Here is a 129,835-nt window from a genome sequence, read left to right as displayed (position 1 = left end):
TCTTGACGAAATCTCTAGTCTTTCCCATTCTGTTGTTTTCCTCTATTTCTTTGCATTGATGGCCGAGGAAGGCTTTCTTCTCTCTCCTTGCTGTTCTTTGGATCTCTGCATTCAAATGGGTATATCTTTGTTTTTCTCCTTTGCCTTTCACTTCTTTTCTCAGCTATTTGTAAAGCCTCCTCAGACAGCCATTTTTCTTTTTTGCATTTCTTTTCCATGGGAATAGTCTTGTTCCCTGTTTCCTGTACAATGTCACGAACCTCTGTCCATAGTTCATCAGGCACTCTGTCTATCAGATCTAGTCCCTTAAATCTATTTCTCATTTCCACTGTATAGTCATAAGGGATTTGATTTAGGTCATACCTGAATGGTCTAGTGGTTTTCCTTACTTTCTTCAATTTATGTCTGAATTTGACAATAAGGAGTTCATGATCTGAGCCACAGTCAGCTCCTGGTCTTGTTTTTGCTGACTTTATAGAGCTTCTCCATCTTTGGCTGCAAAGAATATAATCAATCTGATTTCGGTGTTGACCATCTGGTGATGTCCATGTGTACGGTCCTCTCTTGTATTGTTGGAAGAGGGTGTTTGCTATGACCAGTGCATTCTCTGGGCAAAACTGTTAGCCTTTACCCTGCTTTATTCTATACTCCAAGGCCAAACTTGCCTTTACTCCAGATATCTCTTGACTTCCTACTTTTTCATTCCAGTCCCCTAGGATGAAAAGGACATCTTTTGGGGGGTGTTAGTTCTAGAGGGTCTTGAAGTTCTTCACAGAACCATTCAACTTCAGCTTCTTCAGCATTATTGGTCAGGGCATAGACTTGGATTACTGCGATATTGAATGCTTTGCCTTGGAAATGAACAGAGATCATTCTGTCGTTTTTGAGATGGCATCCAAGTACTGCATTTCAGATTCTTGTTGACTATGAGGGTTACTCCATTTCTTCTAAGGGATTCTTGCCCACGGTAGATATGATGGTCATCTGAATTAAATTCACCCATTCCAGTCCATTTTAGTTTGCTGATTCCTAAAATGTCAATGTTCACTCTCGCCATCTCCTGTTTGATCACTTCCAATTTACCTTGATTCATGGACCTAACATTCCAGAATCCTATGCAATATTGTTCTTTACAGTATCGGACCTTGCTTCTGTCACCAGTCCCATCCACGGCTAGGTGTTGTTTTCACTTTGACTCTGTCTCTTCATTCTGATAGCGTACAGTGAATGGCATCAGATTCATGATCTCCGAAGAAGATTTAGCTTCGCGACCAGGGACCAGGATTGATCACTCAGGAGCTTTTGTGTAGCAGAGTTTTATTAAAGTATGAAAGGGACAGAGAAAGTTTCTGACACAGACATCAGAAGGTGGACAGAGAGTTCCCCCCTCATTAGTCTAAGCTAAGGAGTTATGTACTTTTTAAATTGGTTATTACAATAAATCAAAAATCTCAATATTGTAAAAATTTTACCATACCCACTCCCACAATTTCTTCACTTCACTTCAAGACCAGTTTTTGAGCTTCCCTGGTGGCTCAGCTGGTAAAGAATCCACCTGCAATGTGGGAGACCTGGGTTCGACCCCTGGGTTGGGAAGATCCACTGGAGAAGGGAAAGGCTACCCACTCCAGTATTCTGGCCTAGAGAATTCCGTGGACTGTATAGTCCATGGGGTTGCAAAGAATGGGACATGACTGAGTGACTTTCACTTCACTTCATATCACTCCCACAATTTACATTTTAAGGTAACAAGATTAGAACTTAACAATAGAAAGATCTTACCAGACCACTCCCATAATATACATTCTAAAATATCAGGATTAGCCAGAAGGTTTTCAGGAAGGAGAAAGTGTCCTCAAGCTTAAAGAAAAAGACATTTTATGTGACTAAGACTAAGGAATGTAGAGGGAAAAAAAATGTTTGTCCTTTCCTCCTCCTTGAGAACTCCAGACCCCTATTTCCTCTTCAAGAGCCCCAGACTCCCCTCTCCTCCTTGGGGAGCCTCAGCTTCCTATCAATCTGCCTAGGAATTGACCCTCTCAATTCTTTCTGAGTTATTTCTCCATTCTTCTCCAGTAGCATATTGGGCACCTACCAATCTGGAGAGTTCACCTTTTAGTGTCATGTCTTTTTGCTTTTTTATACTGTTCATGGGGTTCTCAAGGTAAGAATACTGAAGTGGTTTGCCATTCCCTTCTCCAGGGGACCACATAGATTTTATTGATTATTATTCTTTTATTTATGGGCCATTTCGTAGTTTCCAAAGTGCTTTACATAATTATTTAATACTCAAAGCCACTCTCTATAGTTGGTGTTGCTTCTACTTTTAAACTAAGGAAACTGCATTTGCGAAGTGGTTCACTGCCGGGAGCAGGAGCTCCGCCGTGGCAAAGGTCATGAGGAAAGAGGCTTGGCATACGCAAGGCGGGATCGAGCCTCAGGAGTCCCCCTGGAAATTCTTGAGCATCTACCCCCAAAACCAGAAAGCCTACTTTCTGCTTTGTGCTCTCACCTACACCTCTGACTTTACGGGGGGGCTGTCCCCCATTACCTCTCTCTGAAAAAAGAGTTAACTTACAGCTCCAGTTAAGAAAGTTCCTGAGTGTGATAGCGTTTCAACCTACAAACTCCTTTGGAAGTCCTCTAGCCTGCCTGAATACGTTTTTCCGGCCACATGTGATTGCTCAGAGCCTCCCAACTGTGAGAGGGATGAGATGTTCTAAACTGTCTAAATACAGATTCCTTTGAGCAGTTAAAAGATTGATTAGAAATTGTATTGGTGAAGGGTTTTTCACTTGTTGGGCCAATGTTTGCTGCTAAGTCTCCATATCCCTTACCTGCTGTGTCCCTGGCAGTGTATTGATTAATATAATTGGTGTAAGTAGTAGCTTTAATGTTTGTAACCTTGGACCCTTGAGTTAATTCTTTTTCTTGTTATAGCCCACCATACCTTTGCCCTATAGGAATGCAACTTTATCTAATGCTTTTGGAGGGTGGCGCCTGACTTTAAAATAATCACCTTTAGAGAAAAATAAGTTTCTTAAAATGTCAACAGGCCTCCGGACCAGAAGATGATGCAAATCACCTAAACTTTTGCATATGGTAAGTTTGCAGGAAAAAAGCCTGGCTTACCGCATGACTCTACCCCTTCCCCCATTATCCTTTATGCATAACTTAAGGTATAAAAACTACTTTGGAAAATAAAGTGCGGGCCTTGTTCACCGAAACTTGGTCTCCCCGTGTCGTTCTTTCTCTCACCTTCTGACTGAATTATTCAGCCTCTTTTCTCCACTGAATTTCCTCACTGAGCTATCCTTATTTAACCACTCTATATCCTTAATTAACGTTTAATTAAGCAATTGTTTCCTGATCCTCACCGACGCCATCCCCGCTTCGAATTCCCTGGATCCACCGGGGCTGGACCCAGGCAGTTCACTCTAGGACTGAGAACAAATTGATTTCTGAACATTCTGATGCATTTGTAAGTAAACATTCTTCAGGATACCATGTTCTATTCCCACTGTGACAAATCTGATATGTATCTGTGTATGTAACGTCCACTCTTCTACATCTACTCTTCAACATATTCTCTGGTGATTTCATGGAGTATGATTGCTGTAGGCCAGGGGTTCTTAACTGGGGGCAATTTTGCCACCTCGCCACCCATGACATTTGACAATGTCTAGAAACATTTTTGATGGTTATGTCACATGAGTGTACATTCCTCGGTTCTTTGTCTCGTCACAACAAAGATTTGGAGCGACAGACATTAAAGCCCTCGGCGCATCACAGCTCTTACGTCTTGGACAAACCGTGCTACAGCTCTTAAGCAAATCAGTGTTACAGCTCTATTTTATTTAGAAGATAGCAGGAGAATCCAAGACTCGAAGAGAAGAGAGTGGAGGAGTGCGTGGGGAGGGAGAGGGAGGGGGAGGAGGGGGGGGCGGGGAGAGAGAGAGAGAGCGCGCATGCGTGCGCGCAGGCACGCGGGAGATAGAGTCTGTGAGAAAGCGCTTTGGCTCCTCCTTTTATATGTTTTTTCCTCCACCTGGGCCTGCCCTATGCAAATTGGGCTTAGCCAGGAGTGCTGTTTGTTCTGCCTGAAGTTTTCACTCTGGTCCTCAGACCTTCCTTTGGCCTTCCTTGTCTTTTAGCCACCGCCATTTTGGACTCCTTTTCCCTATTCTACCTACCTAACAGTTACAACCAGGAAGGTGCTGCTGGTATCTATGGTTAGAGGCCAGAAATGCTGCTCAGCATCCTAAAGTGCACAGGCAGCCCTCGCAGCAAAGAATCATCTGGTCCAAAATGTTAACAGTGTCATTTTGTTATTGTGATTCTGGCTCCCGAGTTTGAGTGATGGTCCACTGACCACGGCTGCATCCAGTCATGGTCTTTGGTTTGGGGGGTCCAGGCAGACATTTGAGGCAGGTCCTCATTGCTGGCTAAAATTTTAGTGTGTGAGGCTCTGAGGCTATATAGCATACCACATGGAAAGAAAGATGAAATCCAAATGGAGAGAAACAGGAAAAGACTGTTGGCTCTGGTGTCTAGTTTCATCCCACTGTTTCACATGAACCATTTGTTTTGTTTTTTCAGAATATATCCCAATTCCATTCAGTAGATTTTTCTATTTTATTAGGTTATTTCAAATTCAATTTCTCTAACTGTATCAACTGAAGGACATTCTTACTACAAAGTTATTTTAATTAAGGTTTTCTTTATTTGAAATAGCATGAACAAAAACTCAATCCATAGATGTTCTTCATATCATCATGTGGTCAAAGGAATAGTTTCATCTTAAGTAGCATTTCCCGTATCTTTTTTTTTTTTTTTTTTTGGCCCTCCTAGAACCACACAGCCTATGTACTTAGAAAGCTTGTTTTTATTTTTAATATGCAAGCCACAGGTGAACTCCTTCAGCTAGCTCAAGGGATTATTAGTCTGAATCCCAGAGATGTGTGTGGAAATTACCCTTGTTCTGTTTCCATGGCACAGAGTTCAGGAATGTACTTTAACCAGATATTCTAGCACGGATAGGCTGGGGTGATGGATGAGCATTTGATTCCTTACTAAAGCACTGTGTATTCCATTCAGCACTATAAAACTAAAAATACAGAAATGCTCCTGACCCTGGTAAGGTCATCTCCAGCAAGTGTCTATACAGCATTACGTCCAGGTATACCCCAGTAGATGACTAGGCCAGAAGAAAACAGATAGACTTCTAGTCCTTCCGTCATTTATATTTAACCTCTGCAATCATACGTCTGCTGGTGAGGCTTAGCACTAGGAAGTTTTCACTCTTTGGTCCTGGAGAATGTTGCTGCTCTCTGCCATATATCCTAAAATACTTTTGTGTCATTTACGTGAGTAAAAACTGATGTTCTCAAGTGTTTGCGCCTTGTTTATCTGTCAGTCCATTACATTGTTATTACAGCAGTTGTGCAGAGTGGCAGCCAGTGGAAATGACACAAAGACTTCATGTCCATATGGATTTTTTCTGTAGGGAAAGCTCTCAGATAATAAAGGTGACAGAGACGATATTGTGATACCAAGTTGGTTTTCTATTTGCCCTTGATTTGACTAAGGGCTTGAAACAGAGTGTGAAAAACTCAGTACACTTAGTCAATAAATATTGACAAAATGTTAGTGATCCAATGCTATCTTGAGTCCTCCACTTAAATGGCAGTAGGAGGATATGTGACCTTGAAGATAAGTGGTATCGGTGATTTTACTATTGGCTGTTGAAAACGTAATTCCATGCAGTAAACTTGCTCTCATAAAATTGAATTCAGTAGTTCATCTATATTAGTACTTACATTACCTAGACCTATTAAATATTTGGGTTTCCCTGATGTCTCAGGGGTAAAGAATCTGCCTGTAATGCAGGAGATATGGGTTCGATCCCTGGGTCGGGAAGCTCCCCTGGAGAAAAACTCCAATATTCTTGCCTGAGAAATCCCATGGAGCCTGGAAATCCCTGAGCCAGAGGTCCATAAGGTTGCAAAAGAGTCAGACACAACTTAGCAACTAAACAACAACAATTGAAATGTATGCCAAGTTCCTAAATACAATGGTGAGGATCTGAAAGTGGCTTACATTATGTAAATAACTACATTTATATAGTATAGTCTTGGCATAACAGGGTGCTATGATGATTGTTTTAGAAGCCATGACTCAGATTAAAAACAAAGCTGATTTTTTTTATGAAAGCAGAGATGTAATGAAGAAAAAACAGTAAAATGGGAGCCTATGAAGAGGTTCTGTTTCTGAATCTTGGTCAAGAGTGAGAGTTGCTGAAGCTTTGTGAACATGGACGATCTAAACTTACATTTTCAGAAAATGGCTGGGAATTCTGTTATTGCAATTCAAGGGAGAAAAAATCCTGACTCACTTTGGATCAACAGTGATATGGCAGACCATTAGTGGACCTTGTAAAATGCAGTATACTCCAAGAGAATGATTCTCAGGCCCATCCTGTTTTCCCACTGGAGAGACTAGTCTTACTGCCTGATCATGCCCTTCTTGGGAAAGGAGTCTCAGTGTACTGTGTGTTCTTATCTCGTATTAATAACACATATCTAAATACTTTTTAATGGCTGCAAAAATGTCCACTGTGTGAATGCTCTTTTTATTACCTGTCTCCTTTTATTGGATGTTTGTGTTCTTTCTGAGACATTACACGGATAACAGTGGCTATTGGTGTTCCTGCTCAAAAGAGTTTCCCTACTACTTGTTCAGTTCTAATTTGATGGGGACATGGGAGAAAGTTCTTCCTTTTTGTTCCATCTCCACATACGTCCCATTAAGACGGGCTAACAAAGTCTAGTACTGTTCAAGTGTAAGATTTCTCCAAGTGACCAGTTGATAGTAGAAGAGAGCAGGTCCTAAGTCCCTTCTGCTTTGCTCACTGGTCTCCTCTGGACATTTCTCCAACTCCATTTCATTTTGATTTGAAATTTATGCACTTGAAAATGCTGAATTTAAAAAGTTATACAGATTTCTTTACTGTATACTATAGGAATTCTCTGAGACTTTAATAGACTAAATGTGAATTAGGGATCTTTGAATCATGTGTAGAATATGAAGAGTTTTTCCACCCTTCTTACCATCAAGTACTTTCTCACATATTTTCTTCTCTGTTTTCAAGAAAATATAGTTTGGTAAAAAATGCTGCCATATATTAAATTCTTATAAACATTTGCAATTTTTTTGGACTCTATTTTATTTCTGATCTGTCTGGTTAGGTTATTGGTAAGAAATGGGTTATACTGAGATGATGGTTAACTTTATGTGTCAACTTGACTGGGCTAAGAGATGCCCACATAGCAGGTGAAACATTATTTCTGGGTGTTTCTGTGAGGGTTGGAGGAAGAAATGGCAACCCACTCCAGGATTCTCACCTGGAAAATTCCATGGACAGAGGAGCCTGGCTGACTATAGTCCACGGGGTTGCAAACAGCCGGACACAACTGAGCAACTTCACTTAAGATGATGTTAACCAAGAGGCCTAGGGGTACCACAGCCATCTCACCTCCTCCCTTCCTCAACGCACACTCCCTCGCTGCGTGAGAATTATGGAGGACAAAGAAACTCTTTAGCAAAGACTTTGTCCCCAAGTTCCCATTAAGGAAGCGGAGTGAGCATGATTAAGCCATATCCAGCTATGACCTGTGCACTTTCTCACCTCAATACGTATCCCTGGATCTCAGGATTTGCCACTAGATAAACTGAAATCCACATCAGCTAGTTACCAGAGGAAACAGAAGCAAACAAACAGCATATGTATATCCCAGGCCTATCCTATATGAGTAAAGATGGAAGTGCTACAAACTCCAGAAGGAAATGTCCCAAGCATGGAAGAAAAACAGAAAAGAAATCACACCCATGGGTATTAGGACTTTTTTTTTTTCCTTTGAATGCTCTGTTCCAAATAACAGTGCAATGACATATGATTAATGAAGTTTAATATTCCTGCTCAGGGTAGAATAAGAGGACTAGAATGAATATGAGGAGTTTGAGGTCAATTTATTCATTCTGAAACTGGTAAGATTCTTCTTATTCTTACTATAGTAATCTAGTACATTTTCTCAGCTCTGTCAGAGGACTCTTTCCTTGTCCTTTCTTTTTTCAAAATATTTTTTTGCTATTTCCAATCTTCTGAATTGGGATTATATTGTCAAGTTACAAACAAACCTCACTGGTATCTTTCATTGGGATTATCATTGTGATGATTGTTGTTCAGTCTATCAGTCATGTCCATGACTGTATTCAATTTATATTAAATTGAATTATATTAAATTAGGGAAAATTGACACCTCTCAATGCAGTTTTCCAACTATTTTTGCTCTCCCTCTCAACTTCTTTTCCACTATGTTTTCTGTTTCTTCCTTGAGGCCTTCTTCCCCACATTTTTTGCATTTTCCTCAATATGCCTGCTGTCTTGATATTATACATTCCTGTATTATAACTAGATAATATAAGCACATGTATACATTTGACCACAGCTTAATAGTCTTATAATTTATGCATAATTAGCACTTCAATAAAAGTTAATAGTCTCAATTAATAGTTTATTTAATGTCAAAGGGACTTTTGAGTAAAAGTTATTCTGTACCTATTTTAATGCTAAATTTATTATTTATACTCTAATAAACAAAATTATGAACATCAGTTTTATTAAACACATATTAAATATTTACCTCTCCTTAAAAAATACGTTATAATTGCAGCCTTAGGTGTTCTGTTGAACTATTTATATAACATAAAAGCAAGAAAAAACAGTATTTTTGTAAATATAATAACTTAAAAACTATGTCCTATTGTAAAAATGTCATTACTTTGAGTTTAATTATTTCTTTACTATTTGTACTTCTGATGGCTTTACAGGGGTATAATAATGTTTATGTTGCCACCCTACCAGCGTGATACCCAAGGAAACTTTCCTCTAAGCAGGTTCTATTTTATTATTGTCCTCTCAAGTTCCGGAACTCAAGAATTAACATCCCTCAAATCCAAGCTGGAGACTGCATTAGCTTCCCAGGGCTGCTGTCACAAAACACCACAAACTGGGTGGCTGAAAACGAGAGAACTCTATTCTCTCACGTTTTTGGAGACTAGAAGTTCCAAGTCGACGTATAGGTTGGGCTGTCCTCCCATTGAAGCCTCAAGGAGATTAAGCGTCCTTTCCTCTTCCAGCGTCTAGCAGCCCAGGTCATTCCCTGCCTGTGGCAGCATAACTCCCGTCTCTGCCTCCGTCTTCATGTGGCCTCGTCTCTCTTTGCCTCTGTGTCTTCACATGGCATCCCCCTTGCTGTATCTCTTCCCCATTTCTAATAAGGACACTAGTCATATTGAATTAGGGTTCATCCGAACAAGCTCATCCTAACTTGATGATCTGCAAGCGCCCCATTTCCAGATGTCATTCTGAGGCTTATGGGCTTAGGGCTCCCACATAGCTTCTGAAGGGGCTCAATGCAATCCGTAATAAGCCCCTTGACCGGGGCTGCTGAAATCTCTCTGAATAACTTCTGTTGAAGTTGCTTTTATCTTTCAGTCTCCTACACAAAGCAGAAACTAACTAGCTTCATCGTATCCCCAGTCTGATAAAGGCACCATTCCTTCCTGCCATCTTTTTCTTCATGCCTGGAATGTGAATGTGAACCTACTGTTGGAGCGGCTGTCTTGTGACCATGAGATAAGAAGCACGAGTAGAAAGGCCACATGCTAAAGATGATTGAGCAGCAAAATAGGAAGTGCTGGAATTGTGTTGCTACTGCACCAGCTTTGGACTCCCCACCTTTGAACTTATTATTATGTTAGAAAAAGTATAGCCCATTGTAGTTAAGTCACTGGAGATAAGCTTTTGTGCAACCCTCCCTCTTTTCAAAAACAACCTCAAAACAAAACAGCTGTGTTAGTGGACTGCTTCCCCTGGGCTAACTGCTTATGCAAGCTTAATGAAGTAAATCATGTTTATCAGTGATTTAGTATTGGGACACCTCTGCAACTCAACACAAGTAGCTGGCATCTTAATTTAAATAACAAATAGTATATGTTTTAGTTCTGGTTTTTGTTTTCTTTCTATTTTAAATCAAAGTGTGACCTCGTCTATTTCCACACCTATTCTTGAAGTTGACAGTGACAATCTTGCGGTGGCAGTATCCTCCTCACAGGAGAACTCTTCAGTAGCAACTCACTTATTCACTTGTCTGACTTCATCTTTGCTGGCTCTGATTCTAGATGTCAAATGGCCTCAGACACTGCGCACTGACAAGTTCCCTGTTTTGGTTTCTGATTTGACAGCTTAAATTTCTCAATCCTTTCTCTATGCCTGGTTCAGCTTTCCAAACCAGATGTTGGCTGAAGCTTTTAACCCAGTGGCATCCTGGCTGAGCTTACCTGCAATAAGAGAGGCTGATCAAAACAAAAGAGAGAGAAAATGAAAATCACCAATATCAGGAATAAACAAGGGACACTGCCAGAGATTTCGGGAAATTAAAAGAATGATAAATGGATGTGAGTAACTTTTTGTCACTAGATTCAACAATTTAGATGAAATAATCAAATTCTTGAATGAATCCACTTCCAAAACCAACAAAAGAATGAAGAAAAAAAATTGAAATGGACTCCTATCAAAAATTATGAGAGGTCTGGAACTGTATCCTGCCATCAAGTTAACAACTTAGTCAAGGATACTTAGAGAAAATATAATACTTGTGGGTCGGAGACAAAGGAAAATACTTTACTCACAACAATGATAATAAAGCATTTAAAAACAATTTTGTTTCTTAAATTTTATTTATATGAAAGATCTACATATGCATACTGTGGCCACTGCTGAGTTTTCCAAATTTGCTGGTATATTGAGTGCAGCACTTTCACAGCATCATCTTTCAGGATTTGAAATAGCTCCACTGGAATTCCATCACCTCCACTAGCTTTGTTCCTAGTGATGCTTCCTAAGGCCCACTTGACCTCACATTCCAGGATGTCTGGCTCTAGGTCAGTGATCACACCATCGTGATTATCTGGGTCATGAAGATCTTTTTTGTACAGTTCTTCTGTGTATTCTTGCCACCTCTTCTTAATATCTTCTGCTTCTGTTAGGTCCATCCACCTTCTGTCCCTTATAGAGCCCATCTCTGCATGAAATGTTCCCTTGGTACCTCTAATTTTCTTGAGGAGATCTCTAGTCTTTCCCATTCTGTTGTTTTCCTCTATTTCTTTGCATTGATCACTGAGGAAAGCTTTCTTATCTCTCCTTGCTATTCTTTGGAACTCTGCATTCAGATGCTTATATCTTTCCTTTTCTCCTTTGCTTTTTGCTTCTCTTCTTTTCACAGCTATTTGTAAGGCCTCCCCGTACAGCCATTTTGCTTTTTTGCATTTCTTTTCCATGGGGATGGTCTTGATCCCTGTCTCCTGTACAACGTTATGAACCTCCATCCATAGTTCATCAGGCACTCTGTCTATCAGATCTAGTCCCTTAAATCTATTTCTCACTTCCACTGTATAATCATAAGGGATTTGATTTAGGTCATACCTGAAAACATCTATTTCTGCTTTATTGACTATGCCAAAGCCTTTGACTGTGTGGGTCACAATAAACTGTGGAAAATTCTTCAAGAGATGGGAATACCAGACCACCTGACCTGCCTCTTGAGAAACCTATATGCAGGTCAGGAAGCAACAGTTAGAACAGGACATGGAACAACAGGCTGCTTCCAAATAGGAAAAGGAGTACGTCAAGGCTGTATATTTTCACCCTGCTTATTTAACTTATACGCAGAGTACATCATGAGAAACGCTGGGCTGGAAGAAGCACAAGCTGGAATCAAGATTGCTGGGAGAAATATCAATAACCTCAGATATTCAGATGACACCACCCTTATGGCAGAAAGTGAAGAGGAACTAAAAAGCTTCTTGATGAAAGTGAAAGAGGAGAGTGAAAAAGTTGGCTTATAGCTCAACACTCAGAAAACGAAGCATCTGGTCCCATCACTTCATGGGAAATAGATGGGGAAACAGTGGAAACAGTGTCAGACTTTATGTTTTTGGGCTCCAAAATCACTGCAGATGGTGACTGCAGCCATGAAATTAAAAGACACTTACTCCTTGGAAGGAAAGTTATGACCAACCTAGACAGCATATTCAAAAGCAGAGACATTACTTTGCCAACAAAGGTCCATCTAGTCAAGGCTATGGTTTTTCCAGTGATCATATATGGATGTGAGAGTTGGACTGTGAAGAAAGCTAAGCGCCAAAGAATTGATGTTTTTGAACTGTGGTGTTGGAGAAGACTCCTGAGAGTCCCTTGGACTGCAAGGATATCCAACCAGTCCATTCTAAAGGAGATCAGACCTGGGTGTTCTTTGGAGGGAATGATGCTAAAGCTGAAACTCCAGTACTTTGGCCACCTCATGCAAAGAGTTGACTCACTGGAAAAGTCTCTGATGCTGGGAGGGATTGGGTGCAGGAGGAGAAGGGGATGACAGAGGATGAGATGGCTGGATGGTATCACCGACTTGATGGACATGAGTCTGAATGAACGCCGGGAGTTGGTGATGGACAGGGAGGCCTGGCGTGCTGCAGTTCATGGGGTTGCAAAGAGTTGGACACTACTGAGCAACTGAACTGAACTGAATGGTCTAGTGGTTTTCCCTACTTTCTTTAATTTAAGTCTGAATTTGGCATAAGGAGTTCATGATCTGAGTCACAGTCAGCTCCTGGTCTTGTTTTTGCTGACTGTATAGAGCTTCTCCATCTTTGACTGCAAAGAATATTATCAATCTGATTTTGGTGTTGACCATCTGGTGATGCCCATGTGTAGAGTCTTCTCTTGTGTTGTTGGTAGAGGGTGCTTGCGATGACCAGTGCAGTCTCTTGGCAAAACTCTATTAGCCTTTGCCCTGCTTCATTCCGTACTCCAAGGCCAAATTTGCCTGTTACTCCAGGTGTTTCTTGACTTCCTAATTTTGCATTCCAGCCTAGAGGAGCTACTTCATGTTCAAGGTCAGGTGGGGAGGCCGTGAAGAGATACCCCTCGTCCAAGGTAAGGAGCAGTGGCTGTGGTTTGCTGGAGCAACCGTGAAGAGATACCCCACATCCAAGGTAAGAGAAACCCAAGTAAGATGGTAGGTGTTGCGAGAGGGCATCAGAGGACAGACAGACTGAAACCATAATCACAGAAAACTGGCCAATCTGATCACATGGACCACAGCCTTGTCTAACTCAATGAAACTAAGCCCTGCCACGTGGGGCCACCCAAGACGGGCAGGTCATGGTGGAGCGGTCTGACAGAATGGGGTCCACTGGAAAAGGCAATGGCAAACCACTTCAGTATTCTTGCCTTGAGAACTCCATGAACAGCATGAAAAGGCAAAATGATAGGATACTGCAAGGGGAACTCCCTGGGTCAGTGGTGCCCAATATGCTACTGGAGATCAGTGGAGTAATAACTCCAGAAAGAATGAAGGGATGGAGCCAAAGCAAAAACAATACCCAGTTGTGAATGTGACTGGTGATAGAAGCAAGGTCCGATGCGTAAAGGGCAATATTGCATAGGAACCTGGAATGTCAGGTCCATGAATCAAGGCAAATTGGCAGAGGTCAAACAGGAGATGGCAAGAGTGAACATCAACATTCTAGGAATCAGCAAACTCAGATGACCATTATATCTACTATTGTGGGCAGGAATCCCTTAGAAGAAATGGAGTAGCCATCATGGTCAACAAAAGAGTCCAAAATGCAGTACTTGGATGCAATCTCAAAAACGACAGAATGATCTCTGTTCATTTCCAAGGCAAACCATTCAATATCGCAGTAATCCAAGCCTATGCCCCAACCAGTAACACTGAAGAAGCTGAAGCTGAACGGTTCTATGATGACCTACAAGACCTTTTAGAACTAACACCCCCCAAAAAGATGCATACTTTAAGAAATCAAATAATCCTATAATGCCTGTAATAAAAACATAACATAGTTACCCAGAACCACAACTAACAAAACATGTTTTAGAAGATGCTTTAGCAGTGAAACTCCCCCCGCCCCCCACAAAAAAAAAAAAAAAAAAGCCAGGAAAAAAAATTCAAAGGAAGCAGCAAATTGCTTTTGAAACCACCATTTCCTTAGGGTACAGCAAGTTCAAGATAATTTCCTTCTCAGAAGTGAGAAATTAACTAGGCTGAAATGTGTAGCTATGTGAATAGTGCAAACTTTGGATAAGTCTCAATGCTATAAGATTACATTGGCTCCATTATCCCTTTGACCATTTATACCTTGTATTCCTACATGAAAACATCACGTCATATTTAGATGCCTAACAAATTTAACTCATGAATAACTAAATCTAGCAGCATTACTCAGCATAATGTAAGCACTACACAGGCACTCATCTATTAATATTTATTCATTTCTGGATGTTTATTGATTTAGAAAGTACATTTATATCCTGTTAGAATTTATAGTGATTTTTAAAACATAGCCATGTCAATTATTTTAGGATAACTGTACTGTATCAGAAAAGGACTGTTTAAGGAAAACATGTTAAATGAGGACCAAGAATTCAAAATAAAATGTGGGAGATTATTTAAGTGGAATTTTCTTTTGAAGAATGAAAGTGTAAGGATTAGGTGTTAGCGATAAGGAAATAGGAATGCTCAAATTGGAAGTAACATATATAAGTTTATTAACAAATTTGTGTCTGTTATGCCTGCTGTAGGCCTATGTCACCTGGTAACTGTAGTGACTTGAATATGAACACTTGAATAATAAGGATGCTATATTTTAACTGTTATGCAAGAATCTGTTAGGACAGAATCTATAGACCCTTCTGACTTGAAGTGAACTAGCATTGTCACCAAGTTCTAATTTTAATCTCATGTTGATAAAAAAATAGAATTTATTATATATTTGGAGAATTATAAAAAATAAAATATTCTTGTAATTACAGTTTTATACACAGAGTTCCTAGCTAATAATATTCCTTAACTCTATCAGTGCATACTTATGTGTTAGTATATTCATACTGAACATCATTACTTAATGATGTTACTTACTTAATGAGGTTATTTACTTAAAACATCACTGTCTAAAGAAGTAAAAAGCAACCACACATGTTATTTTGAGTTTTCTTGTAGCTACATTTAAAAAAAAAGTAAAAAGAAACAGGTGAGATTAATTTTAATAATAAACCTTATTTAATCAACATATTCAAAATATTGTCATCTCAACACATAATCAGTATTAAAAGTATAAAGGAAATGTTTTTCATCTTTCGTTTCATACCAAGTCTTTAAAACTGGATGTGTGTTTTACATTTCAAATACTTCTGTTTAGTTAGCCACATTTCAAGTGCTCATTAGCCCCATGCGGCTAGTGGTTCTAACTCTATAAAGCACAGATTGAAAGACTGAGCTCTTACAAGTGCTGTAACTCCAAAGCTCATCTTTTCCAATAGCCAAGTAGGCATCTGTTTACTTAGTATGATTTGAGGTGGAGATTCTGAATTAGAGGTGTATTGACTGAAGGTGAACCCTCCAAATTCACATGCTGAAGCCCTAACCCCCAATTTGATGGCTAGGAGGTAATTACTTTAGGGAAGTAACTCGGGTTAGATGAGGTCATGAAGATGGGGTCCCCAGGATGGGATCAGTGTCTTCTCTCTCTCTTTTTCTCCCACTCCAGCATGTGAGGACACTGAGAAGGTGACCCTCTGCAAGCCAGGAAGAGGGCCTCACCAGGAGCTGAATCAGCTGGCACCCAGATGGTGGGACATCTCAGTCTCCAAAACTGTGAGAAATAAAATTCTTTTGATTAAAACACTGGGAAGAGTTGATTAAAAGCAGTGATGAGTTGTTATGGTGTGGACATTCTAATGCACACCAAGGTGTGTGAGTCATCCGTGTAAAGAAGAGAGATAAACCTGAGTTTAATTCACTTCTTTCATTTACTAACTGTGTGAACTTGAGCAACTTACTTAATGCTGGCCCCCAAATGTGGCTAATAATACACAGTTTCCAGGACCATAATGAACTAAACATTAACTGAGAACATGCCAGGTCACACTATGCCGTACTGCAGAAAGTATAAGGTGAAGGGTCGTGGATCTCTGTCTTGTCAATGGACCATAGTGAACTGACAGAAGATAGATGCCTCTTGGACTAAGAGGAGCATAGTCCAGCATGCAGTTATTAGGCTTCCCCAGTCTTGGGTGGTACAGAAGCTAAAGGCAGAAAATAAAGACGCAGTGCCATAATAACTGCTCACCAGCTCTCTCAGCCTCTCCACATAGCATCTGATTTTCCCGCACACAATTTGCAGTGTGTACAGAGATCTTTGCTCAACTAGTAAGAAACTAGTAGCATAACCACTGAAGTGTATGAGTCATTCTCTGAGGTCACCCCAGCAGAGAGGCCCTGAAGGAACTTAATGGAATACACAGTAAGAACTTCTCTCTTGCCTTACAAAACCAGAACAGCATTACTCCACAGAGAAACAGAAAAGGAAGTACCTGGCAGCTTTTTATGCTGAAGTTGAGTTAACTCATATTTGGACTATTTATCAAATTAAGAAGCACAAAGAGGACGTGAACCTTCAGTAAATGTTTCTTCTCTGAAACACGTATGCTAAAGAAAGTGTTTAGAAATGTTTGTAGATAGACAATTGCAGCTTTGTTTGTGCTGTAAGTCACTTCAGTCAAGTCGACTCTTTGTGACCTTATGGGTTGTAGACTGCCAGGCTCCTCTGTCCATGGAATTCTCCAGGCAAAAATACTGGAGTGGGTTGTCATGCTCTATTCCAGGGGATCTTCCCAACCCAGGAATCAAACCCATGTCACTTACATCTCCTGCATTAGCAGGCGAGTTCTTTACCACTAGCACCACCACTCTCAGTTATGAGAGTTTAAAAATGTATGTTACTCAGTTCTTATCTTAACATCATCTTTGAATTCATACTTTTAAAAGTAGTCACTCTGTTTAAGTATGAAGAGAATTGATCCCAGTGCTAACTGTTTGTCTTCTGTCTCTCTTGTCATATAATACAATCAAAGGCAAAATTTAGAAATTCCACTGTGGACTTCTTTTTGAGCAAAATATGCATCAAAGTCAGCTAAAGTTGAGATGATAAGCTAAAATCTAGTGTAGAAAGGAAGACAAAACAGGAAGTAGTCAAATATGCATATTGATAAGACACTGTTCCTGACCAGACTCTTAGGCAAACTTCTCTAAACCCTGTTCCTGGTGGGGGGCCTTGACTTTGCACACTTCCCTCCATCCTTGTCAAATGTGCTTAGCTCAATTTCGGGAAAAATCCTACCAAATCAGTTTACAGAAAATTTCTGCCACTCTTTAGATCTGATTGCTCTTAATAACTCATCAAATATCTCCTCTCCCACCCTTGATACTTGATCACTCTGGCCTGCTACTAGTAATTTTCCAACCTCCAAATCCCTCCCCACCACACCAACTCTGTTCCTTGGCTATAAATTTTGGCTGCCTTGTTCTGAACTGAACCCAGTGCTAAACTGAAGTCTCTTCGTGAATGCAAAATAATGTCCATCAACAGAGGAATGGATAAAGAGATGTGGTACATATAAACAATGGAAAATTACCGAGCCATCAAAAAGAATGAAATAACACCATTTGCAGCAATATGGGTGGAACTAGAGATTGTCATACTGAGTGAAGTCAGAGAGAGAAAGATAAATATCATATTATATTGCTTATATGGGGAACCTGATACAAATGAACTTATTTATAAAACAGAAACAGATTCACAGACTTAGAAAATGGATTTATAGTTACCAGGGTAGACGGGTGGGAAGAAGGGATAGTTAGGGAGTTTGGGATTGACATGTACACACTGCTATATTTAAAATGAATAACCAACAAGGACCTACTGTCGAGCACAGGAAACTCTTCTCAATGTTAAGTAGCAATCTAAATGGGAAAAGAATTCAAAAAAATGATAGATATATGAATATGTAAAATATGATTCAATCTCCAATAAGAAAGGGTAAATTAAAACAACAGAAAAAAACTAGTTTCTTTTCCCCTATTGCAATAGTTTCTGAATTAAATCTATCTTTACTGCCTTAACTAGTGTCTGGCTCTGGTTGTCTTTGACAATATGCACAAACAGGTACATATAACACATAGCTCTGATGTTCAAGATACAATCTGGTCCTTACACAAATCAATCAATGTGATATGCCATATTAACAAATTGAAAGATAAAAACCATATGATAATCTCAATAGATGCAGAAAAAACCTTTGGCAAAATTCAGCACCTATTTATGATTAAAACTCTTTCAAAAAATGGACATAGAAGTAACCTACCTCAACAAGTAAAGGGCATATATGATCAGCCTACAGCAAATATTATTCTCAATGGTGAAAAACTGAAAGCATTCCCCCTAAGATCAGGAACAAGACAAGGGTGTCCACTTTCACCACTATCATTCTACATAGTTGTGGAAGTCCTAGCTACAGCAATCAGAGAAGAAAAAGAAATAAAAGGAATCCAGGTCGGAAAAGAAGACGTAAAGCTCTCAATGTTTGCAGAAGACATGATACTGTACATAAAAAACCCTAAAGATAGTATCAGAAAATTACTAGCGCTAATGAGTGAATTTAGCAAAGTAGCAGGATACAAAATCAATACACAGAAACCACTTGCATTTTTATATACTAACAATGAAAAATCAGAAAGAGAAATAAGGAATCAATCCCATTCACCATTACAACAAAAGAATTAAATGTCTAGAAATAAACTTACCTAAGGAGACAAAAGAACTGTACACAGAAAATTATAAATTACTGATGAAAGAAATCAAAGATGACATAAACAGATGGAGAGATATTCCTGTTTCTGGTTAGGAAGAATCAATATTGTGAAAATGACTATACCAAGAAATGCAATCTACAGGCTCAATGTTCAGTTCAGTTCAGTTCAGTTCAGTCACTCAGTTGTGTCTGACTCTTTGCAATCCCATGAATCACAGCACGCCAGGCCTCCCTGTCCATCATCAACTCCCGGAGTTCACCCAGACTCACGTCCATCGAGTCACTGATGCCATCCAGCCATCTCATCCTCTGTCATCCCCTTCTCCTCCTGCCCTCAATCCCTCCCAGCATCAGAGTCTTTTCCAATGAGTCAACTCTTCCCATGAGGTGACCAAAGTACTGGAGTTTCAGCTTTAGCATCATTCCTTCCAAAGAAATCCCAGGGCTGATCTCCTTCAGAATGGACTGGTTGGATCTCCTTGCAGTCCAAGGGACTCTCAAGAGTCTTCTCCAACACCACAGTTCAAAAGCATCAATTCTTCGGCACTCGGCCTTCTTCACAGTCCAACTCTCACATCCCTACATGACCACAGGAAAAACCATAGCCTTGACTAGACGGACCTTTGTTGGCAAAGTAATGTCTCTGCTTTTGAATATGCTATCTAGGTTGGTCATAACTTTTCTTCCAAGGAGTAAGCGTCTTTTAATTTCATGGCTGCAGTCACCATCTGCAGTGATTTTGGAGCCCCAAAAAATAAAGTCTGACACAGTTTCCACTGTTTCCCCATCTATTTCCCATGAAGTGATGGGACCGTATGCCATGATCTTTGTTTTCTGAATGTTGAGCTTTAAGCCAACTATTTCACTCTCCATTTTCACTTTCATCAAGAGGCTTTTTAGTTCCTCTTCACTTTCTGCCATAAGGGTGGTGTCATCTGCATATCTGAGGTTATTGATATTTCTCCTGGCAATCTTGATTCCAGCTTGTGCTTCTTCCAGTCCAGCGTTTCTCATGATGTACTCTGCATATAAGTTAAATAAACAGGGTGACAATATACAGCCTTGATGAACTCCTTTTCCTATTTGGAACCAGTCCGTTGTTCCATGTCCAGTTCTAACTGTTGCTTCCTGACCTGCATACAGATTTCTCAAGAGGCAGGTCAAGTGGTCTGGTATTCCCATCTCTTTCAGAATTTTCCACAGTTTATTGTGATCCACACAGTCAAAGGCTTTGGCATAGTCAAGAAAGCAGAAATAGATGTTTTTCTGGAACTCTCTTGCTTTTTCCATGATCCAGTGGATGTTGGCAATTTGATCTCTGGTTCCTCTGCCTTTTGGAAAACCAGCTTGAACATCAGGAAGTTCATGGTTCACATATTGCTGAAGCCTGGCTTGGAGAATTTTGAGCATTACTTTACTAGCGTGTGAGATGAGTGCAATTGTGTGGTAGTTTGAGCATTCTTTGGCATTGCCTTTCTTTGGGATTGGAATGAAAACTGACCTTTTCCAGTCCTGTGGCCACTGCTGAGTTTTCCAAATGTGCTGGCATATTGAGTGCAGCACTTTCACAGCATCATCTTTCAGGATTTGGAATAGCTCAACTGGAATTCCATCACCTCCACTAGCTTTGTTCGTAGTGATGCTTTCTAAGGCCCACTTGACTTCACATTCCAGGATGTCTCGCTCTAGGTCAGTGATCACACCATCGTGATTATCTGGGTCATGAAGATGTTCTTTGTACAGTTCTTCTGTGTATTCTTGCCATCTCTTCTTAATATCTTCTGCTTCTGTTAGGTCCATACCATTTCTGTCCTTTATCGAGCTCATCTTTGCATGAAATACTCCTTTGGTATCTCTGATTTTCTTGAAGAGATCCCTAGTCTTTCCCATTCTGTTGTTTTTCTCTATTTCCTTTATTGATCGCTGAAGAAGGCTTTCTTATCTCTTCTTGCTATTCTTTGGAACTCTGCATTCAGATGCTTATATCTTTCCTTTTCTCCTTTGCTTTTCGCTTCTCTTCTTTTCACAGCTATTTGTAAGGCCTCCCCGTACAGCCATTTTGCTTTTTTGCATTTCTTTTCTATGGGAATGGTCTTGATCCCTGTCTCCTGTACAATGTCATGAACCTCATTCCATAGCTTATCAGGCACTCTATCTATCAGATCTAGTCCCTCAAATCTATTTCTCACTTCCACTGTATAATCATAAGGGATTTGATTTAGGTCATCCCTGAATGGTCTAGTGGTTTTCCCTACTTTCTTCAATTTAAGTCTGAATTTGGCAATAAGGAGTTCATGATCTGAGCCACAGTCAGCTCCTGGTCTTGTTTTTGTTGACTGTATAGAACTTCTCCATCTTTGGCCACAAAGAATATAATCAATCTGATTTCGGTGTTGACCATCTGGTGATGTCCATGTATAGAGTCTTCTCTTGTGTTGTTGGAAGAGGGTGTTTGTTATGACCAGTGCATTTTCTTGGCAAAACTCTATTAGCCTTTGCCCTGCTTCATTCTGTATTCCAAGGCCAAATTTGCCTGTTACTCCAGGCGTTTCTTGACTTCCTACTTTTGCATTCCAGTCTCCTATAATGAAAAGGACATCTTTTTTGGGTGTTAGTTCTAAAAGGTCTTGTAGGTTTTCATAGAACCGTTCAACTTCAGCTTCTTCAGCATTACTGGTTGGGGCATAGACTTGGAGTACTGTGATATTGAATGGTTTGTCTTGGAAACGAAGAGAGATCATTCTGTCGTTTTTGAGATTGCATCCAAGTACTGCATTTCGGACTCTTTTGTTGACCATGATGGCCACTCCATTTCTTCTGAGGGATTCTTGCCCACAGTGGTAGATATAATGGTCATCTGAGTTAAATTCACCCATTCCAGTCCATTTCAGTTCGCTGATTCCTAGAATGTTGACATTCACTCTTGCCATCTCTTGTTCGACCACTTCCAATTTGCCTTGATTCATGGACCTGACATTCCAGGTTCCTATGCAATATTGCTCTTTACAGCATCAGACCTTGCTTCTGTCACCAGTCACAACCACAACTGGGTATTGTTTTTTCTTTGGCTCCATCCCTTCATTCTTTCTGGAGTTATTTCTCCACTGATCTCCAGTAGCATTTTGGGCACCTACTGACCTGGGGAGTTTCTCTTTCAGTATCCTATCATTTTGCCTTTTCATACTGTTCATGGGGTTCTCAAGGCAAGAATACTGAAGTGGTTTGCCTTTCCCTTCTCCAGTGGACCACATTCTGTCAAATCTCTCCACCATGACCCGCCCATCTTGGGTTCCCCACAGGCATGGCTTAGTTTCATTGAGTTAGACAAGGCTGTGGTCCTAGTGTGATTAGATGGACTAGTTTTCTGTGAGTATGGTTTCAGTGTGTTTGCCCTCTGATGCCCTCTTGCAACACCTACCATCTTACTTGGGTTTCTCTTACCTTGGGCGTGGGGTATCTCTTCACGGCTGCTCTAGCAAAGCGCAGCCATTGCTTCTTACCTTGGACAAGGGGTATCTCCTCACCACTGCCCTTCCTGACCTTCAATGTGGGATAGCTCCTCTAGGCCCTCCTGCGCCCGCGCAGCCATGGCTCTTCTGCCATATGGATGGTGTCATCTGCATATCTGAGGTTATTGATATTTCTCCCAGCAATCTTGATTCCAGCTTGTGCTTCTTCCAGTCCAGCGTTTCTCATGATGTACTCTGCATATAAGTTAAATAAGCAGGGTGGTAATATACAGCCTTGACGTACTCCTTTTCCTATTTGGAACCAGTCTGTTGTTCCATGTCCAGTTCTAACTGTTGCTTCCTGACCTGCATACAGATTTCTCAAGAGGCAGGTCAGGTGTGATCCCTATCAAATTACCAATGACATTTTTCACAGAACTAGACAAAAAAATTCACAATTCATACAGAAGCAAAGAAGACGCCAAATAGAAAAAAGCAGTCTTGAGAAAGAGGAATAGAGCTGGAGGAGTCAAGCTTCCTGACTTCAGACGATACTGCAAAGCTACAGTAATCAAAACAGTATGCTTCTGGCACAAAAACAGAAATATAGACCAATGGAACAAGATAGAAAGCCCAGAAATAAACCCATGCACCTACAGGTACCTTATTTTTGACTGAGGAGTCAAGAACATACAATGGGGCAAAGACAGCCTCTTCAATAAATGATGCTGGGATAACTGGTCAGCTACATGTAAAAGAATGAAATTGGAACACTTCCTAACACCATACACAATGATAAACTCAAAATGGATGAAAGATACAAATGTAAGACCAGAAGCTATAAAACTCTTAGAGGAAAACATAGGCAGGACACTCAATGACATAAATCAAAGATCCTCTATGACCCACCTCCTACAGTAACAGAAATAAAACCAAAAGTAAGTAAGTGGGACCTGACTAAATGTAAAAGATTTTGCACAGCAAAGAAAACTGTAAGCAAGGTGAAAAGACAACCCTCAGAATGGGAGAAAATCATTGCAAATGAAACAACTGACAAAGGATTAATTTCCAAAATATACCAGCAGCCTCATACAACTCAATGCCAGAAAAACAACCCAATCAAAAGTGGGAAAAAGATCTAAACAGACATTTCTCCAAAGAAGATAAACAGATGGCTAACAAACACATGAAAAGATGTTCAATGTCGCTCATTATTAGAGAAAGGCAAATCAAAACTACAATGAGATATCACCTCACATCTGTCAGAACAGCCATCATCAAAAAGTCTACAAACAATAAATTCTGGAGAGGGTGTGGAGAAAAGGGAACTCTCTTGCCCCGTTGGTGGGAATGTAAATTGATACAGCCACTATGGAAGATAGTATGGCGATTCCTTAAAAAACTAGGAACAAAACCACTATATGACCCAACAATCCTACTCATAGGCAAATACCCTGAGGACACCAAAATTGAAAAAGACACATGTATCCACTGTTCTCTGCAGTACTATTTACAATAGCTAGAACATGGAAGCAACCAGATGTCCATCAACAGATGAATGGATAAAGAAGTTGTGGTACATATACACAGATGGAATATTGCTGCTGCTAAGTCACTTCAGTCACGTCCAACTCTGTGTGACCCCACGGACAGCAGCCCACCAGGCTCCCCCGTCCCTGGGATTCTCCAGGCAAGAACACTGGAGTGGATTGCCATTTCCTTCTCCAATGCATGCAAGTGAAAAGTGAAAGTGAAGACGCTCAGTCGTATCTGATCCTCAGCGATCCCATGGACTGCAGCCTTCCAGGCTCCTCCATCCATGGGATTTTCCAGGCAAGAGTACTGGAGTGGGGTGCCATTGCCTTCTTCAAGATGGAATATTACTCAGCCATAAAAAGGAACACCTTTGAGTTGGTTCTAATGAGGTGGATGAACCTAGAACTATTATACAGAGTGAAGCAAGTCAGAAAGAGAAAGATGAATATCATATTCTAATGCATATATACAGAATCTAGAAAAATGGTACTGAAGAATTTATTTACACGGCAGCAATGGAGAAACAGACATAGAGAACAGACTTATGGACATGGGGAGAGGGGAGGAGAGGGTGAGATGTATGCAGAGAGTAATATGGAAACTTACATTACCATATGTAAAATAGATAGCCAATGGGAATTGGCTGTATGGCTCAGGAAACTCAAACAGGGGCTCTGTATCAACCTAGAGGGGTGGGATGGGGAGGGACATGAGAAGGAAGTTCAAAAGGGAGGGGATATATGTATACCTATGGTTGATTCATGTTGAGGTTGGACAGAAAACAGCAAAATTCTACAAAGCAATTATCCTTCGATAAAAAATAAATAAATTATAAAGATACTATATGGTCTTAATGTCCGTATGATAATGATGGAAGTGCAAATTAGTACAAGTTCTGAGGGTAATTGGACATTCTCTATGTGCAATCTTAAAAACACTCATATCTTGTTACTCAGTAATTCTATTTCTATGAATCAATCCTACTATGTATGGCTTATATATAAAGATATCCACAGCAACATTATTTATAATAAAGAAAAACAGAAAAGAATCTGAATGCCTAACAATAATTTGTTATGTAATGTTATGAGGCACTCAGAATGATTTGAGGAAACATTGTACAGCCCTCAAAATCTTTATGAAAAGTCATAATGACCAAAAATACACTTATGAAATAGTGGTAAGTAGAGAAAAAAAAAAACAATATACTAAATTGCATGAAATTATGCCCACATTTAACAAATTTCTGCATATGTTGTTGTTGTTCAGTCACTAAGTCATGTCCGACTCTTTGCGACCCGATGGACTGCAGCATGCCAGGCCTCCCTGTCCTTCTCTATCTCCCGGAGCTTGCTCAAACTCATGTCCATTGAGTCAGTGATGCCATCCAACCATCTAATCTTCTGTTGTACCCTTTCCTTCTGACCCTCAGTTTTTCCCAGAATCAAAATTATGCCCACATTTAACAAATATCTGAATGTGTGTTTTACATATACATTAAAAAAACATATATATGTATGTGAATGTATCTATATGAACACAAAACACTGAAAGAAGTACACCAAAAGGGTAACAGCTGGAGGGCCTCTTCTGAGGTGGACTGATAGGTGTTGGTTTTCCTTTTCAAAAAGCCAAGATTCCTGGGAATTCTTTGTGGTTCAGTAGTTAGGGCTTTCACTGCCCATGGCCTGGATTCAAGCCCTGTTTGGGAAGCTAAGATCCCACAAGCCACTAGGCACTGCCGAAAAAGAGTCAGGATTCTTTGATGGATACAGAATAAGCCACTCTGACAAGATTAAGCAGAGAAAGTATTTATTACAGCAAATAATGTAGCTGACAGAATGGACGAGGGTGCTGTAAAAACAGTCCTAAAGCAATGTCCAGATCTGGCTGATTCTGTGTAAGAAATGCTAGCAACAGGATTTTTCTACAGCTGCTGGCTGTCAGGAAGTCTAGAAAGCTACTGCTAAACTGCACCCCCAGAAGCTGTACATGTCTGGTGCCACACTGCCAGTAAAAATGGGAACAATGCGGAAGCAGCTCCCACGTGTTACTCATCTCCAAGTGATCAGAGGGTTGATATATAACTGACCTAAACCATAAAAGGACAATTCTGACTGCTGGAAGAACATAATGCAGGGGCAGGGGAGGAAGCAAGCAGACTGCTGGGGAGATCATCACCATATTCCAGGTGAGAGGTAAAGATTGACGGGTGAGAAGTGGTTGAACTCTGGGTGTATTTCAAGGGTGACTCCTATATCTTGACCTGAGAATGTGGGGGCCTCGGCTGTAGCATAACTGAGACAGGAAAGATCATAGGTAGAAATCATAATCGAGCAATGTGCTGGGGTGTCCGCAGTGCAGAAAGTCAAACTCTGGTGACAGGTGTTTGCGGCAAACTTCCCTGGTGGCTCAGACAGCAAAGCGTCTGCCTACAATGCTGGAGACCTGGGTTCAATCCCTGGGTCGGGAAGATTTCCTGGAGAAGGAAATGGCAACCCACTCCAGTATTCTTGCCTGGAAAATCCCATGGACGGAGGAACCTGGTGGGCTACAGTCCATGGGGTTGCAAAGAGTAGGACACGACTGAGTAACTTCACTTTCACTTTCAAGGGTTTATTGCAAGTTGACTTTGCAGAGCTGTGTGGTCTTATGTAAGGCAGTTGTGGGCAATTGACAGTGAAGTGTGAGTTACTAATCTAATTTGATATGGTTTGCTCTGCTTGAGGAAGAAAACACTGGTATCTTGGGAGGAAGCAGTCTACATTGTTGTCAGCTGCCTCTCTCCCTAATCAATTTGATCTGTTGGTCTCCAACATTTGTACCAGCTGCTGCTGCTAAGTCACTTCAGTCGTGTCCGACTCTGTGCGACCCCATAGAGGGCAGCCCACCAGGCTCCCCCGTCCCTGGGATTCTCCAGGCAAGAACAATGGAGTGGGTTGCCATTTCCTTCTCCAATGCATGAAAGTGAAAAGTGAAAGTGAAGTCGCTCAGTCGTGTCCGACTCTTCGCGACCCCATGGACTGCAGCCTACCAGGCTCCTCCGTCCATGGGATTTTCGAGGCAACAGTACTGGAGTGGGGTACCATTGCCTTCTCCGATTTGTATGAGAGCAGATGTCAAATGAAGTCTTTCTCTTGAAATGTGTACCCAAGGCTCAAGCCCCTGAAGTCTGGTCACCGTCTAGGTAGTGGGGGAGGGCTTGGTATGGTCCCTTTCAAGGAGATCAAGAGCAGTCTTTGTTCTTACAGGTTCCAAATCAGAAGTGTGGGGGAAAAGTCAGAACCATTAGTTTGGAGAATCCAGACATCTGAGGAAATTAGAATTCAGGATTCAGTCCAGTTTACAGGTACATACAAAGTCTCAAAGACAAAATTAACAGGATTAGAATCTAATAGAAAGATACAAACATAAATTTTCTCTATACTATCATCCCCATTTTTTATCAAAAATAATCCTAGTAAAACTAATTTGTTTTCACTAAAGTTAGCCTGATAATTTATAATGACTATATAAGATCTTTTTAAGACTGCTTTGCTGAAGCAAGGTGCTGGGTTGACTTTTCCAAGAAGCTTTATTGGCTCCATTAAGTGAAAGTGAAAGTGAAGTCACTCAGTTGTGTCCTACTCTTTGCGACACCGTGGACTGCAGCCTACCAGGCTCCTCTCTCCATGGGATTTCCCAGGCAAGAATACTGGAGTGGGTTGCCATTTCCTTCTCCAGGGGATCTTCCCAACCCAGGGATCAAACCCAGGTCTCCCTCATTGCAGGCAGACACTTTAACCTCTGAGCCACTTTATTGGCTCCATAAAGCTAACCTCAATTCCTTAAAGCTGTCTGGTCATATCTGAGTTTATGCTTCTCTCTCTCGAGTATGACAATCCAGTCAAACCCTTGGTAATTAAACCACTTGGGTCATTTCAGGGGCTCTGAAAAGTTCTGGTACTGTGGTCCTTTATGTCTCAGTGCAGAAAAGAAATCAGAGGGAGGCAAAGTGATAGATAAGAAGTGATTTATTAGAGCAGAATGCTTGTGAGGTTTACAACTGCCACGCCCTGAGAACTTACCAGGCTATAGTTTTATAATCAAAGGAAAAGTGGGGAGGGGAGGAGGCCTTCTTTGTCTTTCTTTTTTTTTTTCTTTGTCTTTCTTGAGCAGAAGTCATGCTTTCATTAACAGCTCCTCCTCCTGATTGAGCAGAGGCGTTTTCTTTTCCGCACATGTTGAAGTTAGGTCCACAAAGTATCATTTATCATGTGTGCAGAGAGCATGTCCCAGGGATCATTAACTTACTGAGCTCACTGGGCAGGATGTGGGTCATGCCACCATTGCGTTATTGTTTGGGGTCACGTCTCATGCTTCCTTTGCGTGGTTTCGTTGCTAAGCAAGCCCGCTTGGTTGTGTGGTAAAGCAAGCCTGCTCTCTCGAGCCATCGTTTAACTTACAGGTAAACTTTTCTACTTATAGGCCCCTGATGGGATTAACTAATCACCTACTTTGTCCCTTTACTTTGTCCTTGTCAGTAATACAGCAAATATTTCCAACTGTGTCCTGTTAGAAAAGACCAGATGCTTAATGAACTTATGCAAATAACTTAACTCTATTGCCATGAAAAGAATACTTAAGGGTTTCCAAATTCAAGAGGGATCAAGTAGAGAGAAAAAGTAAATATTTCATCTTTGTTTACTAGGGTATACTTTACCAAAATGCTGCAAGACATAGATAGCTTGAGAGAAGTTTCCTTAACTTTGGAAAAGCATAATATAAAAGAACTGGCAAAGTTTAAAACAAAATGTCATAAAAATTATAATCGTCCTCCCAGTTTGCTCAGTCTGATGTAATTAATACTTGTTCTGCTTGAATCTAGTTTTTTCATTAGTTCTGGCAAGTTTAACCCAATTTAATTTTATGATCTTAAGCTTCACAGAAGCCAGTACCTGTCAAAATCCTTTCCATGAATTTCTCTGAAGATGAAATATTTTTGCAGAAACACTTTTACAAAAGCACCTGAGTAAAACAGTAACTTTCTGTAAATGACAAAAGACTTTGAGTGCATTATAATGGAATTTGGAGGGTATTTTGTTTTTTCGGTGACACATGTTTATGATAATATCTGATCAATTCTCCCTAGATGGTTGTTCACTTGCTCTCTGTACATCCCCTGCTCTATCAGTCTCTGCTTTACCTTCACCCTACTCACAGGACTGATCTTTCCTCTTGCTGCTAGATCCTAATCAGTGCATGCCTACATATTTGCCCCAGGCCCAGACTATGATAGCTCTAAAGGTTAGGAATACCTTATCCAAAGGACAAAAAGAGGTGCTCCTCTGCTGGTTTCCCTGGTAACCAAAGAGCCAACCTGAGGTCAGTTCCCTTTATAACTGGTAACTTCTCCTCCTCCCACCAATCCCTCACCATCCCATAGCAAAGACTACTGCCATGTCTTGCCTTCTGTCTGTCACACAGGGTGGAGTATTGCTCCAGGATTTTGCTTCAGACATGTAAGATCCCCCTTTAAAGAATGTCTCTGTCACTGACTCTGAAATAAGGAAGAAATCTTGTTTGCTATTTCAAGATAATCATGAAAGTAATGTTGCTTATCAGCTTGAATTATACAAAATAGCCCGCCTCTGGGAACTTTGCCTCTCAGAAAACATCATGGCCAGGCCCAGCTGTGAATGACTGCAGGTGCAAAGAAATGAACACACTCCCTCCGGAGGCTGGTGGGAACTAGGAAATGCTCGACTTCACTCCCCCGCCTTTCAGCAGAAAGAGGTCTGAATTCTAACTCAGGCAAGACGGTCCTGTGAGACAGGAGCTCACCATTTTCTCTCTGCTGGTTCTCCAAATAAAGTCACCATTCCTTGCACTAACAGTTCCTCTTTTGATTTTTTTGCCCTGTTCTGTGACAAGCAGTACGACCTTGGACTAGGTAACAAATGTTGGTATAGCCAGCCAGAATCCTTGCTACTCCTTGGCTAGCCAGCCTGGCTTGGGAATTTTCTGGTAAGGTCCTAGCAGATGCCAGGACCTCCTATCCTGAGGATCTCATCTTCAAAATTCCCCAAAGCAGCACTGGCTGCCCCCACATTTGGCAGCGGGAACAGGGCAGTGGTATCTCTTTAAACTTTAGTTCCCTCATTTATTAGTTTTTTGGTCATGCCATGAGGCATGCGGGATCTTAGTTCCCCAACCAGGGAACGAGCCCATGCCCTCAGCACTGGAAGCACGGAGTCTTAACCACTGCACTGCCAGGGAAGTCCCTGGCAGGTGGAATAAGGAATCAGCATACGGGAGCGGCCACAGGCTTCATACAGAAGGGCAGGTCACTCCGGTGTTTACAGATAGAGATTTTATTTCCTCTCCATTTGGGCCTTTTTCTTCAGACTGCCTTTACTTGAGTTGGGTATCCTGTTGGAGAGTGGAAAGAGTTGCTGGACTTTTACAGCTCGGTTTGTGACCTGGTTTATCTGTTTCTTTGGATGCTAGGATTTGTGTGTGCAGTTTGTGTTTTGTCTGTCTTGAATTTCTGTCTTTGAAAACAGATAATGTTTCTATGATCTCTAAAGAAAGCCTTCTAAGGCACATTTTGGATAAGTGACCTGATTACAGCTGTGAACATGGGTGAGATGAAGATGCTATATTGTATAATAACAACGTGTGACCACAGTACTTGTTAGGATCTCTACAAGTGGTTTGGGCAGGATTATGTGAGGACCCTGTGGGATACGTACTGATCTTCTTGCTCAGTTATTTATGTTGCTTATGGTTTCCTGTGTCATTGGTATCTGTAAAACCCAAGACCAAAGTTGAGGGTTTATTTAGGATTTTCTGTTTGACTGTGGTCCTTTAGGTCCTTTTGAGGTTTTCATTTTATTTTGTTTAGTATGCTTTCTCCATGCGTTCATGTCAGTCGCTCAGTTGTGTCCGATTCTTTGTGACCCTAGGTACTGTAGCCTGCTAGCCTCCTCTGTCCATGGGGTTTTCCCAGCAAGAATACTGGAGCGGGTTGCCATTTCCTCCTCCAGGGTATCTTCCAACCCAGGAATTGAACCCACATCTCCTGCATTGCTTGAGGATTCTTTTCACTGAGCCACCCAGAAAGCATGTTTCTTCATATACACTCAATTTAGTTCTGTGATATTTAAAATATTTATTGATGTCACATGGAGGAAAAGAACAGGAAAAAAACAAAACCAAACCTGTTCTTATCCCAGAGTGAGACATTTCCAGGAAGAAAGTCTCCAGTTGGTTCCTAAAAATCAGCTAAAACTACAAATAGAAATGGACATGCCTTTCCCGTGTTGCTGCTGCTGCTGCTGCTAAGTCACTTCAGTCATGTCTGACTCTGTGCGACCCCATAGACAGCAGCCCACCAGGCTCCTCCGTCCCTGGGATTCTCCAGGCAAGAACACTGGAGTGGCTTGCCATTTCCTTCTCCAATGCGTAAAAGTGAAAAGTGAAAAGGAAGTCGTTCAGTCATGTCCGACTCTTTGCGAACCCATGGACTGCAGTCTACCAGGCTCCTCTGTCCATGGGATTTTCCAGGCAAGAGTACTGGAGTGGGGTGCCATTGCCTTCTCCGAGATTGCCTCTAGGCTAACATAGAAACAATAAAAGCCTCTCCTGTGGCAGAAACAGGAACCTGAAGGGAAGAAGCCTGGGAGCTTCCTTAGACTTGAGACACCAATTCCCCATAGGAGCCCCACTTAAAACTTACAGAGAAAGAGCCCGTTGTCCTTCCTGATGTCTTCCATCAGGACAGCTTGACATCAGAGTCTAAAAATAACCCCAGAATTGCTTTAGAACCTCCCAAGGTGGGAACTCAACACAGAGGAAACTGCCCCACCAAGGACTGGAAAATAGACTTTACTCAAATGCTTTGAGCTGCAGGAAATTTTGGATAACCTTCTAGTGTTTGTGGATTCTTGTTCAGAATGTGTGTGTGTGCTTTATGGTTGAGTTGTGTCCGACTCTTTGTGACCCCATGGACTGTAACCTGCCAGGCTCCTCTATCCATGGGAATTCTCCAGGCAAGAATACCAGAGTGGGTTGCCATGCCCAGGGGATCTTCCTAACCCAGGGATCGAACCCAGAACTCCTGTATTGTCGATTCTTTATGATCTGAAGCACCCTCCTCCAGGGAAGACCAAGAATACTAGAGTGGGTAGTCTGTGCCTTCCCTAGGGGATCTTCCTGACCCAGGAATCCAACCGGGGTCTTCTTCATTGCTGGTGGATTCTTTAACAGCTGAGCTACCAGGGAAACCCTTTTTTTGGATAGTGAGAAGCATATCCCACTGGACAGAAAGTCTGAAGTCATTAAAGTCCTCTGAAGAGAAATTTGGGCTTCCCTGGTGGCTCAGAGGTTAAAACGTCTGCCTGCAATGCGGGAGACCTGGGTACCGTCCAAGGGGTCACAAAGAGTCAGACATGACTGAGCAACTTCACTTTCACTTTTCAAGAGAAATTATCCCCTGATTGGGGTTAAGGCATTGAAACTACTTTCATCCCAGAGACCACAATCAACAGGAAGAGCTATGAAACTGAATTATACATTTAAAAAGGAACATCTCTAAAACATGTCCAGACTAAAGTAACTTGGGATGAGGCCTTCCCAGTTGCCTGACTACAGATCGGTGGGTCCAGGAAGCAGGCTTCAATTAAGCCACTTTGAAATACTATATGGTAGGCCATTTCCAGGTGTCTGCCCAAGCAAGAGAATCCATAGACACTCTAAGACAGTGGTCCCAACCTTTTTGGTACCAGGGACCAGTTTTGTGAAAGATGATTTTTCCACAGATCGGGGTGGAGGGGTAGGTTTAGGTGATGATGCAATTGATGGGGAGCTGCAGACACTTGCTGGCCCAGCCCTCACCCACGCTGTGCCACCTGGTTCCTAAAAGGTGGTGGACCAGTCTATAGCCCGGGGGTTGGGGACCGCTGTTGTAGGATACCCAGCAGTTGCCTATTATATTAAACTTTGGGCACAATACTAACCTCTTCATGAGTTTGCCTCCAACAGGTCTGCCTATCTACATGAAGTAGATGGTAATTTCTCTGTAGCTGGAGTACGAGTCAATCAATTTTTTTTGTTTATGTCTAACTAAATAGCATAGGAATTTACTACATGTATTGGGAACTGGAACTCAAGCCCCAAGTTCAACTATGAATTAGACAACTAAGTGCCAAGAGGATTCATCTGCTTCAGGTAATTGTAGCTAAAAAGGAACAGACTAAGGAGACTAAAGAATATTCATTCCTTCCATTCAGCAGCAAGTAGACAGAAAGTTGATCGCCCCTTTCCCCACAAGATGACGGAATGGGCATTGATAGTAGGAAATTGTAATAGGGACAAATGTTTTGTATTTCAAGTTAATCACCAAAGGGCTTTTGCCTATCAGCTTAAGTTATACATAAGGGTCCATCTATGAGAACTTTGCCTCCAAGTAATGAGCATTAGGGGCTTCCCAGGTGGCGCTAGTGGTAAAGAACCCAGCTGCCAATGCAGGAGACATAAGAGACTTGAATTCAATCCCAGGGTCTGGAAGATCCCTGAAGCAGGACATGGCAACCCAGTCCAGTATTCTTGCCTGGAGAATCCCATGGACACAGTCCTTTATGGAGGGCTACAGTCCATAGGATCACAAAGAGTCAGACACAACTGAAATGACTAGCACAAATGCACGCAATGAGCATTAAGCAAAAATACCTTTGTTTACCTCACAAAACTCCCTGACCAGGCCCATCTGTCAGACAGGAAGACATGAACATATCACCTCTGGAGGCTGATAGGAACCAAGAAATGCTTGACTTTACTCCCTCCCCTTTTTGTATAAAAGAAACCGGAATTTTAACTCAGGCAAGATGTTTCTTTGAGACACAAACACACCATCTTGGTTTTCTGGCGTTCCAGATGAAGTCACTATTCCTTGCCCCAACAACTTGTCTCCCAAGTTGGCCTGCCATATGGTATACAACAAAAAAGAAACAGTGAGCAGTATAACTTAGACTGGGTACAACTCTGGGCTCTTTCTTTGGTCTTGAGGCTGCACAAGTACAGGGCTTGCAGGCCTGTGGATTGCAGCCTAATAGACAGTAACTGAAATTAGGTCTAACAGTATTCAGTTGAGCCACTCAGTCCTGTCTGGCTCTTTGTGACCCCATGGACTGCAGCACACCAGGCTTTCTTGTCCATCACCAACTCGCAGGGCTTGCTCAAACTCATGTCCATCCAGTCGGTGATGCCATCAAACCATTTCATCCTCTGTCATCTCCTTCTCCTCCCACCTTTGATCTCTCCCAGCATCAGGGACTTTTCCAATGAGTCAACCCTTTGCATCAGGTGGCCAAAGTATTGGAGCTTCAGCATCAGTCCTTCCAATGAATATTCAGGGTTGATTGCCTTTAGGATTGACTGGTTTGGTCTTCTTGCAGTCCAAGGAACTCTCAAGAGTCTTCTCCAACACCACAGTTCAAAAACATCAATTGTTTGGCATTCAGCTTTCTTTATGGTCCAATTCTTACATCCATACATGACTACTGGAAAAACAAAAGCTTTGACTAGATGGACCTTTTTTGGCAAAGTAATATCTCTGTTTTTTAATATGCTGTCTAGGTTTGCAATAGCTTTTCTTCCAAGGAGCAAGTGTCTTAATTTCATGGGTGCAGTCACCATCTGCAGTGATTTTGGAGTCCAAGAAAATAAAGTCTGTCACTGTTTCCACTGTTTCCCCATCTGTTTGCTATGAAGTGACAGGACCAGATGTCATGATCTTCATTTTTTGAATGTTGAGTTTTAAGTCAACTTTTTCACTCTCCTCTTTCATTTTCATCAAGAGACTCTTTAGTTCTTCTTCACTTTCTGCCATAAGGGTGGGGTATCTGCATATCTGAGGTTATTGATATTTTTCCCAGAAATCTTGATTACAGCTTGAGCTTCATCCAGCCCAGAATTTCACATGATGCACTCTCAGTTCAGTTGAGTTCAGTTCAGTTGCTCAGTCTTGTCCGACTCTTTGCGACCCCATGAATCGCAGCACGCCAGCCCTCCCTGTCCATCACCACATCCATCGAGTCAGTGATGCCATCCAGCCATCTCATCCTCTGTCATCCCCTTCTCCTCCTGCCCCCAATCCCTCCCAGCATCAGAGTCTTTTCCAATGAGTCAACTCTTCGCATGAGGTGGCCAAAGTACTGGAGTTTCAGCTTTAGCATCATTCCTTCCAAAGAAATCCCAGGGCTGATCTCCTTCAGAATGGACTGGTTGGATCTCCTTGCAGTCCAAGGGACTCTCAGGAGTCTTCTCCAACACCACAGTTCAAAAGCATCAATTCTTCGGCGCTCAGCCTTCTTCACAGTCCAACTCTCACATCCATACATGACCACTGGAAAAACCATAGCCTTGATTAGACGAACCTTTGTTGGCAAAGTAATGTCTCTGCTTTTGAATATGCTATCTAGGTTGGTCATAACTTTCCTTCCAAGGAGTAAGGGTCTTTTAATTTCATGGCTGCAGTCACCATCTGCAGTGATTTTGGAGCCCAAAAAATAAAGTCTGACACTGTTTCCACTGTTTCCCCATCTATTTCCCATGAAGTGATGGGGCCAGATGCCATGATCTTCGTTTTCTGAATGTTGAGCTTTAAGCCAACTTTTTCACTCTCCTCTTTCACTTTCATCAAGACACTTCTTAGTTCCTCCTCACTTTCTGCCATAAGGGTGGTGTCATCTGCATATCTGAAGTTATTGATATTTCTCCCGGCAATCTTGATTCCAGCTTGTGCTTCTTTCAGTTCAGTGTTTCTCATGATGTACTCTGCATCCAAGTTAAATAAGCAGGGTGATAATATACAGCCTTGATGTACTCCTTTTCCTATTTGGAAAAAGTCTGTTGTTCCATATCCAGTTCTAACTGTTGCTTCCTGACCTGCATACAAATTTCTCAAGAGGCAGATCAGATGGTCTGGTATTCCCATCTCTTTCAGAATTTTCCACAGTTTATTGTGATCCACACAGTCAAAGGCTTTGGCATAGTCAAGAAAGCAGAAATAGATGTTTTTCTGGAACTCTCTTGCTTTTTCCATGATCCAGTGGATGTTGGCAATTTGATCTCTGGTTCCTCTGCCTTTTCTAAAACCTGCTTGAACATCAGGAAGTTCATGGTTCACATATTGCTGAAGCCTGGCTTGGAGAATTTTGAGCATTACTTACTAGCGTGTGAGATGAGTGCAATTATGTGGTAGTTTGAGCATTCTTTGGCATTGCCTTTCTTTGGGATTGGAATGAAAACTGACTTTTTCCAGTCCTGTGGCCACTGCTGAGTTTTCCAAATTTGCTGGCATATTGAGTGCAGCACTTTCACAGCATCATCTTTCAGGATTTGGAATAGCTCAACTGGAATTCCATCACCTCCACTAGCTTTGTTTGTAGTGATGCTTTCTAAGGCCCACTTGACTTCACATTTCAGGATGTCTGGCTCTAGGTCAGTGATCACACCATCGTGATTATCTAGGTCGTGAGGATCTTTTTTGTACAGTTCTTCTGTGTATTCTTGCCATCTCTTCTTAATATCTTCTGCTTCTGTTAGGTCCATACCATTTCTGTCCTTTATTGAGCCCATCTTTGTGTAAAATGTTCCTTTGGTATCTCTAATTTTCTTGAAGAGATCCCTAGTCTTTCACATTCTGTTGTTTTCCTCTACTTCTTTGCATTGTTCGCTGAAGAAGGCTTTCTTATCTCTTCTTGCTATTCTTTGGAACTCTGCATTCAGATGCTTATATCTTTCCTTTTCTCCTTTGCTTTTCGCTTCTCTTCTTTTCACAGCTATTTGTAAGGCCTCCCCATACAGCCATTTTGCTTTTTTGCATTTCTTTTCCATGGGGATGGTCTTGATCCCTGTCTCCTGTACAACATTATGAACCTCCATCCATAGTTCATCAGGCACTCTGTCTATCAGATCTAGTTCCTCAAATCTATTTCTCACTTCCACTGTATAGTCATAAGGGATTTGATTTAGGTCATCCCTGAATGGTCTAGTGGTTTTCCCTACTTTCTTCAATTTAAGTCTGAATTTGGCAATAAGGAGTTCATGATCTGAGCCACAGTCAGCTCCTGGTCTTGTTTTTGCTGACTGCATAGAGCTTCTCCATCTTTGGCAGCAAAGAATATAATCAATCTGATTTCGGTGTTGACCATCTGGTGATGTCCATGTATAGAGTCTTCTCTTGTGTTTTTGGAAGAGGGTTTTTGTTATGACTAGTGTATTTTCTTGGCAAAACTCTATTAGTCTTTGCCCTGCTTCATTCCGTATTCCAAGGCTAAATTTGCCTGTTACTCCAGGTGTTTCTTGACTTCCTACTTTTGCATTGCAGTCCCCTATAATGAAAAGGACATCTTTTTTGGGTGTTAGTTCTAAAAGGTATTGTAGGTCTTCATAGAACCATTCAACCTCAGCTTCTTCAGCATTACTGGTTGGGGCATAGACTTGGAGTACTGTGATATTGTATGGTTTGCCTTGGAAACGAACAGAGATCATTCTGTCGTTTTTGAGATTGCATCCAAGTACTGCATTTCGGACTCTTTTGTTGACCATGATGGCTACTCCATTTCTTCTGAGGGATTCCTGCCTGCAGTAGTAGATATAATGGTCATCTGAGTTAAATTCACCCATTCCAGTCCATTTCAGTTCGCTGATTCCTAGAATGTTGACATTCACTCTTGCCATCTCTTGTTTGACCACTTCCAATTTGCCTTGATTCATGGACCTGACATTCCAGGTTCAAGCAGATTAAGAGGACAAAATCAAGTTTAATATGTACATATGGGGAATGCACATAGCATAAGAAACTACAAAGATAGAAGGCAAGGTGAGGTATATAAGTCATCTTGGACCTAGGAGAAGGAGGTAGAGGTCTAAGACTTCTAGGAGAAGTAAGATAATCCACATGAAGACAAAAAGAGTTAATGCATGATCAACAAGTGTTTGCTGGGCCATCTAGAGACAGTGGGACTCAAGAGAGGACAGTGATCAAACAGACCTTGTTATGTTCTTTCCTGTCTACCATACCTAGCTTACAATATACTGTAGTTATTTATCAAGCTCCCGGAGATGGTGAAGGACAGGGAAGCCTGGCATGCTATAGCCCTTGGGGTGGCAAAGAGTCCACAATGATTGAGTGACTGAACAGCACCAAGAGTTATCTATGGTGATAACTCCTTCCTAGAATGGGACTTCTATCTGAAAGTCTCTAGGCAATTAGAAGGACAGTCAAATGTTCTTTCTGAGTCTTTTGGGCCTTGCTTGTTTTCAGTATGAATTAATCTGCATGCCAGATATGCATCTTGGGGCAGCCTTCCTGGAACCCCATCAGTTCCCTCTAATGAAACTTCCTTAATAATTTCATATGTAAAAAACTGACCTGGTGACTGTACAGAAAAAAGTAAGTAATAAATTGGTAAAATTGCAAAGAAAGAAAAGAACATAGATTAGAATGATATTGTTGTTCAGTCACTCAGTCACGTCTGACTCTTTGCAAACCCATGGACTGCAGCACGCCAGGCTTCCCTGTCCATCGCCAACTCCCAGAGTATACTCAAACTCATGTCCATCGAGTCAGTGATGCTATCTCACCATCTCATCCTCCATCATCCCCTTCTCCTCCTGCCTTCAATCTTTCCCAGCGTCAAAGTCTTTTCTAATGAGTCAACTCTTTGCATCAGGTGGCCACAGTATTGGAGCTTCAGTATCTGTCCTTCCAATGAATATTCAGGGTTGGTTGCCTTTAGGATTGACTGGTTTGATCTCCTTCCAGTTCAAGGCATACTCAAGAGTCTTCTCCAACACCACAGTTCAAAAGTATCAATTCTTCAGTGCTCAGTTGGACCATAAAGAAGGCTGAGTGCTGAAGATTTGATGCTTTTGAACTGTGGTGCTAGAGAAAATTCTTGAGTCTCTTGGACAGCAAGGAGATCAAACCAGTCGATCCTAAAGGAAATGAACCCTGAATATTCACATCCATACATGACTACTGGAAAAACCATAGCTTTGACTAGACGGACCTTTGTTGGCAAAATAGCGTCTCTGCTTTTAAATATGCTGTCTAGGTTGGTCATAGCTTTTCTTCCAAGGAGCAAGCATCTTTTAATTTCATGGCTACAGTCACCATCTGCAGTGATTTTGGAGCCCAAGAAAATAAAGTCTGTCACTGTTTCCATTGTCTCCCCATCTATTTTCCATGAAGTGATGGGACCGGATACCATGATCTTAGTTTTTTGAATGTTGAGTTTTAAACCAACTTTTTCACTCTCCTTTTCCACTTTCATCAAGAGGCTCTTTAGTTCTTCACTTTCTGCCATAAGGGTGGTGTCATCCACGCTGGGGTGGTGCATATCTGTGGTTATTGATATTTCTCCCAGCAATCTTGATTCCAACTTGGGCTTCATTCAGCCCAGCATTTCTCATGATATACTCTGCATATAAGTCAAATAATCAAGGTGACAGTACATAGCCTTGACATACTCTTTTCCCAGTTTGGAACCAGTCCTATGTTCCATGTCTGTGTCTGTTGCTTCTTGACCTGCATAAACATTTCTCAGCAGGCAGATAAGGTGTTCTGGTATTCCATCTCTTTAAGAATTGTCCACAGTTTCCTGCAATCCACATAGTCAAAGGGGCTTCCAGGTAGAGCTAGTGCTAAAGAACCCACTTGCCAATGCAGGAGACATAGAGATGTGGGTTCCATTCCTGGGAAGGGAAGATCCCCTGGAGGAAGGCATGGCAACTCACTCCAATATTCTTGTCTGGAGAATTTCCATGGACAGAGGAGCCTAGCAGGCTGCAATCCATAGGGTTGCACAGAGTTGGACATGACAGTAGTGACTTAGCATGCATGCATGCACACAGTCAAAGGTGTTAGCATAGTCAGTGAAGCAGAAGTAGACGTTTTTCTGAAATTCTCTTGCTTTTTCTATGATCCAGTGGATGTTGGCAATTTGATCTCTAGTTCCTCTGCTGCTGCTGCTGCTGCTGCTGCTGCTGCTAAGTCGCTTCAGTCGTGTCTGACTCTGTGCGACCCCATAGATGGCAGCCCGCCAGGCTCCCCCGTCCCTGGGATTCTCCAGGCAAGAACACTGGAGTGGGTTGCCATTTCCTTCTCCAATGCATGAAAGTGAAAAGTGAAAGTGAAGTCGCTCAGTCGTGTCCGACTCTTCGAGACCCCATGGACTGCAGCCCCACCAGGCTCCTCCATCCATGGGATTTTCCAGGCAAGAGTACTGGAGTGGGGTGCCATTGCCTTCTCCTCTGCCTTTTCTAAATCCAGCTTATACATCTGGAAGTTCTCGGTTCATATATTGTTGAAGCTTGAAGGATTTTGAGCATGATTCTGCTAGCATGTGAAATGAGTGCAATTGTATGGTAGTTTGAACATTCTTTGTCATTGCCCTTCTTTGGGATTTGAATGAAAACTGACTTTTTCCAGTCCTGTGGCCACTGTGGAGTTTTCCAAATGTGCTGGCATATTGAGTGCAGCACTTTCACAGCATCATCTTTTAGGATTTGAAATAGCTCAGCTGGAATTCCGTCACCTCCATTAGCATTGTTCATAGTAATGCCTCCTAAGGCCCACTGGACTTCATACTTTAGGATATCTGGCTCTAGGTGAGTGATCACACCATCGTGGTTATCTGGGGCGTGAAGATCTTTTTTGTATAGTTCATCTGTGTATTTTTGCCACTCCTTCTTAATATCTTCTGCTTCTGTTAGGTCCATAGCATTTCTATCCTTTATTGAGCCCATCTTTGCATGAAATGTTCCCTTGGTATCTCTGATTTTCTTGAAGAGATCTCTAGTCTTTCCCATTCTACTATTTTCCTCTATTTCTTTGCATTGTTCACTTCAGAAGACTTTTTTATCTCTTCTTGCTATTCTTTGGAACTCTGCATTAAGATGGATATATCTTTCCTTTTCTCCTTTGCCATTTCCTTCTCTTTTCTCAGCTATTTGTAAGGCTTCCTCAGACAACCATTTTGCCTATTTGTGTTTCTTTTTCTTGGGTATGGTTTTGGTCCCCGCCTCCTGTACAGTGTTATGAATCTCTATCCATAGTTCTTCAGGCACTCTGTCTATCAGATCTAATCCCTTGAATCTATTTTGTCGCTTCCACTGTATAATAGTAAGGGATTTGATTTAGGTCATACCTGAATGACATAGCGGTTTTCCCTACTTTCTTCTATTTAAGTCTGAATTTTGCAGTAAGGAGTTCATGATCTTAGCCACAGTCAGCTCCTAGTCTTGTTTTTGTGACTGTAGCTCAGATCATGAACTCCTTATTGCAAAATTGAAGATAAACAAACAGAAAATGAAGTTGAACAAGCAGAAAAGAACCAACTGGGCAACGTTTCTCCACATCCTGTTACATAAGTTCCCCAACGCTGGGACTGAAAGGTTTTTGCTATAAGTCACGTGCAATGCCAGGATTCATGGCCTCTGGAGGACAGGAATTCGATCCAGTGCCAGAGACAAGGATTGCTTGATTGCTCTTGATTGCTCAGAGCTTACTGTGTAATAAAGTCTTTTTAAAGTGTATAGGAGACAGAGAAACCTTCTGACATAGACATCAGAAGGGGACAAAAAGAGTGCCCCCTTGCTAGTTTTTAGCAAGGAGTTACATACCTACTAGCAAGCTGCTAATTAGAGGAAGGAAACACCTCAAAATTGAGATTTACACCAGGCCCCTCCCCCACAACATGCATTTTGAGATAGCACGGGCACAGGATGAGTCATCCCTGGCCACAAAACGACTGGCACGAATCTTGAAGAAACCAGATTCCCAAGCAAATACATAGTTCATTAATATAGCTTAAGAAAACATTTCCAAGAAAAGCACAGTGGTTAACTCAAGGTTTGAGACAAAGTTCAGTTCAGGTGGAACCAGATGTCGCCATGACAATGCAGGATTAGAAGAGAAAAGAAAAAGCTGTCTGCCACTTGTAGTGAATTTGCTCCTGCCACCTGGAGACCTCTGACTTCCCTACTGAAGCTATTAACACTCTCAGGACTTTGTCCAGAAAAACTGTTAAACTTCTTTTAGCACATGTAAATTAGATATTATTTGCCCTGCTGGATTCACAAAAAGCGCTATTTTTCAACAGTGATTGCACAAGGTCCTCCTTGCTGAATATCAGTGCATTTAGGGCATGATGATTTTAGAGTACCACAAAGGCTAAGCTAGTAACTTCTGAGTGTAGTATTTTCAAGGTTTGCATAGCAGTATTGAAGTCTTTTTCTATTACTGTGAAAAGATTTTTAAGACTGCTTTTTCCAATGTACAGTCTTTAAAGCTTGGGAATAAGATCCTCGGTGCTGAAAAGACCTTGAAATTGTGATACATGGCAGATTCTCTGTGATTTCTCAGCTAGTGTGCTTATCTGGCACAAGTTTATGAGCAAAGTAACTTTTGTTTAGAATTTGGCTGGCATTTGCGGTGCGGTATTTGGTCACAGAAGGACCCTGGCATCCAAACCCACATCACCCTGAACATTTGGGGGGGAACCTTTACACATGTGGTTGTCACAGTAAAAAGACACGAGTGGTTTACAAACAAGGTTAGCATGCTGTGGTTGTTATTGCTGTCGTTCAGTCAATAAGTCATGTCTGACTTCTTGCAACCCCATGGACTGCAGCACGCTAGGCTTCCCTGTCCTTCACTATCTCTGAGCGTTGGCGCAAGTTGCTCAGTCATGTCTGACTCTTTGCGACCCCATGGACTCTTCACTCCATGGAATTCTCCAGGCCAGAATACTGGAGTGGGTAGCTGTTGCCTTCTCCAGGGGATCTTCCCAACCCAGGAATGAAACCCAGGTCTCCTGCATTATAGACAGATTCTTTACCAGCTGAGCCACCAGGAAACTCTGAGTTAACTTAAACTCGTATTCATTGAGTTGGTGATGCCATCCAACCATCTCATCCTCTGTTGCCCCCTTCTCCTGCTGCCCTCAATCTTTACCTGCATTAGGGTCTTTTCCAATGAGTCAGCTCTTTACATCAGGTGGCCAAAGAATTGGAGCTTCAGCATCAACATTCTAATGAATATTTAGGACTGATTTCCTTCAGGATTGACTGGTTTGATCTTGCAGTCCAAGGGACTCTCAAGAGTTTTCTCCAGCACCACAGTTCAAAAGCATCAGTTCTTCAGTGCTCAGCCTTTCTTATGGTCCAACTCTCACATCCATACATGATGACTGGAAAAACCAAAGTTTTGACTATATGGACCTTTGTCAGCAAAGTGATGAATGGGTTTTAATACACCATCTAGGTTTATTATAGCTTTTCTTCCAAGGAGCAAACATCTTTTAATTTCATGGCTGCAATCACCATCCACAGTGATTTTGGAGTTCAAGAAAATAAAGTCGGTCACTCTTTCCATTGTTTCCCCATCTATTTGCCCTGACGTGATGGGGCCAGATGCCATGATCTTAGTTTTTTTAATGTGTCTGTGAGATCTAATTCCTTGAATCTATGCATCACCTCCACTGTATCATCATAAGGAATTGATTTAGGTCATACCTGAGTGGCCTAGCTGTTTTCCCTACTTTCTTCAGGTTAAGCCTGAATTTTACATTAAGGAGCTTATGATCTGAGCCACAGTAAGCTCCAAGTCTTGTTTCACTGACTTATATAGAGTTTCTCCTATAGAGAACCTTATATAGAGGTTCTCCATCTTTGGCTGCCAAGAATATAATCAATCTGATTCTGGTACTGACCATCTGGTGATGTCTATGTATAGAGTCCTCTCTTGTGTTGTTGGAAGTGGGCGACCATTTTAAGTGGTGCTAAGGACTGACGCTAAAGCTGAAACTCCAATGCGAAGAGTTGACTCATTGGAAGAGACTCTGATTCTGGGAGGGATTGGGGGCAGGAGGAGAAGGGGATGACAGAGGATGAGATGGCTGGATGGCATCACCGACTCGATGCACATGAGTTTGGGTGAACTCCGGGAGTTGGTGATAGACAGGGAGGCCTGGCATGCTGCGATTCATGGGGTCTCAAAGAGTCAGACACGACTGAGCGGCTGAACTGAACTGAGCTGATAGTGTCCAAACACCTCCATTCTCCATGTGCTCCTGTCAGTCTGTGAGAGAGAAAGCAAGAAAAAAATAACTGATATAAGAGGTCGATAGTTTGGTTTTGGCAGCTATAAAGCTTATTTGTCACCTAACCAAGTAAGTTTAGATTTTTGATCCACCCAAATATAGTTTATGGTTTGGGGCAGCCTTATCATGGGGACAGCTGCAGTAGCCCAAAGTATACAAGGGTCTTTATTTTATTTATTTATTTTTTTTTTTGGTTGTGCTGGGTCTTAGTTGTGACATAAGAGATCTTGTATCTTCCTTGCAGAATGCAGGATCTTCTGCGGCAGGTAGGATCTAGCTCCCATCCCAGGCCACCTGCACTGACGGTGCGGTTTTAGCCCTGGGCCAGGGAAGTCCGGCAGGTGACTTTTGAGACAGCCAGGACATGTGGTGATTTGACAGACATTTGTGCCCAAAAGGGAGATGCTAGAGTCCCTTACAACTTCCTTAGGAGACTCAAAGATTACACCTGTGGAATCAAACCACACAATTTGCTTTGCGATTTTGTCCTGGTAGGTTACCCAGGAAAGAGACAGTGTCATGTTCGTTTTCAAAGCAAAAGGAAAGCTTTTCACCTGTTATCTTTATCTGGATAAGGGACAGTCCTTGGGCTTCTGGAGTTTTTCTGGGGCCCAAATGACTCACTAAAGAGAGGCAGAGTGGTGGTTTTCTTGTGGATATCGTACCCGGCCACTCATCCCCCTTCTGTACTTGGCCCACTTTGTGTTCACAGTAGTAGGAACAAAGACTAGTGGAGGCTATTTTGCACTCCCTGGGCGTTGACATAATCAATAGACTGATTAGTTTACATGGCCAGGGTTCGGTAAATTAGCATAAGGTTTACCCCCTTATGAGAGGGTTAGTAAGAGCAAGACACAAGTTGAAAATGAGCCCACAGTGGAGACTTAGTGGACAAATAGGATAGAAAGAGAAAAGCGTTCTCCAGCTAGGCTTCCAATAAATGCTTAGTACGCATGGAGAAAGGATTCATTGATAAGAAAATGGGGTTTTCTGTTGTTTTTTCTCTTTAGTGGGTGTATACAGGGAGTCTTAAAAGCAGGGATGGGAAAATAAATGAAAGTGAGGTTTCTTGATGTGTGATCTTGGGAAACTGTCCACTTCATGATGCTGGCTACTTCTGGGACCTGGGAATTGGCCCTGGAGATCCTTAAACTGATCTAGAATATCTGTCTCCTCCAGCTGTCTTGAGAGGGATGATCTGGGCCTGTTTTGGCATGGTTTACGTGGATCCAAGAGGGTTCTCCTTTGGGGAGCAGTGTAGGTGGTTCTTAGTACCTCATAAGGTCCTTCCCATGGAGGTAACACCACGTGTTCTCTTCTAAAGAGCTTGATGTACACTTGGGCTCCTGGTTGAAAGAATGGCGAGGCTTGTCAGTTGGCAGAGGTCAAGCCCTGTGACCTGTTGGCAATATGTCTCAAGTACACTCATTTTTGAACATAGCTAATCATAACTAATCAGATTGTTCACTTAAGTTCCCATCATCTTCACTTAACCCAGAAGTGGAAGGTTTAGAGATGCCAATTGACATTGGGTATCCAGAGACCATTTCAAAAGGGTTCAATCCATGTGCCCTATTCAGAGTATTCTGGCTCTTTAAAAGGGCCATCAGCACAGATTCTGGCCATTAAAGTCCAGTTTCTGGATCTTTCCTAAAGTTTTTTCTTGTCTAGATTTTCACATTCCACTCTCCTTGACAACTGAGGATGATATGGAGCATGAAATTTTAAAGAGTACCCCAGAGTTTTTGCAAGCAAGTGGTTTATGTTTGTAAAATTAGCTCCTCAATCTGATTTAATCCATAAAGGAATGCCACAGTGAGGAATAACCTCAGTTATGAACGTCTTTACCACATGTAAGTCAAATAGGATTCAGTCCATCCCTGAAACATGCAGACGGCAGCAAAATAGTGAAAATAGCCTAAAGCTGGGGGAAACCCATAAAATTCATTTGGAGTGTCCCAAAGGAGAAGTGGCATTGGAGGATTTCCTGGGATATCCCAGGAATTTCTCAGAAGTGTGGGGAGGTTTACAAGGAGTGCACAGGGAAATAATTTGGTCAGAAATTTTATGGATGCCGAGGCAAAACCAACTTTTTTGTTCCTTATCTCTCCCCCATCTGCACATTTATCTCACTTGATGGGATATCAGTCAAAAGATTAAAGGAAAAGAGGCTACAGAAAGTCCATTTGACCTGATGTATCCATCTGGTAATTTTTTGGCACCCTTTTGTGTTCATTTGTCTTCAGACTGTGGGACATTTGCTTAATGGTTGATAATATCAGTCAAGAATAAAGCAAATGGGGACACTTTACACCCTCCCAGTGTCATGCTGAGAGCTTTGTACTTTTTTCTCTAAAATAAATCCTATTCACTTGCTACTGTGAAAAAAATAAAAGAATAAAAGCAATGAACCTATGGTTGTTGTCGGGGAAGGGTCGGGGGAAGGGATAATTAGGGAGTTTGGGATGGACATGTACACGCTACTGTATTTAAAATGGATAATCAGCAAGGTCCTACTCTATAGCACAGGGAGCTCTGCTCAATATTATGTGGCAGCCTGGATGGGAGGGGGGTTTGGGGGAGAATGGATACACGGCCAGGGCTTCCCCCATGGCTCGGTGGTAAAGCATCTGCCTGCCAACATAGGAAACTTGCAGGAGACAAGGGTTCTATCACTGGGTAATAGAAGGAAGATCCCCTGGAGGAGGAAATGGCAACCCACTCCAGTATTCTTGCCTGGAAAATTCCATGGACAGAGGAACTTGGAGGTAACAATCCATGGGGTCGTGAAGAGTCGGACACAACTGAGCGCACATACCCTATATCTGAAGTAAGGACTTCAATTGTTCCGTGTGATTTAAATGGTCAAGTCCCTTTGCTGTCCACCTGAAATTATCACAACATTAATAGTTAATCAGCTATTACTCCAATATAAAATTAAATTTTTTTTTAATAAAATTTTTTTAAATTGGGTAGAGAAGGAATAAGGGTGTCCATTTGGAGCTTGATGTTTGCTGCTACTGCTGCTAAGTCACTTCAGTCATGTCCGACTCTGTGCGACCCCATAGACGGCAGCCCACCAGGCTCCCCTGTCCCTGGGATTCTCCAGGCAAGAACACTGGAGTGGGTTGCCATTGCCTTCTCCAATGCATGAAAGTGAAAAGTGAAAGTGAAGTCATTCAGTCGTGCCCGACTCTTAGCGACCCCATGGACTGCAGCCTACCAGGCTCCTCTGTCCAAGGGATTTTCCAGGCAAAAGTACTGGAGTGGGGTGCCATCGCCTTCTCCAAGCTTGATGTTTAGCAACCCCTTTAGCCTGATCATTTTCTTAAAGATATAGCACTTCCTTGGTATGAGCTGAACCATGAACAGTAGCAGTTTTAGAAGGGAGATGATATCTTGTAATAAGGAAGCCAGCATATGGCCATTACCAGTAAGAGTATAGCTACAGAGGTTAAGAATTCATATTTCCAAATGTGCCAAGAGGACGACTTGTCCAAAAGCACATCTGAAGTCTGTGAATAGTGGCCATTTTCCCTTCTGCTGGGGTACAAGCTCCAGGAAGAGCTACGAGTTCAGCAGCCTGGGCCGATTGTTACTGTGGCTAAAGAAGAAGCCTCAGGAGTCTCAGAGGAGAAACTGTGGCATCACCAATTAGTATGTTTCCCCAGAAATCTCATTGACAGTCACCACCACAAAATAGAAGTCAGTCTGGGTTATCTAAAGGGGTGTCTGGGAGAGCAACTTATGGCTTTGAGACCATTTCTGCAGCTGCAAAGCAATCACGTGGGGTAGAGCAGGACTCCCTATCATCAGGGAGGGGTAGGGAAGTTGCTGAATTCAAAAGTATTAGCAACCATGTGAGAGGATGAAAGATCCAGCACGTGAGTAGTCTGTCATCACGCGGAGAGGTGTTACATCCTGTGAACTTAGAGACTAGCTGACCCCGCCTGGGGAGCGTGGAGATGAAGTGGGGAGCCTAGCATATGCGTTCTGGCTTTGTCAATCAAGGCAGCGGCTGCAGCCACCCATGTAAGCAAGAGGGCACACTTGACTCCACAGGATCTGATTGCATGAGAAACAAGCTTTAGGATGTGTCTGAGAGACAAACATTGCCCTAGCCTGCCTGCAGCAGTCCCACTATTTTCATGACAATACATTGCATTAGCTAAGAAGTTTGTTTGGGTTTTTCCATAATATCTTGCAGCAAAACCCGAATGAACTTTTGGGCCAACAGTAGATGAACAAGATTGTCAAAAGCCAGGAATTCAGAGTGTGGACAAAGCTAAGGTTGAAGTTTCAAAGGAGATTATTGCCTTCAAAGGGCCAGGAAATAGGCTCTGGACTGTTATCTGGGGGGAAGAGCATACAGAGGTTTAGCAAGGGCTGCAAAAGTAGGAATCCATTGGCAGTTGTAGTAGCCAGATGCCTCTAAAAATTTACATAACTTTTTTTTTTCATTTGGTGGTGGGGGATCAACAAAATCAACTCATTCCCATCACATTCACCACTGTGAGTGAATTCTAGGTCCAGTGATGATGTTTACCAGATATTCTAACCACAGTGTGCTGATTTGACTCCAGAAAAAATGTTTTTAAGTATTTTGCAAGACATTTAATGAAATAAGAGATATGTTTTTATTTCACCACCAGAACCTCTTTAAAAATTGAGACTATTATTTCTGGAGATTCCAGAATTTCCTTTGGAAACATCCTCCAACTCAAATGAAAGTCTGGTGTAGTCTCTTAAAAATCCATGTTGCAATAGGTGCTCTGTCACTGAGAATCACCGAAAAGACGGGGTTAAGGCCACAAAATGAGCCACAAACCATATATGGAGAAATGGTTTTCTGCAAACTTGTGGTGAACTCATGTTTTGCTTTCCGTTTTCTCAAAGCTGAAGTCTGCTGTGCTTTGCAAAGCTGACTCACACACCCTTGGAACCTACAGTGTTTCTGGATTCCAGCCCCTGGGGCACCATGTCAGACAGTCTGAGCAGGCGAGTCACATTTGCTGTGACAGCCTGGATGCTCTCCGTGGTCTCCAGTTCTTCTGCTCCAGCAAATACTTTGCCAGATATCGAAAACGAAGATTTTATCAAAGACTGTGTTCGAATGCACAACAAGTTCCGATCATCAGTAACTCCAGCAGCCAGTGATATGCTCTACATGGTAAGAAAACTTCAGTGCTTGTGGCCGAAGTCAGTCAAAAACAAGGGATGTGGATTGCTTTGGGTGGTGAATGCTTGGTAACCCTGAGATCATTTTCTTCTGTGATGAAATTGTGCAGTAGTTTCACCACCTCTGATCAAAGCAAACCCAGTTTTGCTCTGCCTTCTCAATTCTTGTTATAAGGAAGTTCAGCTAGTATGTTATGTTTTACTTCTCTTTTAGGGCACTTCCTTTCCTCGGGTCTCAGGTGGAATTTAGTTCTCTCTCTCTCTCTCTTTTTTTTTTTTTTGGTCTGTTAATTTTTGTGAAGTTTTGTTGTTTCATTGTTCAACTTCTTTTGTTATTGCTGGCAGAGTGCTGGCTTTCTCAGGAGGGCAGCAGGGGATCCAAGGGAAAGGCTAGGATTTTCATCAGGCTTGAGTTTAAATCCTGGGTCTATGGTTTTGGCCTGGTTTTTAACCTCTTGGAGCCTGTTAGTAGAGGGGCTATTTGGGGTATGAAAATTGCAGAAAATATGTGAAACCAGCATATATTATTTTGCAACATAATTGGCCTTGAGTGAGATGTTGGTCTGTGTCACTCTCTTTGATTCTAAATTCCTTGATACCAGATTATCATGTCTCCCACGAACCCTAGTGAAAACTTAAAGACTATAATATGATCCTCCACAAATGGAGGAACTCCGTCTCTATGGTCCTTCTCCTTTCCGGACGTGGCATCTCACCTCCCATGCAAATTCCCGCTCTGGTTGCAGTGTTGTGTGAATTGCAGGCTTGACCCTCCTACTCTTTCCTATTTATTTCTGCAGACATGGGACCCACTACTGGCTCAGATTGCAAAAGCATGGGCAAGCCATTGTGAGTTTGCACACAACAAACGGTTGAAACCACCCTACAAGCTGCACCCAAATTTCACTTCACTGGGAGAAAACCTCTGGACTGGGTCTCTATCCATTTTTTCTGTGTCTTCAGCCATCACAGCCTGGTATGATGAAGTTAAATACTATGATTTCAAGACTCGGAAATGCAACAAAGTCTGTGGCCATTACACTCAGGTACGTATCTGACCTAAATTCTCTAGAAATGGTCATCTCATGGGTGAGGGGAAAACTGGAATCTGATGTGAAGAAAATAGAGTATACTAATGTCCCCATCAGAGGAGGCGATGGCACCTCACTCCAGTACTCTTGCCTGGAAAATCCCATGGACGGAGGAGCGTGGTAGGCTGCAATCCATGGGTTCTCGAAGAGTCAGACACGACTGAGCGACTTCACTTTCACTTTTCACTTTCATGCATTGGAGAAGGAAATGGCAACCCACTCCAGTGTTCTTGCCTGGAGAATCCCAGGGACAGGGGAGCCTGGTGGGCTGCCGTCTATGGGGTCGCACAGAGTCAGACACAACTGAAGCGACTTAGCAGCAGCAAGCAGTGTCCCTACAAATATGAGAGAATAGGGATGACAGGCTGTCTTCAAAAATAAATAAATGGAACAGAGTTCAATACCAGAGGAAATGGTGCTTGAAGAGTGTATGACGTGGACAGACATTAAAGGTGAGGCCCACCAATCTGGACAGCCTTTGATTAATTCTGATAACACCCTTCTGCCCATGGTACTTTGTTCCCTTGTGAACAATCAAAGGGCCTTACGAGTGAGTAGATTTATTTCCAGGCCCAGGTGTTGCAGTGGTAAAAGAATCTGCTTGCCAATGCCGGAAACACAAGAGACATGGATTCGATCCTTGGGTCGGGAAGATCCCCTGGAGGAGGAAATGGCAACCGGCTCTAGTTTTCTTGCCTCAAAAATGTCCATGGATACGGGAGCCTGATGGACTGCATACAGTCCATGGGGTTTCAGAGTCAGACACGACTGAACAACTGAGCACACACGAACAAGTCTTCTAGGAAATTTGAGGCAGCTGTTCGGGGACTATAAAATTAGGAGAAGTAAGCCTCTCAGACAGAAACATCAACAAGAACTGGCTCTTCTTTATCCTCGTAGTCTTTCAAACAGGGACTAAATATCTATGATGTAAAGAGGAAGAAAAAACCCCACAGTCCCAGCCTCAATGGAAAGACCAACATGAAAACTTGTACAGACAATCCTGCAGCTATCCTGCCCACAAATCTACAGTATAAGTCTTGATAGCTACATTCAGAGTCTCTCAATGAGATTGTTTTTTAAAAAGTCAAGCTGTTTTTGGCTTCCTAATCCTAACTCATATTTGCAGCATGATGGAAACAAATCCCTAGGAGGCATCTTCTACAGTCTTTTTAATATACTGCCTCCGTATACTGGCCACATCTTGTTCATTTACTTTTATTTTCTGTCAGTCCTTGACAAATAACTAAAGGCAGTGAACCTATGTATGACTGATTTTAATGTAGAAAAAAACTGTTGAAATGATGAAAGTGAAAGTGGCTCAGTTGTGTCCAACTCTTTGTGACTTCATGGACTATACAGTCCATGGAATTCTCCAGGCCAGAACACTGGAGTGGGTAGCCTTTCCCTTTCCCAGGGGATCTTCCCAAACCAGGGATCGAACCCAGGTCTCCCACATTGCAGGTGGATTCTTTACCAGTTGAGCCACAAAGGGAAGCCCAAGAATACTGGAGTGGGTAGCCTATCCCTTCTCTAAAGGATCTCCCTCAGACAAGAATCAAACCATGGTCTCTTGCATTGTAGGCAGATTCTTTACCAACTGAGCTATCAGGGAAATAATGTCTGAGAGCAAAAACATTTCTAACAAGCCAGTGAAGGTGGAACAGTAGATGTTTTTGTTTTTTTATTTCCATATTTATTTGGCTGTGCTGGTCTTAGTTGCAGCATGCAGGATCTTCTGTCTTCACTGCAGCATGCAAGCTCTTGGTTGTGGCATGTAGGATCTAGTCCTCTGACCAGAGATCAGGACCCCAACCTCCTGCGTTGGGAGCAAGGAAACTTAGCCACTAGGCCACCAGGAAAGTCTGAAGGTGTTTTTAAAGAGCCAAATATTCATAGAAAAAGTCTCAATATATTTCAGTTGTAAAAAAGATTCTGACTGCATTGGTCTCGTTATAGGTGAAACACATTTGGCACAGTTACAGGCGATTGTTATGATGAAAGGGAAAGGGCTGATTTCAGTGAAATCTTCATCTGAAGTTTACTGTAATCAAGGAGGAGCTATCAAATCATCAGTAGCCTTGGTCTCTCTCTTGGAAATATAAATAAGATCTCCTCTAGACTGAACCATTAATTTTGGCTTATGTTAACCAATGAATTTAACCAGAAAACAAGTTTCACTGGATTCCCGCAAATCCCTAAAGGACAAGAAAACTAGATCCAGATTGCCTACAGTGTCATGTGGTGCTATTATGCATCAGGGTGTTGATCTCCAGAAATCACTGTCAGTTTGAAGGTGCTGACTCTCAATATTTAAGCTTCTCACCTATACCAAGTACTTTGTAAAGTATGGGTCACATATTTTAGTTCAGACTCCTAAGAAACAGAGCCTGACATAACAGTTTATTTGCAAGATTTTATTAGACTACAATCGCAGAGAAGTGGGAGGGAGGAGAAATGGGGAACGTGGTGGGAAATGAGGGCCACATCTGGGAATGGCCCCCAGCCCTTGTTGTTCTCATTCAGTCACTCAGTCGTGTCTGACTCTTTGTGACCCCATGAACTGCAGCATGCCAGGCTTCCCTGTCCTTCAGTATCTCCCAGAGCTTGCTCAGACTCATGTCCATTGAGTCAGTGATGCCATCCAACCATCTCATCCTCTGTCGCCTCCTTCTCCTCCTGCCCTCAGTCTTTCCCAGCATCAGAGTCTTTTCCACTGAGTCATCTCCTAGCCCTTAGGAGTTGACTTTCTTTGGGAAAAGACCTGTGTAAGTGGATGTGTTACAGCATATGGCTAGTGCAGTTCGAAGAAGCTGACAATATGCCATGTGAGCGATGCGGACAGAGCAGCTTACTTGGCCAAAGGGAAGCATGGAGACATAGGACTTGTTCACACAGCAGGAGATATATGAGTGGTTCTGAAACTGAACAAGACTGTCAAATGAAAAAGAATGCAAAGAGAATGACAGGCAAAATTAACAAGATAAAGAAGATGTACAATGTGCACAAATGAGCTTGGTATTTCAGAAAAATGGCAAGCAACCTAGCCTGTCAAATACATAATAATCCAAAGACTGTTAAATTGACAAGACTCCTAAAGTTTGCAGGTTAAGAGACAACTTCATGTCCATCATTCTAGGAAGACAATACAGGAGGAAACTTCATTATACATCACAGAGAACTGAGATTTCAGAGATGGCCCTCCCCAGATTAACTGAACTTAATTGTAAATTTTTCTCTTGTAGCTAGGAGGGGAAAGGAGGGCTAGTATTTGGGACATAAAACAGTTCCTAAATCCACTTCTGTGTAGAAAGGTAGCAGAGCCCAAACTGAGTGATCCTAACCTGCTCTTTTAAAGAGACAACTACAGTCTTTGCCCACCTCAGATGATGGAGAGGCAGTCCAGGGCCTCCCTGGGTCTGGGAAGATGCAGCACCAGCAACTACTGTTTTAAGTGAATACATAAAATATATAACCTTTTAAGGTATGTAGCTCTCTGCATTTAAGATCTCATTCAACTCTCACTATACACTTCTAAGAGATGCTGTTATCCATAGATGGATAAACAGGCTCAGACAGATCAAGAAGTCGTTATCCCAGTGCCATTTAGCTAGTAAGAGGAAGAGTCGGGAGTCAGATATGATATGCTGCAAAGATTAAAAAATATAATGTGTGTAAATCACCTAGTAAAGTACTATTGTTTAGTAGTCATTGAACAAAGTTTAGATTTGTTCCATGAGTTATTTTTCCACCAATTATATTGGAAGAAGGCTCTGACAGCTTGGTCAAAGAATTCCTGTTTTTATCCTTGCAAGAAACCTTGCTAGGGTGTTCAGGATTACTCAGCTGCCATTTTAAAATCATGCTGGAAATGACCTTGAGTGGGGTATTTTTAACTTCCCACTTAGCCTCATCTGTTAGATTTTGGTTGGTGAGCAGTGGTTTACAGAGTAAAGGCAATAGATAAAGATTCATTATTACTTCATGAAAGTGTGTTATTTCTGGACATGTTAACACTTTAGTTCTGTCTTCACTAGAGATAAATTTGAACTGTGGAAGAATTTGGCTATATTCATATGGAAGATTATTCAAATTAGATATTTTGTTGCCAACAGATTTGCTCTAAGTTTCTGAATGCTGCTAAGTCACGTCAGTCAGTCGTGTCAAACTCTGTGCGACCCCATAGATGGCAGCCCACCAGGCTCCCCCGTCCCTGGGATTCTCCAGGCAACAATACTGGAGTGGGTTGCCATTTCCTTCTCCAGTGCATGAAAGTGAAAAGTGCAAGTGAAGTCACTCAGTCGAGTCCGACTCTTCACGACCCCATGGACTGTAGCCTACCAGGCTCCTCCATCCGTGGGATTTCCCAGGCAAGAGTACTGGAGTGGGTTGCCACTGCCTTCTCCTAAGTTTCTGAATAGTTAGATTTAAATAGCTGGGAAGGCAGCAGCTCAGGTTTGATAGTTCTAACAGTGTCCACTAGAAGGCACTATTGATCTCATTTCTGGTTTTATTCCCCCCACCCCACCCCCGACACACACACCTTTAAATTTTAATTTTTACACCCTTGAAAAACTGATGGAAAGTATGATGTCTCAGTTTGTGTGGCTGATTTTATATATGTTGTATATTATTGATAATAAGTCAGATGAACTGAGACTTGAAAGGAGAAGGTAAAAGGGAATTGTCAAGATGAGACATGCCTGCTCTCACTTGGCTGAGTTCCCCAGAGGCAATGTTTTTGTTAAGTGTAAATTCCTAATTCTGCTAAAAAGGAACACACTCCGGAAGCATCTTGCTTAGGGCATGGACAGTCTTTGTACTTCGTGGTCAAGTAGAATTAGGTTCCACCCCTCATCTATAAAAATCGGGGCAATGCCTATTTATTGATCTGTTTTGTGATTAAATGTGCTGAACACTATCGTGGCGCTAGGGAAATTCTCAATGTGTAGCTCTTATTTTTTAATTTTTGTTTAACATATTAAAAGAAATGAAAACATGCAACCAGAATCTGCCTGATAAAAAAATTTTCAAAAGTTTTAAAGCAAAAGAAAATTAGTCAAAAGAGAATAAAACATGAACATTTGCTGAGAGCTTGCTATGTTTCAGAAGCTGTTTCAAGTGCTTTCTTCTAAGCCCATTTAAATTGTCACAATAAGCCTATTGAGCACCTTTGTTATCCTATTTAATAGACAAGGAAGCTGAGATCTAGGTCACACACTGAGTGGCTGAGCTGGAATATGAACTTGGTCTTTGTAGTCCTAGAGCCTATGAAGTTGCACCCCAAACCTGGATGCCCATGAAGCTATTAAAAAGAGACCAACATGAATGGATAAATAAACCTGATATATCCTGCAGTAAGTATTATTCAGCAATGAAAAGGACAGTGACTCTTCATGAATTGAATGACATAATGGATTTCAAATGCTTGTACTTAGTGAAAAAAGTCAGACTGAAAAGTCTACATTTAAACTGATTCCATTTATATAATATTCTGCAAAAAAGCAAAACTACAGAAAACAGATTAGTGATTGCCTGGGAGTAGGGATAAGAACTGACCACAAAGGCACACAAGGGAGCTTTGGGGGAAATGTTCTAGATCTTGAATATGGTAGCAGATGCACAACTGCACGCTTTTGTCAAAATTCATAGAACTATGCACCTAAAAAGATGTCTTTTATGTTAACTACAACCTGACCTAGAGACCAACAGGCTTCCCAGGTGGCATTAGTGGTAAAGAACCCACCTGCCAATAATAACAAGACAAGAAAAATAGCATATAGCATTAAAGGTGTGTGGGGGAGGAATACAAAGATTAAGACTACTCAAGATACAGCACTATCAAGAGGTGTTCGAAGACAAAAGGATAAAAATATAAAACGTGAGACTCAGGTGATAGTTCATACAACATTGCCAGTTACCGTGAAATAAGAATTCCCCTGAGGAACTTGTTAAAATAAGCTTTTTTAAAAAACTTTATTTTTATCGGAGTACTGTTGCTGTTCAGTTGCTCAGTCCTGTCTGACTCTTTGCAACCCCATTGACTGCAGCGTGCCGGGCTTCCCTGTCCTTCACTGTCTGTCTCCTGGAGTTTGCTCAGACTCATGCCCATTAAATCAGTGATGCCGTCCAACCATCTTATCCTCTGTCGTTCCCTTCTCCTCCTTCCTTCACTCTTTCCCAGCATCAGGGTCTTTTCTAATGAGTCAGCTCTTCACATCAGGTGGCCAAAGTATTGGAGATTCAGCTTCAGCATCAGTCCTTCCAATGAATATTCAGGACTGATTCCTTTAGGATTGACTGATTTGATCTCCTTGAAGTCCAAGGGACTCTCAAGAGTCTTCTCCAACACCACAGTTCAAAAGCATCAATTGTTTGGTTCTCAGCCTTCTTTGTGGTCTAGCTCTCACATCCTACATCCATACATGACCACTGGAAAAACCATATCTTTGACTATATGGATCTTTATCAGCAAAGTGATGTCTCTGGTTTGCAATAGCTTTTCTTCCAAGAAGCAAGCATCTTTTAATTTCATGGCTGCAGTCACCACCTGCAGTGATTTTGGAGCCCAAGAAAATCAAGTCACTGTTTTCATTATTTCCCCATCTATTTGCCATGAAGTGATGAGACTGGATGTCATGATCTCAGTTTTCAGAATGTTGAGTTCTAAGCCAGCTTTTTCAGTCTCCTCTTTCACCTTCATCAAGAGGCTCTTTAGTTCCATTGCCATTAGGGTGGTGTCATCTGCATATCTGAGGTTGTTACTATATTTCTCCCTGCAATCTTGATTCCAGTTTGTGCTCCATCCAGCCCAACATTTCCCATGAACTGCTCTATGTAAAAGTTAAATAAGTAGGGTGACAATATTCAGCCTTGACATACTCCTTTCCCAATTTGGAACCAGTCCATTGTTCCATGTTCAGTTCTAACTGTTGCTTCTTGACCTGCATACAGGTTTCTCAGGAGGCAGGTAAGGTGATCCAGTATTCCTGTCTCTTTAAGAATTTCCCACAGTTTGTTGTGATCCACACAGTCAAAGGCTTTAGTGTAGTCAATGAAGCAGAAGTAGATGTTTTTCTGGAATTCCTTTGCTTTTTCTATGATCCAGCAGCTGTTGGCAATTTAATCTCTAGTTCCTCTGCTTTGTCTAAATCCATCTTGAACATGTGGAAGTTTTTGGTTCACATATTGTTGAAGCCTAGCTTGAAGGGTTTTAAGCATGATCTTGCTAGCATGTGAAATGAGTGCAATTGTGCTGTAGTTTGAGCATTCTTTGGCATTGCCCTTCTTTGGGATTGGAGTGAAAACTGACCTTTTCCAGTCCTGTGGCCACTGCTGAGTTTTCAAAATTTGCTGGCATGTTGAGTGCAGCACTTTCACAGCATCATTAGAGTATAGCTGATTAAAAATGTTATGATAGTTTCAGGTGACAGCAAAGGGACTCAGCCAGACATAAACATGTATCCATTCTTCCCCAAACCCCCCTTCCAATAACAAGTTTTTTAGGCTGAATAATATTCCAGATTGTGTGTATATATACACCACGTTTTCCTTAAGGAAATGCTGTCATTTGCAACAACATGGATAGATCTAGAGGGTATTGTGCTAAGTAAAATAAGTCAGAGAGAGAGAAACACCATAGAGAAACACCATATGATGTCACTCATGTGTGAGATCTAAAAAAAATAAACACTTAGAAAACATATTGGTGGTTGCCAATGGGGGCAGGTAGGTGAAATGGGTGAACAGGGTCAAAACTTGCAGTTATAAATAAGTCCTGGGGATGTAATGGGTAGCATGGTGGCTACACTTAACAATCCTGTATTGTGTATTTGAAAGTTGCTAAAAGAATGTGAGAAACACAGTCACCAGCCCAAAACCAAGGGAGGGACTCGGAGACACGAAGCACAGCAAAAGCAAAACTTCTACTGAATGTCTTGCAAGAGCCGGTGTCTGGCGGCAGGCACACCAGGGACGGTTGCAGCGAGCACTTCTACTCCCTGGAGCACGAATGCCTCCCTGGTTCCCCATTGGCTGAGTACCATGGGGTTACAATCTTCCCAGACTGCACTGCTTCTCATAGGGTATTCTTTCTTCTCCCTTCCCATCCTAAGTTCACAGTTCTCAACTAGGACTTTAGTTTATCCCTTCCCAAGCATCCTGTTAGCTTAGAGACTCTCCAGTTGTAAGCTGTTAGGTAAGACTAGCTTGCTAGTAATTTTTCAAGACAAAATTAGCTAGCTCTGAGTGGAAAACCATTTGTTAATAATTTTCCACCCAAGGCCAGCTACTTTGTTCCGAAAATGAACCACTTCAAGTTCCATTTCTTATAGAGACTATATCTTAAAAGTTCTCATCACAAGAAAAGAAGTTGTAACCATGTGTAGTAATAGGTATTAACCAGACACTGTGGTGACCATTTTGCAATATATACAAATACTGAATCATTATGTTGTACATGGGAAATTAATATAATTTTATGTCAGTTACAGCTCAATTTTTTAAAAAATCAGATTTCAAGGACAATTCCAGAGATTCTCATGTAGTAGAACTGAGATGGGCCCAGAAATCTGCATTTTAAACAAAGCACTCAAAGAGAAGTCAATTTGAGATGCAGTGATAGAAATGAAGAAATTTTAAAAGTAAACACAAAAATAATTGAGAAATTAAAGTACAAGAATCAAACCTGAAAATGAATGGCTAGGTGCTCTCAGGAAGAGAGAGAGGCTTAATTCACTTGGTTACCTGGAGTTCCCTGCAAGGGATTCTAGGGTGAGAGGTGGGAAGGGGAACACCCTACTTGGATCTGGGAGCAGTGAAGGGGTCATCTTTCACCAAAGGAGAGCACTGCTCCTCTGGGAGACCAGTACCTGCCTCCCTAGCTCCTCCCTAGTTGTCACACAAAAAGAAGGTGGAATGCAAAGTGCCCCCCACAGGCCTTCCACCACCTCCTACTCCATCAATAGGGGCTTCCCTTGTGACTCAGCTGGTAAAGAATCTGCCCGCAATGTGGGAGACCTGGGTTCGATCCCTGGGTTGGGAAGATCCCCTGGAAAAGGGAAAGGCTACCCACTCCAGTATTCTGGCCTGGAGAATTCCATGAACTGTATAGTCCATTGGGTCGCAAAGAGTTGGACACGACTGAGCGACTTTCACTTCACTTCACTCCATCAATAAGCGTTGGAAACACTCAGTCTCCATTCCAATTCTCTACCCTCATGCTATACTCTCTTCCCAGAGAGCTGTTCTTAACTGATTGTTTTCCTTTTCTTTTTTTTTTTTAAGTAAATTTGGCTTTTTCCTGGGTCAAACCGGCACACAGGCCTTGGTTCTGTGAGTCTTTCCCACCTCAGGGTTGGTTCCCCAGGGATGCCCTCTGCTGGGAGACTTGTCCTTGCTCCCAGGCCAGCTCACTTCCGCATCAGCCTCACTCACGCAGAACAGGGTCCCTGCTACAAACTCCGGAAGCACCCTCTGCTTCCTCTTCACAGACCTCAAAACCTGTGTGCAATGGTTTCTGGACAGCTGCTCTCCACATTTAGTGAAGGCACACACTGGTTCCAGGGCTTCGCCTTTCTAAACCCCCTATTTGGCAAAACTAGTCCCAGAATTTGGAGAAGGAAATGCCAACCCACTCTGGTACTCTTGACTGGAAAATCCCAAGGACCGAGAAGCCTGGTAGCCACAGTCTATGGGCTCGAAAAGAGTTGGACACGACTGAGCGACTTCACTTTCACTCTCAGTCCCAGAATTTATATATATACATATATATATATATATATTATAGAGAGAGAGTTGGTGTTTTATATATATGTATGTAACCAAGAAGGGTTAATTTGAAATGTACACTGGATCTGCTTCTGCGACTCTGACCCTTTTTTGCTATTATAAACATACATCATGGCCCAACTCAGGGAGATAACCTGAGCTGCCCACCTGTGAAGGACTGTAAGGAAGGGAAACAACACATTCCCCTGCCGGAGGCCTGGCATTCTAGGGGACATTTGCAAGGACTGAAGTCTTTTTACTTTGTTTCCGCACCTCCCCTCTATCTCTGATTTATAAAAGAACCTGGCAAACAGGCTCTGACAAGATAGTTATTTCGAGATGCTCCCCTGCCATCTTCTGGGTCAGCCAGCTCCCAGTTAAAGTCTCTTCATTGCCTCGACCCCTCAGATTCATTGGCCTGTCATGTGGCAGCAGAGCAAGCTTGGATGAGGTAAAATTTAGCTGAGCCAGCCAGGAGCCTCGCTGCTCGTAGCTAGCCGGCCCTGATCAGGGAATATTGGGGCAAGACCCAGCAGCTGCTGAGACCATTTGTCCTGAGGTTCTTTCCTTCAAGAGTCCCTGAAGTGGCACCGGCTACCTCCAACACTTGGCCATTGAGACAAGGAACCCCCAGATTTCTATAGAGTCCATGGACTCAATTTGTCTACCCAAATCCATAGCTGGTTCAGCTGGTTCACTTGCTTTGTGTGCCCTTTTGTGTTATGAATGGACAAGCTCAGTTTTGGAGGGTAAGTTGCTGCAGTGTGCACACCAGGAACATTTTTTCCCCCTCAATGTGGGCTCTTCCTTTACAGGACAAGCCGCTATGGTTGGGGTACCCTGTTGGAGAGGGTGAGTATTGTTGGACTCTACCCTGATCTGGTTCATTTAGAGAACTAGTTATTGTGGGGCAAGACCACCCTGGTTGGAATTAGCCCATTTGTTTTGTAGGGTACATTTATGTATCTGATTTGGGAATCAGTTCAGTTGGAACCTCTCATTGGGGAGCTAGTTCTTGTGAAGGTGGGCAGCCTAGCTGGAATTAGTTCGTTTGTTTTGTAAGGTAAACCTATTTACCTAATTGGGGAAATCGGGTCATCTGTGCAATGATACTGAAATTTGTGCTATTTTTCTTGGAATTCATCTGCGTCTTTTGTGTTTTGGTGTTATAAAGTTTATAAAAATGGGAAATATTTCATCTGTCCCAAAGGAAAGATTTTTAAATATTAAATATGTTAAGATCAGAACAATGGCCCCTGAATGGCTCACAATTAAGCAATCTGGTGGTCAGAAGCACTTTACAAAGGAGAGGAACACCCATATTGAATAGGCCCAGGGGCTCTCTTGGACTTGAGGCATCCAATACTAACTTCTTCTACAGGAGTCCCAGGTAACTTTGATAGTGGGGGACAAGTTGATTGACTCTCTAAAAGAAATTACTCTCTTTTGTAAGTTAAACACGCAAATTACCTTTTCCCCAGAACCGCGTGATATCAAGGTTCTACCACGGCCTTTTTGACCAATCTGGGGTACGTTGCCTCCAATTTGGGGTGTTCTCCCTGTGAAGGGAAACTGCATTTATAAGGCGCTTTGGGGAAGGTCACTGGTCTAATGGGACTGTGAGGTCATGTTAATATGACTTTCCAGCTTATTCTGGTTACTTTGGTAATGTGCAAACATCTGGTAATACGAGTTTCCTCCAAGGCTTCCTTTATGGTTTTCTCATTTCTTTCTCCTCAAGCCCACTATGAACAGCTGAGCGGCTGTGGGAACAACTGAGGAACTGTGGCCAGGCTTATTCTCTAGCTGTTGTTCAGTCGCTCGGTTGTGTCCGACTCTTTGTGACCCCATGGACTGTAGCACTCCAGGCTTCCCTGTCCTTCACCATCTGCTGTAACTTGGTGAAACCCATGTCCATTGAATTGGTGATGCCATCTTGTCCTCTGTTGTCTCCTTATCCTCCTGCCTTCAATCTTTGCCCGCATAAGGATTTTTCCAGAGTCTGCTTTTCACATCAAGTGGCCAAGTACTGGAGCTATAGCTTCAGCATCATTTATGTTTTGGTGTTATAAAGTTTATAAAAATGGGAAATATTTCATTTCAATTGCCCTGCTTCATTGGAAGATCTTTGGGGTCCATATTAGATATGTTAAGATCAGAAGAACAATGGCCCCTGAAAGGCTCACAATTAAGCAATCTTCCCCAAAGATCCTTCCAATGAATATTCAGGGCTGATTTCCTTTAGGATTGACTGGTTTAATCTCCTTGTAGTCCAGGGGACTCTCAAGAGTCTTCTCCAGTGCCACAGTTGATCACACCATCATGGTTATATGGGTCATTGAGATCTTTATGGTATAGTTCTTCTGTGTATTCTTGCCAGCTCTTCTTAATATCTTCTGCTTCTGTTAGGTCCATACCATTTCTGTCCTTTATTGTGCCCATCTTTGCATGACATGTTCCCTTGGTATCTCTAATTTTCTTGAATAAATCTCTAGCCTTTCCCATTCTATCATTTTCTTCTCTCTCTTTGTGTTGTTCACTTACAAAGGTTTATTTATCTCTCCTTGTATTCTTTGGAACTCTGCATTCAGATGGATATTTCCTTCCCTTTCTCCTTTGCATTTCATGTCTCTTCTTTACTCAGGTATTTGTAAGGCCTCCTCAGACAATCATTTTGCCTTTCTTTTTTCTTGGGGATGGTTTTAATCACTGCTTCCTGTACAGTGTTACAAACCTCTGTCCATAGTTCTTCAGGCACTCTGTCTATCAGATCTAACCCCTTGATTTTATCTGTCACTTCTGCTGTATAATTATAAAGGATGATTTGGGTCATACTTGAATGTCCTAGTTATTTTCCCTTTCTTCAGCTGAAGTCTGAATTTTCAAAAAGGAGATATCATCTGAGCTACAGTCAGCTTCCAGTCTTGTTTTTACTGACTTTATAGAGCTTCTCCATCTTTGGCTGCAAAGAATATAATCAATCTGATTTCAGTGTTGACCAGCTGGTGATGTCTATGTGTATAGTCATGTCTTACATTGTTGGAAGAACATGTTTGCTATGACCAGTGTGTTCTCTTGGCAAAACTCTGTTAGCCTTTGCCCTGCTTCATCTTGTACTCCAAGGCCTAACTTGCCTGTTACTCCAGGTATCTCTTGACTTCCTACTTTTGCATTCCAGTCCCCTAGGATGAAAAGGACATTCTTTTTTGGTGCTAGTTCTAGAAGTTCTTGTAGGTTTTCTTAGAACCATTCAACTTTAGCTTCTTTGGCATTAGTGGTTGGGGCATAGACTTGGATTATTCTGATGGTGAATGCTTTGCCTTGGAAATGAACTGAGATCATCCTGTTGTTTTTGAGATTGCACCCAAATACTGCATTTCAGACTCTTTTTTTGATTTTGAGAGCTAACCCATTTCTTCTAAGGGATTCTTGCCCACAGTAGTAGATATAATGGTCATCTGAATTAAATTTGCCCGTTTGCATCCATTTTAGTTCACTGATTGCTAAAATGTTGATATTCACTCTCACCATCTCCTGTTTGACCACTTCCAATTTACCCTGATTCATGGACCTGACATTCCAGGTTTCTATGCAATATTGTTCTTTGCAGCATCTGACTTTACTTGCATCGCCAGTCACAACCACAACTGGGCATTGTTTTCACTTTGGCTCCATCTCTTCATTCTTTCTTGAGTTATTTCTGTACTCTTCTCCAGGAGCATATTTAGCACCTCCCAGCCTGGGGAGTTCATCTTTCAGTGTTACATCTTTTTGCCTTTTCATACTGTTCATGGGGTTCTCCAGGCAAGAATTCTGAAATGGTTTGCCATTGCATTATCTAGTTGACTGCATTTTGTCAGAACTCTCCACCGTGACCTGTCCGTCTTGGATGGCCCTACATGGCATGGCTCATAGTTTCATTGAGTTAGACAAGGCTGTGGTCCGTGTGATCAGTTTGGTTAGTTTTCTGTGATTGTGGTTTTCATTCTATCTGCCCTCTGATGGATAAGGATAAGAGGCTTGTACTTAGCCTCTTGAGGATACTGGCTGTGGGGAAAACTGGGTCTTGCTCTGGTGGGTAAGGTCATGCTCAGTAAATCTTTAATCCAACTTTTGTGCTGATGGGTGTGGCTGTGTTCCCTCCCTGAATTTGGCCTGAGGCGAAAGTATGGTAGGGGTAATGGTGACCTCCTCCAAAAGGGCTTATGCCAGCATGCCATGCCTTCCAGGACTGCTGCGGTTAATGTCCCTGACCCTGAGACTAGGTCAACCCCTGACCCCACTGGAGACTCCTGGGCACTCACAGGCAGGTCTGACGCAGTCTCTTGTGGGGTCCCTGCTCCTTTCTCCTGGGTCCTGCTGCACAAGGTCTTGTTTGTGCCCTCCAAGAGTCTCTGTTTCCCCAGTCCTGTGGAAGTTCTGGAATCAAATCCCACTGGCCTTCAAAGTCAGATTTCCTGGAGATTCTCAGTCCCTTTGCCGGATCCCCTGGTTGGGAAGTCTGCTGTGGGCCCTAGAACTTTGCAATGCTATGAGAACTTCTTTGGTGCAATTGTTCTCCAGTTTGTGGGTTGGTTGCCTGCTCAGCGGCTCTATAGTGGGGCCAATGGCAACCTCTTCCCAGAGAACGTAAGCTGCGCGCTGTGCCTCTGAAGATTGCTGCTGCCAGAGCCCCCGTCCCTGAAGGCAGGCCACCACGGAGACGCAGGGCAGCAGCGCTTGCTCTCTGGCGTGTTCCAAAGTCCCACAGCCCCCTGTGCTATCTCTGCAGGAGAGAGCCCTCCTTGCCTCTCCTCCCTGGCTGCTTGGATCACAGGGTGGACCCCTCAGTCTGTCTTCCCTCTGTCTTCTGTTCCCTTTGCCTCTTTCCCCCTCGGTCCAGATTGATTTGCTGGAGCCCGGGTGTTGCCTCTGAGCCTTCCAGAGGGGCCTTCTCCCTCAGGCTAGAGGGAAGGGTGAAGCTTTCCAACATGGTAGATAGATGTGTCAGTCCTGCTTGGGGAGGCCACCCAATTCTTTGGGGAAAGGATGGAAAAACAAAACTGTCTTTGGTTTACAAATGTAATCTTAACAGACCAGAAAGGTGATTCCAAAAATCCTTTCACCACCCCCAAACCTTCCCTGTTCATCTCACGAAGGAAGTGTTATTCACTCAGTCGTGTCTGACTCTTTGCAACCCCATGGTCTGTGGCCTGCCAGGCTCCCCTGCCTATGGGGTTTTCCAGGCAAAAACACTGGAGTGGGTTGCCATGCCCTTCTCCAGGGGATCTTCCTGACCCAGGGATGAAACTCTGCAGGCAGATTCTTTACCAACTGAGCTACCATAGAAGCTTCATCTTATGAAGTTTGTAAATGTTAAACAAAGGGGAAACAAAATAACCCTAGAAAGAATTTGCCTGTATCTTTGAGAGGCAAATGTCCTCACAGGTCTTCTCAGAAACCTTTATTTCTGCTGTCTTTTTAATGGAAATTTTAGAAAGGGTAAAATAATTTAGAAGCTGGCTTGTCCAAGGTAATTAAAAGTTGCTTTTCCTACAGATATTAATATTTAGCCATCTATCCAAGTGAGCCTGACTTGGTTCCTCTGTGAGAACCCCAAATTTAATCCAACCTTGTTATAAACTAATGGGCTTTATATTACTGTACCTGACTCAGGATTGAAATAAGAACTGAGGCCTCACTGTATGTACATGTCTGTATGTGTCTTTTTTTTTTTTTTTAATCACATTGCCGCAGTTAATATGAGTTGCAGGTTCACGTGAACTGGGACATATTTAATATTAAATTTGTACCTAGTATTAATGTTTAAGTTTGCTTATCTAATAATAATAGTATAGAGATGTCTTGAGTCATCAACATGTTAAATACAATGTTAAGTATACTTTCATTGTGCCTAGGTTTAACAGAAATAAAATATTATATTTGTTAGAGATTTGTCAGCCAAAATATGCCTCAGTGTGGAAAAAACTTTAAGAAAACTAAGATACGTGTTTTCAGTAGGAGTGAAGAATTAAAAAAAAAACATATTGAAGACCTATGCATGATCAGGATTTCATAAGAGTAGATTGAATTTGGTTGGGTGAATGAGTCTTGGTGAATGAATCTTGTTTGGGAGTAAGCTAAGACTTGGATTTGACTTTTGTTTCTGTTCAGGGAAAACCTTTCTTGGAATGCCATTTTGATGACAGATTATATGACCTTTTTGCCTTCAAGTAATGTGTATTCACTTTTGAGGTCTCTGGTTATTTTGGTTGTTTTTGTTGTTCGGTTGTTATGTCCTGTCCGACTTTTGTGATCCCATGAACGGCAGCATGCCAGGCTTCCCTGTCCTTCACTATCTCCCAGAGCTTGCTAAAACTCATGTCCATTAAATCAGTGATGCCATCCAACTATCTCATCCTCTGTCATCCCCTTCATCTGCCCTCAATCTTCCCCAGCATCAGGGTCTTTTCCAATGAGTCGGCTCTTTACATCAGGTGGCCAAAGTATTGGAGCTTCAGCTTCAACATCAGTCCTTCCAATGAACACCCAGGACTGATCTCCTTTAGGATGTACTGGTTGGATCTCCTTGCAGTCCAAGTGACTCTCAAGAGTCTTATCCAGCATGACATTTTGAAAGCATCATTTCTTCAGTGCTCAGCCTTCTTTATGGTCCAACTCCCACATCCATACATGACTGTTGGAAAAATCATAGCTTTCACTATATGGGTTTTTGTTGGCAAAGTGATGTCTCTTCTTTTTAATATGCAGTTTAGGTTTGTCACAGCTTTTCCTCCAAGAAGAAAGCGTCTTTTAATTGTGCGGCTACAGTCTCCATCTGCAGTGATTTTGGAGCCCAAGAAAATGAAATTCATCAAGTTTCCACTTTTTCCCCTTCTGTTTGCCATGAAGTGATGGGACTGGATGCCTTGATTTTAGTTTTTTGAATGTTGAGTTTAAAGCCAACTTTTTCACTCTCCTCTTTCACTTTCATCAAGAGGCTCTTTAGTTCTTCTTCACTTTCTGTCATAAGGGTGGTGTCATCTGCATATCTGAGGTTGTTGATGTTTCTCTTGCAATCTTGATTCCAGCTTGTGCTTCTTCCAGCCCAGCGTTCCTCATGATGTACTCTGCGTATAAGTTAAATGAGCAGGGTGACAGTACACAGCCTCAACATACTCCTTTCCCAGGTTGAACCAGTCCATTGTTCCATGTGTGGTTCTAACTGCTGCTTCTTGACTGCATGCAGGTTTCTCAGGAGGCAAATAAGGTGGTCTGATATTCCCATTTCTTTAATAATTTTCCACAGTTTGTTGTGATGCACACAGTCAAAGGCTTTAACATAGTCAATGAAGCAGAAGTAGATGTGTTTTCTGGAATTGCCTTGCTTTTTCTATGATTCAGCGAATGTTGGCGATTTGATCTCTGGTTCCTCTGCCTTTTCTAAATTCAGCTTGTACATCTGGATCTTCTTGGTTCATGTGTTATTGAAGCCTGGTTAAGAAATAAGTATTATCCAAGCCCCATTGTCAACTGATCAAATATTTAACCATGACTTTTAAGTCTTATGTCATTAAGATACTTCTGTACTCTGATGATGTACAGAAAGGGCTTCCTTATCAAGGAGATCCACAGGAAGGCTATAGAAATAATTCTAGCAGTTCCACATCAAAACAATGACTATTTATTTGAGGATTCCAGCCCATACCGATTGAAACAAGGAGCTGTCCTGCCCCTGGCGCCCCTAGACCAGGTATCCTGAGGTTTTTGCTCCATGACAGGCAGGGTTGACACTGTACTCAAGCTTGAAGCAATTACAGAAGATAGATCTTCACCTGTATGTTTCCCATAAAAATATGGGGATAAAATCTGAGGGGGGAAATGACACAGAAGGAAAGGGCACAGGGAACAGTCTTTGAAAGAATCACATAACCCAAGGACATTATATAGTCTACATATAAGCAAATAGGTCCAGGATGGTGGACTTAGTCTGTTCCCACTAGACCTTGAACCTCAATATACACTCTTACTCTTTGGAACACAACAAGCCAAGTGATACAAGTGGGTGGAGGCCCAATTGAATGTAAAGAAACATAGAAATATATGTTTCAGGATCTCTTTAGATATCTACAACTTAAAAATAAGTGATGAAAGGGTTTTGTACATGGTCAGTCAGGATTGACTAAGGTTTAAAACAAGTTTGAGTAAATGAAACTATAAGCTAATATAAAATATAAGTTGGCCTCTCTTAAAAGAGACAAATTTTCTGACAATGCTAAACTGCCTTTTGATAACCGAGTTTAAGCTTATTTAATCTGTATTTGCCTTCAAAATATTTTATTGTTGCTTTGGTTCAGTTTCACAGTGACCCATGGTCCAGTTGTATTTTAACATGTTACTTGGTGCTCCTTTGACAAGGCTTCCCAAATCAAATTATAATAAAGTTCCTTTGAACTCCAGCTAACTTTGGGGTGCTTCAAAGGGGTCTCTGAGGGATCCAAAGGGAGATATTAAACTAATCAGGTTCATATGGTATCTTAAACTAGAAGGGAAGTGTTGTCAAATGAATAATAAACTCTAAATTATATTATATGGTAATTGGTACAGATATTCTGGAGATTATATGGAATTCCTCAGAAGTTTATATGTCCTGATAGAATATTATGAGTCATAGTTGTAGTTATGAAGGTGTTCTATGTCACAGCAGTAACTGGGTTTAAACTTAACCTTCTTTAAGTCTTGCTACTATACACAGTTACGGTTTTACTGATGCCTTCGTAAAAATACCTCCTCTTCAAAAAATTTAGGAAAAGGACTTTCAGATACATACAAGTGTCTGACTTTCAGACAACAATACTGAACTGAATAAAAAATAAATAAATTGAAGAATTCTAATGAGAAACCTAATGACTTCATAAAGCTGTTAACAAAAGGGATTAGTTACATAGAACTGAGTAAACTGGTAATCAGGCTGTAATTTTTGTGGTCTCTATCTCAAAGGATTACTGGTTTAAATCTGTTGTAAAAAAAAAAAAAAAAAAAAAACTTCTCCTTCAATTAATCAAGACTTGCAATAAATAGTTTGGTAGATTATGCCTTTGGGAACATTTACTTTTTCTCTCTACCTGGGTGATCCTGCCAGTAACATATGCTTGTCTCAAAGATTAAACTGTGCCTAGGTGTGCATGGCCAGTACAATGAAACTGTAGACAGCTCACTAAATCAGTTATGGTGGTTATTATAACTAGTTATACTAATCATTGGAGAAGGCAATGGCACCCCCCACTCCAGTACTTTGGCCTGGAGAATCCCATGGACGGAGGAGCCTGGTGGGCTGCAGTCCATGGGTCACTAAGTGTTGGACACAACTGAGCGACTTCACTTTCACTTTTCACTTTCATGCATTGGAGAAGGAAATGGCAACCCACTCCAGTGTTCTTGCCTGGAGAATCCCAGGGACGGGGGAGCCTGGTGGGCCGCCGTCTATGGGGTCATGCAGAGTCGGACACGACTGAAGTGACTTAGCAGCAGCGTACTAATCATTGGTTAAATCTGCTCTTTGTTTTCCAATCCTGCTTTGTGTCTCTGTGGTGCCCTATGTTGTCTGCGTTATATCCTGTCTAATCTGTAAGATTGTTGTCTTTTACAGTAACCAGTGTGTAAAGCAGGCCTCCAACAAAACTTCTATGACTAAGCACTTTTGAGGAAATAATAGTAATAGCATGATACTAGATATGGAAAGAAGCAACAAGAGAAAATCTCTTGGATTATAGTTAGACACAATCCAGAGAATTTTAATTATTGATGAGCCCTGGTTCAAAACTTAACACCTGGAGCAACATATCAAGAATATTTTGACTGAACTGGGATGAGCCGCCCAATGCCATGGGACAAAAGTTGATCATGAAATGTTTCCCAGATAATGGTCATTCATGACCAAGAGGAGAAGACCTGAGAGACGGAGTCAGCAATTGCAGCCCTTTCATGGGAGCCAGGGAGCCCTGGGAAAAGGGAATGCCTGCCTCCTGGCAGTCCTTAGACGGCTGCCACTCCAACTACTCCCTGTGGTGAACCCCGAGGAAACACTAAGAAAGCAGAATGACAGGCCCCAGGTAGCTAAGATGTACAAAATAGGATTTAATGAGCCCTGACTCTTGCACCTTCCCATGCATAGCAAAGCACTAAATTTCCTAACTTGAGATGCCCTCTTACGTTTGAAGTTCAGTATTTCTAAGTATACAGGCATAAAGTAGGCACTTTTCCGAGAGGAACAGAGGAAGACGGGTCTTAATCATTTAAAAACCCCAGCACCAGAGGGGGCCGTTTTGCTTGTCGGACGGGGGGACTCCCAGGAAGATCCATCTGACAAGCAGAATGGCCCCCTTGCTCGCACGGGACTGTGGGCTGAACACTGAAAGGAGGCAGTTGTAACCCAGAAGGTGAATTTTATGTTTACTCTGGGTCTGCTTCTGTGGCTTTCACCCTGTTTTACTTGTTATAAACACACATCCTGGCCTGCCTCAGGGAGATCGCCTAAGCCACCAACCAGCGAAGGACTGTTGTTGCTCAGTCCTGTCTGACTCTTCGTGACCCCTTGACTGCTAGACTATAAGGAAGGGAAACTAGCACACTGCCCTGCCCGAGGCTCGCCATCCAAGGGGACGTTTGCAAGAATTGAATAGTCTTTTCACTTAGTTTCCTCACCTTCTCTATATCTCTGATCCATAAAAGAACCTGGCAACCAGGCCCTGACAACAGAGCTCTTTTGAGGCGCTAGCCTGCCATCTGCTCTCAGCTGGCTCCCCCATTAAAGTTTCTTCCTTGCTGCAACCCCTCATCTCTCGGATGCATTGGCCTGTTTTGTGGCAAGCAGAGTGAGCTAGGACTGGTAACCTATATATGTAAAAACAATTCCAAATGCAATTTGGTATCACTGGAAAAAGGAGTGCATTAAATTGCTAGCACTAGCAATCTAGTAATCCACTTGCTAGATATTTTAAATACTTCAGATACTTTCTTCTTTAGGTTTCTATTACAGCAAACAGTGTCAGGATAAGCTGTATACTTTTGTGGCTGAATGCAAAATGAAAATGTGGATGCCCTTTCTCAAAAATCGGGAGGAAAGTGCCACTAAAAATGCATTGATGTGTGACAGCACCGAATTAAGCCAAGCACAGGGCCCTTCTGATGATGGGGTCCAGTGGGACAGCACGGTCCTGCTCCCGGCGGCTGGCCCTGTTCTTGGTCTCCCTCCTAGGCCACTGCTTTTCTTTCTTTCTTTCTTTCTTTTTTTCTCGCATGCTCTCACTTACATGTATACCCCTGGTCATCTGATGGGCATCTCAGGAGCAACAGGAGCTGAACACAACCCCTTGTCCCTGTTCCTACCTACCTCCTTCTTCACTAATTTTCCTCCTCTTGGTAAATGTTGTTTAGACCCAAACATTAACCTGATTTTTGTCCTCCCCTCTTACCCCACTCTCAACACAAAAGCAAATTATCCAGCTTTACATAGAAGATGAAGCATGTGTGGTATGTTGTGCTAAGCAAACATCAGTTGTGTCCAACTCTTTGCAGCCCTGTGGACTGCCAGGCTTCTCTGTCTATGGGGATTTTCCAGGCGAGAATACTGGAATGGGTTGCCTGCCCTGCCCTCATCCAGATCTTTCCGACCCAGGGATCTCCTTGCATTGGCAGTAGGTCCTTTACCACTAGCGCCACCTGGCGAACCTGGTTAATTCCAGGAACCCTCACTACCGGCAGCCAAGTGGGAGTCACCATCTGCTCTCTCCAGGGCCAATGAAGCAGCCTCCCAAACCCCCCTGCTCTTTTCGCCCTTGTTCTTCTCAGTCCCTTTGGTATGTGACAGCCAGCGGGCCTTCCTGAGACTTGGTAAAGGGCTGTCCCTCCCTCCACTGCAAGACTTCCCAGGCGCTGCCCCTGTCTCTGACCTCGCAGCTTGCCGCTCGCCCCAGCCTTAGTCCTGCCGCCCTTGCATGCCAGCAGACTCGGTCCCAGGGCCTCTGCCCCAGGGCTCCCGCTGCACCGCCTGCTCCTCCTCCAGCCTTTAGTTCTCCTGTGCTGCCTCTTCCCCACTCAGGCCTCAGCTCAAAGGCCTCCTCCACACTCCAGAGACAGCGTCCCTGCAGGGGAAGCCCCTTCCTCCGCAGCAGTCACACTCTATCCTGTTATCCTGCTTTATTTCCTCATTGCACTAGCTATCAGAATGCCTTACTGTTTATATGTTTATTTCACACACGCATACATGCACACACACACGCACGATTTGTTTCCAACCAAATTCTGACTGCACAACACTTCCCTGGTAGGAAGTGCTTTATCTCACTAGAGTTACTGTACCTCACCATGTTTAGGAAGGCCTAATCATACTTCCGTGTCCATTTTATTGTCTCTCTTCTTCATATCAGTCCGTGTTTTCTTTCAGGTTGTCTGGGCAGATAGTTACAAAGTTGGCTGTGCAGTACACTTTTGTCCTCGAGTTTCTGGCTTCGGAGCTCTTCTCAATGGAGCACATTTTATATGCAACTATGGACCACCGTAAGTGCTGAAATTTATTACTTTGTGGAAAAAAGAACTATTTTAGAGGTATTTATCCTCATTAAATAAATGCAGAAGATAGATTTGGGTAATATAATAAAGCGTAAAAGAGAAAAGGAATGTTACCCTTAATTCCTCTGTCCAATTTTCTCTGTATGTTTGCTTGTGGTGTGTGTATACACACCTTTATAAACACTACGTCAGTGCACACACACAGAGACACGTATGTATAAGGGTAGCGAGACTAACGTGTTTTCAGGGACATAGATTAATTGGATATGGTAATAATATACAAGAGGGGAAGATATTCTCTAATATTCTACTATATTAATTTATTATAAATTTCTCAAAACAAACAAAAAACCCACTCTGAATGGAACTCCCCAATCTGTATAACTTATTCACTTACTTTTGACAGTTTCATTTTTGAAAGACATAATTTTTCTCCTTTTGAAAAATGGGAAGACATATGACATCTCCCCCAACTTCCTTTAAATGTATATATGCGTTCTTTTGCATCATATACAAACTTAGAAAACAGAGACCATAAAGGAAATACATGCTTTTCTAGTTTTTACTTACAATTATGTATGCACATTTTCCATGGCATTAAAGTTTTTTAATGGATTACAGTAATTAAAAACAATGAGGTAATAATTGTATAAAGCTTACCGTGTGCCAAGCGCTGTTTTAAGCGCTTCACCTATATTAAAGGTATTTAATCTTCGTACAGAGTCTGTGATATAGGTCCTACTCAGCCCTGTTTTGTAGACAAGACAGCTGAGGCCCTGACAGTGACTGGCCTACAGTTAGTGAATGTCAGAGCTGGACTGTGACTTGGGAGCTCTGGCTCCAGAGTCTTTTCTTGTTAGGAACAGCTCACTTTATTGAAGAGCTGAGATTGTTCCCTGTGTTTTCTTTTACTTGTTTATTTATTTTTATTGAAGTCTAGTTGATTTACATTATTGTGTTAGTTTTAGGTGTACAGCACATTCAGTTCTATGTATATGCATATTTTCTTTTTCAAATTCTTTTCTCTTATAGAGATATATAAATAATACTGAGTATAGTCCATGTGCTGTACAATAGGTCTTAGTTGATTATCTATTTTATATGTATTATTATATGCATTATATCCATGTAATATCTATTTTATATTTTATATGTAGTAGTCTCTATGTGTCAGTCCCAAACTCTTAATTTATCCCTCCTCCATCCCTTTCCCTTTGGTGGCTATAAGTTTATTTTCTATATCTTTGGGTCTATTTCTGTTTTGTGTAAATAAGTACCATTCTTTGTATTCCACATGTAAGTGATATCACATGACATTTGTCTTTGTCTGGCTTACTTTGCTTAGTGTGATAATCTCCAGGTCCATCCCTGTTGCTGCAAATAGCCTTATTTCATTCTTTTTTTATGACTGAGTAATAATCTAGAGGTTGTTTCCATGTCTTGGTTATTGTAGATAGTAATGCTATGAACATTAGGGTGCATGCATCTTTTTGAATTAGAATTTTCTTGGGTTATATGCCCTGGAGTGGGATTGCAGGATCAAATGGCAACTCTACTTCTAGTTTTCCAAACGAATCTCCATACTGTTCTCCATAGTGGCTGTACCAACTCACATTCTCCTCAACAGTGTAAGAGGGTTACTTTTTCCCTACAACCTCTCCAGTCCTTATTATTGGTAGACATTTTATGATGGCCATTCTGATTGGTGTGAAGCGACAATTTCTCAGATACAAATGTGTTGAGCATTTGCATGTGATATTGAGTATCTTTTCATGTGCCATTTGGCCATCTGTATGTCTTCTTTGGAGAAATGTTTATTTAGATCTTCTGCCCATTTTTTAATTGGGTTGTTTGTTTTGGTTTGTTTGTTTGTTTTTATACTGAGTTGTATGAACTGTTTCTTTATTTTTGAAATTAATCCCTTGTCAGATCCATCATTTGCAATTATTTTCTCCTATTCCATAGGTGTATTTCTGTTTATGATTTGCTATGCAGACGTTTTTGGGTGTCTCCTGAGGAGGTATGGGTCAGCAGTGGACTGCTGCAGGGCAGGGGCTCTGGGTGCAGCAGACCTGGGTATGGCATAAGCCCTCTTGGAGGAGGTCACCATTAACCCACCATAGAGCCGCCAGAACTTACACAGGACTGGGAAACAGACTCTGGGAGGGCAGAAGCAGAACCTTGTGCACACCAGGACCCATGAGAAAGGAGCAGTGACCCCACAAGAGACTGACCCAGACTTGCCCGTGAGTGTCCACGAGTCTCTGGCAGAGGAGTGGGTTGGCAGTGGCCTGCTGCAGGGTTGGGGCACTGAGTGTAGCAGTGCCTGCATGGGACCTTCTGAAGGAGGTCACCATTATCTTCATTATCTCCATCATAGTTTGGCCTCAGGTCAAATAACAAGGAGGGAACACAGCCCCACTCTTCAATAGAAAGTTGGATTAAAGATTTACTGAGTGTGCCCTACCCATCAGAACAAGACCCAGTTTCCCCCTCAGTCAGTCTCTCCCATCAGGGAGCTTCCATGAGCCTCTTATCCTCTCCATCAGAGGGCAGATAGACTGAAAACCACAATCACAGAAAACTAACCAATCTGATCACATGGACCACAGCCTTGTCTAACTCAATGAAACTATGAGCCATGCCATGTAAGGCCACCCAAGATGGACAGGTCATGATGGAGGGTTCTGACAAAACATGGTCCATTGGAGAAGGGAATGGCAAACCACTTCAGTATTCTTGCATTGAGAACCCCCTGAACAGTATGAAAAGGCAAAAAGATAGGACACTGAAAGATGAACTCCTGAGGTCAGTAGGTATCCAATATGCAACTGGAGATCTCTGGAGCACTAACTCCAGAAAGAATGAAGAGACAGAGACAAAGCAAAAACACCCAGTTGTGGATGTGATTGGTGATGAAAATAAGTCCGATGCTGTAAAGAGCAATATTAAATACGAACATGGAATGTTAGGTCCATGTGTCACGCGAGTATATGTTCCTCGGTTCTTTGTCTTGTCACAACAAAGATTTGGAGCGACGGACATTAAAGCCCTCGGCGTGTCACAGCTCTCAGGTCTTGGACAAACCGTGCTATAGCTCTTAGGCAAATCAGTGTTACAGCTCCATTTTATTTAGAAGATAGCAGGAGAATCCATCCTCAAAGCGTGAGGGCATGCCAACCCAAAGACTCAAAGAGAAGAGAGTGGAGGAGCGCAGGGGGCAGGAGGGGGGAGAGAGAGAGAGTGAGAGAGGGAGAGAGAGAGAAAGAGCACACGCACGCGGGAGAGAAAGAGAGAGAGAGCACTTTGGCTCCTCCTTTTATATGTTTTTTCCTCCACCTGGACCTGCCCTATGCAAATTGGGCTTAGCCAGGAGTGCTGTTTGTTCTGCCTGAAGTCTTCACTCTGGTCCTCTGACCTTCCTTTGACCTTCCTTGTCTTTTAGCCACAGCCATTTTGGACTCCTTTTCCCTATTCTACCTACCTAACACATGAATCATGGCATATTAGAAGTGGTCAAACAAGAGATGGCAGGAGTGAACATCGACATTTTAGGAATCAGAGAAATAAAATGGACTAGAATGGCTGAATTTAACTCAGATGACCATAATATCTACTACTGTGGGACAGAATCCCTTAGAATAAATGGAGTAGCCATCATAGTCAACAAGAGTCCAAAATGCAGCAGTTGGATGCAATCTCAAAAACGACAGAATGATCTCTTTTCATTTCCAAGGCAAATCATTCAACATCATGGTAATCCAAGTCTATGCCCTGACCAATAAAGATGAAGAAGCTGAAGTTGAATGGTTCTATGAAGACCTACAAGATCTTCTAGAGATAACACCCAAATAAGATGTCCTTTTCATTATAGGGGACTAGAATGCAAAAGTAGGAAGTTAAGAAACACCTGGAGCAATGGGAAAGTTTGGCCTTGGAGTACAGAATGAAGCAGGGCAAAGGCTATCAGAGTTTTGCCAAGAGAATACACTGGTCACAGCAAACACCCTCTTCCGACAACACAAGAGAAGACTCTACACATGGACATCACCAGATGGTCAACACCAAAATCAGATTGATTATATTCTTTGCAGCCAAAGATGGAGAAGCTCTATGCAGTCAGCAAAAACAAGACCAGGAGCTGACTGTGGCTCAGATCATGAACTCCTTATTGCAAATTCAGACTTAAATTGAAGACAGTAGAGAAAACCACTAGACCATTCAGGTATGACCTAAATCAAATCCCTTACGACTAAACACTGGAAGTGACAAATAGATTCAAGGGATTAGATATCTGATAGACAGAGTTCCTGAAGAGCTATGGATGAAAGTTCATAACGTTGTACAGGTGGCAGTGATCAAAACCATCCCCAAGAAAAAGAAATGCAAAAAGGCAAAATGGTTATTATACTGCATTTGCCATTTTGTCTGAGGAAGCCTTATAACCAGCTATGAAAACAAGAAAGCAAAAGGAAAAGGAGAAAAAGAAAGAATGCCCATTTGAATGCAGCATTCCAAAGGATAACAAGGAGAGATAAGAAAGCCTTCCTCAGTAATCAATGCAAAGAAATAGAGGAAAACAATAGAATGGGAAAGACTAGAGATCTCTTCAAGAAAATTAGGGATACCAAGGGAATATTTCATGCAAAGATGGGCACAATAAAGATAGAAATGGCATGGACCTAACAGAAGAAGAAGATATTAAGAAGAGGTGGCAAGAATACACAGAAGAACTATACAAAAAAGATCTTCACGACCCAGATAATCATGATGGTGTGATCACTCACCTAGAGCCAGACATCCTGGAATGCGAAGTCAAGTGGGCCTTAGAAAGCATCACTATGAACAAAGCTAGGGAATTCTAGTTGAGCTATTTCAAATCCCAAAAGATGATGCTGTGAAAGTGCTCCACTCAATATGCTAGCAAATTTGGAAAACTCAGCAGTGGCCACAGGACTAGAAAAGGTCAGTTTTCATTCCTATCCCAAAGAAAGGTAATGCCAAAGAATGCTCAAACTACCACACAATTACACTCCTCTCACACACTAGTAAAGTAATGCTCAAAATTCTCCAAGCTAGGCTTCAACAGTACATGAACCGTGAACTTCCAAATGTTCAAGCTGGTTTTAGAAAAGGCAGAGGAACCAGAGATCAAATTACCAACATCCATTGAATCATCAAAAAAGCAAGAGAGTTCCAGAAAAATATCTACTTCTGCTTATAGACTATGCCAAAGCCTTTGACTGTGTGGATCACTAAAAACTGTGGAAAATTCTTAAAGAGATAGGAATACCAGACCACCTGACCTGCCGCCTGAGAAATCTGTATGCAGGTCAAGAAGCAACAGTTAGAACTGGACATGGAACAACAGACTGGTTCCAAATCAGGAAAGGAGTATGTCAAGGCTGTACATTGTCACCGTGCTTATTTAACTCATATGCAGAGTACATCATGAGAAATGCCAAGGACAATAAAGCACAAGCTGGAATCAAGATTGCCAGGAGAAATGTCAATAACCTCAAATATGCAGATGACACCACCCTTATGGCAGAAAGCAAAGAAGAACTAAAGAGCCTCTTGATGAAAGTGAAAGAGAAATAAAAGCAAAAATAAACAAATGGGACCTAATTAAAATTAAAAGCTTCTGCACAACAAAGGAAACTATAAGCAAGGTGAAAAGGCAGCCTAAAGAATGGGAGAAAATAATAGCAAAGGAAGCAACTGACAACTAATCTCAAAAATATACAAGGAACTCCTGCAGCTCAATTCCAGAAAAATAAATGACCCAATCAAAAAATGGGCCAAAGAACTAAACAGATATTTCTCCAAAGAAGACATACAGATGGCTAACAAACATATGAAAAGATGCTCAACATCACTCATTATCAGAGAAATGCAAATCAAAACCACTATGAGGTACCATTTCACGCCAGTCAGAATGGCTGCCATCCAGAAGTCTACAAGCAATAAATGCTGGAGAGGGTGTGGAGAAAAGGGAACCCTCTTACACTGTTGGTGGGAATGCAAACTAGTACAGCCACTATGGAGAATAGTGTGGAGATTCCTTACAAAACTGGAAATAGAACCGTCATATGACCCAGCAATCCCACTGCTGGGCATACACACCGAAGAAACCAGAATTGAAAGAGACACGTGTACCCCAATGTTCATCACAGCACTGTTTATAATAGCCAGGACATGGAAGCAACCTAGATGTCCATCAGCAGATGAATGGATAAGAAAGCTATGGTACATATACACAATGGAGTATTACTCAGCCATTAAAAAGAATACATTTGAATCAGTTCTAATGAAGTAGATGAAACTGGAGCCTATTATACAGAGTGAAGTAAGCCAGAAGGAAAAACACCAATACAGTATACTAACGCATATATATGGAATTTAGAAAGATAGTAACGATAAGCCTGTATGTGAGACAGCAAAAGAGACACAGATGTACAGAACAGTCTTTGGGCTCTGTGTGAGAGGGCGAGGGTGGGATGATTTGGGAGAATGGCATTGAAACATGTATAATATCATATGTGAAACGAATCACCAGACCAGATTCGATGCATGATACAGGATGCTCGGGGCTGGTGCACTGGGATGACCCAGAGGGATGGTACTGGGAGGTAGGTGGGAGGGGGGTTCAGGATGGGGAACACATGTACACCCGTGGCGGATTCATGTTGATGTATGGCAAAACCAATACAATACTGTAAAGTAATTAGCCTTCAATTTAAATAAATAAGTTTATATTTTAAAAAAAGAAAAAGTGAAAGAGGAGAGTGAAAATGTGGCTTAAAGCTCAACATTCAGAAAACTAAGATCATGGCATCTGGTCCCATCACTTCATGGCACATAGATGGGGAAACAGTTGAAACAGTGTCAGACTTTATTTTGGGGGGCTCCAAAATCACTGTAGATGGTGATTGCAGCCATGAAATTAAAAGACGCTTGCTCCTTGGAAGAAAAGGACCAACCTAGATAGCTTATTAAAAAGCAAAGACATTACTTTGCCCACAAAGGTCTGTCTAGTCAAAGCTATGGTTTTTCCAGTAGTCATGTACAGATGTGGGAGTTGGACTACAAAGAAAGCTGAGTGCCGAAGAATTGATGCTATGGTGTTGGAGAAGACTTTTGAGGCAGCAAGGAGATCCAACCAGTCCATCCTAAAGGAAATTAGTCCTGAATATTTATTGGATGGACTGATACTGAAGCTGAAACTTCAATACTTTGGCCACCTGATGCGAAGAACTGACTTTACTGGAAAAGACCCTGATGCTGAGAGAGATCGAAGGACGGAGGAGAAGGGGATGACAGAGGATAAGATGGTTGGATGGCATCACCAACTCAATGGAGATGAGTTTGAGTAAACTCCAGGACTTGGTGATGGACAGGGAGGCCTGGTGTGCTGTGGTTCATGGGGTCGCAAAGAGTCAGACACGACTGAGCAACTGAACTGAACTGAACTGATGCAGAAATTTTTAAGTAGTTCCCACTTGTTTATTTCATTTCCTTTACTCTAGGAGACCGATCCAAAAACATCTTGCTGCAATTTATGTCAGATTGTTCTGCTATGTTTTCCTCTAGGAGTTTTATAGTATCCCATCGTATATTTAGGGCATCTCTGTATTTTCTTTTCATGGATGATGCACAGTCTTATAAAAATCTTTGGTCATATCTGTTTCCTTCAGTTCCTAGAATGATACTACTAGGTAAAAGTGTGATCACTTTATGTTCTGTAAAATTACATATTGCCAAATATCCTCTACCGTTATTACATCAATTTATACTTCCTCATCAGTACTGGATATAATTTTTCAGGATTTTCTAATTGCTAGAAAATTATATTGCATGTTTTCTTTTGTATCTTTGCTCCTAGTGATTTTCATTTCTCACCTGATTGCCTACTTAGATTTCTTCTTTTGTGAGTCATATGCTCTGCCCATATTTCTACTAGAATAATTTTGATTTAAAGTTTTTAACTTTGTCATAATATGACAATTTGTGATTTTTTGTCCTTGAATTTTGTTTGGATTTTACCAATCTTCAGGCCCCAGAAGACTTGTTATAGAAACCTCTCTCTCTGTCCCTGAAGTCAGAAAATGTGTTGACTACTCTGAGCATGAGTGGAAGTGAGGTGACCAAAATGGGTCTTGTTCAGAAAATAACAGATTTCACTTAAAGTCTTAGAGACAGAAAATGAGGGAAACCCAGGAAAAACTAGCCAAGCCATGAGTCAGACAGCAGTAACCTTTCATGACATTTGTATATCTTAGTGTTTGGGATGTAGGCTCCTAAGACCACCCAACTTACTTCATTTACTGTGTGACTTTGAATAAGTCACAGATATCTCTCTGAATCTATTTCCTAAGTAAAAGATCAATATAAGCACCTACTGCTTAAGAGTAGCTCTGAAAATTATACAAGAAAATTATGTAAATGCAATGACAGGCCATGGTGATTGTTTGAGAAGTATTCATAATTATTACCATTATAATTGTTGTTGTTCAGTTGTTCAGTTGTGTCCAACTCTTTGAGTGCCATGGACTGCAGCATGCCAGGCTTCCCTGTCCTTCACTATCTCCCAGAGTTTGCTCATGTCCATTGAGTCAATGACGTCATCCAACCATCTCATCCTCCGTTGCCCGCTTCTCCTCTTGCCTGCAATCTTTCCCAGCATCAGGGTCTTTTCTGATGAGTTGGCTCTTTGCATCAGGTGGCCAAAGTATTGAAGCTTCAGCTTTAGCATTGGTGCTTCTGATGAATAATCAGGGTTGATTTCCTTCAGCATTGACTGGTTTGATCTCCTTGCAGTCCAAGGGACTCTCAAGAGTTCTCCAACACCACAGTTTGAAAACATCAATTCTTCAACGCTCAGTTTTCTTTATGGTCCTACTCACACATCCATACGTGATAACTGGAAAAACTATAGCTATGACTATATGGACCTTTGTCGGCAATGTGATGTCTCTGCTTTTTAATATAATGTCTAGGTTTGTCATAGCTTTTCTCCAGGGAGCAAGCATCTTTTAATTTTGTGGCTGCGGTTACTGTCTGCAGTGATTTTGAAGCCCAGAAAATAAAGTCTGTCACTGTTTTCATTTTTTCCCAATCCATTTGTCATGAAGTGATGGGATCCGATGCCATGATCTTAGTTTTTTGAATGTTGAGCTTTAAGCCAGCTGTTCACTCTCCTCTTTTACCTTCATCAAGATGTTCTTTAGTTCCTCTTTGCTTTCTGCCATTAGAGTGATGTCATCTGCATATCTGAGTTTATTGATATTTCTCCCAGCAATCTTCATTCCAGCATGAGCTTCATCCAGCCCATGTACAGCATTTCACATGATGTACACAGTCTTTAAGTTAAATAAGCAGGGTGACAATATTCAGCCTTGACATACTCCTTTCCCAATTTTGAACCAGTCCATTGTTCTATGTCCGGTTCTAACTGTTGCTTCTTGACCTGCATATAGGTTTCTCAGGAGGCAGGTAAGGTGGTCTGGTATTACCATCTCTTGAAGAATTTTCCACAGTTTTTAGTGATCCACACAGTCAAAGGCTAATTTAGCACAGTCAATGAAGCATAAGTAGATGTTTTTCTGGGATTGCTTTGTTTTTCTATGATCCAAAAGATGTTGGCAACTTGTTCTCTGATTCCTCTGCCTTTTCTAAATCCAGCTTGAACATCTGGAAGTTCTCAGTTCATGTACTGCTGAAGCCTAGATTGAAGGATTTTGAGCATTACCTTCTAGCATGTGAAAGTGCAACTGTGCTATAGTTTGAGCATTCTTTGGCATTGCCCTTCTTTGGGATTGAAATGAAAACTGACCTTTTCCAGTCCTGTGGCCACTGCTGAGTTTTCCAAATTTGCTGGCAAGTTGAGTGCAGCACTTTCACAGCATCACCTTTTAGGATTTGAAATAACTCAGCTAGAATTCCATCACCCCCACTAACCTTGTTCATAGTGATGCTTTCTAAGGCCCACTTGACTTCACACTCTTGGATGTCTGGCTCTAGGTGACACCATCATGGTAATTTGATCATTAAGACCATTTTTGCACAGTTCTTCTGTGTATTCTTACCATCACCTCTTCTTAATATCTTCTGCTTCGGGTAGGTTCATATCATTTCTGCCCTTTATTGTGCCCATCCTTGCATGAAATGTTCCCTTGGTATCTCTAATTTTCTTAAAGAGATCTCTAGTCTTTCCCATTCTGTTGTTTTCCTCTATTTCTTTATATTGATCACTTAGAATGGCTCTTATCTCTCTCTGTTATTCTTTGCAACTCTGCATTCAGATGGGTATATCTTTCCTTTCCTTAGTTGCCTTTCACTTCTCTTCTTTTTGCAGCTATTTTTAAGGTCTCCTTAGACAACTATTTTGCCTTTTTGCATTTATCCCATGGATGAGGAACCTAGTAGGCTGCAGTCCTACCAGAGTCGGACACGACTGAGCGACTTCACTTTCACTTTTCACTTTCATGCATTGGAGAAGGAAATGGCAACCCACTCCAGTATTCTTGCCTGGAGAATCCCAGGGATGGGGGAGCCTGGTGGGCTGCCATCTATGCGGTCACACAGAGTCGGACACGACTGAAGCGACTTAGCAGCAGCAGCAGCAGCAGGGATGGTTTTGATCAGTGCCTCCTATACAATGTTATGAACCTCCATCCATAGCTCTTCAGGTGCTCTGTTTATCAGATCAAATCCCTTGAATCTATTTGTCACTTCTACTGTATAATCATAAGGAATTTGACTTAGGTCATACCTGAATGGTCTAGTGGTTTTCCCTACTTTCTTCGAGTCTGAATTTGGCAATAAGAAGTTCATGATCTGAGCCACAGTCAGCTCCCAGTTTTGTTTTTGCTGACTGTATAGAGCTTCTCCATCTTCAGGTACAAAGAATATAATCAATCTGATTTCGGTTTTGACCATCTGGTGATGTCCATGTACACAGTCTTCTCTTGTGTTGTTGAAAGAGGGTGTTTGCTACGACCAGTGCGTTCTCTTAGCAAAACTCTGTTGGTCTTGTTACTCCAGGTATTTCTTGACTGAGAAGGACATATTTTTTTGATGTTAGTTCTAGAAGGTCTTGTAGGTCTTCATAGCATCGTTCAACTTCAGCTTCTTTGACACTAGTGGTTGGGGCATAGAGTTGTATTACTGGGATTTTGAATGACTTGTCTAGGAAACAGAGATCATTCTGTCATTTTGAGATTGCACCCAAGTACTGCATTTCAGATTCTTTTGTTGAATATGAGGGCTAATCCATTTCTTCTAAGGAATTCTTGCCCACAATAATAGATATAATGGTCATCTGAATCAAATTCATCCATTTCTGTCCTTTTTAGCTCACTGATTCCTAAAATGTCAATGTTCACTCTTGCCATCTCCTGTTTGACTACTTCCAATTCACCTCGATTCATGGACCTGACATTCCAGGTTCCTATGAAGTATTGCTCTTTACAGCATCAGACTTTACTTCCATCACCAGTCACATCCACAACTGGGCATTGTTTCTGCTTTCGCTCAGCCTTTCATTCCTTCTGGAGCTATTTCTCCCACTCTTCTCCAGTAGCCTATGGGCACACAACCCGGGGAGTTCATTTTTCAGCGTCATATCTCTTTTGCCTTTTCATACTGTTCATGGGGTTCTCAGGGCAAGAATACTGAAGATGTTTGCCATTCCCTTCCCCAGTGAACCACATTTTGTTGGAACTCTCCACTATGACCCATCCATCTTGGGTTGCTCTACACAGCATGACTTGCAGTTTCATTAAGTTACACAAAGTTGTGATCCATGTGATCATTTTGGCTAGTTTTCTGTGATTGTGGTTTTCATTCTGTCTGCCCTCTGATGGATGAAGAGGCTTCTGGAAGCTTCCTGATGGGAGGAACTGGCTGTGGGGAAAACTGGGTCTTGCTCTGGTGAGCAAGGCCAGGCTCAGTAAGTCTTTAACCCAATTTTCATGCTGATAGTTGGGGCGTGTTCCCTCCCTGTATTTGAGCTGAGTCAAAAGTATGGTAGGGGTAAGGGTGACCTCCTCCAAAAGGTCATGCCCTCTTGCTGCGCCTCCCAGAACTGTTGCTGTCAGTGCCCCTGACCCCGAGGCAGGCCACGGTCAACCCATGCCTCCCCCGGAGACTCTCAAACACTCACAGGCAAGAATGGCTCAGTCATTTGTGGGGTCCCTCCTCCTTTTTCCTGAGTCCTGGTGTGCACAGGTTTTGGTTTTGCCCTCCAGGAGTCTTGCTTTCCCTAGTCTTGTGGAAGCTCCATAATCAAATCCTGCTGACCTTCAAAGTCAGATCCCTGGAAGATTCTCGGTCCCTTTGTAGGATCCCCAGATTGAGAAGTCTGTTTGGGGGCCTAGAATTTTCACAACACAGTGAGAACTTCTTTGGCATAATTGTTCTCCATTTTGTGGGTCATCTGCCTGACAGCTTAAGGGGGACTAACGGCGACCTCCTTCGAGAGGATTCATGCCACACACCGCACCTCCCAGGATTGCTGCTGCCAGAGCCCCTGTCCCTATGGCAGGCCACTGCTGACCTGTGCCTCCTCAGGAAACACTCCAAGGCAGGCCTGCTCTCGTTTCCCTGGGTCCTGGTATGCACAAGGTTTTGTTGGCGCCCCACGACCCCCCACCAAGCACCTCTGGTGGGAATGAGATTTGATTTTAAATGTAATTGTGCTCCCCCCCGCCCACCGTCTGGTTGCGGCTTTTTCTTTGCCCTTTAATGTGGTGTATATTTTGGGGTGGGTTCCAACGTTCTCCTGTTGGTGATTCTTTGGCAACTAGTTGTGATTCTGGTGTTCTCGCAAGAGAAGAGAAGGCACACGTCCTTCTACTCTGCCATTAGTATCATCCTGCTGAAGCAGCTTCTTTGTCTTTGGGTGTGGGATAATTTTTTTCATGGGTTCCAGGTCCTCTTGTCAATGGTTGTTCAGCTAGTTGCAATTTTGTTGTTTTCGCAGGAGGTGAGATGAGTGCACGTCCTTAATAATAAGGTACAAAAGTGAGTTCTCTTGGTTTCAACTCCCTTTTCTTGATTTCAGAGATATAAACAATACTAAGTTGTAAAGCTTGTAAGCAAATTCATATTTGGGCTTCCCTGGTGGCTCAGATGGTGAAGGATTTGCCTGCAGTGTGGAAGACCTGGGTTCACTCCCTGCGTTGGGAAGATACCCTGGAGGAGAGCATGACACCCCATGCCAGTATCTCCATGGGTAGAGGAGCCTGGTGGGATACAGTCCACGTGGTTGCTAAGAGTTGGACACGACTAAGCACAGCACATTACATAATGTTTCTATGAACACTGAGTAACATTCATTTATTCATACAAATAAAAGCATATGTTCATTCAATTATTCAAAAAATATGTGTTCACTCAACTTCATAGGACAACAAGCCAGACACAGTCCCTGCCCCTTTGGAGTTTATTGTCTGTGGCATTCAGACAATAAAAGTACAGAGAAAATAACTGCATGATGACAGGAGCCATGCTGGAAATAGAAATAATGCTGTAATTCACTATGAGTAGGCAGGGCCCTTGTTTGAGATAAAATGCTCAGGGAAGGGCTTTCTGCGACATATATAAGCTTAGGCGTGAAGAGTGAGAAGGAACCAGACATGTGAAGAATCTCAGAAACAGATATTCAGTTGTGAAAACAAAAGACCAGCTCCTGTGGAAAGGATGACAGAACAGACAGAAGACCAGGGTGCTTGGACCGTGAATGAGACGAAGCTGGGGGATGAGGGAGCGCAGATCACCCAGGGCCTTGTAGACCACTGCAGCTTCACTTTACCCACCTCACAAGCTGAAGCCATCCAGGTATTTTAAGCAGAAGGTGACAAGACTTGCCTTAAATTTGGAGTTCACTGGGCATGCCTGTGGGGAAAGGATTGGAAGAGGAGTGGAGGGGAGCCCAGGGACCAGTGAAGAGGGTCCTCGTGTCCATCTGAGCCTGTTTTTCCTTCTCTACACAAGAACTTCCATGTAATTCTGAAAAGCGAGTCCCTCCCCAGTGTTTCTGAAATTCCCTCAGAATGGGCTCTGGGCAGTTAGTTCTCCAGTCCTGCGGCGCTCAGCTCTGGACTCCTGCCCTTGGCCCATGTTGACTCCTCCCCTCCCGGTCACCTCGAGTCTCCCTGATCTGCAGCATCCTGACACAGACTCTTCTTCATCAAGTGGGCCCCACCTCCATGCAGACGGCTGAAGAGACGATTATACCACAGAAGTGGAAACAACCGCTTCCATAAGCAGATGGTACAGGAGCCAGTGTACTTTGGCCATCACTGCCTTGGGGACTGTTACTCATCTCTAAGCTTTTCTTTATAAAGATCTTTCTTTCCTCTTCACCAGAGTCCCAGGGCCCCAACCCTCAGGCAACCAGGGGAACACTGAAACCTCCTACTTCTCCATTGGGCAGAATACTTAGGCTCCCTTGTCTCTTTGTATAAAATTTTACTTTACTGAAGTATAGTTGATTTACAGTGTTGTATTAGTTTCCGGTATACAGCAGTGATTCTGTTGTTCAGCCACTAAATCATGTCTGACTCTTGCAGCCCCATGGTCTTTAGCCTGCTATGTTCTTCTGTCTATGGGGTTTTCCAGGCAAAAAATACTGGAGTGGGTTGCCATTTCCTTCTCCCAGGAATCTTCCTGACCCAGGGATTGAACCTAAATCTCCCACACTGGCAGGCAGATTCTTTACCACTGAGCCACCAGGGAAGCCCAATGCACTTATACATATAGAACAGTTTGATTTGCTAATCCCAAACTCCTAATCCACCCCTCCCCGACCTTATCCTTTGGCAGCCACAAGTTTGTTCTCTATATTTGTTTCTGTTTAATAGATAAATTCGTGTCATATTTTAGATTTCACATTTACATGATAGCATATGGTATTTGTCTTTCTTACTTCACCTAGTGTAATTATTAGGTCTATCCGTCTTGCTGCCAATAGCATTATTTCATTCTTTTCTATGGTCAGTTATACCCTATATATATATATATATATATATATACACACACATTGGGCTTATATTGGGCTTCCCTCATAGCTTAGTTGGTAAAGAATCTTCCTGCAGTGCAGGAGACCTGGGTTCAATTCCTGTGTTGGGAAGATCCCCTGGAGAAGGAAATGGCAACCCACTCATTTTCTTGCCTGGAGAATCCCATGGACAGAGGAGCCTGGCGGGCTACAGTCCATGGGGTCACAGAGTCGGACATGACTTAAGGACTAAACCACCACCATATTCCATATATATTCCCTTTACTTCACACCCTCTCCAGCATTTATTTGTAGACACTTTAACGATGGCCATTCTGACCACTGTGAGGTGGTACTTCACTACAGTTTTTATTTACATCTGTCTAGTAATTAGTGTTGGAGAAGGCAATGGCACCCCACTCTAGCATTCTTGCCTGGAAAATCCCATGGATGGAGGAGCCTGGTGGGCTGCAGTCCATGGGGTCGCTGAGGGTCGGACACGACTGAGCAACTTCACTTTCACTTTTCACTTTCATGCATTGGAGAAGGAAACGGCAACCCACTCCAGTGTTCTTGCCTGGAGAATCCCAGGGACGGGGGAGCCTGGTGGGCTGCCATCTATAGGGTCGCACAGAGTTGGGCACGACTGTAGCGACTTAGCATCAGCAGCAGTAATTAGTGATGTTGAGCATCTTTTCATGTGCCTGTCGGCCATTTGCATGTCTTCTTTGGGTTAATGTCTATTTAGATCTTCTATCCATTTTTTGATTGGTTTATTTGTTATTGAGCTATATGTGCTATTTGTATATTTTAGAAATTAAGCCTTGTGGGTCACACCATTTGCACATATTTTCTCCCAGTTCATAGGTTGTCTTTTCATTTTATCTGTGGTTTCCCTTTGCTGTGCAAAAGCTTGTAAGTTTGATTAGGTTCTGTTTATTTTTGCTTTTATTTCTATTGCATAGAGTCTGTAGGTCTCTTAGTCTTAATCATTGCCTTCTAGACAAAATCCAGGTCTTTGCAGAGCATGTTTTTCCCAAGGTGAATTTTGCCATTTCACTGCAAGTCACAACTGCCTTACTTTTAGCTTGTTTTTGAAGTAGCAATTTTTTCCTCTTAATAGTACAGAATGCACACTTAAACAAAGTATGACGTAGTATAAGTGATTGCATTAAAAACATTCTAGAACGTAACTCAAAGAGTGCTGTGCTTTTTAACAATGAAAGATAGCCCAAGGACTAATGTCTATTTTGGGTATCTTCCATAGTTGTTATCAGAACCTCCACTATATTCCTTAGACTATTTTCCACAGTGTAGAGTAAGCATGGGGCTAAATTTAATTTCTGAAACAACCTAAATTAACTTGGAGTCAAAGAATTTGAACATGTATTTTTAGTTGGAATTGAGGTGTTAGTAAAAAGTAATGTCACTAAAGGGGGGAGTTCTTATTTTCTTTGAAAATAAATGTATAGCATTAGAGGATAGGAGTCCATGAATTTGAATTAGAAAAAAGTCACATCTTTTTCACTAACTTCTATAGAAAATAATATTTTTTGTGAATTAACATTCCAGTCATATCAGCAATACTTATGATTGGACAGTACTACCTGTGTCTTTATAAATGTCAGATATGCTCATATCACATTCTAGTTGTAGTTCTCTCAAAATATAGTTTGTATTCATCTCTAAAATTACTGTTAATTATTAGACTCCCTGCTGTGCTGTGCAGGGAGTTGCGTCAGTAGTGTCCGACTCCTTGAGACCCCATAGATTATAGCCCACCAGGCTACTCTGTCCATGGGATTCTCCAGGAAAGAATACTGGAGTGGGTTGCCATTTCCTTCTCCAGGGGATCTTCCTGGCCCAGGGATCAAACCCCCATCTCTTATGTCTCCTGCCCTGGCAGCAGGTTCTTTTCCACTAGAGCAACCTGGGATGCCAGACTCCTGCTAGCTCTCATCTAATACACAGAGAAGTATGTTTGTATATCACAAGTATTTTTAACATGTTAATAATCATTTCAATTTAATTGGCTTACTTTGTAATCCTATGAATTTTATTTTAGCTATTTTAAAACTGTTTTGAGAAAGAACCTATAGGCTCCACCGGGCTGCCAAAGGGTCCATGACATGAAAAAGTCAAGAACTCCTTTCCAAAAGCAGAGTTCCAAAAAAAGCTTAGTGCAATGGCAAGTTCATTGAAATAAATGTACAGCCTCTCATCATTACTACTCCAAAGTTGTTTATGGAGATGTAAATTGTTTGGATATTATTTCACTTTCTAAGCTGATCTTGGTCAGTTACTTAACAGAGTGTTAAGCCTCTAGCTATGGGGATTAAAAAAATTAGTGTCTTCCCCATTGGGTTATTGTGAAGATTGATTCATTCAAGGACACTTAGAACAGTGCCTAGTACATGAGTATTCGGTAATTATTACGTTACCCGTGTCACATCCTTTATGTGAAAACAAACTGCACTTTAGGAACTCCCTCATAGCTCTTGTGATTTTCTTTTGGAAGACCCTCACCCCAGCCAAATGGCTCCTATCCAATAATAACCATGGAGGTTTGCTGGACTAAGAACAAAAATGTGGGTCATGAGAGCTTTTCTAAGATGGACAGTTTTATGGATGGCAGTGATCACACAGGCCAGACATTAACTAGAGGGAACATTTCTTTAAAATCAAACCTAGGTCTCATTGATTCTGATATCTGTACATTGTGGTTTTTGGTAACTTAATCTTTGAGCTGTAGTTTCCTTACCTGTAAAACAGAAATAAAAATAACTTTCTCCCAGAGTTGTCTCAGGAATTAACTGAGATGATTAAGACAAAGGTTCCTAAACACAGGCACTTAGAGTGAGTTTGGCAAATATTAGCAGGTTTCCACTTCTGCTTCCCTCTCTCCACTTCTCTCATTAATCTTCTGAATTTGTGGACTTCAATCCTAGGATTTAGCCAAAAAGAAGACAGCACTCAGTCGTGTTTGACTCTTGTGATCTCATAAACCATAGCCCACCAGGCTCCTCTATCCATGGGATTCTCCAGGCAAGAATACTGGAGTGGGTTGCCATTTCCTTCTCCAGGGGATCTTCCCAACCCAGGAATTGAACCCATGTCTCCCACATTGCAGGCAGATGCTTTACCAACTGAGCTATGTGGGAAGTTCAGTGTTTAGCCAAGGACCACGATAAATTGCAATTGGTTGGTGGGGGGAGGGGGGAGGGGGTAGAAAAACTTCCTAATGGATACTTTTCTTCTTCACAGAGGCAATTACCCAACCTGGCCATATAAAAAAGGATCCACGTGCAGTGCCTGCCCCAGGAATGACAAATGTTTGGACAATCTTTGCAGTGAGTAAAAGGAACAATCTACCAATAATACAATGTGTTCAAAACTCTTGTAACTTTCTAGAGACCAGTCCTGAATATTCATTGAATGACTGATGCTGAAGCTGAAACTCCAAAACTTTGGCCACCTGATGTGAAGAACTTATTCATTTGAAAAGACCCTGATGCTGGGAAAGATTCAAGGTGGGAGAAGGAGACGACAGAGGATGAAATGGTTGGATGGTATCATCTACTCAATGGATATGAGTTTGAGTCAACTTCGGGAGTTGGTGATGGACAGGGAAGCCCGGTGTGCTGCAGTCCATGGGGTCGCAGAGTCGGACAAGACTGAGCAACTGAACTGAAGAATGAAAACATTTGTTTTATCCTAATAGCTCTTTTCAGGAAAAGGGGCATCAGGTAGCAATCAAAGCAATGACTTACTGTCCTAGGAATGAATATATGTTCAAGAGAAATTTAAAGAAGCAAATATCCTTTATAGTTAGCACTAATCAGAACAACAAATGACTGATTATGGGAAATTGTAGACCCAAGATTTGCTAATTTCAGCAATATAAAAATAGTAACAAAGTTAACCAAAAGAATTCTGAATTGTGTTCAGGTAGAATTCTACCTGTCCAAAGCATTCAAGACTTAAATGTTCATCTATAGAACTGAATGAAATAAAGGCTGCAGTGTAGCACTTTTCACTAGTTCAGTTCAGTTCAGTTCACTCAGTCGTGTCCGACTCTTTGCGACCCCATGAATCGCAGCACGCCAGGCCTCCCTGTCCATCACCAACTCCCGGAGTTCACCCAGACTCACGTCCATCAAGTCAGTGATGCCATCCAGCCATCTCATCCTCTGGCGTCCCCTTCTCCTCCTGCCCCCAATCCCTCCCAGCATCAGAGTCTTTTCCAATGAGTCAACTCTTCGCATGAGGTGGCCAAAGTACTGGAGTTTCAGCTTTAGCATCCTTCCTTCCAAAGAACACCCAGGACTGATCTCCTTTAGAATGGACTGGTTGGATCTCCTTGCAGTCCATGGGACTCTCAAGAGTCTTCTCCAACACCACAGTTCAAAAGCATCAATTCTTCGGTGCTCAGCTTTCCTCACAGTCCAACTCTCACATCCATACATGACCACTGGAAAAACCACAGCCTTGACTAGATGGACATTTGTTGGCAAAGTAATGTCTCTGCTTTTGAATATGTTATCTAGGTTGGTCATAACTTTCCTTCCAAGGAGTAAGCGTCTTTTAATTTCATGGCTGCAATCACCATCTGCAGTGATTTTGGAGCCCAGAAAAATAAAAGTCTGACACTGTTTCCACTGTTTCCCCATCTATTTCCCATGAAGTGATGGGACCGGATGCCATGCTCTTCGTTTTCTGAATGTTGAGCTTTAAGCCAACTTTTTCCACTCTCCTCTTTCACTTTCATCAAGAGGTTTTTTAGTTCCTCTTCACTTTCTGCCATAAGGGCGGTGTCATCTGCATATCTGAGGTTATTGATATTTCTCCTGGAAATCTTGATTCCAGCTTTCACTAGTAAGATGGCATTTAATGAGGAACAGTGTAGAAGGTCAATGAAGATAACTTTCCAAGGATGCTTTACATCACTTTAAAGTATTAATACACAGTTGGCCAAGAGTCCATTTATGTTTTCTGTTCCACATTCCTTTCCATCTTAGTTTTTTTTCACTTTTTGAACCGGTGTGAAACGAAACATCAATCAAGCTATTACAGTTGTGCAAATTCTCTACTACTTTTGTGCTTTTATCTGTAACCAACTGAACCTCTCAGGGCTGCAGGACTGGCGTGGGGTGGTCGAAGCAGGAGGAGGCTGGAATGGACTGAGTTTAACAGCATACATTTTTGTTTGGCCAAAGTGTTCTATTGCTTACATGTCTTCAAAGTCCCTCCTAGGTCTAAAACTATAAAATTCTTTTCAACTGTTTGTTCCCTTCTTCCTGATTTGTATACATTAAATTCTCATTTTCACTCCAGCCATATAGCAATACTTGACCACCTTTCTGAGCCAGTTATTTCTCTGCAGTTCAACCATTTTTTCTGAGAATCTGGAACAAGTGCCTGGCACACACTTTACAAATATTACCTACTATCCCCAAGTTCATCCTCCCTCTAATCTCAAATCTTGTTTGCTTTGGTATTCTGGTAGCATCTTTATGCCCAGTTTTAGATGTTTTTATGCTCAAACAATCCTCACAATGCTTCTTCAGAATCAGTGATGAGAAGAGACAATTAAATTATGTTGAGTAATTTTACTGTTGCTCCTGGTTAACTGTCTTTCCCACTAGACTGAATTCCAAACAGACAGAAGTTAAGCCTACCTAATTCACCTTTGTAACCAACCAAGGTGCCTAGTCTGGCTGACCAATTACCACTAATTTGACTGCATTTTTTAAAAAATCATATTTTGAAAGGCGTGCTGTGATTGGGTTGCAAAGAGTCAGACACGACTGAGCGATATTTTTTAAAATCTAGACAATTAGTAACAACAGCACCAGAACAATAACAAGGAGAAAACTTGTGGACTTTTAGCTTTTGATCTTGGAGATCTAGCTTGAAATGGTCTCTAATCTTGTGGGATAAAATTCAGAAATTTAAGATTGCACTCCAACAATAATGAAAAACCCCTGGACTCTTCAGAAAGACAAAGGAAAACACAAGCGAACTTGCAGAGGGGTAAGGGTTGGAGGATGAAGGCTCTTATCTATCAGATTCCATCTCTGACAAATTATAGCAAACACTGGAGGAAAAAAAAAACCTCTGTGGTCTTTCAGATAACTATTCCATAAATACCAACGGAGGCCAAATTAGGATGGTTTTGCAAAATGCACTGGGAATACCAAGGGTACACAAGCTGATCTGAGCTAGTGCTCGTTGTGGACGGCATCTGTTTCACTATTCAAAAGTTGGAGGTTTAACATTTTAAAAAAAATATACATATGTAAGAAAAAATATAACTAGCACATCACACCTTGATTTCATGGAAGTAAGTGCCAAGAAAAGTTAAAGCAGCTGAAGTTTCGATGGCAGGTCACCACAGACAATGCCCAGTCACAGGTATGACGGCCAGAGATGCTCACAAGCAGGCCGAGGATCAGCTCCTTTATGGATTCCACACCACAGGGGTCCAGGATCGGCTCCTTTATGGATTCCACACCACAGGGGTCCAGGATCGGCTCCTTTATGGATTCCACCACAGGAGTCCAGGATCGACTGCTTTATGGATTCCACCACAGGAGTCCAGCAGCAGCTGGCCTGGAACCAGTGTAGAAAAGGTGTTTAACCATTTATAAAAAGTATAAGAAGGCTATGGCAGATGTGGATTTTTTTCCTCATAACTACTTGGAATGTCAAGTGGTTATGACCTTTGATAGCCAAATGCCCTATTAATAATAATAAGTTAATGACAGACTAGAACAGATCAGAGGACACTCTTCACTACTGACTGATTATAGGATGATTCTTCTCAGGGAGAAACTTATTTTCAGGAAAATATTTTAACAAACTGACCACACTGATTACTACTAATACTTATTTTTAATTGCAATGTCTTATTTTTATTACATTTATTTTAGTTTATGTAAAATGACTTTCCATTTACAGTAGTGGTATATAAAAAGTTTTATATAAACAAGATGATTTTAAAATATCAAGTTATTACCATAAGTACAAAAAAATCTTGAATAATTAACCTTTGAAAATCACTGCAGTAAAGCCAAAGCAACAGTCATTGGTTATAATTAAGAGACTTGGCTCTTAAAAAGAAAAGCCTCACCAGTACCTATTCTTTTAATTTTTGTTTTCTTTCTTCTGATTTTACAGCTAACCCACAACGAGACAAAGTGACACGTATGTATATAAACCTTAAATTGTTTAAGATCTATGTGAGCTGTGTTACTGCATTATGGGTAACAACATTAACGAGAGTATTTCATGTCTGTTTCACAGGTTACTACTCTACTGTGTTTCCAGACTGGCCGATATTTCCACGTGACAGATACACATCTCTTTTTCTCATAATTATTCCACCAATCCTAATACTGAGTGTTATAATTATCATTTGGGCCAAGGGCAAATACCCTCATTTATTTACTTTGAAATAATACAATCCAGGGAGGAAAAAAATCCTCATTCAAACACGGTGTTTTGTTTTTGTTTTAGTAACAACTGAGTGTATTTCTGATTTGCAGCAAACCCCTACTCAAAAGAAGAAATGGTTCATCTTCCTAGCATTATAGGAAGACTCATCTTTACATTCCACTTTTTAAGAAGCAGCACTGTTTCCAAACTGCCACAGCTGTGACTTGCAGTGAGTAAGCTCTATCCGCCGTACGCCTCAGCTTCTGAATATGTAAAGTGAGAGAGCTAGATTTAGGTGAGTCTGAGAAACTGCACCGGCCCTCACGAGTAAAAACACTCCGATATAACCTGGTGCATGCTGCTCCAACTCTACGTATCTGGTTTTCCACTTTCTCTTGGAATTTGATATGGTTTACTACTTCCTCAGACTCAGACTGGAATAGTAATTAGGGAATTAATTTAAAAGGCCTCGCTCTTTTGGATTATGAATTAATTTTGGAACAAAATGTAAATGAGATTACATTAGAGCACTTCCTCAAAACCAAATGCTGGGACATGATTATATTTAAAGTCTAAACAACCTTAAAAATTACCCCTAAAATCATGCTTAGGTAAAAGCTGCCTGGAATAGATTAGATACAATGCATATAAACACATATATACCACTCTCTAGTATAAAATTTTTCAAAAAACATATGGATGATACAATAATTTATAAAGAAAAGTTGTTTATATTAACACTGTAATTAAGCACAAACTCAGAAAAAAGTGATCAGGATAAGGCAACTAATGTTGCCAACTACAGTATTTCAAAATCCTTTACAAAAGGAGATAGCTTAATAAATTTTAGTTCAGAGTTTGTGTTACTTTTTCTTCTTTTTCTTTTCATCTGCTTCCATTTTAAGCTTAACTTCTTCAGCTGTAAGAGCTCCCAGTTTCTTATTCTTTGCTTTCTTAACCTTTTCCTTGAGGGCAGCCACATCAATTTTAGTTTCAGTAGAAGCTAAATAAATTAAAAAAAACAATACATGTAATTCCTTAGATTTTACCAAATAAAACAAAGATTACATAAATATGAATAATTTTAGAGTACTATTGTAATTGAAAGGTCATGTTATAAAATACAAAATACCTGCTAAAAGGAAAGTTAGAAATTTTTTCAAACTAGGAGAAAACAAAGTACTTAAACAGACTAGTAAGAATATACATGAAAATGACATTATACTTTAACTATCTGAATGAATTATTGGATTCAACTATGTTGAAATTACATTTTTCAACATAAAATGTTGAAATTTTAAATTGTTTGAAATTATTATTTTTATTTGTTTCCATATTCTGGAACTTTACAGTACTCTTTAAAAAACTTAGTTTTCCAAATATTAGTTCAATTAATGATTAGTATTATTTCATTTAACAAGATTTTGGTAATAAAGACAATAATCTGAGAGTATCTGGAGGTCCTAACAGAACCAAACCATGTAGCTAACACCAAAAGTCTGAACAAAATAGAGGAAAGCAGCAGCAAAAAATGGCAACTTTTCTTATCATTTAAAGAACAGTATTCAGGACATAAAGAACCACAAGATAAAATGTCATCATACAAACACCCCAGCAACTTGAGAGCAGACTTCAAGTCTCCACTACAATGGAACAGCTACACTTTATCCAGTATTAAACTGAGGTTAAACTACTATTTGAACACCTTGAGAGTACAAAACTGACTGACTAAAAATTATGATGCTTATGATATTTTTAACTTTTATATATCCAATGATCTAAGAAGTAGAATATAGTATTTTTTAAGTTATTAACACTGATATATATTAAGAAAATAGTAACATTACACCCGGCTTAGACCAATAGGTGATGTACAATACTGGAACTTTATAATACTGGCGACCTCCCTCCCCTCATTATGCCACTGACCACTTCGGAGCGTTACTTTACAGAAGAGTACAAGGGTTACTAGTGGAAAAGAAAATGTAAAAGAGAAGGTAGGTCAAAACAAGACCAGGAATAATGTTTTCTCTGAGTGTCTTTTTAATAGCCTCTGAGTAAGAAAGATATTCCTGCTATTCTGCTGGTGTTTTAGCCCAAGGTCATGAGAAATGCATGTTAACAATATAAGCATCAAGTTCTAAGTCACAGATTATACAAGTAAACAAAGTATAAATTTGATAAGCTCTTTAAGGGGCATGACAGCAGACCTCAGGGATCTTCCCGCTCTATTTCTATAGAGGATTCACTGCTCTGGTTTCTATCTTTCAAAACAAAGAGTCCTTCCTTAGCACAGCAGAGATCAGGAAGTGACTGTCAATCCAGGATACTCTCAAATAGGCACTGAAAGTGAAAGTGAAGTCGCTCAGTTGTGTCCGACTCTTTGCGACCCTGTGGACTGTAGCCTACCAGGCTCCTCTCTCCATGGGAATCCCCAGGCAAGAATACTGGAGTGGGTTGCCATTTCCTTCTCCAAGGGATCTTCCCGACGAGCTGGTACTAAATTATGGGTTATCTCAGTCACCTCGTCCCAAGGACTTGTGAGTAATGAAACGCTGAGAGAACTGATGAAAGATGTGGTTATTTCTTAACATGAACTCAGAGATTCAACAAATTCACTATGGGTTTACTTTTCCTCTAACAGACTTCAACATCATAACAAGACTTAGAAAACAGCATTACCTTCCTTAGGTTTCTTTAGGTGAACTGGTTTTTCTTTAGGTGGAATAAAAGCTTTGTTTCTTTCCTCTTGTCTCTTACTAAGAGCTTCTGCTTGTTTAGCCTACATGATTAACAAAGTTTTCAGTTAAGTAAGAATCCAAAGTATCCACGCACTTTGCAGTTAATGTTGCAAGCTAGACACAGTCTTACCTTTATTGCTTCCATTTTCTGTCTCTTCTTTTGACTTGCCTTCAAAAAGTATTCACCACTAGCCAATTCTTTATCAATCTGTTGAAATGAGTATTTACAATTACTTCAGAAATCATGTAGATGGTAAGTCAATTCCTAAGAAATTCACAATGACCCTGAGGTAAAGACAGTAGGGTCGAAGCTCTTATGTAAGGTAGTGGCCTAAAAAGAAGGAAATGTACTCTAAGCTGACAAGAATATACATACACAAAAGCTCGCAGGTAGGAAAGTAGGTGATGTGTACATGGAATACTCAACAGACTGCTTTAGGGGAGGTAGAAGGTCAATGACTCAGGAAAGTGAGGTAAGACACTTGGAAAGAGTTTGGGACATGAAGAAACATGAATAAGGGAGGTGGGATGTGATTTAGAAATGACTGAAGCTTCCTGAGAAGAGTGAAGAGAGCAAAGTAACACTTTATAAAAGGAACAGAAAAAAGGAGATAAAACCCTGTTGTTTTTTTTTTTTAAGTTTCATTTTGTTCATCATACAAAATGAAAAGCAAGAATTATCAGGATGTAGCGACTTCACTTTCCCTTTTCACTTTCATGCATTGAAGAAGGAAATGGCAACCCACTCCAATATTCTTGCCTGGAGAATCCCAGGGACGGGGGAGCCTGATGGGCTGCCGTCTATGGGGTCGCACAGAGTTGGACACGACTGAAGCGACTTAGCAGCAGCAGCAGCAGCAGCGACTAAATACTAATTAGAGCAAGTAACAACTCATTCATTAAATAGTTAACATACAACTAATCTATCTAAGGCAACGCTCTAAACTATTACTACGCTCTCTACAATGACTAACTCTGCCACTTATTTGCTATGTTCAGTCGCGTCTGACTCTTTGCGACCCCATGGACTGCAGCACGCCACTCTTCCCTGTCCATCACGCCACTCTTCCCTGTCCATCACCAATTCCCGAAGCATGCTCAAACTCATATCCATCGAGTCAGTGATACCATCCCACCATCTCATCCTCTGTCGTCCCCTTCTCCTCCTGCCTTCAGTCTCTCCCAGACAATTCTCAAATTCTCATAGACAATTCTTTGAGACAGGTATGATCATCATCCTCATTTTATGTCCGAAGAAACTGGGGGCACAGATGTGTTAAATTATGCTAATTAACATAACCCCAGACACGCAGATGACACCACGCTTACGGCAGAAAGCGAAGAGGAACTGAAGAGCCTCTTGATGAAAGTGAGAGAGAAGTGAAAAATCTGGCTTAAAACTCAACATTCATAAAACTAAGATCATGGCATCCAGTCCCATAACTTCATGGCACATAGATGGGGAAACAGTGACAGACTTGATTTTCTTGGGCTCCAAAATCACTGCAGATGGTGACTGCAGCCATGAAATTAAAAGACGCTTACTCCTTGGGGAAAAAAGCTATGGCAAACCTAGACAGCATGTTAAAAAGCAGAACCATTACTTTGTCAACAAAGGTCTGTCTAGTCAAAGCTATGGTTTTTCCAGTAGTCATGCATGGATGTGAGAGGTGGACCATAAAGAAAGCTGAGTGCTAAAGAATTGATGCTTTTGAACTGTGGTGTTGGAGAAGACTCTTGAAAGTCCCTTGGACTGCTAGGAGATCCAACCAGTGCATCCTAAAGGAGATCAGTCTTGAATATTCACTGGAAGGACTGATGCGAAAACTGAAGCTCTAATCCTTTGGCCACCTGATGCAAAGCACTGACTCATTGGGAAAGACCCTGATGCTGAGAGAGACTGAAGGCAGGAGGAGAAGGGGACGACAGAGGATGAGATGGTGGAATGGTATCACTGACTCGATGGATATGAGTTTGAGCATGCTTCGGGAATTGGTGATGGACAGGGAAGAGTGGCGTGCTGCAGTCCATGGGGTCGCAAAGAGTCAGACGCGACTGAGCAACTGAACATAGCAAATAAGTGGCAGAGTTAAGTCCATCGAGACACTGCTGATTCAAGAAGCTTACAGTCAGAGAAGAGGAAGACAAGACAACTAGTGAGTACAGGACAGGGCTACATGGAACACACCAGGTGTTACAGAAGCGTGCTTTAGTACCTGGGTCACTCACTACTTTTCCCCAACTAACACTTTCTTTCTGGCTTCACTTTACTTTCCAATGTAGAGCTCAAGATCCAACACTTACACATTTTTTTTTTTTTTTTTTACAATGATGATCATCATCCCTTTTTTACCTCTGACCTTTCATCAAACCTTCCCTGAAAAACTGCAAACACAGGGCTGTGGGGAAGACAAGATAGTATAAAGAAAAAAAAGGGTTAAAGGAAAAACTTCAACATACACCCAAGGGAGGGAATAATGAAGAAAGATCCTCCAGCAGACAGGTGAAGAAAGAACTCAAAGAACAAGCAAAGAATGGACTGATGCAGATGGGAAAAAAAATTGTGAGCTAAGAGCAAGCTGAAAGAGTTTTTGCCTGGTAATCTCAAATATTTGAGGGGAAAAAAAGCAATGTCATCTATGGGGAGTGGAAGAGTGGCGAAAGAATTAAGAGGACACAAAGCAGCCAGAGAATACTGCTGAAGACCATCTGAGGCTGGACATGGGAGTTTTTAACGGACATAATCCAAAGATCTGACTTTCTTCAGCTATGTTTAGTAGCCACACTGTGGGAAAAGAAGTCAAGTTTTAGGACTGATGCAAATTTCAGGGCTGTTCTGTCAGACAAGTGTGACAGAAAAAGGGAGTATGAAAGGAAACAGCGACAGGCAAGAGAGAAAAGAAATTATGCCAGAAGACAGTAGACAGAATGAGAGGCATTCACATCTTAAAAAAAAAAGCAGATATTAGAAGTTAAGATTTCAAATCCAGAGCAAAATATATAGTACATGTCACACGAATGAGGCCAAAGCAGAACTGAAAGCACTGTGGGCTGCGTCACTGACACTTTTTAACCGTGGAACATTCACAGTGGCTACAGGTACAGACACACAACCAACATCACCCACTGTGATGTCACTTTACTCTCACAACATGAAGCTTCCACTCCCCACCTCCATATAGTTAGTTCAAAATAAGTGTATTTACACTTACCTTCGGATTCTTGCATCTCTACACACCCAAACACCCACAGAAATCCCACCTAAAATACCCTCAAAGTTTCCGAAAAAATAGATTAAAACGGTTTCCCTCTCATGTAACAAAATTCCACATTTAATACTGACCTGACTTTCTGGCTGTGGTGGTGGGAATGGTGTATACTCTTTCTTAACAGTTTTCTTCTTTGGTTCCTTGCGTTTATTCACATTTTTGTGCTTGAACTGTGGCAAAAACCTTTCCCAACTTTGTGATCTTAACTCAGAGTCCTTCGCCAGCTCTCGTTTAATCATTAAGGTCTTGGGTCATGGTAATATACGAACAAAGTAAACACTTTTAATTTTAGAAGTGACATGTTTCTCACCCTAAGACATTATAAACAATGTTCCTATAAATAATAAAATTAAAAGGAACAACTCTTAGCCGCTTCAGTAGATTAAATCAATTCTGTAAAGAAAAAGCATATAATCTCAAATATGCATAACTAACCAAGCATCAGAAAACCATTAGAAATTTAGATTAAGAAACAGAATCATTAAAATAGAGATGAAAATAAGACTAAGTTTTTCATTAAAACCCTTGAAATTCAACTTCATTATACAGAGAGAGTGCTTAATTGTGAAGTTTCCTACAAGCAGGAAGCTTTCAGTAGCACATGAAATATCATTATCATAGAGAAATAAAAAACCAAAGTTTCTCATGATCAATGAACCAGTGTTTTCACACTTCCCCCAACTCCACCTGAATTTTATCGACACTGAAACATCACAGGATGCAAAGTAGGCATCAGATGCAAGACATGCTCTCTTTAATGTCCCAATGAAACCCAAAATCATTTTTTCACCCTAATCTAAGAGTGACTTTTCAAATTCATCAAATTCAAGGACTGTTTAACAAATATCCATCATAAAACATCATATACCATGGTTATGTCTCCAAGAACAATTACTGAATATTATGCATACAGGGATATACTCTCTCAATGGGCCTATAATTTGAGTGTTAAATTCCAAAACAAGTTTTAATGCAATCTGAATTATTCCAGACTTACAGAAAATGGCAGAATTCTAAAAGATCACACTTATAAATACAGTCTGTGGGCTCATCAGACTAAGAAAAATGAACTGGTACCCTCTACAACAAATTCCATGAAGCGTATTTTATTTGTATCAGAACTGAATCACTACATTACAGAGCCCCCTTCAACAGCTTTCTTTCACACTAACTCCTCAGAGACCTAAGCTTTCAAGGAAGGAACTATAGGACTGGGATAGTGTTGAGTGGGCTGAACTCTACCCAAATAGTTCTGCCTTATCTGTTTTGTATATTAGACTTTCATAAAAGATTTATTTTTAAGAAAAGTTTCTATAGCTAAAAACAATTCGATAACCACTGTTATACTAATGAACAGTGAACACTCACTTTAATATTGTAAATTGGATGAATATTCTTCATAGTGTCCAGGACTACTTTTCGAACCTGAAATTTGCAAAGAAAAATGAATCAGTTATTTATAATGAAGACTTTAGTGAACTAGGTAGAAGAGGATTAACAGATTGCAAAATAACCTATGAACCAGGCAATGGCTACCAAATTGAATATAGTAGTCCCTTCAACTGTTCTGAGTGGCTTCTGGATCTTTCATAACAGTTAACTTCACTTGGATACAATGAAGTCTCTCAATTTTACTGCTAAAAAGTGATACGCAGAATTAACACAGCAGTCTGGAGCTGTGTAATTTAGGGGAAAGAGAGATGGATTTAGAGTTAGAAAATATGTGAGCAAATGCTGGGACTTCAAAGGGGAAAGTCACTTAATTTTCCTTCTGACTTCAGCTTTTGAATTCTGTAATACATTTGAAATAAAACCACCTTAAGGATCTGTTGTAAGAATTAAATAATAAACTCTACAAAACTATGAAATACTCAAAACACCTAAGTTGTTATTGTGCCATAACAACTTATGAGATATTGAGTTACCTCATAAGATTGAGTTATCTCATGATAACTTATGAGAAAGAAGTCCAAAAGACGTATTATTAAAGGCCCTGAAAAGGAAGTAAGAGCTCACAGCCAGATACACACAACAAAAGCCTCAAAAGGAGCTTACAGAAACAGTATGTGCTCTGTAGATTTTCTAATAACATGTGACAAACTAATATTCATGAAACATTAACATATTAAAACTCAAAGAAAATACATCTTAAAGGAAGTTTTCTGACCCTGACCTCTACTGGCTGTATCTGTTACTGCAAAGAACAAGATCTGCTCAATTCTCCAATCATTTAAACCCATGTGTTTTCTAATGTTTGCTACAGACTTAAAATACCCACTTAAAACCTGTAGTAGGGGAAGTAATGATGAACAGACCTTCTAATTCAGAAATGAATCTCTCTGTAGTTACCAAAAGTTGGCCATGATATGTTAAGGTTCAGGAATGGCTATTCCCTCAAATTACATGAAGAATAGACTAATGAAAATCAAACAAAGCACAATTTTTTAAAATTATGAAAAAATATATTATGCAATGAACGATTATAGTATACCCATATTCTTTCATTTATTCTCTGCTAAAACTAATTTAAGAGTGTAAACCTCACCTCCTTCAAGCCACTAAAAGGTCCAATGGCTGAAACCGTGTTTCCCTGAACCATAATGTAACAGTTTGTCAAGAGTTCCAACGCCTATATCAAAAGAGCACAAAGTTGAATTTCAGTACACTGAAAAACTAACAATAGAGGAAGACATACTTTTTCACTAATAAAAAGTACCTTCAAAGTAGATCCTTTGGGACCAATAAGCCGTTGTCTTCTTTTTACAAATCTCTCTTTATTTCTTACTAAAGAACCTATTTTAATGATGTCACATGCAACATCATCCTGAAGAATTCGTATTGCCTTTTGGGAAAATAAAGAAAATAGCTCATCAACATTCTTTACAAGTACAAATGTTTTCCAAGCCAAGAAATTTAAGCACAAAAATGAAAACGTTTTAGGGGGGAGGGTGGTGGTGGCAATGATATATGTTGTCTCTAATGTTGATGCAAATAAAGCAAAGTCTAAATTTAATTCTAAATTTACCTGTTCAAATGAAACACTCCTTGCTAACAGTTTGATTAGGTCTCTGGCCCTAATGATGATATATGGATCAAATGTCTTCTTGGTAGTACAGACAGTCATGCTGCCCTCAATCAGGTCCAGGGTTGCATTAATATGCTACAAAAAGAGCGAACAGCAGTTATCTGAAAATGAATTCAATTTTAGATGATTACAGAGCCTATCCTAGCCTAACTATTAATTTCTGTGCCATTAAGATATCTCAAAATCGTTTAACTCTCTCCTTGAAGAAGCTGGAAAGTTAATGTAAATAAGGAATACTTGATTACGTTTACATTTCAAAGAGTATAAGAGACTCAGGTAATTAAAAACATTTATAGTTGGCTTTAGGATAATTTACACTTTTTGGAATAAATATTACCTCCAGTCTAAAAAATCACATCAATCAAAATGAGGTCATATTTAAGACTTAAGGTAAAAATGTAAAGCTTATAATTTCCCTACCCTGGCTAGATGTTGCTCTAATCTAAAATCTTCTCCCTAGAGTGAAAATAGACTTTCCCTTTCAAACTCTCCCCTGGTAGCTCAGCGGTGAAAAATCTGCCCATCAATACAGGAGATGCAAGAGATGCAGGTTCCATCTCTGGGGTGGGAAGATCCCCAGGAGAAGGAAATGGCAACTCACTCCAGTATTCTTGCCTGGGAAATCTCATGGACAGAGAAGCCTGGAGGACTACAGTCCATGGACACAATGGAGCGACTAAACAACAACAACATTAGCTAAATACAAAGTAAAAACAAACTGTCATAGGTTTAAAAATAAAAGCAATAACTAGAGAATCTGTGCGTTAACTTTCAAAAGAACCAGACTTCAACAAAGCAAATAAAAATGCTATTTTCTAACTGTGAGCATGACCTCAAGAATATTTCAATACAGTGAATGATGAACAATTAAACATAAGGTTAGGTGTCTATCAGTTTAAACACACACACAGAGAAACAAATTGGGTCTAATCCCAGATGTGGACAGCTGTAAAATACGGCCTGGTGTGCTAACCACCCTCATGCCTAGTGGGCACAAATGACTCTAGAGCAGTCCCACAGCTGAGAAAGAGATTTTCTATCACAACCTAGTGTGTACACAAACACAGAGACAAACCAAAAGCTTCAGAAAATGATACTTATCCTTACCACATGTGATATGTTTTTTTCCTAAGGCTCACTATGGCCATTAAATTCACTTCCTGATTCTCTAAGGGGGTCTCAATCCAGTTTGAAAAATAAAATCAAATGCACTGCTCTAGGAGCATGGCAGGAGCAACAAACAGGAAAGTTGGTCACATCCATCATCTTTCATTTACAATAAGATGTTAAACAATGCCAGGAGCATGCCTCAGCTCCAAACCGTACAGGCTGATGGCAACCATCACAGCAGAGACTACACATTCTGAAATCTGGAGTTTCCAAACGAGTTTCAGACACCCCTACAAATTTAAATCCCCTAAAAATGTAAAAGCATGTCAATTTTTCCGAGTAATCTGTTATTCACAAAACTAAGAACAAATGAACAGTAAGGATAATGCTTACCTAGTCTGTTTAAAATACCAAATGAATCAAATTAAACAGCTATGCTAGCACCTTTACATAGAAATCCATCATCACACATTCACTTACTCAAAAGATATAAGCAATAACAATATCAGAGAAATACATAAAACATGCATACATGTTCATTCAAGGCTTTCTGTACCAATGGCCAGCACTCTTTCAGGTAAGCCTCTCTGTATTTCGGAAACAAAGTTGCAAAACTGCTCTCCTCCAGAAGTCCTCTGGGATTGTCCTCTTTGGAGAAAGCTGGCTCCTTCCAACCATCTGGAACAGTGAGGAGTTCAGATTCATCTACAGAGGAGGAAAAATCTACACATCAGATTTAACTTCTTTTGAAGATTTTTGAACACTTGTACGCATACATGCACAAGTGTCCCAATACTCTCATGCATTTCCTTCTTTCCTGCTTTTTATATTATTCAACAGCCCAAGAACATGCCTCTGTCATTATCAACATACTGTATTAGAATTATCTGCAGTGTGTGTTCCAGTCGCGTCACAGACAAAGCTCCTTGAGGGCAGGGACTCTGCTCCTTGGGTCCTCAGTTACTGGCATACACCTGGCATATAGCGGGTTCTCACAAACTTCTACCGCACTACACTATTTTAGAGTTGAGGATCCAAATACTATTTGGTTTACACTACTATTTTAAATAAAGTAACATTTCAGACTCAACTGAAGTGGAGCCTATGTGTATATATATTTGTATGTGTGTATACATAAAGTTTTCAAAAACTGATTCCAGTGTATACTTTCAGTTAATATTCACTACTGTAGGGTTTTAGGTTTTCCTAAGAGCTTTCATGTGACTTCCTTCTGTATACTCTCATCAAAGCTATGAAAGGAAGAACTGGTATTATTATTTCCACTTTAGAAAAGATATTCCATTCAAAGCGTTCAAGTGACTAGTGTAAGGGAATATGAAGCTGCCTCAGTCTAGGTCTCCTCTCATTACAGCAAAATGCCTCCTAAGGCCATAAATTGTCTCCTATATCACTTATTAAAACTCCTGGTCCTGGATTTACCTCTTAAATCTAACGGCTATATCTTAACTCACTGTTACACAAAGGTCTGATCCATGGGCCTGCAGCACAGGCATAAATTGGGAGTCTGTCAGAAATGCAATTCTTGCGTTCCATCCAGACCTATTAAATGTGAACCTCTGAGATGAAGCCCAGAAATCTGTCTTAATGGTGTCATGAGGAGACTCTTGTGCATACTGAAGTTTAAGAAGCAGGTCTTCATGGTCCATTGTAGCCATCCCAGTCAGATATATTTGCTTTCTGTTTCTTTTACTCACACCCACTTTGTTATTTAGGGCTCAAGTCACAGAGAATTAGTCTTCATTTACCATTTACTCCTCAATATCCTGAAAAAAACCCTCAAATTCTGCAATACTGACTACTTAAAATGCATATCTGGGCTTCCCTCCTAGCTCAGTTGGTAAAGAATATGGCTGCAATCTTGATCCCTGGCGTCAGGAAGATGCCCTGGAGAAGGAAATGGCAACCCACTCCAGTATTCTTGCCTGGAGAATCCCATGGACAGAGGAGCCTGGCAGGCTACAGTCCGTGGGGTCGGAAGAGTTGGACATGACTTAGTGACTAAATCACCACAAAAACCCATCTGACCAAGATTCTACCAAACAACTCGTTGGTTGTGAATTTAAAAAAAAGAAAAAAACCTGGCTAAAGAGATAGTTTAGTTTCACAATAAAAGAACAACAAATAAATCCCAAACATGTGTAAAGACGTATAATCTCATTAGCAATCAGGATAGTTTGAATTAAAACCACAATAGGATTTCATACTTAACAAAACAACAAATTTAAAATTCAGATAACAGCCAGTGTTAGCGCTCCTACTACTTCTGGAAGTATAAAGTGCCACAGCTTCTTTGGAAAATATTATTATTTGCACATGCTCTACCCTACACTACAAAGATTCCAATCCCATGTAATGTACATAAACAAAGAAACTCCAGAATACATTAACCAGGAGAAATGTATGAAGATGTTTATAATAACAAACAATGGGGACAGTCCAAAAGTCCAGCAACATTAAAATGAAAATTTACATTACCGTGTATTCATACAAGGGAACATCATACAGTAGCGAAAAGAATAAATTACAGCTACAACTATTGCCCTAACTGAATAACAACAAAGTTTAGTCTAAGAAGCAAGACAGAAAAAAATACCTACAATCCTTTTTCATTCATGTAAAATTCAAAATCGGACAAAATTGAAACATTTTGGGCATAGGTGGTAAGGATTATGAAGAAAGGAAACAATACTCAACATGATTCAGAATGGTTACTTTAAGTCCCTAAAGTAAAAGAATGATCTGAGAGGTGCACGTAGCGGGTTTTGGAGATATGGTTGGTAATGCTCTATTCTTCTTAATGCTCTGACGAAATGCTTTTCACCTGTTGGTGTTATTCTTTAAGCTGTATATGCACCGGCCTCTGCCATACCCTTAATTAAAACAACAAAACACTTTTAATCTCTAATGCCTATAGAATCGAAATTTGAGGTTTTTAATACTTCCAGTAAGTCTGGCTGAGCAGGCCCCCAGCTATTTCTCTGTCTACCACACTGAAGATAATGGATAAAACAAGAGCGCGAGCGCAAAGCAAGAGAGCAATTTAAAAAGAACGCAGTTGCAAGAGTAGGCGCTGGGTTGGCTGATAACTTCAGCAACTTGACAAATAGGAATAACAACAAACGCTCCAAAATTTTTTCAATGGCTGACAAATTGACGCTAAGGGCACGCCGGTTACCTCCTCCTATCACTACAGCTGTCTTAGTCCTTCATTATCACTACCAGTCGTTCACTCATATGCATAACCACTACTTTCTCCCACCTCATTCCTCATTCTGCCAACAATTTCCAAACACCGCCGCGAGTTTAAAGTCCTGAAGCGCCCTCCTCAATTTCTTAATCCTCATATTTTTACAGAACACGCATTCAGCAACATCTCTACTTTGGAAAGCAATAAATTAGGAACACGTGGCTGGCACCATACAGGCCGGTCAGTCCTCAAGTCTGGTCAACAACCCTCCAGATCGGCAATTACAGGTACACAAACTCACAGAACAAGCCCAAGGCGGCGTTACACGTGCCTAGCCAGCGAAAGCAAAAAAAAAAAAAAAAAAAACACCAACTCAAAATCCACAAACTCCAGGCTTCGGTTTTTAGACAACCTCACCTCGGTTCTCGGACGTCGGCTTCGGGCTACGAAGCTCACTTTTCCCCGACGCTGTAGTCGGCCCATTCTGCTTAGAGGACGCCATCTTCAAGCTGCTTCCGGTCCTACCGGAAGCGAAACCTCCGTAAATCCTCCCGGCTGTAATCCGCGTACTCAAATTGAGTTCCACCGAACTCAGAGGAGGAGCTCTGCGCAGTTTCTGCGCGTGCGCAAGCTAGAGCCCGCGTATTTGCATAAACTTTTGCTCTACTCCCGCGTAGCGAAAGGAGAGTTGCAGACTGCTTTGACCTGGCGCGGGTAACTACGGAGTTCTATTGCGTGTTGGGAATTAATAGTTTAGCACTGGCAGCAAGTCGGAGAAGGTTTTTATCCTTCGTCTTCTCATGCACTCAGGGTCTAACGCGAAAAGCAAGACTCGAAGCTGTAACTAGAGAGCAACTTGAATCTCAGTGCTATCACTCCTTCACTCATTCGAATGAAATATTTATATGACTGTCCAATATGTGCTAGGCGTTGGGAGGTGGTACAGATATGAGAATATATGAGCCTTGACAGCAAGGAGTGACAGTAATAGATACCATTTATTGTGAGACTATTTTGTCGGAGGGTATTTATTTAACATTATTTCTAATCCTTGAAACAAAGACGAAGTTAAAGCAAAGCTCTTTAAGATTGATTTTTTTTTTTTTTTGGACAGTATTAATAAGTTTTCAAAGTCATTGTTTCTGATGATTACTGTCTAGGGTCCTGGCATTTATAAGCAGAGATATAGTAATTAAGCGACAATTCTGAAGTTTTTCACCTAGCCTGTTCAGTCTAACAAGTCCAACTCTTTGTGACCCCATGGACTGTAGCCCGGCAGGCTTCTCTGTGCAAGGGATTTTCTAGGCAAGAATACTGGAATGGGTTACCGGTTTCCTTCTCCAAGAGATCTTCTGGAACCACGGATCCAATGGCAGGGGCTGGGGGCGTGGGGGTTGACGGGGCGGGGGTGGGGGGGCGGTGGGGAGGGGAGGACTCCTGCATTAGTAGGCGGATTCTCTACTGCTGAGAGGCTGGGAAAATGACTTAACTCCCACCTACCCCAACAGTATACATGGCTGATGTCACGATGTCCTTACTATGACTCTACACTGTGAGGAACCTAAAAGTTCTTACACACGACAAAGATGATACTTTGTTGGTTAAATTGTCTTATTGCTATACATTTTTAAATTTTTCTGCAGCACAGATAGAGAAAGCATTTGACAGGTTGGATTTCTCACATTAATGAAATGGGGAACATTTATTGGACGTCCGGCCTCCTGTATCTTCTATAAAAGATACTCGTTTATAAGGTTCAGGTATAAATCAATTACTTGGGGACAGAAGATCAAAAGACACATGATTATGTAAAGATTTCTGCTTTAATTTTGTGTGTCTTCTAAATGACAGGCACTGATCTTTAAACAAGCCCCTGTGTCCTGTCTTCCAAAGTAAACTGGCTCACGAGTTAATGATTGGGAAATGTGAAGATGTCAAAAGGAAGAAAAGCTGTTGGGCTAGAAAACTGATTACAGCTTAGACTATAATCCTGCCACGTATGGACTCACCACGGCTCACTGGTCCCTGAAAGATATAAAGGCCTGATCCACATTCCTAAGTTGTTTTTACAGGAAGCAGACCCCCTCTAAATGAAAACTGCTGACCGTAAGAACATAGACCCTACATGGGTTGAAACAAGGAGGTTGATGATGCTTAAACTTTACCTCAATGCCAGCCAGTCCCAGAATTGTCCAGGAGCTGGTCACGCCCTGCTCCGTAAACACTGTGAAAGCGCTCCCTGCCCCCTCCAGGGTGGCTCACACAATATTGAGGGCATCAGCCCCCTGTGGCCCCCTTTGTCTGGCAAAGCAATAAAAGCTACTCTTCTACTTCACCCAAACTCTCTGTGCTTTTCTGTTTGGAACCAATGAACAGAGGCCAAGTTTCAGCAACAATTTCATATGTTATTAACAATTTATTGAAAAATAAAAGACAATCCCTAAAATAGAACAAATAACAGATGAAAGTTACAAAGTGAGAAGCTTTCGAAGAAGCTCTATGAAGCAGGGTTTTGAGAGCCTTACTTGAAGGAACTCAAATCAGTAATAAGTGAAGAGCTAGACTTCACGTCCGGGCAGTCTGAACTTTAATAGCTCCAGAAAGGCTACCATACCCAAAGGGTTAGTTGTTGCAAATGTGTTGGCAGGAGAGCTGGGTCTTCAGCCTCAGAGTCTTTGAACTTGGACAGCAGCATCAACTGTTCCAGCCTGCTGGTCCACCCTGCCCCAAAGCCTACATTTTGGACCTTCCAGGCCTCCATAATCACCTAAGTAATTATATATTCTGTGTCTCTGGAGAACCCTCATACAGCAGTTTACAGTAGAGCAAATCTGAACGGCTGATATATCACACTCAACCTTACTGCTGTCTGAAAAGCACAGAGACATAACAATGAAATCACACCCTTCACGTTGGTTAAAAATACATGTGTAATATTTTTAAATGATAATCTCTTGAAGAAAAGGGCACTCTCATATATTGTTTTGATGGAAATGTAAACTGTTACACTGTTTTTGCAAAGCAGTCTATCAATATGAAATATAAACATTCTTCCACTCCTGGGAAACTGTCAACTAGAAATAAGGCACCATTCTATTAAGATGCAAGTACAGTTGTGCTGACAACTGCTCTGTATAGAACTAGTTCCGTGAAAGGTACCTTGGAGCCACACTGACTAGTTTGCCAGACTGACTAGTTCACCATCTACTGGCTATACAGCCTTAGGAAAGTTTCTTAATCTACTGTTCAGTTTCCTGTAATGGAGAGAATAATCTTAATTTAGTGACTTTATACATATAAAGTGCTTGCAGAAAAGTGCTTTGTCGGTGGAACACAACAGGTGTTAGCTGTTATTTTTTATAGTAACAAATTCATCTTGAATATCAATTAGGGATATAGTTAAATAAGTTGGTGTTGTCTTTATAACTGAGCTATTATGCAACCATTCATAAGAATTAATTAAATCTATATGGAGAGATTACCTAGAGGCTTTGAGGGATAAATGCCAGATACAGAAAGATGGGATAATTATATATATGGAATAATTATTATAATAATTATATATACATGCATGTAATTATCCCACTTTTATGAAGCAAACCATTCATTCATTTAATAAATATTGAGTATCTATAATGCTGCAGACACTGTTTTAAATACTTGGTTCTGTTCTATGTTCTGCACATAATAATAATTATGTGTGTGGGTATGTGATTATACAATGAGAAAAGATTTGGAAGGATATACATTAAACTTTCAAGGCTGGCTACTTTAGGGATGAAGGTGATTAGAAAAGAAAAACGAAGTAGGCAAAAAGGCTTTAAAAAATAGATGTCCATGATAAGACAGCAGGCATATAAATCTATTTATATAAAACTGTCTGTATGTGTGTATGCTCCTGTGTGTCCATAAGAAAGTCTATGGAAACCCAGTCACCAAAATGTTGACTGTTGCCTCTTCATAGACATTTCAAAGGATGGCAACTTAAGTAACAATACAGTTGTAAATTAGTCATGAATGTATATCATTTAACTTCCTTAGAAATCTGGATATAAATATGTACTCAGATCTGCAGTGTGATTTCCAGAAATCGCACAAATCGCCCTAAAAGAGGAAGGAAGAATGCTCTCTCCAGAGTTTCTTGGCACTAGCAGGGGGGAAAGTCCTGCAGGCAGACCTGCTTGGTTGAGATTTCTCCCCTCCTTGGCCTGTTAAGCAACTTAGACCCACATGCAGCCATCTCCCTATAGATGATGACTTTGCCAGCTCTCACCCTGCTCATTTATTTTCCCATGAAAAGCAAGTTGGCCTCAACTCTCCTTTGGAATTAAAGGCCTTAATTCCCACAAAATTAACCCAGAAGGTGGTGGGCAGAGAAGTCAGGGTGTGGCTTAACAATATCACGGCTGTGCTTATTTTAAAAAGAAAAAAGTGAGCAAATAAGTGTGTTATTTTCCACTTAACATTCTACACTCATTTATCAGAGATAAAAAAACAGTTCTTTTCCACAGTAATCTTTTGTGGCTTTTTTCACTAATTTTTTAAAAAATAAGCAATCGGGGAGGGTTTCCCACATACAAAGGGTTGGCATATTTTATTTTCTAACACAGATAAACTGTTTTCTATTTCTGTGAACCTCATAGACAGGTTTAAAATCTGAAATCAACATTTATCTATCAACATGAATGACAGTAATAATAACTGTGACTATAAAAATAAGGCCTCTTCTAACTCCAAATGATTGCATATTAAAAAGGGATCTCATGATAACAGTTAAAAAAAAAAAAATAAAGAAGCCCAGCTGTAAACTAATCATGTTATTACCCTATCTCTTACAAAGTGACGTCAATAAAAATAAGGTATTCTGGATGAAAGCCTGGGAAACCTGGGATCCACGACTGTGCGTGCGTGCTCAGTCCTGACTGACCCTTTGTGACCCCATGGACTGTGGCCCACCAGGCTCGTCTGTCCATGAAATTTTCCAGGTAAGAATACTGGAGTGTGTTGCCATTTTCCACTCCAGGGGATCTTCCCAACTCAGGCACTGAACGCCTGTGTCAGCAGGCACATTCTTTACTGTTGCACCACCTGGGAATCCAGAAGAGGGACCAATTTTGAGAAACATACTCGGCCAGTCCTGGAACGCTTTCTGCAGTGCAGCAGGATGTCTCACGTGTCAGGCTTCAGGGAAACACCTTTGCAGGATTTCCACCTCTTCCTGCAAGGCCATGCTTAGCAAACTCTCTGGAGTTGTGGTTTACTGCTGGGGCTGCTAACAAGTTTGGATCCTGAGTAGCATTTACTCAACCTCTGATTCTTTGATTGTGAAATAAAGGAATTGAGTTAGATTACTATTTCTTTTTCTGCTGCATCGCACAGCCCCTACAGCCCGCAGGATCTTGGTTCCCTGACCAGAGATTGAATCCCGCCGCCTACAGTGGTAGCTCAGAGTCTTAACCACCAAGGAAGCCCAGATTACTGTTTCTTAAACCTTAGCCAATTTCAGAATCACATGGAGGGGTGTGTGCATGCTCAGTCGCTCAGCTGTGTTCTATTCTTTATGACCCCGTGGAGTGTAACCCGCCAGGCTCCTCTGTCCATCGGATTTTTTAGGCAAGTATAGTGGAGTGGGTTGCCATTTCCTTCTCCAGGGGATCTTCCCGACCCAGGGACTGAACCTGTGTCTTCTGCATCTCCTGCATTGGCAGGTGGGTTCCTTACCACTGAGCCACCTGAGAAGCCCATGTACAGTAGATAATTGGGGTCTAAAGACACTCATTACCACTAGAATATTAGTCACTCCAAACCCCAGGCCCACAAGACATCAATATTTCACTGGGAATCTAATCTAGACTTTCCCACTGTTTCCAGGGCAATCTTCCCTCTTTCTCTTCCTGATTGTTCTTGTTGATAAGCAATAGCTTTTGATTTAATTTTCAGTTATAATATTCTCTCTAAAGGAAAGCTGGAGCACATTTCACAATATGAGGTTCCACCGTAGCAACAGAAGGCTTTTTAATGCATGCATGAATATTCAAGATCTGCTCAGTGGCGTGTGAATGTATTGGTACTACTAAGAATTATTATTTTATGCAGATAGAACAAGCAGACTATAGTCTTTTATTTGTTTACATGACACTTGGGGGGATATTTGAACTTTTCCAGGGAGCAATTTCTAGCCATTTTTTAAATCTATAAGCCTCTTCCATCCTTCAGATAGTGGTAACCGCAGATGGCCCACAATGAAATGAACTTTCAGATGAAGTATTTTAAACATCAGATGGATTTTTATTTAAACAAGTCATTTCATGGTGTTAATAAGATGGTGACATTGCTTCTCCAGTCTAATTGAAAAGTCTAGCTACCTGACACACTTCGAGTCATGGAAACTCAGGCTTCTACACTATACTTTGCCTTTAATCATCTAGTAGAGATCTACCCTCTTGTTTTACCAGTCCCTTTACTAATGTGATGAAATCTACATATCTTTTCCCCAGAAAAGCGCATGTATTTGTGTACACATAACTTTTTAGCTACAATTTGATGGGATGTTCACATGCCTGTCACACTCTACACAGAACCCCAGGGAGATCAAGTTATTAGGTTAAGGACCCTTGCTTTAAAGCAGCATGGAAGGAGTGTCTCAGAAGCCTGGATTTGGGGACTTCATTGGTGGTCCGGTGGTTAAAAGTCCACCTTTCAACTCGGGTTGCAAGTTTGAGACATAGTCATGGAACTGAGATCCCCCATACCGTGGGGCAGCTAAGCCCATGTGCTGCAACTGCTGAGCCTTTGCACTCGGAACCCACACACCACAACTAAAGAGAAGCCTGCACACCACAGCGAAGGTCCTGAGTGCCGCAACTAAGACCCAATGCAGCCAAAGAAAGAAGAAGAAGCCGGGATCCAATCTCATGAGCTCTCCAGTTCCCTACTCTTAAAAGCTCCCTAGGAGGGGCATGGGGTTGGAGGGGCCCCTTTACCTTAAATAGGCAATGCCTTCCAGAGTTATAGTTTTAGGACACTTTAGTACACTTGTATATAGGTATAAGGTATACTTTACAACATTCCTTTGACTGCAGGTCATAGGGACTCAAAGTAACAAATGAAAAAAGGATTTATTGCCCTACCTACCTGGAAACTAGATCTAGGACCTCAACAATGCCATGGAGACATTCATGCTTTTCTCAGTCATGATCTCGAAATGTCTGTCTCTCTTGTACTCCTACCCGCCCCTTCCCCCAAGCCACCGGCCTTATCTTCAGCACCCCCACAGATACACATGGGGAGGAACTGAAACCTCCAGCTATCAGCCTCCTAAGAGAGATTGGAAGCACATCTTCTCTGTTCGATTCAGTTCAGTCACTCAGTCGTGTGCAACTCTTTGCGACCCCATGGATTACAGCACACCAGGCTTCCCTGTCCATCACCAAATCCTGGAGCTTACTCAAACTCATGTCCATCGAGTCAATGATGCCATCCAACCATCTCATCCTTTGTCGTGCCCTTCTCTTTCCACCTTCAATCTTTTCCAGCATCAGGGTCTTTTCCAATGAGTTAGTTCTTCGCATCAGGTGGCCAAAGTATTTGAGTTTCAGCTTCAGCATCAGTCCTTCCAATGAGTATTCAGGACTGATTCCCTTTAGGATGGACTGGTTGGATCTCCTTGCAGCCACAGGGCGCTCAGCTTTCTTTATAGTCCAACTCTTACATCCATACATGACTACTGGAAAAATCATAGCTTTGACTAGATGGACCTTTGTTGGTAAAGTAATGTCTCTGCTTTTTAATATGCCACCTAGGTTGGTCGTAGCTTTTCTTCCAAGGAGCAAGCATCTTTTCATTTCATGGCTGCAGTCACCATCTGCAGTGATTTTGGAGCCAAAAAAATTAAAGTCTCTGTTTCCATTGTTTCCCCATCTATTTGCCATGAAGTGATGGGACCAGATGTCTTGATTTTAGTTTTCTGAATGTTGAGTTTTAAGCCAAGTTTTTCACTCTCCTAGTGTGGGCAAACTCTCCAGTGAGCACCATTCTGGTTGACAAATTGGATTGCAACCTCCTAAGAGACGCTGAGCCACAGGCACCCAGCTAAGCTGCTCATAAATTCCTGATCCCCAAAGAAACTGTATGTTTGTTGTCTCCAATGGCTAATTTGGGGCGTGGTAATTTTTTTTTGCATTATACAACTAGAACAATATTGCAGCAAGTCTAAGCATTCATCAAAACACGTTTTGATGGACAGTGAGCATGAAACTTTCTCCCAGGAGGAATGGTTTTCTTTGATTCTTGCCACTAGAGGGCAAAATAGTCACAAATGATGGCTTCAGGAAAGAACTGAAAGATTTCTCTTTCCAGGGAGCCACCTAAGTCAGACATGCAAAAAACCTTAGCGATCATCTGGTTCAGTTCTGTTGGGTCACAGAGGAGGATTCTAATGGCTAGAGATTAATTGAATGGTCCAAGGTTACACAGACTCAGCTGCATATAACATGCAGACCAGGTAACTGTTCATCAATTCTGTTGTTTTAAAAAATCACTACGTATTTAATAGAGAAAGGTTTTTTAAAAATCTTCTCTATTTAAACTAACCTATTAATCCCCTAAGACCAAAAAAAGTATGATTCAGTATTTATTATGAGCCATCTACCATACATTATGTGCTGCTGCTGCTGCTGCTAAGTTGCTTCAGTCATGTCCGACTCCGTGCAACCCCATAGACGGCAGCCCATCAGGCTCCACCGTCCCTGGGATTCTCCAGGCAAGAACAGTGGAGCGGGTTGCCATTTCCTTCTCCAATGCATGAAAGTGAAAAGGGAAAGTGAAGTTGCTCAGTCGTGTCCGACTCTACCAGGCTCCTCCATCCATGGGACTTTCCAGGCAAGAGTACTGGAGTGGGGTGCCATTGCCTTCTCCAACATTATGTGCTACAATGTAAGCTTTTCATTTAATCTGCACAACAAACCTTTAAAACTTACACTTATCAGTACATGAGGAGCAGTACTTTTCAAGGACATATAGCTAGAAAGAAGAAAAAAAAATCTGAATCTGATACAATTTGAATCTGATAAAATTATTACAATAATTTTGGCAGGAGGTAAGGGGACAACACTTTGTATCAGAAGTTTGTTGCTTCTGGAAATGTCTTAGTATGTTAAGATAACTTAGTGAAGTGAGTAAAAGTTGCTCAGTCTTGTCCGACTCTTTGCAACCCATGGACTATATAGTCCATGGAATTCTCTAGGCCAGAGTACTGGAGTGGGTAGCCTTTCCCTTCTCTAGAGGATCTTCCCAACCCAGGGATCAAAGCTAGGTCTCTCGCTTTGCAGGCAGATTCTTTACCAGCTGAGCCACAGGGAAAGCATTAAAGAGAAAAGAATAATTTTGATGATGCTCCATTATTTCCCAGAGGACACACACACACTCTCACTCTCCTCTCTCTCCTCCCTTGCATCTTCCCTTCTTTCTACCTGACCAGCTTTGTGAGCTTGGTAACCTTCCAGGGCTTCATTTTGTTGCACCTCTTTCTTTTTTTTTTTTTTCTAATTTTATTTTATTTTTAAACTTTACATAATTGTATTAGTTTTGCCAAATATCAAAATGAATCCACCACAGGTATACATGTGTTCCCCATCCCGAACCCTCCTCCCTCCTCCCTCCCCATACCATCCCTCTGGGCTGTCCCAGTGCACCAGCCCCAAGCATCCAGCATCGTGCATCGAACCTGGACTGGCAACTCATTTCCTACAAGATATTTTACATGTTTCATTGCCATTCTCCCAAATCTTCCCACCCTCTCCCTCTCCCACAGAGTCCATAAGACTGTTCTATACAGTGTCTTTTGCTGTCTCGTACACCGGGTTATTGTTACCATCTTTCTAAATTCCATATATATGCGTTAGTATACTGTATTTATGTTTTCCCTTCTGGCTTACTTCACTCTGTATAATAGGCTCCAGTTTCATCTACCTCATTAGAACCGATTCAAATGTATTCTTTTTAGTGGCTGAGTAATACTCCATTGTGTATATGTACCACCGCTTTCTTATCCATTCATCTGCTGATGGACATCTAGGTTGCTTCCATGTCTTGGCTATTATAAACAGTGTTGCACCTCTTTCATTTCCAAAATGAGAGTACACCTACCTCCTTCAAACTCTCAACAGGGATGCTGTGATGATTCATGAGGAAGTCTTTACAAATCTCAATTGATTTTGCAGAAGATGGTTGTTTAGTAAAGATGAAGAATCATTATAATGGTAATTAGTCATATTTTAAGGCAGATGGAGAGGTGTCTGGCAGCAGTGACTTGGAGCTGTCACCACACCAAAGCAATGAAGTGATGTTAACGTGTAGTTGCATCAAGTAAGAAGCAGTGTGTGACCAGCTCACACACTGCCTTGGTCATCATCCCTAAAGGGCACATTCTGATGCACAGTCACAACAGTCACAAGGCAGCCAGGCCACCCTGGAAGAACCACCTGAGTGCTCTGATAGAATCTGGTCTCCAGGGAGAGCTGCCATCGAGGGCTTCATGCCTTATTGATGCACGCCATTCCTCACACCAAGAGACTGAGCCTATTTCTCCTCCCCTTGAATCTGGACCGGCCCTGTGACTGACTTAGACCAGTCGGTTGCTCTGGCTGCTGCTGCTGCTGCTGCTGCTAAGTCGCTTCAGTCGTGTCTGACTCTGTGCAACCCCGTAGACGGCAGCCCACAAGGCTCCCCCGTCCCTGGGATTCTCCAGGCAAGAACACTGGAGTGGGTTGCCATTTCCTTCTCCAATGCATGAAAGTGAAAAGGGAAAGTGAAGTCACTCAGTCATGTCCGACTCCTAGCGACCCCATGGACTGTAGCCTATGAGGCTCCTCCGTCCATGGGATTTGCCAGGCAAGAGTACTGGAGTAGGGTGCCATCGCCTTCTCCGTTGCTCTGGCTATGACTCTACTAATACCAGGTCAAGGCTTCAGGAGAGTGGGAGCTTTTGCTTCCTCTCTCTTGGAAGAGAGCTGCAGTGTGGGGAGTCCAGCTGCCTTGGGACCATGTCACTAGGAGGAAGCCTGAGCTGGCCAAGTGGAGAGACAGAGATAGGGAGGCGCCAGTCAGCTCTCAGATGTTCCAAGCATCACAGCTGATTCTGTAGATGTGAGGAGTAAAGAAGCAACCTTAACATTTCAGCTCTAGTAGACAACGTGAAACGAAAGAACTGTCCACCCCAGAAATAGGAGAATTAATACACATTTGGTATTGAGGAGTCATCATGTTCTCAGGATGTTTGTTATCCAGCAATAGATATTTGAAATACCTTTTACCACTTAAAATAGGGTCATATACCTTTTGACCCTCTCTCTTTGCCAAAGGAAAGAGAATAGTCCTTCAGAGAAATGAAATGAGAAAAAAAGTTACAGTTTGATAAAATGGGGTGCGCTAATTTCTTTTTAGAGGATACAGTTTTTAGCCTCATAAAAGTTCTGATAAAATAGAGCATTCCTTCCTCCCTTCACACTCAATGTATCTTTGTTGAATAAATTTATTGTCTGTAGTGTATCTCGTACAATTCTGGGCGTGGAGTACTTAGTGCTAAATGAGACACATACAGTGCTAACACCCTAACTAGTGAAGAGAAACAATCGTTACAAAAGATTATTGCAGCCAACGATAATGCAGTTGAGAAAGGGTAAAGTGGTAGCATCATCGTAATCTTTCCAAGGGTTTCTTCCTCATGTATCTGTAATAGAGAGAGAGGGAAAGAAAGCAAGCAAGTGTTCCCCCCGAGTTTCTAATACAGTTTAATTGTCTGCACACTAATCGGCAGTTTCTTGGTATACAATTCAGGATCTTCCCAGTTTAGACTTCACATCTGTAGCTTTGCTAACACTGAAGCAGATCTGGTAAGGAATTTTTTTTTTTTTTTTTTTTTGCTAGCTTATCACTTTGGGGAAGGTGAAGGTGGGATGTGCCAGTCCTGAAGGAATAGGTGCTTCAAGGCCCGCAGCCTGGGGCCCCGGCTGGTCTCTTAACACAGTCTCTGAGTCACGGTCACTTCTGCACTCAAGGAAAATAAGTCTGAATTAGGAAAGAAACGAGCTAGATATTTGAGAGTACTGAATTTCTGGGAGGCTTAACTTACTGATTTTCTTCTGAAGGAAGGGCATTTTTCATTAGAGAATTCAAGTGAAGAAACAATTCTTCTTTTACACACGAAGTGGCTCCCTGTGCTATCCTGTGAGTGTTGCTAGGCACTTCCTTATTCTTTTAAAGGGCCTCCCAGGAGGCTCTAGTGGTAAAGAACATGCCTGCCAACGCAGAGATGTAAGAGATGCTGGTTCGATTCCTGGGTTGGGAAGATCCCCTGGAGAAGGAAATGGCAACCCACTCCAGTATTCCTGCTCGAAGAGTCCCATGGGCAGAGGAGCCTGGTGGGCTACAGTCCATAGGGTCACAAAGAGTCAGACAGGACTGAAGCAAATTAGCACACAGCACATATTCTTTTAAAAGTAGCAGTGACTTCTTTGAAAACAGTGACTCTGCCTTACTTTCTTTGCTCCTTCAGTCTTTCACATACTATTCCTCTCATAGTACATGCTTAACAGATATTTGTTGAATGAACAGATACTGGAAAAAGAGACCAAGGTCTGCATTTGCATCCTACCTTCTCATCCTACTAGCAGGGTGACTTTGGACAAATTATTTAATTTCTCTACATTTCCATTCTCTCAATTGTAAAGTAGGAAAAATAACACTTTACATAATTGGTTGTAATAAAAATTACATACATATGTAATTACATATGCAATTAACACAGAGGTTACATGTGGTTGAAGTTAATTAAATATAGTTCCTCCCCAAAGAGGTTATTTGGCTTTAGGTAAAATCTGGGAAAAGTAGACATCACTGCTATAATCCGAATGTTTCTGTCCCTGCCTCCCTCCCCATTTATATGTTGAATCCTCACCCCCATGTTAATGGTATTAGAGGTGAGGCCTTTGCGAGGTGATTAGGTGGATGGGATGGGAGTTAGTGCCCTTCAAAAAGATGCCAGAGAAAGCTCCTCTGCCACCTCCTGCCATGTGAAGACAAAGCAAAAAGAGCTGGAGAATTCCATGGACTATACAGTCTGTACAGTGCATGGGGCCGCAAAGAGTCGGACATGACTGAGCGGCTTTCGTTTCACTTCACTTCACTTCATGAACCAGAAAGCTAGCTCTGAGCAGTCACTAAATCTGCAAGAGCCCTGATCGTGGGCTCCCCAGCCTCCACCACTGTGAGGAACCGATGGCTGTTGCCAGAGGCCACCCCATCTATGGTGTGATGCTATGGCAATCTGAATGGGCCAGAACAGTCACTATTGCTAGAATTCAATTTGAGTGCTATTTTTATTTAAATGGTGGCTTTTCAAATCCTGCTTTCAAATAAGGTAACTTCATTTGGCCACTGTGAGCTGGCAACATCTAGCATTATTATACTGTTTTGAGTCACTGTTTTGGAAATGATAATACTGTATTTTAAGTGGATGATATAGCGATCAAAGTTTGCTAAGACAGAAGTCAGAAAAACTGAGAAAAAAAAGCTGCAAGCTTGACTCCTTTTATAAACTATAGTCTAATACCTGGAGAAGGCAATGGCACCCCACTCCAGTACTCTTGCCTGGAAATCCCATGGACGGAGGAGCCTGGTAGGCTGCAATCCATGGGATCGCGAAGAGTCAGACACGACTGAGCGACTTCACTTTCACTTTTCACTTTCATGCATAGGAGAAGGAGATGGCAACCCACTCCAGTGTTCTTGCCTGGAGAATCCCAGGGACAGGGGAGCCTGGTGGGCTGCCATCTATGGGGTGGCACAGAGTCGGACACACTGAAGTGATTTAGCAGCAGCAGCAGTCTAATACCAGATGAGCTAATCCTCAAATGTCTGTTTATGGGAAATTCATTGTAAAGTCCCATGATGTTAATAGGAGAGGTGCTACATCTTTGCCAAAAAGAGACCTGGACAGATAGTTTGAGAAAAAAAATTTTTTCCTTCAAAGAAAGCTATTACCTATAAAGAAAAAAGCAACACAGATAATTTTTGTCATTTTTTGATGTTTATCACCTATTTGTGGAATAGGTGGATAAAAACTATTGATACAAAATTTTTAAAAATTCAAATGAGGGGTTTATTATAATTTTTAGAGAATCAGCTTGATTTGGTAAGATGAAAACAGTTGAGACCCACCAGTATTTTAAAATGAATGATAATGAGAAAAAATTATGAGTGGGATAATCAGCTTAACATTAAGAGCTATTTGGTTTAGACTGTAACTTAGCAGGAAACAAAGCAATGATATTCAATTTACAGTGTGTAAGAGGATTCAAATCTTTTCTCTAACCACTAGGGAGAGACTTATCTGTGCTTAAGAATTAACTAAAATAAGCCAATTCTGACTTTTCAAAATCTGTATGATTGCTAATTTCATGGTACTTCATCCTACATGAACATAAGAGTTGGTAAATAAATTTAGAGAGAACAAGTGATTTGTCTTCCTAGTAACACATTCTTACCTTGCATAACAAATAGCTGAAAGATTTCCAACTACTCTCGTGCCTTGCTGACTTGGCAATCTGCAATCAGAGCACAGACTCTGGCCCTCGGCGTTATAGACATCATCTCTGTTTAGGAGGAAGTTAGAGCAATTACCTCTGTAACTTTAAAAACACTTTGCCATCTCCCAGAAGCAATCAGTTGGAAACATAAGATAAACAACAGACCCCAACAATATGGCAAAAATAAAATACGGTGTTTTTATCACTGGGCTCCAACTGGATACAGCATGCAAGCTAGAAGATTCTGTGATCTGGTTGTATATTCCATATCACACCAGCCAGACCAGTGAAGGTTCTTTAGGATTTACTGTGACATGTCTGTTTTTTTTATAATCTCTAACTCTGGACTTAAAGGTATATATTTGGTTTAATTTCTACCCAGAATTTCTAGGTCTATACCATTGTCAGGTAAGCCCTATTTTCTCTGTGAAAGGAACATTTTCCTGAAGATCTATTTTCCTTCAAAAACCAGGGAGTTATAAATACCCCTCAGTCCTGGGAAAGTGGATGATGAGGAGGGTTAGGAACAGAATAGGTAGGAGAATCTTCCCTAGTCTAACTTCATGTTGACTCTTTACCCAATTTATGACCTGAATGATTCTGGCCTTGAAAATATTGGTAGTCAGGGGGGAAAAAAGATTACAACCTCTGTCTGGTGTAGATCGTCTAGTCTTCCATTTTCTCATTCCATAAAAATACATCGTGTCCCAAAGTTGTATCGGATCTTAGAAAAATACTGCATTGAATAAGATGGACATAGATCACACCTGATGAGAGTTTACAGTGTAGTGAAAAGTGTTAGTCACTTAATCGTGTCCAACTCTTTGGGACCCCATGGACTGTAGCCCACCAGGATCCTCTGTCCACGGAATTGTCCAGGCAAGAATACTGGAGTGTTTGCCATTCCCTTCTCCAAGGGAATCTTCCTAACCCAGGGATCAAACCCAGGGTCTCCTGCATTGCACGCAGATTCTTTACCATCTGAGCCACTAGGGAAGGCCTCAGCGTAGAAATGAAAGAAACTAGACAGATGTTTGCAGGTCAGTGTTACCTGTGGGAAGTTCGAGTGCTGTGGTAATATACTACGGGGGTGTTCCTACTTCTTCCAAGTGGTAGAAGAGTAAAGGACACCAGTGACCCTCATCTGGGTTTTGCAGTGCAAATAATTTCATGGGATTCTATTTCCTCAGATGAACATAAGAGGGCATGGGCTAAATGAATTCTAAAGGTTGCTTCCAGGGATAAGGTGCGAGAATTCTATTCAAATCTCTTCAGTCTCAGTGGTATGTTCATATTCATTTCTCTGAAAGGATAACTTGAGAAATTCTTGGGAACTGAGTATAAACAACAGTTATGTCTTTGGTCATCACTAGGGTGGCCACAATGAAGCTCCAAGGGCCCTCTGGTACCCAATATGGCCTTACTGTCTGTTTCCCACAGGCCCCCTTTTCTGCGTGTGTATACCAAGCCAGGTGGGGATACTATACTCTGCTGGTTCATAGTGAGCTGTTACATGCCCCAAAGGTGCCACCTCAAAAGGCTGTGCCCTATCATTTTCTCCCTGAAGTAACCAAGTGGATTGCCAAGAAGATAATTACCAAATTATCTTCTTAGGCCTTTCATTACCAAAATAAGTGATGAGTCACACAAACAGACATAGAAACCATCCCTAGCTTTTCCATAGTTTCCAAGGTAAATATGCAAATGACTTCCATAGTCAATGTCATTGCAAGGCTCTTCCAATATCTTTTCCAACCCTTCCCTCTTGTTTTACCCACTATTGAGACTAAGAAACAAATGTGTTCAACTCCCAACCTTTCTCTCAGCTAAGAGTAGCTATGTAGCTCAGTAAGGGCTTATGAAATGTAGATGGAAGCCCCTGGGGACTAGGAGGGCTTTTTATTGCTTTGTTTTCCCTATTCTTCCTGCTTGAAACAAGCCTGTGATGGCTGGAAGTACAGCAGCTATCATGATACTATGAGAATGGAAGTCATCACTAAGGTTGATGGAGTAGAAAGAGATAGAAATTTAGTTCTCTGAAGACATTTTACAGATACCACCTCAGCCTTGGACCATCTACAGTAAAACTGATATTTTAAGTGTTTATTGGGTTTTTGTTTCTCACAGATGAATATCATCCTAACTTATAATGCTTACTAAAATGCTGATTATATCCAGAAGGGTCACGTATAGAAATGTCAGAGTGGCCTGGTTAGCAGGAGCCTGAAATTGATCAGAACATGCCTGCCTGTGTTTGAATGGTGTAAAATCATCTAGGTTCTTTCATAGTGCTTTGTCTTTTAAGTATGAGTTTTTAATCAATAAACATTGGAATATCTGAATTGGATGGAAACAAAGCTACTAGTTCCAACCTATCTCAACAAGAAGATAAAATTCCTTCCAATTTTGAGAAGTCCAGAGTGACCACTCTGAATGGTCATGCTGTGCCCCATTTGAAAGAAGAGTCTGAGCCTGAAAATATGTGTTTTTAAAAAATGCAAGACTGCCACAAGCTGCATCTTATGGGACATGCTGAACACAAGTTTCCACTCTGGAGAAGACATTTCACAAATATTTAAACATCTGAGGATATGAGCAGTTCCTTGTGTCCTATTAAACAAAAAGGGTTTTGAAAATATCTTCACCCTAGGCTCTTGAGTCAGACTGCTGCTGCTGCTGCTGCTGCTAAGTCGCTTTAGTCGTGTCCGACTCTGTGTGACCCCATAGACGGCAGCACACCAGGCTACCCGCTCCCTGGGATTCTCCAGGCAAGAACACTGGAGTGGGTTGCCATTTCCTTCTCCAATGCACGAAAGTGAAAAGTGAAAGTGAAGTCACTCAGTCGTGTCCGACTCTTAGCGACCCCATGGACTGCAGCCTACCAGGCTCCTCCATCCATGGGATTTTCCAGGTAAGAGTACTGGAATAGGGTGCCATTGCCTTCTCCTGAGTCAGACTACCTGTGTCAAATCCTTGTTTAAATTCTCATCGGTGATGTGATTTTGGATAAGTAGTGGAACTTTAGTAATGCCCAGTTTCCTTATTTGTGTAGAGGAGTAATAACAGCAGTTACCTCCTAAGACTTGTACACGCTGTACAGTGAACTAAATGCTTGTGTTCCTCCAAAATTCATATGTTGAAATTCCATTCCCAAACATGACGGTATTAGGAGATGGGTCTTTGGAAGATGTGAAGCCTATATGGGTAGGATTGTTATTGTTGCTTAGTTGGTAAGTCATGTACAACTCTTTTGTGACCCCCACGGACTGCAGCCCACTAGGCTTCCTTGTTCATAGGATTTCCCAGGCAAGAATACTGGAATGGGTTGGCCATTTCCTTTTCCAGGGGATCTTTCCGACCCAGGATCAAACTCACCCATGTCTCCTGCATTGGCAGGCATATTCTTTACCACTGAGTCACGTGGGAAGCCCATGGGTAGGATTAGCATCTTCATAAAAGGGACCCCAGAGAGGTTTATTAACCTCTTTCCATCAAGTGAGGATTCAAGAAGACAGCCATCTGCAGCCTGGATCCTCACAGAACCCCACTTCTGTTGGCATCCCATTCTTGGTCTTCCAAGCTTCCAGAATGACAATAAATAAATCCCTGTTGTTTATAAACCACCCAGTCTACTGTACTTTGTTGTAACAGCATAAACTGGCAAAGAGACATTGGATAGAGGTTAGTGTCCAAGTATTATATATTATTATAATTGTCAGAATAGAGGCTAACTTTGCAGGTTTGTCTGTTTCATTTTAGATTGCTATACAATTTCTTTTCATGTGTTTAAGGTATATCAGTCTTTATGGGTATGTGGTCATCGGTAATATTTTTTCATAGATGAAATATAAGCCCTCTACACTTGTTGAAGTTATTGGAACTCTTTGGAGCCAAGAAATATTTCGTCCAGTGTCAAACATGATGTTTGGCACATAGTAGGCTTGTAACAAACATTTGTTAAATAATCAAGTAGGATTGCTAGGGAAGAAGGTAAGAGGAATAGGCAATTTTTATCGTATTACATTTCTGAAGGGCCAAATACAAGAGCTGTCATTAAAGCATCAAGCCCCCAGTGTCTTTGTGGACTAACTTCTGAGTTCCCAGAACTTGGTTTCAGCTATAGTATTGTTAGCATCATGAGAACATCTCAAATTGTCTGGTATCTCTTTGTTATTTATTTATTAGTGCTGTTTGGTTTGTTCAAGAGAGATAGCAGTGATATGGGAATTAACTTTAAGCCACTGAATTATTCATTAAAATCTAATATTCTCAGGTGGGGGAAAACAGAACAAGAAACAAATTTCATCAGCTCTCAATAAGCTATTTTTGGGTTGCTACTGACACGACACATAGAACCTAGGCATCTTGTTAACTATAGATTAATACTTTAGACAACAGTAATATAAACAGAAACTCTTAAAAATAAAAAACCAAAAATCATAAAAACATTATTTGATGAGCCACAGGCCTTCTATGGAATGTTTAGGTGACAGTTGTCTGGTATTCATTGTTTATGAACACAATCTATAATTATGGATGAAAACATAAACTGATAAGAGAAGTGAGCTCAACCATTGACCCTGATTACCATAGGCATGCTGGGCTCAGCCAGAAATTCTTGCAAAGAGACAATAAGATGATGATTTCAGATTCTGTTTACTAGAGAGCTGGAAGACTAAAGGAATGCCTGAAGATACTGAATTGTAATTTTCTGAGCTTCAGGTTAGATAAAACGCTGACGTCTGGGGCTTCCCTGGTGGCTCAGTGGTAAAGAATCTGCCTGCCAATGTAGGAGACATGGGTTCAATCTCTGATCCAGGAGGACCCCACATGTGTGGAGCAACGAAACCCTGTGTCACAACCATTGAGCCTGTGCTCTCGAGCCCGGGAGCCACGAATACTGAGCCCCATGCTGCTACTGAAGCCTGTGCGCCCTAGAGCCCGTGCTCCGCAAAAAAAGAAGACACAGCAGTGAGAAGCCCATACACTGCAGCTAGAGAGTAGCCCCTGCTCTCCAGAACTTGAGAAAAGTTCATGCAGCAAAAAAGACCCAGCACAGTTCAGTCACTCAGTCCCCTTCTCCTCCTGTCCCCAATCCCTCCCAGCATCAGAGCCTTTTCCAATGAGTCAACTCTTTGCATGAGGTTGATGTCTGCCAATTTGTTGACACAGGACATATTCTTAGGTAATCTATACATTCTTCAGTTCAGTTGTTTAGTCGCTCAGTTGTGTCCAACTCTTTGCCACCCCATGGATTGCAGCATACCAGGCTTCCCTGTCCACCACCAACTCCCAGAGTTTATTCAAACTCATGTTTATTGAGTCAGTGATGCCATCCAACCATCTCATCCTTTGTCATCCCCTTCTTCTCCTGCCTTCAATCTTTCCCAACGTCAGGGTCTTTTCCAATGAGTCAGTTCTTTGAATCAGGTTAACAAAGTATTGGAGTTTCAGCTTCAGCTGTTATCAGTCCTTCCAATTCAGGACTGATTTTCTTTAGGATGGACTGGTTGGACCTTCTTGCAGTCCAAGGGACTCTCAAGAGTCTTTTCCAACACCACAGTTCAAAAGCATCAATTCTTTGGTGCTCAGCTTTCTTTATAGTCCAACTCTCATATCCATACATGACTACTGGAAAAACCATAGCTTTGACTAGATGGACCTTTGTTGGCAAAGTAATGTCTCTGCTTTTTAATTTGCTGTCTAGCTATACATTCTTAGTTACATTAATTTTGTTTGGTTACAAGTTTTAAAATAACCTCAAAGAGTCACAGCCTACACTAGATAGTTAATTTCTCTTTCATATAAAGGAATTCAGAGTGAAACAGTCCTAGATTGGAGTAGACATCCTTGATAAACATTTTATCTCCAAGGCTAGGAAGAAACTCATGCACTTTACACAGAATTCTGACAGATTCGGGAGATCCCATGTGATGGCTTTTGTATGTTTTGATTAAGATAAACTCTAAGTGTGGCTTTTAGCTAATTCCAAAGTTCACATTCACCCTTAAAATAACAAAATTTTGTCACAATTTAAAATATCTTTTAAAAGTAATACAGAAATGTTAAAGTGAAAGTGTTCGTCTTTCAGTCATGTCCGAATTTTTTCATCCCCATGGATGTAGCCTGTCAACCTCTGTCCATGGAATTCTCCAGGTAAGAATGCTGGAATGGGTAGCTATTCCCTTCTCCAGGGGATCTTCCTGACCCAGGGATTAAACCTGAGTCTCCTACATTGCAGGCAGATTCTTCATCTGAAAATCTAAGCCATCAGGAAGCCCTTAAATAACAAAACTGTCACAATTTAGAATATTTTTTAAAAGTAATAGAGAATGCTACATCAATTTAAGGAAGGTGTAACAGAGATATTAATATAAAACAAAAGCAATTTCAAAAATATTTTCAGTGTGTGTGTGTTCCAGGATCACTAAATTGGAATAGACAAAGGCATTTTGAATATGTAATCCTATAATTTCTTTTATTGTAGGCATTCAACAGATATATTTTTCCTTAAACATCGTAGATCCACAGAGAGCAAGTCACCTGCACACTTTAAGATGTAGTTCTGGCCCTAAGTGAATTCGCTCGGTCATGTCCAACTCTTTGTGACCCCATGGACTGTAGCCTACTGGGCTCCTCCATCCATGGGATTTTCCAGGCATGAATACTGGAGTGGGTTGCCATTTCCTTCTCCAGGGGAACTTCCCGACCTAGGGATTGAACCCGGGTCTCCCGCATTGTAGGCAGATGCTTTACCATCTGAGCCACAAGGGAAGCCCAGTTCTGGCCCTAAAGGGGCCACAAATCATAAACACAGAATCCGAAGACGTATGCTATGTTCCAAGTGTCAAGGGTTATCCCAGGAGTAAGCACAGATTGCGG

At 41.4% G+C, this 129,835-nt stretch overlaps 2 protein-coding genes across 5 annotated transcripts; one reads left to right on the top strand and one right to left on the bottom strand.

The window, feature by feature from the left end:
* Positions 1-25,885: 25,885 nt before the first annotated feature.
* GLIPR1 (GLI pathogenesis related 1) lies at positions 25,886-95,012 on the top strand. 4 transcript variants are annotated; one of them, XM_027543326.1, is made up of 7 exons: positions 25,886-25,966; positions 48,825-49,098; positions 49,907-50,152; positions 72,390-72,502; positions 90,783-90,868; positions 94,698-94,724; positions 94,824-95,012. In XM_027543326.1, the coding sequence occupies exons 2-7, from the start codon at positions 48,907-48,909 to the stop codon at positions 94,976-94,978; spliced, it is 819 nt and encodes a 272-aa protein (XP_027399127.1). In that variant the 5' UTR covers positions 25,886-25,966; positions 48,825-48,906; the 3' UTR covers positions 94,979-95,012. The 4 variants fall into 4 exon arrangements, with proteins under 4 accessions (XP_027399127.1, XP_027399124.1, XP_027399125.1 ...); XM_027543323.1 differs by having other exon boundaries at positions 94,698-95,012; XM_027543324.1 differs by lacking the exon at positions 25,886-25,966 and adding an exon at positions 27,061-27,124 and having other exon boundaries at positions 94,698-95,012.
* KRR1 (KRR1, small subunit processome component homolog) lies at positions 94,063-108,930 on the bottom strand. Its single transcript, XM_027543322.1, has 10 exons — positions 108,786-108,930; positions 105,693-105,865; positions 103,991-104,125; positions 103,682-103,807; positions 103,511-103,594; positions 102,334-102,390; positions 101,040-101,210; positions 97,827-97,904; positions 97,638-97,737; positions 94,063-95,958 (listed from the first exon to the last, which is right to left on the bottom strand). The coding sequence occupies exons 1-10, from the start codon at positions 108,868-108,870 to the stop codon at positions 95,819-95,821; spliced, it is 1,149 nt and encodes a 382-aa protein (XP_027399123.1). The 5' UTR covers positions 108,871-108,930; the 3' UTR covers positions 94,063-95,818.
* Positions 108,931-129,835: the final 20,905 nt, after the last annotated feature.

The sequence above is a fragment of the Bos indicus x Bos taurus genome, chromosome 5, assembly GCF_003369695.1.
Source record: "Bos indicus x Bos taurus breed Angus x Brahman F1 hybrid chromosome 5, Bos_hybrid_MaternalHap_v2.0, whole genome shotgun sequence".
Classification (NCBI taxonomy): domain Eukaryota; kingdom Metazoa; phylum Chordata; class Mammalia; order Artiodactyla; family Bovidae; genus Bos; species Bos indicus x Bos taurus.
This window is presented reverse-complemented; position numbering and strand designations above follow the sequence as displayed.

Coding starts and splice junctions, on each gene's coding strand:
- GLIPR1 (XM_027543323.1), top strand. CDS start 48,907: ATGTCAGACAGTCTGAGCAGGCGAGTCACATTTGCTGTGACAGCCTGG. Junction 49,099..49,906: donor CCAGTGATATGCTCTACATG/GTAAGAAAACTT, acceptor TTATTTCTGCAG/ACATGGGACCCACTACTGGC. Junction 50,153..72,389: donor TCTGTGGCCATTACACTCAG/GTACGTATCTGA, acceptor GTTTTCTTTCAG/GTTGTCTGGGCAGATAGTTA.
- KRR1 (XM_027543322.1), bottom strand. CDS start 108,870: ATGGCGTCCTCTAAGCAGAATGGGCCGACTACAGCGTCGGGGAAAAGT. Junction 105,866..108,785: donor GCCGACGTCCGAGAACCGAG/GTGAGGTTGTCT, acceptor CCTCCTCTGTAG/ATGAATCTGAACTCCTCACT. Junction 101,211..102,333: donor ATCCAATTTACAATATTAAA/GTGAGTGTTCAC, acceptor CCATGACCCAAG/ACCTTAATGATTAAACGAGA.